We start from the raw sequence: 144179 nt of genomic DNA, 5'->3' as shown, positions 1-144179 counted from the left end.
GGTTTGTGAGAAGGCTGATCTCCTGGGACACGCATTAAATCATTTCTTAAATCTCAGAAGGAAAGAATTGCTGGGATTTTAAATATTTTTGTGTATTTTCTACATTTCGTATTCCTCGAAAGGGGTTGTCCCACAAAAAGAAATGATTCCCTACGGAATGAATGAGTGTGCTTCCATGACAACCAGTACATTCATTAGGAGATCTTTTAGGGTCCCTGTTCTCATGATCGGCGAGGGTCCCAGCAGTCAGACTCCCACTGATCAGATAGTTATTCCCTGTCCTGTGGATACCGGATAACTTCTTTTCAGGGGACAACTCTTTTAAGGCTCTTGTCTCCAGCAGTCACTTAAAGGCATTGTCTAGTTTAGAAAATCCATTGTTATATTCCCTATTAGAGAATTCTGGGTTAATAGAGCGGAATCCTCTGTTCAGGACCCTTATCTCTTTGCCATATATAAAGAGTTTCTCTCGCTTTTAAGGACCTGTTCTGTCTTGCATTATGTAAATGGACATGGGGCCCTTTTACATGGTATGATCTGTCAGGCACAGATGCCCAACAGCTTGTCCCAGTGATAATCATTCCTGTGCGTTCCAGCCCACCCGCCTCCATTCGCAGTAAACAGGTAGTCACTCATAGATGACTGCCTGATTACATGGTCTGAGAGGACAAATCGTCGTTGAGTCGTGGCGTGCATTTAGACGGGATGAGAATTGTTCATATTCTTGAGGGAATCTGAACGATTTATTGGCCGGTGTAAAAGGGCCCTAATGCTCCATTTCTCCTGTGGGGGCACTGTAGAGAGATTTAACTTACTGCCGGGTTTCCCTTCAAATTATAGTTGATTGGTTGGGATCCCAGCAGGGGAAGCTTAATGTCCCTTTACATGGGACAACTGTTGGGTGGACAGGTGCCCAACAGCCGTCCCACGGACTGTCGCACAACTATCACTCCTGTGCTTATACAGGAGCGATACACATTGAAGTGAATGTAGGCAGAGCGGGAGAGGGTCATTCTGGCCTGCCCGACTCCATTCACAGTAAACAGGAGTTACTCAAACACTGAATGGCTCCTGTTTACTTGGCCGATAGTGGCCTGCAAGAGACTCCCGAAAGGGGAGCAATTTCTCACTAAATGCTCTGGTGGTCGTTTTCCAGCAAGAATTTGGGCAATCACCTAGTCTAAAGTATCCTTTATTGTCTGGGAAACTTTTCTAACAAGTAGGGATTGCCCAAATGAAGAACCCCTTTAATGAACCAGTAAGTCCCATATTCTACCTGTGCTGATTTACCCACCATAATGTTGTAGAAAATGTCCAAGATCTTTCTCGTGATCCTTCTCCTTTTAAAGCTTCCCTTTAAACATGGTGGGTGTTGCCGTCCTGCCTTTATTTGCAGTGGAAATGCGTGGGAGCAATTTACTGCTCATCCAAACAGCTGGCATTCCACAACATAGAACGTGCCAAGTACAAAGACTACGAGGTGGGAAGATCATGATACACTAATTGACGGTCTCACAGTTCTTGATGGCTCTGAAAACTGGAGAGAATCACCCAAAGAGGCTTTTATCCATCTTTAGGCTTAATTTACACGGACGCAATGATTTTCAGCCAGTCGTGTCACGGCCACAGCGCAGCTGAAAATCGGATGTCTGAATGGGCGTTTTAACGCCCATTCAGACGTCCGAAGCTGTGGCGCATATAAACCGCAGCCTCGGGATACTGTCAGCCGGGGGAGGGGGGGGGAGTTTAGCTCTGCTAAACTCCAACCCACCTTTGCCCCTTGCCGGCTTACAACAATGGGAGGGGGCGGGGGCTTAGCAGCACTAGTCCCTCCCCCTCTCCGTTCCAGCCTATGGGAGCTGCCAGCAAGGGGAGGGGGCTGGACTTTAGCACACTAGCTCCCACCCTGTGCTGCCCCCTTCCATTGCAGACAGCCAACAAGGGGTGGAGAGAGAGAGAGAAGGGTGAGGGAGTTTAGCTAAACTTCCTCCCAACTCCCTTCTCCGGCAGCTGTCATAGGCTCCCATAGGAGTCTATGACAGCGGCTGACGCATTCCGGTGAAGATAGTTCCAGAACTGTCTTTTTTGGATGGCATAAAAACAGCCGTCCGGAATGCGCACCATATGCGCTATCTTTGCCAGCCAGTCGTTTTTACGCATCGGGAATAGGCCCATCTAAACAGATACACTGGAAACCAATGCATCAGACAGGTAGCGTATATCAGCCGGCCGATATGCGCTTGTGTGAAAAAGCCCATTAGGCTGGTCTCATACAACCGGATTTGGATTGTGGATTCCAAGATCAGTTGATCCACGGTAATCCATGGTTCAATCAAATGCCTTGAATTACACAATTCCGCTCACATTAGCGAGTCGGAATTACGTAATCTGCTCGCGAAAATAGAACGCAGCATGTTCTATTTTACTTCAGAATCAATAGAGGCTATTGTTCTCTATGGTCGCGGATATACCCGCAGACCTTACGCAATGTAATTGCATATGGGCTGCGAGTATCCGCATCTTCGCTAAGCAACGACTTGGGTAAAATAAACAAAAAAATGGTGTACTGCACATGACTGCCTGCATGAGTATGCGGTCATGCACGATACAATACATGGCCGTACGCAGGGTCACGGCCGGGCCCACAGCTGGGATCCGCTGCAGGCCCCCCACAGCAGATTCTGCTGCGTGTGAGCTCGGCTGTAGCGCTTCTATAGACATGCCTCGATGCAAAAAATTTGCGCAGAGAGTGAGGTAGCTTTGCGTGCGTATCGAAGCATAGTCCTGTAGTTTTTGTGCACGCTGGGCCTGCTTACATACCTGTGCAAAGCACCCCAGCCGTGATTTAAAAGGCTGTTTAACTTAATGAGGTTCAGATGTGTTCTATTCTTCATGGCATTGCGTAGCATATTGTGCATTTGCACAACTCCCATAGTCTTCTATTGGGCCGTTGTGCGCAATACACAGAAAGAATAGAGAAGGTCCTATTTTTTTCGCACCCGAGGAATGCGCGAAATAAAATGTTAATGAGAACGAACCCAGTGGCATCAATGGGTTCTATTCTCTTCACATTGCGTGCGTACATTTTACTAATGCAAAAACGTGTGCAAATGCAGTTGTTTGAAGAAGCCCTTAAAGAGGATATACTGTATTACCTAGATCTTTTTTTACTGAGAGCGGCATCACACGAGCGCATGCTTGCGCACTGAAAAATCCCACTCTCAAAATGCGGAGAATAGAAAAAATTGATTTCAATGGATTCATACTTATTTCTTTTTGTTGCATGCGCGGTTCTCGCAGGCACAAAAAATAGGGCGTTCTGTATGTTTCACGTTTTTACACACTAAGGCCTTCCTCACACAGGCATTTGCAGAAACGCAGGATTCTAATGCTATCCTGTGATTTCCCTCCTTGTCGCACCACTTTGTGTTCTGCACCATTTTCCTGCTGGTGTGAGTTTGTAACACTGTTGGACTGTACCCAGTAATTCTTCAAGTAAACGAGCGCTGCCGACTGTTTAAGCGTTTTCCCTGTGTGTGGACTGATTATTTCTTCTACCCGGATTCACAGCAGAGAAAGGAACGATGGTGTCACGAGTGACAGGACTTTTAAGGCAATCTACATATTGGATTACCCCTGTGAAACTCCACAAGCGGTAACTTGATCAGGTACTGTAATACCCCCAGGGGAGGAGAAGGTATAGCCTCATGATAAGGTCCAAATCTACCCCGCTATCTCCTCGGACACTGCAGTAGCTGTACATGAATAATTATATGCAGAAGATACCCAGGTTATACTAGCATGCTCAATATCACCATATACTGCGTTTCCCCGAAAATAAGACAGTGTCTTATATTAATTTGTGTTCAAAAAGGTTTAACTTTTTTACATGTATAGCTGCCTGGAAACTATTTAAATTGACGTTTTTAATTAGCAGGGCTAATTTTGGAGTAGGGCTTATATTTCAAGCATCCTCAAAAAGCCTGAAAAATCATTTTGCATCCTCAAAAATTCTGGAAAATCATGCTATGTCTTATTTTCAGGGTATGTCCTATTTTCAGGGAAGCGGGGTACTAGGAGATGTATAACTTATACCTGCTGTACATATATAATTCACATATACAACAGATACCCAGATTATACGATCCTAAGCAGGAAAATAGAGAAAGTTCTACTTTTTCCCGTGCACGTAAAGTGTGCGCAAAACGTGCTTATGAGAATTAACCCATTGAAATCAATATGTTCTAATCTCTCTGTTTAGCGCAAATACCTGCACAAACAGTCATGTTAAGAAGCCCTCGAAGTACATGTTGCACTTTCAGTATCCAGATTTAACAGAGCCCACATCAAATTTGTGGTGTAATCCGCCATGTGAAGAGAGCCTAACCAGAAAAAAATCTGTAAACCATTAAAACGAAAAATATAAAGCCATAAACAAACATGGGGCAACACGCCAAAGAGGGGACGTGTCTCTTGCCCTCGGAGGTTTATCATCGTACATATTTCCATATTCTGGAAGAATGGAGCTCAATATCCCAGTAATGTATGCAATCACTGCCTTACGTCTTATCGCAGCCCTCGGGAGGGGCCGAGCGTGAGAATGTGACCCTCAATTTGACTCATGGAAATGTCTAATGATGAGCTGACTTTTTATCATTCCCTCATCTTACACGCTGCACGGCTCCGTTTTGTCACTTCGCCCACATGATTAATCCCTGACATGTATATAATTGGTGATGACTCTGATCTCGCCTCTTGTTGTTGGCCTGTTGCAGCATAGTATTTCTTCGGATATAAAGGTGATCATCATTTATTCTGTGATTTCCAGAATTGCTTTAGTATCACACAATAACTTATTACCATTACTGTAGCATTTTATTCATTTGGCATTAACTGTTTAAGGCAATCATTTACACAGCCGCTAGTGAGACGCGCCAGAGGTTCTCGGACGCGATTCACACTGCACAGGACACGGAAATAAGACATGGTGCAATTTCTGCGTCTCGCGGTATCACTATGAGAGAAAAATCTCCCTTGTAACTAGACCCATTGAAAACAATGGGATCTATTTTTGTGCGTCTCGCAAGAATATTGGCCGTGTAAATATTGCCTATTAGCTGTGTTGAACCCATCTCATAAAATGATTATGATGGCCCACACTGCACTTGTACATAACAAGTACACTCTCCTATCAGATTGGACGCCTGAACACCTGTACTCTGCTGGCCCTCTGTTCTACTGGGTCCTATTCTGTGAGCCCACTTTAGACCTCAGACCCCTCGGGCAATGGTTGGTTCCAGCATGGGGATGCAACCACATATGTGGCCTAGACTGCTTTTTAGTGCCTTTGGTGGACCTTCATGACATCAACAATCCTGTCTGGGCCTCGACTAGGCTTTGATGCTTAGAACAGGTCTTCTCCTACCTGTAAATGCCACTGGTGATGCAGGACCTTCCCTACTGGATCCTTAATTTTCTGGGCTCATGAAATGCTGGCTGTGTCACCACCCATATTATTGCCAGGGGTGGAGCTTCAGTTCGCCGCTACAACTTCCCGTCAGTGGGGCTTGATTCTTGAGTGGAGGCGCGAGCAAGCTTCTCCACCACCGTACATGTCTATGTGAGGATCCTCTATGAATTTGATCCCAGAAGGTTGACTTGATATAGTGAATAGTTAAGTTTTTAAACTTTTAATGTCATGTAGTTATAGCAGTTTCACACAATAGATTCTGTGAGTACTAAATTAATTCTCTACTACTGAAAAAGAAATGCAATTTTATTAATTAAGCATATTTTGTGTCCAAGGTAGGATGCTCTCAGGAGTCTATTTTATCCTGGAAAGTTGACTTGATATATTGACGTCTTTTGAGCTTATTATGTTATTACACTCAATTAACCAAACCAATACTGTGGCTACTAAATTGATATTTTTTTTCAACCAAAATTGCACTTTGTTAATTATACAGGGTTAATGTTACTTGATCTTGTTACATTTCCCAGCTAATTCAGGGCTCAGGCACATGGCCAGATATGGATCTATGTTCTACAAATCGGTAATATGACGCTCATAGCCTGCAGTAGGTGCATACTATACCTCCGTAAGCCTCTGACGCACACAGATGGTGTTTGCTTACTAACTCCACATGAATCCTTTCGGAAAAAAATGGTGGACATGCTCCAAAACCTCTAGGGAAAATTCAATGCCTTCTAGACTGATCATCTGATGGAGGTCCATAATATGGGGCTCTTGGGAGTCATTATATTGGTTATGTCCATGAGCCTTGAAGATAACAGTGTAGAAGAAATTCCTTTCAATGGCAATTCCAAGCCACTCGACAACAAACATTTTGTATGACACTTTTCTCAAACAAGGGACTCAAAGTGCAGCTCAGAAATTCCAATTGTTATGTGGATGGTTGTGGAGGAGAGAAGTCAGTAGCTGCCATATAGACGCTCAGTCCCCAATCACCCACTGGGTCTATTTCATTGAAAGGCAATTAACCGCTCATTATATTTTGGGTACATAGACAGAAATCAGAGTACCCAAGAAAAACCCATACAAGCACAGAGAGAACATGCAAACTCCATACAGAGGTGGTTTTTGTCAACATCAAACCTAAAACTCCAGCATTGGAAGACAACAGTGCTAACCACTGACACACCATGCTGCTCACACCCATCAATGTTAAGCTATTACAGATTTTTCCCAATAACAGAAGAGCCATAGTCATAATACAACAACAGGAATGTGCACTCACATGACATAGTCACAAAACCCATCATCCCATGGGTTAAGGTCTTTGCAGTTGGAGAATTGCTTGTACAGGTGTAGAGTTATTGTTAGGTCGGCTACCTATGTCTGCTGCCCTCTTGCTATTCTGGGGCAGACGTGGGTGTCGCTCTGCCCCTCCTGTATGTATGGACTCTATGTCTCTACTTTCTACCAGCACTGCAGGAGTTAACCCTCCTCAGTGCTCGCAGCCCAGCTGCAAGGTAAATGGCTATTACCCTCCTATTTAGCTAAACTAGGTACCCTCCCTCTTTGCCTGAGTGTTGGCATGTGTTTGTCTCAGACACCCCAGCATAGTACCTGTCTCTGACTATATTGTCTATTCTTATCCTGCACTTATATCTGTATACATTTATCTGCTGCCAGATCCTGTTTATGTGTTTTGTCTCAGTCACAAAGCTCCTTTCCTGTCTCTGACACTACTATCTGCTCTTCATCCTGTACTCTTGTCAGTATTCATCTGCTTGCTGCTTTCCTGACTTTGCACCAGATCCTATTTGCAGTCTGTCCTGTTTCACTGTGCTTCTGACTCTCAGGGGTCAGCTGCCAATCACATCAGGACTACTCCAAGAGGTAGTGGCCTGCTCGGTTTTCCGCAGCAAAGGCCGGATCCCTGTACAGGGGTTAAAGGGTGAATACCGGGGAACTGGCAGGATAACGCCCTTAGGTATAGCCCTAAGCCAAACCGGTTGGTTGGCACTGCGGATCCACACTCGCTGTCTGTAACAGTTAGATACCAATTAAAGGGAACATTGACATTTGGAAAACTTTTACAAATTCATTTTACTATGACTTTAATATTCAAAGCTTATCATTAGGGTGATGGCTCACCCCCAGCAAATAACACAATGAGGATGTCAGACCCTTAAGAATTAAACATTTCTAAGGTTAAGTGTGAAGTAATCCATCCCTCTCGGCTTCCATGTGATCCCTCTCGGCTTACATCAGAGAAGGGGAATCTGGTTAAAATAAAACTTGCCCTCTTAGGCCATTCTCATGCATGTTTTTGTTGCGTATTACGCGTGTATTTCTCCCGCGCAGAATACACAGCACTAAGCCTCCATGTATTTCAATGGGGCCTCTCCCACTGGTGTTTTTGTGCCGCATATTTTACGCACGCAAAATCACTTGCAGCGTGTCTTATTTTTGACATTTTAACGCATATTTCATTCATAAATCACCCATTAAAATGAATAGGGTGCGTAAAAAAAACACAGTTAATATGCAATTGTGTGCATAAAACTACATTTTACTGTGTTTTCTACGCAGGTTGCCAGGCCACTGTGAAGGGAAAAAAGTTTTTACATCAGCTTGCTCGCCTGCGTTTAAACTGTACAAAAATCTGCAGTAAAAATGCAGGTAAATGTTTTAAAAAAATGCATAAAAACAGATCTGCATGCAGTAAAACACTACATAGAAAACATTGGGAAGCTGGTCGAATTTTATTAATTTAGAACATTTAATTACTTTATTTTTTCTCTTTTACGGTCTTTACACAAATAATCTATTTATACATTGATTAGTATTATTGTGATGCTATATTTCGGGTCTACCAGAGTTGTGCCCGAGTTTTCCTTCTCCTAGGGCAAAAGATTTAGTTCACTACCCTAGCCCTTGAGCTAAATATCTGGGCCAAGACAAAGTGGCGTGTTTAGCACCCTCACTAGCACTTAGCACCCCTCCAGCTACGTCCCTTGGGTCTACTCCTGTTCTCTCATAGAAGTCTTAACTCATGATAGACCTTTTCTAATACTAATGCATTTACTGTCATTGCTGGTTTCTGTAGAAAGTTTCTGTCCCATTGAATAGCCAACCCCCTGTGGGTCTACATCTCTCCATATCAAAGAAGCTAGAGGTCCACCACTAACTTCATAAGCCTTTAACTTACCATGTCAGGCCATAATCTCTGTACTCATTATTGAACTATTGTCTTCACTACCAGCGGTTCTGTTGTCAACTATTAATAGAGGATTAACATTTCAATTGGTGGAATCTGGATGAACTGTAAAAAGACATAAGTGAATTGGAAAGATAGAAGGATCTAATTGTATCCTCCTCCTCCTCATCATCATCATCATCATCATCATCATCATCATCATCATCATCATTTGTTTGAATCTAGTCCAGAAGATCTAGAACTGTCCATATACGACATATAGTTGTAGGCGGACAGCTATGTCCCTTGTCCCTCTATGACTTGCCAGAAGGGTTTGAGCTACACGGTTGGTCAATTGATGAGTCTGATCTATGTTTACAGGAGACATTTAGGGATATTGTCCTCACCCACAAGACTGTCCACAGACATTAGATCCAAAAAAATATTATTTGCAAGATCCTACTTGATATTACTATTCACAAAATGTCATGGCTATTTCTTCCAACAAGGATGATGAAGCTGGTTGTAGATAATAGATGTCATTATTTGGAGGATGTTTCCCTTAATATACAGGTTTGGATCACTCAGCCATACATCTCTATGTCCAAAGGTTTAACTCAGAGCAACTGGGTTCCATACCATACCATACCACCATATGCTTTACCACACCACCAACTGCTACAAATGTGGCCAGTCCTCAAATGGTGCTTACATAGCAGTATTTCCCCCTTATAGGACCAGTAACCAAAAGCAAAGCTGTTGGACACCTTTAAATCAAGAGCAAGGGCATTTCATATTCTATATTCAATGGTGGTTGCTGATGGACAGGTCTGATTACATGTTAGGATCGGAGAACAGTGAATATGGAGGTGAACTTAATAAACAGAGACAAATATGCCAACCTAGGCTTAACATCATTGGACCATAGATCCAAAGCCCTGGAGATTTTGTGAAGGTACCTCAAAAAAAAGATGTCTGCTGCTCAGCAGAGTCACAATGCCAACCCGGATTTGCCATAGTTGGGTTATAGATCCAAAGAGTCCTTTAGACAAAACGATTCTCATTGAATGAGTGAGTGATGTCACCGCTAACTCATTCGCCCTCGCACAGGCTGTTTAGACAGGCAAATGCATCATTGGCTCATTCAAATGGGAATCGTTCAGTCCCTGTATAAGTGAATGAGAAGGACTGAACGGCCGCTGTTTAAACCGAACGATAAGTGAATGAGCCAAAGATGTTTAATGCCTGCAGAAAATGAACATCGAATGAGAAGCGCACCTTCCTCATTCATCGTTTAGTTGTTGGCTCATATTTACACCTTACGATTATTCTTCACTTTCGCTCACTTGAACGATTTTTTTTTTGAACAATAATCATTCCTTCTAAAAGCACCTAAACCCCTGAAGTTTTTATGGAGGAGCCTCACAAAGAAAGACAAATATCTCTGCCTGTGGCTTGGCTGAGTCACAGTGCCCAACCAGAATTTACATCATTAGATTACACATCCCTGGTGTTTTCGTGACGGTACTTCATAAAAACCGTCTGTGGCTCGGCTGAGTCACAGTGCCAACCTGGTCTTGATCTAGATCTTGGGCAATACGGCGGCTCAGTGGTTAGCACCGTTGCCTTGCAGCGCTCCTGGGTACAAATCCAACCAAAAACAACATCGACATGGAGCTTGTATGTTTTCCCCGTGTTTGCGTGGGTTTTCGCCCGTTTCCTCTTCCACAGCTCCAAAGACATGACCACCACCTGGAGAGCAGCAGTAATATATGTTAAAAAAAAAAGAAATATTACAACTTTTTCATTTTTTTTCCCTTAACATTATATTCATATGAAAATTAAACTCTGATGTATATAAACCCCTAAGCAGTACTTCTAGAAAGTACAGCTTGTCCCTCCACAGAGTAAGGTCATATAGCAATATTTGTGTAGCCCTCAAGACCAATCATAAATGACCAAGTTGCTTTGGTCATTTATGATTAAGAAAGAGTTGAGGATGATTCTAATACGCGGCCGTTTATATTGTGCTGATGAGTGAGCCTCATGTAAGCCTCTGTCTAGTTAGTAGTAGTAGTAATTTAAAGGCCCCATTAATTCCAGGGAGCTGTCCTTATAAAAGCAGAGGTTGTCAGTGTATGTACATATGAAAACAAGCCGGAGAAATTCTTCCTGTGTTTCTTCTAGTTTAGCCCTTGCTCCTTGCCTTGTAGTTTGTTTGCTCATTTTCAGTTTGTATCTACCTTGTCTGCTACTAGTTCAGCTTTGTTTGGCTTTCTTGTCTCTAGGTCCTAGTTTACCATTAGGGGTAACTAAGGCCTCTTTTTCACACAAATGTCATTTTAATGCAAAATAGGCTTGTCAAAAAATTGCATTTCCTATAGGTTTCTTTGGGTTCCCTGTATGATAGCTGGTTTAGACACAATGATTCTCGCTCAAAAATCAAAAGCCATCTTTTGAGTGAGAATCGTTGGGTCTAACTGCACTGACTTTGTGCAGTTTTCGTTAACGAGTCGCTGGTTGTTCTCTGTCAGCATGCTGAAAGAAAACGATCAGCCTTGTCAGGAGTTCATAGCAGGATACAGCTGATATGAATTGTTTCAGCAGGTATCCCGCTCCATGAACACAGCCGAGGTATGAAGAACACAGTGGTCCAGCTGTGTTCTGCATACCCCGCACGGAGCGCACAGCTGTATACCAGCTGAGCACTCCGTGAACACAGCCAGGGTATGAAGAACACAGTGCTAGAGCTGTGTTCTGCATACTCCGCACGGAGTGCAGAGCTGTATACCAGCTGAGCGCTCCGTGAACACAGCCGGGTATGAAGAACACAGTGCTAGATCTGTGTTCTGCACGCTCCGCACGGAGTGCAAGCTGTATACCAGCTGAGCGCTCCGAAAAGAGAACAGCTGGATGCAGAAGACAAGCGGCCCCGCTTGTCTTCTGCATACCCCGCTCAGAACGCTCAGCTGTATAACAGCTATGCGCTCCGTGAACACAGCAGAAGTACACAGAAGACAGTGCTCTAGCTGTCTTCTGTATACCCTGCTCGGAGCGCAAAGTGATTGCTCAAAACTGTCAAACCAAATTGCTGTATGATCACCTTGCCCTGTAAATGCACACAACGATTATCGTTCAAAGTATTTCTTTTAAGCGACTTTTGAGCGAGAATCGTTGTGTCTAAACCAGGCATGACTCAGAATAAGAGATTGTACCTGCCTATAGCGGATGTCCTGTCCTGATAAGAACGCATCCGACCCACATTCCCCGGCCACTCACTGTCCCTACCTTATAAGAACACAACTACCACCAATAAACACAGTACTTAAGTTCAGATGAGCAGGAAAAAACAGGAGACCGAGATCCAGCACTGATTCCAACAACCATCAGATAAAGACTGAGAATAATCAGCACAGATCCACAGCCAAGACAGTAATAAAAGCCCTCCCTAATTGTTAAGCAGGTGCAACAGGTAACAGAACACCCCAATAGACACTGCCACCAGTGCTAGAGAAAGCTGAGAGGAAAATCTAAAACAGCACTAGCATAAACCAGACCTCCATGAACGAAAACCAAAACCTGCCGCAACAGTACCTGCTCTTCTAGAAGGGGCCTCAGGACCCTTAGGACCAGGTCTATTTGGATTACATCTATGAAAATTCTTAACTGGACAGTGCGCATTGACACCAAATTTGTTCAAACTACCGAAAATGAGCGATAATCGTTACATGTAAACGTGAGCATTGTGCACTTTTCATTTGAACAATGATTGAACTTAAAATCCATCATTCATCTACTGGGAGGTAAAGCAAACACATTTACCACTCACTAGATCACAGGTTGTTATCTCCACGGGAGTCAGGAGACAACATTGTAATCTGCTGGGAGCAGCGAGCAGAACAATGCAGCTGTATGCACAGCTGCGCATGTGATTAATCACAGACTGGGCTCTTCAAACAGCTCCTGGAGGCCCTTTTACTTGCCAATGAAGATGATAAAGTGTTAATAACCATTAATGGCCATTAACACTTTATGCAAAAAGATTGCAAAATATATTCAGTCCTTTAAAAGATTATCTTTGCGTGTAAATGGGCCTTAAGTCTCTTAGCTAATTCAAGGTCAATCAGATTTTCGTGGTCAGTGAAGACCATCACCTTGTGTTGAGCCGCTGTAAAAAGATGGCGCCACTCCTCAAAGGCCCACCTAATAGTTAACAGTTCTCTGTCACCTATGTCAAAAATTTGTTCAGTTATGGTAAATTTTCGCAAAAAAAAAGCACAAGGATGAAGACTCTGCAGCGTGCCGGATTTTTCTTTTCTAACAAATAAATCATTCTCCCGCAGTTCCTGTAGTAGCTGACGAATATGCAGAACATGAGAGTCGTAATCAGGCGTAAAGATAAAAACATTGTCAAGATAAACTAGTACGAAATTATACCGGTAACCTTGTGAAGTACTCTATTGATAAGAGCCTGAAAAACAGCAGGAGCATTCGTCAGACCAAAGGGCATCACCAGGTTCTCAAAATGTCTCTCAAGAGTGTTAAAGGCCGTTTTCTACTCATCACCATTTTTGACCCGAATTACCATATACACTCCACGTAAATCCAACTTTGAAAACCACTTGCCACCATTGAATTGACTAAACAGGCCAGGGATGAGTGGCAACGGGTATGGGTTTCTCTTAGTGATGAAAAAAGCGGAGTTCAATTACCTTTTGCTTGCAACTATTACATAGCTATTAGAGATGAGCGAACACCAAAATGTTCGGGTGTTCGTTATTCGTAACGAACTTCCCGTGATGCTCGAGGGTTCGTTTCGAACAACGAACCCCATTGAAGTCAATGGGCGACCAGAACATTTTTGTATTTCGCCGATGCTCGCTAAGGTTTTCATGTGTGAAAATCTGGGCAATTCAGGAAAGTGATGGGAATGACACAGTGACGGATAGGGCAGGCGAGGGGCTACATGTTGGGCTGCATCTCAAGTTCACAGGTCCCACTATTAAGCCACAATACCGGCAAGAGTGGGCCCCCCCCCCTCCCAACAACTTTTACTTCTGAAAAGCCCTCATTAGCATGGCATACCTTTGCTAAGCACCACACTACCTCCAACAAAGCACAATCACTGCCTGCATGACACTCCACTGACACTTCTCCTGGGTTACATGCTGCCCAACCGCCCCCCCTCCCCCCCACAGCGCACACCAAAGTGTCCCTGCGCAGCCTTCAGCTGCCCTCATGCCACACCACGCTCATGTCTATTTAGAATTGCGTCTGCCATGACGAGGGACCGCAGGCACACACTGCAGAGGTTGGCACGGCTAGGCAGCGACCCTCTTTAAAAGTGGCGGAGCGATAGCCCACAATGCTGTACAGAAGCAATGAGAAATAGAATCCTGTGCCACCGCCATCAGGAGCTGCACACGTGGGCATAGCAATGGGGAACCTATGTGCCACACACTATTCATTCTGTCAAGGTGTCTGCATGCCCCAGTCAGACCGGGCTTTTTAATTCATAGACACAGGCAGGTACAACTCCCTATTGTGAAGTCCCTGTCGACCCACAGCATGGGTGGCTCCCTGGAACCCACCGGCGGTACACAGAAATATCCCATTGCATTGCCCAACACAGCTGAGGTAGTAATGTCGTGCTTAATGCAGGTGGGCTTCGGCCCACACTGCATGCCCCAGTCTGACTGGGGTTCTTTATAAGTGTACAGATGTAGTAAAAACTCCGTGTGCACCTACAGCATGGGTGGGTGCCAGGAAGCCACCGGCGGTACATAGAAATATCCCATTGCATTGCCCAACACAGCTGAGGTAGTAATGTTGTGCTTAACCCTTTCCAATCCAATTTGTATATGGTTTTCCTAGGGGGCTTACTCTTTTTCTGCTGTTATACAACGGCGCTATATGCTGGCTAAAGCCAGTACTGCATGAGCTGACACGTAGGATAGGCTCCGACAGCAGAGAGGCTGGCAATATACAGTAAGAGAACCCCGACGGACGTCTACCAACAACGGAGCTGTACAGCCTTAAACCCTAATGTCTTCACAGGTCACACAGTGGACTGGAAAGGGTTAATGCAGGTGGGTTTCGGCCCACACTGCATGCCCCAGTCAGACTGGGGTTCTTTACAAGTGGACACATGTAGGTTTAACTCCCTGTGGACCCACTGCCTGGGTGGGTGCCAGGAAGCCACCGGCGGTACATAGAAATATCCCATTGCATTGCCCAACACAGCTGAGGTAGTAATGTCGTGCGTAATACAGGTGGGCTTCGGCCCACACTGCATGCCCCAGTCAGACGGGTTCTTTAGAAGTGTACAGAAGTATTAAAAACTCAGTGTGCACCTACAGCATGGGTGGCTCCCTGGAACCCACCGGCGGTACACAAAAATATCCCATTGCATTGCCCAACACAGCTGAGGTAGTAATGTCGTGCGTAATGCAGGTGGGCTTCGGCCCACACTGCATGCCCCAGTCAGACTGGGGTTCTTTACAAGTGGACACATGTAGGTTTAACTCCCTGTGGACCCACTGCCTGGGTGGGTGCCAGGAAGCCACGGCCGGTACATAGAAATATCCCATTGCATTGCCCAACACAGCTGAGGTAGTAATGTCGTGCGTAATACAGGTGGGCTTCGGCCCACACTGCATGCCCCAGTCAGACGGGTTCTTTAGAAGTGTACAGAAGTATTAAAAACTCAGTGTGCACCTACAGCATGGGTGGCTCCCTGGAACCCACCGGCGGTACACAAAAATATCCCATTGCATTGCCCAACACAGCTGAGGTAACGTCAGCTGTAATGCAGGTGGGCTAAAAATTAATTTGATTACACTGTAGGCGAGGGCCCACAAAAATTGCTGTATCAACAGTACTAATGTACATCCCAAAAATTGGCCATGGCCAGCCAAGAGGGCAGGTGAAACCCATTAATCGCTTTGGTTAATGTGGCTTAAGTGGTAACTAGGCCTGGAGGCAGCCCAGTGTAACGAAAAATTGGTTCAAGTTAAAGTTCCAATGCTTTTAAGCGCATTGAAACTTATAAAAATTGTTCAGAAAAATTATTTGAGTGAGCCTTGTGGCCCTAAGAAAAATTGCCCGTTCAGCGTGATTACGTGAGGTTTCACGAGGAGGAGCAGGAGGAGGAGGAGGAGGAATATTAGACACAGATTGATGAAGCAGAAATGTCCCCGTTTTGGATGGTGAGAGAGAACGTAGCTTCCATCCGCGGGTGCAGCCTACGTATTGCTTACGTATCGCTGCTGTCCGCTGGTGGAGAACAGAAGTCTGGGGAAATCCAGCCTTTGTTCATCTTGATGAGTGTTAGCCTGTCGGCACTGTCGGTTGACAAGCGGCTACGCTTATCTGTGATGATTCCCCCAGCCGCACTAAACACCCTCTCCGACAACACGCTAGCCGCAGGACAAGCAAGCACCTCAAGGGCATACAGGGCTAGTTCAGGCCACGTGTCCAGCTTCGACACCCAGTAGTTGTAGGGGGCAGAGGCGTCACCAAGGATGGTCGTGCGATCCGCTACGTACTCCCTCACCATCCTTTTGCAGTGCTCCCGCCGACTCAGCCGTGACTGGGGAGCGGTGACACAGTCTTGGTGGGGAGCCATAAAGCTGGCCAGGCCCTTAAAGACTGTTGCACTGCCTGGGATGTACATGCTGCTCGATCTACGCACATCCCCTGCAACATGGCCCTCGGAACTGCGCCTTCTGCCACTAGCGCTGTCGGCTGGGAATTTTACCATCAGCTTGTCCGCAAGGGTCCTGTGGTATAGCAACACTCTCGAACCCCTTTCCTCTTCGGGAATCAGAGTGGGCAGGTTCTCCTTATACCGTGGATCGAGCAGTGTGTACACCCAGTAATCCGTAGTGGCCAGAATGCGTGCAACGCGAGGGTCACGAGAAAGGCATCCTAACATGAAGTCAGCCATGTGTGCCAGGGTACCTGTACGCAACACATGGCTGTCTTCACTAGGAAGATCACTTTCAGGATCCTCCTCCTCCTCCTCCTCCTCAGGCCATACACGCTGAAAGGATGACAGGCAATCAGCCGGTGTACCGTCAGCAGCGGCCCAAGCTGTCTCTTCCCCCTCCTCCTCATGCTCCTCCTCCTCCTCCTCCTGTACGCGCTGATAAATAGACAGGAGGGTGCCCTGACTATCCAGCGGCATACTGTCTTCCCCCGCCCCCGTTTCCGAGCGCAAAGCAGCTGCCTTTATGGTTTGCAGGGAATTTCTCAAGATGCATAGCAGAGGAATGGTGACGCTAATGATTGTAGCATCGCCGCTCACCACCTGGGTAGACTCCTCAAAATTACCAAGGACATGGCAGATGTCTGCCAACCAGGCCCACTCTTCTGAAAGGAATTGAGGAGGCTGACTCCCACTGCGCCGCCCATGTTGGAGTTGGTATTCGACTATAGCTCTACGCTGTTCATAGAGCCTGGCCAACATGTGGAGCGTAGAGTTCCACCGTGTGGGCACGTCGCACAGCAGTCGGTGCACTGGCAGCTTAAAGTGATGTTGCAGGGTGCGCAGGGTGGCAGCGTCCGTGTGGGACTTGCGGAAATGTGCGCAGAGCCGGCGCGCCTTTACGAGCAGGTCTGACAAGCGTGGGTAGCTTTTCAGAAACCGCTGAACCACCAAATTAAAGACGTGGGCCAGGCATGGCACGTGCGTGAGGCTGCCGAGCTGCAGAGCCGCCACCAGGTTACGGCCGTTGTCACACACGACCATGCCCGGTTGGAGGCTCAGCGGCGCAAGCCAGCGGTCGGTCTGCTGTGTCAGACCCTGCAGCAGTTCGTGGGCCGTGTGCCTCTTATCGCCTAAGCTGAGTAGTTTCAGCACGGCCTGCTGACGCTTGCCCACCGCTGTGCTGCCACACCGCGCGACACCGACTGCTGGCGACATGCTGCTGCTAACACATCTTGATTGTGAGACAGAGGAGGAGGAGGAGGAGGAGGGTGCTTTAGTGGAGGAAGCATACACCTCCGCAGATACCAGCACCGAGCTGGGGCCCGCAATTCTGGGGGTGGGTAGGACGTGAGCGGTCCCAGGCTCTGACTCTGTCCCAGCCTCCACTAAATTCACCCAATGTGCCGTCAGGGAGATGTAGTGGCCCTGCCCGCCTGTGCTTGTCCACGTGTCCGTAGTTAAGTGGACCGTGGCAGTAACCGCGTTGGTGAGGGCGCGCACAATGTTGCGGGAGACGTGGTCGTGCAGGGCTGGGACGGCACATCGGGAAAAGTAGTGGCGACTGGGAACTGAGTAGCGCGGGGCCGCCGCCTCCATGATACTTTTGAAGGACTCCGTTTCCACAACCCTATACGGCAGCATCTCAAGGCTGATGAATTTTGCGATGCGGACGGTTAACGTTTGAGCGTGCGGGTGCGTGGCGGCGTACTTGCGCTTGCGCTCGAACACTTGCGCAAGCGACGGCTGAACGGTGCGCTGAACTACACTGCTGGATGGGGCCGAGGACAGCGGAGATGAGGGTGTGGGTGCAGGCCATGAGGCGGTAGTGCCTGTGTCCTGAGAGGGGGGTTGCATCTCAGTGGCAGGTTGGGGCACAGGGGGAGAGGCAGGGGTGCAAACCGGAGGCGGTGAACGGCCTTCGTCCCACCTTGCGGGGTGCTTGGCCATCATATGTCTGCGCATGGTGGTGGTGGTGAGGCTGTTGGTGTTGGCTCCCCGGCTGAGCTTTGCGCGACAAAGGTTGCACACCACTGTTCGTCGGTCGTCAGGCGTCTCTGTGAAAAACTGCCAGACCTTAGAGCACCTCGGCCTCCGCAGGGTGGCATGGCGCGAGGGGGCGCTTTGGGAAACACTTGGTGGATTATTCGGTCTGGCCCTGCCTCTACCCCTGGCCACTGCACTGCCTCTTGCAACCTGCCCTGCTGATGCCCTTGACTCCCCCTCTGAAGACCTGTCCTCCTGAGTAAGCGTTGCACACCAGGTGGGGTCAGTCACCTCATCGTCCTGCTGCTCTTCCTCCGAATCCTCTGTGCGCTGCTCCCTGGGACTTACTGCCCTTACTACTACCTCACTGCAAGACAACTGTGTCTGATCGTCATCGTCCTCCTCACCCACAGAAAGTTGTTGAGACAGTTGGCGGAAGTCCCCAGCCTCTTCCCCCGGACCCCGGGAACTTTCGAATGGTTGGGCATCAGTGACGATAAACTCCTCTGGTGGGAGAGGAACCGCTGCTGCCCAATCTAAGCAGGGGCCCGAGAACAGTTCCTGGGAGTGTTCCCGCTCCTGAGCAGGTGTCATTGTAGTGGAGTGAGGAGGCTGGGAGGAAGGAGGAGCAGCAGACAGAGGATTCGGATTGGCAGCAGTGGACGGCGCAGAACTGCGGGTAGACGATAGGTTGCTCGAAGCACTTTCTGCCATCCAGGACAGGACCTGCTCACACTGCTCATTTTCTAATAACCGTCTCCCGCGTGGACCCATTAATTGGGCGATGAATGTGGGGACGCCAGAAACGTGCCTCTCTCCTAATCGCGCAGCAGACAGCTGCGACACACCTGGATCAGGAGCTTGGCCTGTGCCCACACCCTCACTTGGCCCTCCGCGTCCTCGGCCACGTCCACGTCCACGTCCTCTAGGCTTACCCCTACCCCTCAGCATGCTGTATTACCAGTGATTAGATTTCCCAGGCAGGAAATAAATTGGCGCAAGACTGCAGGCCAAATATAATTTTTGCCCTTTTTGGAAAACGAAAGGCCCCACTGCCTCTAGTGAATGAATTATCTAAGTTTAATAACTGTGCTGTGTCCCTGCTTATGTGTCACAGAACGTGAGGGTAGCAGAGTTATTATAACTCTTGGAGAGCAGGTATTTTTTTTCCCAATTAAGGAAAGCAAATGGCGAACCCAGCAGTAAAGCGTAGCTGGCTGCGTATGATTTAGCAATGTTTTTCACGCAGCTCACACGTCTCCACAGGCGTAAGGACGGACACAGGCTGGACAAATAGATTTGTTTTCAGTTTTTTCCCACCAACAGGCAGCACTGCGTATATTCAATGAACCTGCGAAGTTTAATAACTGCGCTGTGTCCCTGCTTATGTGTCACAGAACGTGAGGGTAGCAGAGTTATTATAACTCTTGGAGAGCAGGTATTTTTTTTCCCAATTAAGGAAAGCAAATGGCGAACCCAGCAGTAAAGCGTAGCTGGCTGCGTATGATTTAGCAATGTTTTTCACGCAGCTCACACGTCTACACAGGCGTAAGGACGGACACAGGCTGGACAAATAGATTTGTTTTCAGTTTTTTCCCACCAACAGGCAGCACTGCGTATATTCAATGAACCTGCGAAGTTTAATAACTGCGCTGTGTCCCTGCTTATGTGTCACAGAACGTGAGGGTAGCAGAGTTATTATAACTCTTGGAGAGCAGGTATTTTTTTTCCCAATTAAGGAAAGCAAATGGCGAACCCAGCAGTAAAGCGTAGCTGGCTGCGTATGATTTAGCAATGTTTTTCACGCAGCTCACACGTCTACACAGGCGTAAGGACGGACACAGGCTGGACAAATAGATTTGTTTTCAGTTTTTTCCCACCAACAGGCAGCACTGCGTATATTCAATGAACCTGCGAAGTTTAATAACTGCGCTGTGTCCCTGCTTATGTGTCACAGAACGTGAGGGTAGCAGAGTTATTATAACTCTTGGAGAGCAGGTATTTTTTTCCCCAATTAAGGAAAGCAAATGGCGAACCCAGCAGTAAAGCGTAGCTGGCTGCGTATGATTTAGCAATGTTTTTCACGCAGCTCACACGTCTCCACAGGCGTAAGGACGGACACAGGCTGGACAAATAGATTTCTTTTCAGTTTTTTCCCACCAACAGGCAGCACTGCGTATATTCTATGAATAATAACTGTGTTGTGGCCCTGCCTATACAATTCTTTCCCTGCAGTATCAATGGAGGGTGCAATGCTCTGCAGAGGCGATTTTGAGAAGCCCAAAAAAAATGCAGCACAGCCAACAGCAGCCTGGACAGTACTGCACACGGATAAATATGGCCCTAGAAAGGACCGTTGAGGTTCTTGAAGGCTACACTCACTCCTAACACTCTCCCTGCCTATGCAGCACTTCTGTCCCTAATGCCAGGTGCAACGGTCTGCAGAGGCGATTTTGAGAAAGAAAAAAAAATCCCACTGCTAACAGCAGCCAACACACAGCTATCAGTGGCCCTAATAAGGACCTTTGGGGGGTCTTGAAGCCTACACTAACTACCAATTCTTTCCCTACAGCAGCTCCGGTATAAACAGCACTGTCCCTCATCTAACTCACACCGCATCTGAGGCGAGCCGCGGGAGGGGCCGACTTTTATATTAGGCGAACACCTGATCTCGCCAGCCACTCACAGCAGGGGGGTGGTATAGGGCTTAAACGTTGCAGGGGGAAGTTGTAATGCCTTCCCTGTCTTTCAATTGGCCAGAAAAGCGCGCTAACGTCTCAGGGAAGGAAGTGAAAGTAACCAGAACACCGCATGGTGTTCGTCACGAATAACGAACATCCCGAACACCCTAATATTCGCACGAATATCAAGCTCGGACGAACGCGTTCGCTCATCTCTAATAGCTATGCTTCTAATTCCCTCCTGTATTGTCCTACAGATATTGACATTCAGCAGTCTATCCGAGGCTCCAAGGATCTACACATTTTGTGGATTCGGGGCTTCAATCTTGTGTTCTTCGCAAGGTGACGGAGAAGTTTCCCGATTCATGTGGAATCTCTGTCATCATGTAACATATAATATCGGTACTAAAGAATATCACCACCCACATCATTCAGCTTTATCTGCATTTCTAATGTTTCTACTTGAGGTTCAGGATCCAGAGCTGTGGCCCTAGCCAGCTCTTATGGAGTTAGGGAGCTGAGACTAATGGTCCTTTTACATCAGGCTTGAATGGTCTTCCTAATGCTCATTCGCCAGAAAATCAAGCCTTGTAAAAGGACTAGAGATGAGCGAGCACCAAAATGCTCGGGTGCTCGTTATTCGGGACGAAATTATCTCGATGCTCGAGGGTTCGTTTCGAATAACGAACCCCATTGAAGTCAATGGGCGACCCGAGCATTTTTGTATTTCGCCGATGCTCGCTAAGGTTTTCATGTGTGAAAATCTGGGCAATTCAAGAAAGTGATGGGAACGACACAGCAACGGATAGGGCAGGCGAGGGGCTACATGTTGGGCTGCATCTCAAGTTCACAGGTCCCACTATTAAGCCACAATACCGGCAAGAGTGGGCCCCCCCCCCTCCCAACAACTTTTACTTCTGAAAAGCCCTCATTAGCATCGCATACCTTAGCTAAGCACCACACTACCTACAACAAAGCACAATCACTGCCTGGATGACACTCCGCTGCCACTTCTCCTGGGTTACATGCTGCCCAACCCCCCCCCCCCCCCCCCCCCGCACGACGCAGTGTCCACAGCGCACAACAAACTGTCCCTGCGCAGCCTTCAGCTGCCCTCATGCCACACCACCCTCATGTCTATTTATAAGTGTGTCTACCATGAGGAGGAACCGCAGGCACACACTGCAGAGGTTGGCACGGCTAGGCAGCGACCCTCTTTAAAAGTGGTGGGGCGATAGCCCACAATGCTGTACAGAAGCAATGAGAAATAGAATCCTGTGCCACCGCCATCAGGAGCTGCACACATGGGCATAGCAATGGGGAACCTATGTGCCACACACTATTCATTCTGTAAAGGTGTCTGCATGCCCCAGTCAGACTGGTAATATGTACCTTAACAGTAACCGCGTTGGTGGTAATGTGGTGGTGACTGTGGACCTAGTAGCGCGGTTTTATTTTGTTGGTTTTCGGAATGCGGCCAGGATTAAGTGGGCCGTGGCGGGGGGATGGTGGGGGGGCTCTCTTGTTGTGTCGGTAAAGGTGAAATTCTTGGACTGCCACCAGACGAACCAATGCAAAGGCATTTGCCAAGAATGTTTTCATTGTTGGAGGAGGAGGGGGATGTTTTTGAGGCACTATGTGTCCTCTCCACGTGTCCGTGGTTATATGCATCTTAACAGTAACCGCGTTGGTGGTAATGTGGTGGTGACTGCGGACCTAGTAGCGCTGTTTTATTTTGTTGGTTTTCGGAATGTGGCCAGGATTAAGTGGGCCGTGGCGGGGGGATGGTGGGGGGGCTCTCTTGTAGTGTCGGTAAAGGTGAAATTCTTGGACTGCCACCAGACGAACCAATGCAAAGGCATTTGCCAAGAATGTTTTCATTGTTGGAGGAGGAGGGGGATGTTTTTGAGGCACTATGTGTCCTCTCCACGTGTCCGTGGTTATATGCACCTTAACAGTAACCGCGTTGGTGGTAATGTGGTGGTGACTGCGGACCTAGTAGCGCGGTTTTATTTTGTTGGTTTTCGGAATGTGGCCAGGATTAAGTGGGCCGTGGCGGGGGGATGGTGGGGGGGCTCTCTTGTAGTGTCGGTAAAGGTGAAATTCTTGGACTGCCACCAGACGAACCAATGCAAAGGCATTTGGCAAGAATGTTTTCCCTGTTGGAGGAGGAGGGGGATGTTTTTGAGGCACTACGTGTCCTCTCCACGTGTCCGTGGTTATATGCACCTTAACAGTAACCGCGTTGTCAGCAATAGTAGCACTCAAGACAGGCCCCAGTAACAATTCCGAAGCAGCAGTATAGTGGGAGCGCAGTCTTAGTTCCATTTCAGTAGCTGCAGTATAGCCAAGGCCCAAGTTACATTTATGTAGCTAAAGTGTAGGCCAACCCCACACACACTTCTGTACCATGAGTGCAGGCGAAGAACATACAAATTGCTATGATTACACTGTAGGTGAGGGCCCCAAAAAATTGGTGTACCAACAGTACTAATGTACCTCAGTAAAAATTGGCCATGCCCAACCAAGAGGGCAGGTGAAACCCATTAATCGCTTTGGTTAATGTGGCTTAAGTGGTAACTAGGCCTGGAGGCAGCCCAGTTTAACGAAAAATTGGTTCAAGTTAAAGTTTCAACGCTTTTAAGAGCATTGAAACATATAAAAATTGTTTAGAAAAATTAGATGAGTGAGCCTTGTGGCCCTAAGAAAAATTGCCCGTTCAGCGTGATTACGTGAGGTTTCAGGAGGAGGAGCAGGAGGAGGAATATTAGACACAGATTGATGAAGCAGAAATGTCCCCGTTTTGGATGGTGAGAGAGAACGTAGCTTCCATCCGCGGGTGCAGCCTACGTATTGCTTACGTATCGCTGCTGTCCGCTGGTGGAGAAGAGAAGTCTGGGGAAATCCAGGCTTTGTTCATCTTGATGAGTGTTAGCCTGTCGGCACTGTCGGTTGACAGGCGGGTACGCTTATCTGTGATGATTCCCCCAGCCGCACTAAACACCCTCTTCGACAAGACGCTAGCCGCAGGACAAGCAAGCACCTCCAGGGCATACAGCGCTAGTTCAGGCCACGTGTCCAGCTTCGACACCCAGTAGTTGTAGGTGGCAGAGGCGTCACGGAGGACGGTCGTGCGATCCGCTACGTACTCCCTCACCATCCTTTTACAGTGCTCCCGCCGACTCAGCCTTGACTGGGGAGCGGTGACACAGTCTTGGTGGGGAGCCATAAAGCTGTCCAGGCCCTTAAAGACTGTTGCACTGCCTGGGCTGTACATGCTGCTCGATCTCCGCACCTCCCCTGCTACCTGGCCCTCAGAACTGCGCCTTCTGCCACTAGCGCTGTTGGATGGGAATTTTACCATCAGCTTGTCCGCCAGGGTCCTGTGGTATAGCAACACTCTCGAACCCCTTTCCTCTTCGGGAATGAGACTGGGAAGGTTCTCCTTATAGCGTGGGTCGAGCAGTGTGTACACCCAGTAATCCGTAGTGGCCAGAATGCGTGCAACGCGAGGGTCACGAGAAAGGCATCCTAACATGAAGTCAGCCATGTGTGCCAGGGTACCAGTACGCAACACATGGCTGTCTTCACTAGGAAGATCACTTTCAGGATCCTCCTCCTCCTCCTCCTCCTCCTCCGGCCATACACGCTGAAAGGATGACAGGCAAGCAGCAGGGGCACCGTCAGCAGTGGGCCAAGCTGTCTCTTCCCCCTCCTCCTCATCCTCCTCATGCTCCTCCTCCTCCTCCTCCTGAATGCGCTGAGATATAGACAGGAGGGTGCTCTGACTATCCAGCGACATACTGTCTTCCCCCGCCTCCGTTTCCGAGCGCAAAGCGGCTACCTTTATGGTTTGCAGGGAACTTCTCAAGATGCATAGCAGAGGAATGGTGACGCTAATGATTGCAGCATCGCCGCTCACCACCTGGGTAGACTGCTCAAAGTTTCCAAGGACCTGGCAGATGTCTGCCAACCATGCCCACTCTTCTGAAAAGAATTGAGGAGGCTGACTCCCACTGCGCCGCCCATGTTGGAGTTGGTATTCCACGATAGCTCTACGCTGCTCATAGAGCCTGACCAACATGTGGAGCGTAGAGTTCCACCGTGTGGGCACGTCGCACAGCAGTCGGTGCACTGGCAGATTAAAGCGATGTTGCAGGGTGCGCAGGGTGGCAGCGTCCGTGTGGGACTTGGGGAAATGTGCGCAGAGCCGGCGCACCTTTACGAGCAGGTCTGACAAGCGTGGGTAGCTTTTCAGAAAGCGCTGAACCACCAAATTAAAGACGTGGGCCAGGCATGGCACGTGCGTGAGGCTGCCGAGCTGCAGAGCCGCCACCAGGTTACGGCCGTTGTCACACACGACCATGCCCGGTTAGAGGCTCAGCGGCGCAAGCCAGCGGTCGGTCTGCTCTGTCAGACCCTGCAGCAGTTCGTGGGCCGTGTGCCTTCTATCTCCTAAGCTGAGTAGTTTCAGCACGGCCTGCTGACGCTTGCCCACCGCTGTGCTGCCACGCCGCGCGACACCGACTGCTGGCGACGTCCTGCTGCTGCTGACACATCTAGATTGCGAGACAGAGGTTGAGGAGGAGGAGGAGGAGGGTGCTTTAGTGGAGGAAGCATACACCGCCGCAGATACCACCACCGAGCTGGGGCCCGCAATTCTGGGGGTGGGTAGGACGTGAGCGGTCCCAGGCTCTGACTCTGTCCCAGCCTCCACTAAATTCACCCAATGTGCCATCAGGGAGATGTAGTGGCCCTGCCCGCCTGTGCTTGTCCACGTGTCCGTAGTTAAGTGGACCTTGCCACTAACCGCATTGGTGAGGGCGCGTACAATGTTGCGGGAGACGTGGTCGTGCAGGGCTGGGACGGCACATCGGGAAAAGTAGTGTCGACTGGGACCAGAGTAGCGCGGGGCCGCCGCCGCCATCATAGCTTTGAAAGCCTCCGTTTCCACAACCCTATACGGCAGCATCTCAAGGCTGATAAATTTGGCTATGTGGACGGTTAACGATTGAGCGTGCGGGTGCGTGGCGGCGTACTTGCGCTTGCGCTCCAACACTTGCGCTAGCGACGGCTGGACTGTGCGGTGCGAGACATTGGTGGATGGGGCCGAGGACAGGGGAGGTGAGGGTGTGGGTGCAGGCCATGAGACGGTAGTGCCTGTGTCCTGAGAGGGGGGTTGTATCTCAGTGGCAGGTTGGGGCACAGGGGGAGAGGCAGCGGTGCAAACCGGAGGCGGTGAACGGCCTTCGTCCCACCTTGTGGGGTGCTTGGCCATCATATGTCTGCGCATGCTGGTGGTGGTGAGGCTGTTGGTGGTGGCTCCCCGGCTGATCTTGGCGCGACAAAGGTTGCACACCACTGTTCGTCGGTCGTCAGGCGTCTCTGTGAAAAACTGCCAGACCTTAGAGCACCTCGGCCTCTGCAGGGTGGCATGGCGCGAGGGTGCGCTTTGGGAAACAGTTGGTGGATTATTCGGTCTGGACCTGCCTCTACCCCTGGCCACCGCACTGCCTCTTGCAACCTGCCCTGCTGCTGCCCGTGCCTCCCCCTCTGAAGACCTGTCCTGTGTAGGCGTTGCACACCAGGTGGGGTCAGTCACCTCATCGTCCTGCTGCTCTTCCTCTGAATCCTCTGTGCGCTCCTCCCTCGGACTTACTGCCCTTACTACTACCTCACTGCAAGACAACTGTGTCTCATCGTCATCGTCCTCCTCACCCACAGAAAGTTCTTGAGACAGTTGGCGGAAGTCCCCAGCCTCATCCCCCGGACCCCGGGAACTTTCCAATGGTTGTGCATCAGTGACGATAAACTCCTCTGGTGGGAGAGGAACCACTGCTGCCCAATCTGAGCAGGGGCCCGAGAACAGTTCCTGGGAGTCTTCCCGCTCCTGAGCATGTGTCATTATAGTGGAGTGAGGAGGCTGGGAGGAAGGAGGAGCAGCAGACAGAGGATTCGGATTTGCAGCAGTGGACGGCGCAGAACTGTGGCTGGACGATAGGTTGCTCGAAGCACTTTCTGCCATCCAGGACAGGACCTGCTCACACTGCTCATTTTCTAATAAAGGTCTCCCGCGTGGACCCATTAATTGGGCGATGAATGTGGGGACGCCAGAAACGTGCCTCTCTCCTAATCGCGCAGCAGTCGGCTGCGACACACCTGGATCAGGAGCTCGGCCTGTGCCCACACCCTCACTTGGCCCTCCGCGTCCTTGGCCGCGTCCACGTCCTCTAGGCCTACCCCTACCCCTCAGCATGCTGTATTACCAGTGATTTGATTTCACAGGCAGGAAATAAATTAGCGCAAGCCTGCTGGTCAAATATAATTTTTTCCCTTTTTTTGCAAAGGAAAGGCCCCACTGCGTATATTCAATGAACAATACGTTTAATAACTGTGGTGTGGCCCAGAAAAAGTGTCACACAACTTTAGTGTAGCAGAGTTATTAACTCTGGCAGAGCAGGTATTTGCCAGTCAGGAAAGAAAATGGCGCAAGCCTGCAGTAAACCGTAGCTGGTTGCGTCTGATTTTTGTACGTTCTCCACGCAGCACACACGTACACGGAGACCTTAGGACTGACACAGGCAGGCCAAATATAATTTTTTCCCTTTTTTGCAAAGGGAAGGCCCCACTGCATATATTCAATGAACAATAACTGTGTTGTGGCCCTGCCTACACAATTCTGTCCCTGTAGTATCAATGGAGGGTGCAATGCTCTGCACAGACGATTTTTAGAAAAAAAAAATATGCAACACTGCTAACAGCAGCCAGCACAGTACTGCACACGGTTAAATTTGGCCCTAGAAAGGACCGTTGAGGTTCTTGAAGGCTACACTCACTCCTAACACTCTCCCTGCCTAAGCACCACTTCTGTCCCTAATGCAGGGTGCAATGCTCTGCACTGCCGATTTTGAGAAAAAAAGAAAAAAAACCCACTGCTAGCAGCAGCCTGCACACAGGTAGATGTGGCCCTAAGAAGGACCTTTGGGGTTATTGAAGCCTACACTAACTCCTAACGCTGTCCCTACAGCAGCTCCAGCACGATACCACTGTCCCTCAGCTAACTCACAAGGCATGTGTGGCGAGCCGCGGGAGGGGCCGACTTTTATACTCGGGTGACATCTGATCTCCCCAGCCACTCACTGCAGGGGGGTGATATAGGGCTGGAACAACACTGGAGGAAGTTGTAATGCCTTCCCTGTCTTTCAATTGGCCAGAAAAGCACGCAAATTTCTCAGGGAAGAAAGTGAAAGTAACCCGAACACCGCGTGGTACTCGTTACGAGTAACAAGCATCCCGAACACCCTAATATTCGCCCGAGCATCGAGCTCGGACGAGTACGTTCGCTCATCTCTAAAAAGGACCAATGATCAGTTGACGTGCTTAAAAAAAAACGCCTCTGCATGCACATTAGGCGGGGTGAACCAGTCTGTGTGCTGTCCAATTTACATGGACACAGCACATTCGAGTGCATTGGTATGTCCTATTTCTCATCTGTGATCCACGTGAAAAAATGTCAATGTACATAGCTCATAGGCTATAATGGGGTTGTGTGTTGCCCATGGACTAATACGGACACAACACGGCCCACGTGTTCAGGAGACCTTATTCTCATTGATTCAACATGAAAAAGCTGTGGATTAGCTCCATGTGAATTAGCCGCTCTTCCATGGGGCTGATCCATGGCATATCTACGGACATCTACATCAAAAACCCAAATGTCAGCCTTGGATTTCTTACATAGATGCTTCATTAAAACTTCTTGTTGGCTTCAGTAGTTTTTATTTCAAGGACATAGTTGTATACTTAGTGGGACTAGCAGGCAGAAAGGGATGTGTAATGATTCCACATCTTATCTGACCAGTTGATAAGGGTTATTGCCCGTTGTTTACTGTCTCAGCCCACAGGTCATGTTTTTTTTCTTTCCTGAGCTTCACTTCCTTATTCATTAGTGTTTAGTAATACAAGTGGAAGAAAACTACTTACATACCTTATAGTGTATTTGAGCTCTTTCAGTTTTTTTGTTTCCTTCTCTTAACTATGATTTGGATTTCATTTAGGTAGTATGGCCATCGAAAAGTATTTAAAGGTGCAGTATCCCTATAAATGAATGTGCGAAAAAGTACCTAGGTGTTAGGATCTGGAAGATTGAATAATATTGTGGAAATCCTAGTTCTCTTCATGTGTAGCTGGAGTGCAAAAAGTGGGTGGTGCTTAGCCAGAGGCGGGGCTTAGTCTTTTGCGTAAGATAGTGGGGAGGAGGATTTTGTTGCAGAAAGTTGTCTTCCAGCAAAAGAGAGAATAATAGAAGCATAACTCCATTTTTTTCCATGGTTGTAGCCCAGAAGTGTAAAGAAAAGTTTTTGAACCCCAATGTAAAATCCATAACAGAACTCCACACTTACCATGTGGGAAGGATGCGTTTGGCGGCCCTAAGGCACCATGCACCTTAAGATCCTATGTTTTTAAAGGGGTTTTGCAGGAGTAAGATATTGATGATCTATCTTTATGATAGGTCACCAAGACCAGATTAGTGGGTTCCGCCACTGAGAACATGATTTGGCCACTTCACTACATACCAGGGACAGCACTGTACATTTCATAGAGTTTGTGTCTGGTATAGTAGCTCTATTCCATTCACCTGAATGGGACTGAGCTGCTCTTAGGTCATGTGACCAATGAATGTGACATCACATGCCTGAGAAGAGGTTGTGACGCTCACTTTAGTGCCGTGGCCTCTTCAAAAAACTCATTGGTTGGGGTCCTGAGTTTTGTATCCCCATTGATCTGATGACCTATTCTAAGAATAGGTCATCAATGTTTTATGGCCCATTTACACACAACGATTATAGCTTAAAATTAAATCAAACGATGTCTTTTGAGTAATAAGTATTGCATGTAAATGCTACCATTGTTAGCTTTTCAACCGAACGATGATTTTTAGTTTAGCATAAAAAACATCTTTCGGCCGGCCAGCTGATAGCAGGGACCGCACGCTGTGATTCTCTGTGGGAGCGCTGATAACATTGTTTTCAGCTGCTGCCCCCCTGAGAACAATGGAGCTGTATGCAGATAACAGACCACCCACTGTTATCTGCATACAGCAATGGGAGCTTCATTTAAATGCAAATTAAGCTAATAAGCTACTATTAAGCAAATGATGCCCGACACTTGTCCCCGCATACACTCGCTCCCATGCTGTTGCATGGGAGCTAGTGTAGCTGACTCGCTCACATAAACGATGGACGATGAGCTGAACGCTGATTGTTCAGTGTAAATAGCAGCCGTTCGGTGTTGAATGTCCGATATGTTAAGTCAATGGAGAGGGGCGGGAGAGACTGAGGAGAGAAATCTCCTCAAGCCTCCCCGCTGTGAGCCAGCGATACTAGCTCCCATGCAGCAGCTAGTCCCGTTTAAATGGGCCTTTAGTGCCTATTGGTAGCTATGGCAAATGATAACTCAAACTGTCTTTGGAGAGAATTTCGAGCTATGCTTTTTGCGTGTAAATGGGGCTTTAGTCCCAGAAAATCCCTTTAAATATCCCTTCAATCAATGATAAATAGGTCTTAGATTTAGTACATTATAGTAAATGCTCCCCAGATGGAAGACTAACCTGTCTATCCGGTCTGAGCACTATCTTTGGAGGACCTGCAGTACAACGGAAAGCAGTTTGGCAGGAGACCAAAAAAAGCTGAGTACATTGGATTTTGCGGAACTGCTTTCAGGCAGCTCTGATTTATTAACCTCTAAATGGTTTTAAACAAAGGTGTCTTACTGCAGAGTCTAGAGGGCTCACACCTACAATGACCGGTTGTTCTACAGTCCAAGTGTCAGACCCGGCAAAGCAAGAGATTATACATAAAACTAATGAAATGTAGAATACTTAGGCCTTAGTCAGACGGGCGTTTTTTCGCGCGATTTGCGGATCGCATGACGGATGCGCATCCGCAAATCGCGTGACCGGTGCCCGAAAATCGCCCGAAAATCTGCTCCTAGCCGCGTTTCATTAGAAACGGGCCGGAGCTGTCCAGCGCATTGCATTCAATGGAGCGGCAATACAGCCCGCTCCATTGAAAGCAATGCGCTGCGGGCGAGCCCGGGATGAATTGTCGGTAAGGGCTTAAATATATAAGCCCTTCCCTGCAATTCATCCAGAAAAGTGTTAAAATAAACAATATATACATACTCACCTGCTCCCGGCAGCCGGAGTTCCGCGCGGCCGGCCTGCAGTGGGTGTGAAGGGGGTGTGAGTCAGACCTGCCCCCTGATTGGCTCAGCGGCTGTATTGCCGGCTCCATTGAATTCAATGGGCAAACATCGTTCTTCCCTGCCACAGCTGTTACAGCTGTGGCAGAGAAGAATGATTTGTCTTCTTTATGTTCTCAATGGGGTCGGCGCAGCTGCCGCCGGCCCCATTGAGCGCATATAGAGAAGAGAACAGGAATCGCAGATCGCAGATAGGTGCGATCTGCGATTTCTGTTCTATAATTTATCGGACGAGCGCATAAAAAGCGCTCATGTGTCCGATACCATTGCAAGGCAATGGTTTTATAAAATCGCCGGACACATGCGCATGCGCAAATCGCGGCAAAAAACGCCCGTCTGACTAAGGCCTTAGGGGGAATTATGAAGATTTCACTCCTTCAAAAATTTCCTTTGGTTCGCCTGGGTGTACATTTCTGGTATAATTTACACCAGTTTCTGTTATAAATTATATAAATTATGCCCTCTCCCGGCAAGCCCGGCCCATTTTTTTGTAAAAGTGCTGGGCTGGTGCAAAAGGGAAAGTCACAAATTTTACGCAAAAAGTTGCAACTTTCTTACGCCAAAAGTTTGCATAAAACCTTTTGCAAATGTTTAAAATAGTTGCTGGTTTTGTTTTAGTATTTATAGCATTAGCTTGGCTCTGGTTCTGTATTTATATTCTGAGCTTGGTTCCGGTACTGTATTTATGTACTGAGCTTGGTTCTGGATTTATGTACTGAGCTTGGTTTTGGTACTGTATTTATGTACTGAGCTTGGTTCTGTTTCTGTACTTATGTACTGAGCTTGGTTCTGGTACTGTATTTATGTACTGAGTTTGGTTGTGATGCTGTATTTACATACTGGGATTGGTTCTTATACTGTATTTACTATATGAGCTTGGTTTTGTATTCATGTACTAATGTTGTTCTGGTGCTGTATTTTTGTTAAATAAAGTTAGGGTAAAAAGACATTGTGTGGCTGACTGCACACAAATGTGCTGTTAGAGCTAATGATGAGTGATTTACTGTTATTTATTCACATCTACACTGCTCAGTACTGCTGTACACTGTCCTGATGATGTTATGTCTCTGTGTGTGTCTTAGGGCGCCCACCCACTGGCGTTTGCGTTTTCCGCGGGAAAAAACGCAGCGTTTCCCGCGATTTTTCCGCGTGTTTTTCGCGGCGTTTTCGCGGCTTTTCCATTAATTTCCATTGACTTTCATGGGTGCATTAGCAGAAAAATAAGGACACATATGCAACTGACAGTTCCTATGTTAAAAACGCAACGCAAAAAAAACGCCAGTGGACAGGAACACATGTTATCTCTATGCCTGTGCAGGAAAAACGCAAAACACAAAACGCAGGTAAAAAAACGCCAGTGGGTGCTCGCCCTTAGGCTGCCTGCACATGGGCGGATTTTAGCTGTGGAATTCACGGCGGGTCATCTGCACTGCGGATCCTCAGCAAATACTGTCCATAGCATGCTATGAAAAGAATGCTTTTTCCTGCACACTTGCATAAACCAATTGCAGTTTCTGCAAGCAGAGGAAACATCGCACATGCTCCATTTCGTGTGGATTCCATAAGGACAACTTCCATTGAAGTCAATGGACGCCGTCCGAACTGCGGCTTGTCCACGATTAACAGTGCGGACAGGTCGCGAATTCCGCGTCCAGCAAAAAGAATTTGAAAAAAATCTGTACTGCGCATGTCCCACAGAGAGCCACTGGATCCATCTGCAGTACAGATGAAGAGGCGAAAATTACAGGTACGCACAGACGCCGTTGCTGTCAGGATCACATTCTGCTGCGGGCCTCTGCATGCGGAATCCGGCTCTGCCATGTGCAGGTGGCCTTACAGACAGTTAGAGACCACAATCTGCAGTTCTTTGTGCACAGTGTATAGAAGAGGCATAAGACCCCTCCCGCCACCTGTGAGGAAACTGAAAATCAGATATATCTCACAGAGGGGGAAAATGCAAGATACAAGTCACTTAAAGGGGTTGTCCCGCGCCGAAACGTTTTTTTTTTTTTTTCAACCCCCCCGTTCGGCGTGAGACAACCCCGATGCAGGGACTTAAAAAAAAAACCGCACAGCGCTTACCTGAATCCCCGCGCTCCGGTGACTTCTTACTTACCGTTTGAAGATGGCCGCCGGGATCTTCTCCCTCGGTGGACCGCAGGGCTTCTGTGCGGTCCATTGCCGATTCCAGCCTCCTGATTGGCTGGAATCGGCACGTGACGGGGCGGAGCTACACGGAGCTGATCTCTGGCACGAGCGGCCCCATTGAGAAAAGAAGAAGACCCGGACTGCGCAAGCGCGTCTAATTTGGAGCTTAGACGCTGAAAATTAGACGGCTCCATGGAAACGAGGACGCTAGCAACGGAGCAGGTAAGTGAAAAATTTCTTATAACTTCTGTATGGCTCATAATTAATGCACAATGTACATTACAAAGTGCATTAATATGGCCATACAGAAGTGTATACCCCCACTTGCTGCCGCGGGACAACCCCTTTAATGGCCAGGAATAGTGGCATACCTCATGTTCACACAACAGCTAATTCTGAAAAGTCATCTGAAGGTGCAGGTACACTTTAAGGTACTGTTGTGCGTGAAGATCATTACTCATTAGCCTTAACTAGTCACCACTTTGTTTTTCATATGCTTACATTTACCCCAAGGGCAGACAGCAGAGGGCCCCTAGGTAAAAATAATACGTGACGCTCTTTATGCAACAACTACTTTGACGAGTGTCTAGTAACTACTTCTGAACAACCAGCTTCATTATTCTCTAAAAAGTACCTTATTGTTCTGCCAGTTAGGAGATGTAATATAGCAGCGGCCCCCTAGGCCTGCTGGGCTCCTGTGCAGCTTCACAGATTGCACAAATGCCATGTCTACCTTTAACTGACCCCATTATTGTTCCCGGTGACGCAGAGTTTTCTCCTATACAGCCTGGAGCACAGGACTCCACAGTGTTTGTTTTGTCTACAAGTCAGTTCTTTTCTCTTGCACTATGTTCCCCTTATCTAGAAAACAACCATGACCTTCAAAATATTCAGATCCGTGTGGACCATGAGAACCTTGCACAGAATGACATAATTGAATAGCTTGAATTAGTTAACCCAGCGCCGGCTTTTATTGGTTGACGCAGCTCTGGATTATCCAATCAGAGCATTAGCTTCCTTGAGGCGGGGTATTTAAGTCCCGCTCCCAGGAAGAACTGTTCTGTCGGCTTGAAGGAAGATGCGGCAGCCTGCAGCAGCAACGGGGACCGGAACGCCGGTGGTAGGTGAGTATTGTTTTGGTTTTTTAACATGTAGGCTAGACAAGGCTTATTTTCAAGGGGGGGTATATTTCAAGCCTCCCCCAAAAATTGGGGTAGGTCTTACTATCGGGGAAACACTGTAGTCTTGATTAAAAAACTCAACTACTGTCCAGTGTTTACAGCTCCTATGAAAATCTATGTGTCTCCATGGTTACAGACTACAAACAGACCCTGTGTAGTCTGTTCCTGCAGTCATGTGTAATATATGCACAGTGGATGTGGGATTGAATTAAGCATGGGCAGCTGCAGATAACTCTGATTCCAGCAATTTAACCCCGCCGATGTTGTGGTATCACTGTGGTATCTAACTGGTTTGACAGAGGGAGGGAGCTTCCTCTGTCTTCCTACTGGGCCCCCTGCAATGCCATCTTGGGGTGCCAAGCAATTGTAATGGCAGCAGAGGGCCTAGTGAGTTCTTCCAGGCATGCCAACATAGTAAACCAGTTATACCAACATGGAAAATCAATTCTATTAGATTGTAATAGAATTGCTCTGAAAACATTTTTAACCCCTTAAGGTTGTGGCCCTTTTTATTCATTTTCATTTTTCCTCCTCACTTTCAAAAAATCACAATTCTTTTATTTATCAACCTAGCTCTATGAGGGCTTGTCTTTTGTGGGACAAGTTGTGTTACTCAATGCTATTATTTAATGTAGTGCAACATTCTTTACAAAATTCTGAAGTTACTTGAAAAAAAAAACATATTTCCACCATCTTTGAAGGGGTGGGACTTGTTTCTACGTTGTACACACGGTAACAAAAATTACATGATGACTTTACTGTATGGGTCAGTATGATTACTACAATACCAAATTTAGATGTTGTTTTTTGCTATAGTACTTTAAAAAAATATATCTTTGGGGCAAAAAAAATCCTTTTCTGCCGCCATCTTCTGACTACTATAACTTTATTTTTCCATCGACATAAGGGCTTATTCACACAAGCGTATATCGCCAGCCGTCAAAACATGTGGTGCACGGGGCGGCGTACACGCCGTCGTGCGGGTGGAGACAGCTTAGCTGTCCCTTGCCACTGTTTGCAATGGGAGGGGAGGGGCTTTGTTCCGCCCCCATCCCGACCCTTCCATTGCAAACAGCGGCAAGGGGCGGAGAGGAGAAAAGAAGGGGGACGTAGTTTAGCAGTCACACTGCTAAACACCGTCCCACCTCCCTTCTCCTGCAGCTATCATTGGCTCCTATAGGAGTTGATGCAGCTGCCGCCGCCGATGTGATAGTGCCCGACCGGGCGCTTTTACGCTGCGGAGATACACCCCTATGCACTGATGCATTGGTTTACAACGTGAAAATCCAGCCGATATATGCCCATGATAGATGGGACTTTTACGGATGCAGCTATACCAAATATGTTCTGGTTTTTTTTTATTATAAATATGGGAAAAAGGTTTCTGTGAAGCTTTTATTACCTTTAATTTTTTTAAGAATTAAAAAGTTTCTTTAATTCATTTTTACATTTTTTCATTCCCCATAGGTGACTTGAACTTGCGATGGTTCGATCGCTCCTGCAGTATAATATTATACCACCATCTGACAGGTAATTTTGCAATGGCAGCCCTGTTAGCCTTCAGAAGGCCCCCAGCTGTCATGGCAACCAAAGGCCCCCCCAGGATCTAATCATGGGGGAAAGGGATGTTTGGGACTCCCAAACTCCGATTGGGGCATTTAAATGCAGCTGTTGGAATTGATGGCGCAATTTAAGGGGCTAACAGCCACAATTAGTGTGGGCGCTGATTGCAGATACTGCGGGAGACAGCTGGCACCTGCATCATATGGAGCAGGAGTGGCTCCCGATCCCGCTCTATACAAACCCCAAACCTCCATGACATAACTGCACATCCTGGAGCGTTAAGGGGCTAAACAATAAAACACTGCATCACCTGCAAGCGTCCAATCTATTAAAGTATAACGTTATTTACCCTGCAGAGTCAAATTGGTAAAAAAAAAAAAAAAGCAATTACGGCATCGGGTATGTTTTTCTTAGATTTTTTGTCAATTAACCACCACAAAAAAATGTATTACAAAAGTGATTGTTTCCTGAATCGATAGCACTCCCGCCCCCCAGTGCCTATACTTTTATCTGCCTCTGGAGAGCCATGTCCCCTTTCTCACCTTCTACCTGTTTTCCTTGCCCCCAAGCCGGCCCCTGCTCCGATGCAAAGGGTCATATCACTTAGCCCCGCCCTCTTAGCGTGTCCTCTACACCCTCTTGGTCATCTCTCTGTGTCCCTTCGCAGGAGGTGGGAGCAGGTACTAGCTTTGCTTGACTCCACTCTCCCTAGCTCTACTACCTCGCTTCTTGTGCCCACTTTGGCCCTCCTTATGGTTCCTCATCCCTAGCTGCGCTTGTCTCTAGTCGCTCTTATGGAGCACAAAACTTTTTGATTTTTCCATTGAAGTTGCTGTAGCACAAAATATGGTGATAGAAAGTAGATTTTATAGTAAAACAATAAAAAACTATATGTATTTTGTGTCACCATAATTGTGCCAACCCATTTGTCATTTTTATTGTACACTGAATGCTGTATAAACGAGGTGCAAAAAAAAACTATGCTGGAGTTCGTTTTCTTTTCCATTCCACCCCACAAATATTTCTTTTTTAGACATTTGTCAATACATTATAGGTGCCACTAAAAAGTACAACCTGCTCCTGCAATACCTAAGCCCTCATACGGTTGTGCTGACTGGATGATAAATTATGGAGCTTGGACAGTGGAGATGAAAGAACAAAAATTGTCTGTGTCCTCAAGCAGTTAGAAAAATGAAGCGACTTTGCAGACTCTTGTCTGTTTTAGATTTATTGGAGCAGGCATAAAAAAGCTAAAAACATCATATAAAATCTATACAGTCTGTACTTGCCAAACAGAGCTTGAATCTAATTGGCCTCACGTGCAAATACTTTAATAGTTAACAACCAGTGAAGTCATGTGTAATGAAGAGGTGACTGGACTATGTTATATACATTTGTATATATCTGGCATCTACAGGGTTAAAGGGGTTATCTACCGTATTTTCTGGCATATAAGACGACGGGGCGTATAAGACGACCCCCGAATTTCCGTCTTATATGCCGAGAATGCAGTGTTAAAAAAAAAATTAAAAAATCAATACTCCCCTCCCGCGGCGCTGCTGTAGGCTCTCGCTCCCTCGTGCACGCTAGCAGAGCATTGCTTTCTGCAAGCGGGGCTTGAATGCCCCACCTCCAGAAAGCTAATGCTCTGATTTGTTAACTTAGTGGAGCGTTAGCCAATCACAGCCATTCAATGACGTCATGAATGGCTGTGATTGGCTAATGCCAGACTAAGTTAGCCAATCAGAGCATTAGCTTTCTGGAGGCGGGGCATTCAAACCCCGCTTGCAGAAAGCAATGCTCTGCCAGCGTGCACGAGGGAGCGAAAGCCTGCAGCAGCTCCGCGGGAGGTGAGTATTGATTTTTTTGGGGGGGACATGTTTACCCAGCTTATAAGACTACCCCCGACTGCAGAGCAGTTTTTTTGGAGTTAAAAGGTCATCTTATATGCCAGAAAATATGGTAACCTTTTAAAATTAATAACAAACCAGGTGGATCCCCGTTGAACAGGTGATTGAATGGCGGTGGTGCTCCTGTAAGCGCCACAACCTCTTCAGCATTTACATCTGAGCACAATTGCGCTTGTAATGCACTTCGCCATATTAGGTCACTGTTAGGTGGATTCCCAACTGGCTGAGTGATCGTACTCAAAGAGGGGTCATAAATGGCTGCACATCCAATTAGAAGAATGTATCAAGTGAGGTACCACAAGGCTCTGTCCTAGGGCCAGTGTTCAACATTTTATAAATGATCTGGGGGAGGGAATTGAGGGGAAACTGATCAAATTTGCCGACGACACAAAGCTAGGAGGGATAGCTAACACTAGGGGAAAAGATCTAGAAAAGCTTGCACAGTGGATAGCGACTAACAGAAAGGTATTTAACAAGGAGAAATGCAAAGTCTTACATCTGGGCAAGAAAAATGAAAAAAGCGCATACAGAATTGGAGGAATTGGGCTAAGCAGCAGCACATATGAAAAAGACTTGGGTATACTAATAGATCATAGACTGAACATGAGTCAACAATGTGATGCAGCAGCCAAAAAGGCAAACACAATTCTGCAATGTATTAAGAGAAGCATAGAGTCTAGATCATGTGAGGTAATTATCTCCCTCTACTCCTCCTTAGTCAGACCTCATCTGGAATACTGTGTCCAGTTCTGGGCACCCCACTTTAAAAAAGACATCGACAAACTGGAGCAAGTTCAGAGAAGAGTTACCAGGATGGTCTGCAAACCACGTCCTGTCAGGAACGGTTAAAGGATCTGGGAATGTTTAGCTTGCAAAAAAAAAAAGGCTGAGACGAGACTTAATAGCTGTCTACAAATATCTGAAGGGCTGTCACACTGCAGAGGGATCAGCCCTATTCACATTTGTACAAGGAAAGACTAGAAGCAATGGGATGAAACTGAAAGGGAGGAGACACAGATTAGATATTAGAAAAAACTTTCTGACAGTAAGGCTTTATTCCCACGAGCATATATTGGCCAGTGTTTTCACGGCCGGCCGATATATACGCTATCATCTGGGGCGTAGACGCTCTTGAACTACTGTTTGTGCGCCTGTTCAAACGGCATTGGTCCTGGCACGTATATGCCGATGTCACCATGCTGCCGCCCCTTTCCCCTCCCTCCCCGTCGCAGGCTCACCTCTGCTCTCCTCCCCACTCGTTCTTTGCAATGGGAGGGGGCGGGACACAGGTGGAGCTTAGCTCCACCCCGCCTCACCCCCTCCTATTGCAAAGGAGGGGGGGAGAGCAAAAGGAGAGAGTTCAGCAGCCACGCTGCTAAACTCCCTCCCACCTCCAGCCGCTGCCATGGGCTCCCATAGGAGCCCATGCAGCAGCCGACGTATTCCGGTCCAAAAGATAGTTCCAGGACTATCTTTTGGGCCCGTCGTAAAAACGCTTTTATGTCTCAGGAATACGACCATGGGATCTGATGCATTGGAATCCAAAGCATCAGATCACAGTGTATATCATCCGGCCGTGAAAAATGGGAAAGAGCCTTAAGGGTGATCAATCAGTGGAACAGGTTACCATGGGAGGTGGTGAGTTCTCCTTCAATGCAAGTCTACAAACAGAGGGCAGACGGACATCTAGAGGCTTGTCCTATTCATTTCATTCCGAGCAGCAGACCTCCGCCAGATATCAGTAGCCTATCTTAAGAATTGGTTGGATAACCCTTTAAACCTGTTTTTTTTATTCTGTAAGCTCTTTGAACTGGTGTATGTAACATCCCTGGTGGTCTAGGGTTGTCAAAGAATTAATGTAACATTCCTGGTGATATACAACAATATATCTTTCACACGACCGTAGGCGTTTTTAAGTTCTCTTGCATGAATTGACAATTTCCTGCAATCAACGGCCAGAGATAATTAGCGTTTTCTCATTTATTCACACAACTGTGAACGTCGTTTTTAACTAAAAATATGTTGCACCTCGGAACACCCTCACTCGAAACAAATCCTTGGGAAGCCTTCAAATGCCTAAATAGAAGCACCTGTAAGCTTTTCGCAGAATTGGACGCTGCTAATTTGCCTCCCCCTCCCTTTTTTCCCAGCTCCCATAGGAGTCTATGGGAGCTGCCGCCATATATCGGTCAAAAGATAGTTCCAGAAGTATCTTTTTACTCACCGTATATTCGCCGCCACCGTATTTCGGTCACATATGTTCCATTTGTTACGATGCAACGTTTTTACGCACCGTATATTTGCCTGTGTGAACGAATGCATTGGAAACCAATGCCTCAGATGGTTGCATATATCGGTCGGCCGTAAAGACGCGACGTATATGCGATCGTGTAATTGAAGCCATAGAGATATAAGTATAGGATCCCAGGTGTCCTACAGTAGCAAAGGAGTTAAAGGGGTTATCCAGGTTTTAAAAATTGATGTCTTATCCTCAAGATAGGCATCTATATCTTATCAATGGTGGTCTGATTTAAGGCAGCCCTGCCTATCACCTGTTTAAAGGGGCTACAGCACTCAATGGGGTCCATCCTGCACTGTTCGGTTCCTTCCAGCTGTTCAGCCGCAGAGATTCCTATTTCCTGCTCTCTGAGCGGAGCAGGAAAGCGAAATTGCCAACGCAGGTGTGAAACCACCGTGACTCCAAATTTATTCTGCAGCAGGACCCCAAACATACAGCCAATGTCATTAAAGTGGTTATCCAGGGAGTGGCTGCCAAGGTACACTGAGATACACTGCTCTGACCCCTGTGTAGTGGCTGGCCCTCGTAATTGCAATTAATGGAAGCTGCACTTGAAATTGCAGGCTGGGGTCCCATTGATTTCAATTAGAGCTACGCTTACAATTATTAGTTCCAGCCACTATACAGGGGTCGGAGCAGTGCTTCCACTCCGACCCTGGTCTATCCCAGCAGCCGCTCCCTAGATAACCCCTCTAAGAACTATCTTCTGTCTAAAGAAGAACAAGGAGTCCTGGAAGTAATGATACGGCCCCCTCATAGCCCTCATCTCAACATCATCCAGTCTCTCTGGGACTACATTACGAGACAGAAGGATTTGAGCAAGGTACATCCACATTAGATCTGTAGTTAGTTCTCCAAGATGTTTGGAACAACCTCCCTGCAGAATTCTTTCAAAAACTGTGTGCAAGTATATCTAGAAGAACTGATGGCGGTTTGAAGGCAAAGGGTGGTCACACCAAATATTGACTTGATTTTGATTTCTCTCTTGTTCAGTCACTTTGCATTTTGTGGTCTATTTTTGGAAGCTTTCTTACTTTGCAGCATTTTTTCCGCACCCGCCTTAAGCTTTTGCACAGTATTGTGTTTGAGCGACTATTTGGATGCTAATTGTCCTGTGTAAACCCATCCTAAGAGGTAACTAAAAATCTGCCAACCCAATGTGTTTATGGCTATTAAATCCATTCAATACCTAAAAAAATGAGTGCAAGTACAAGAACGTGAGACTGTGCCCCCACAGTACTGACGTCCTCCATGACAATTCATGAACATGACCCCTCCAACTGATAGCTGTGAGACTGCGGCTTGTGTGCCATGTGATCCTCCAAATGTATTATGCATCTTAGATATTATACTATTGTGTTCTACAACCGAAACTTGATCCACAAGGAAACCTTGGAGAGACATAACTTTAGCGCCCGGGTGAGGGCAATGAACATAAAAGCAGAGGGATCACATAAGGACAGGTGGAGCCTATAAAGTATAATATACCCATTAAGGGATATAATTTACACTGCTACCGAGGTGGGTTGTCATCAACTTGTCAACAGCCAGCTAACTTAAACAGACTTTTCAGGATTAGAAGAAGAATATGACTGCTTTTTGGGTTGTGTCTGGTATTACAGCTCAACTCTATAGAAATGAATGGACTGAGCTGCAATACCGCATACAACCTCTAAACAGGTGTGGCGCTGTTTTTTTGAAGAAAGCAGCCATATTTTTCCAATCCTCTACAACTCCTTTCACTCATGTAGTTACATCACTAATGATGATGGAATTCTGAGTTAATAGAGGGGTGGGGAGTCTTTTGTTCAGGAAACTCAGCTCTTGACCAGAGTGGAGATTGGCTATAAACAGTGCCTTTATCTGGACGACCAGTGCTGACTAGCATTACACAGACAACCCATTGAAGAAAGGTGTGTCTGCAGGAGCCAATCGCCAGCTTTGGCAATGACATGGGCGTTCCCTGTAAGTCAGCCCAGGCAACCTATGTCTCCACCCATGCTTCTGGTGGAGACATACTGCACTAATACCACCCATGAGTATCAGCAGCAGCTGCACAAATCTCTCTGGCAGTTTGTTACACTGTATCATTCAGTTTGATGCACATATAAAGCACCATTTTCCAGGGCTGATAGTAAGGAAAGGAGGAGGGCAGTAAGTATAGAGCCCCCCCACCCACACACACACACACACCTCAGCACCCCCTGTCCTATGAGTCTATAAAGTTAGTTTATGGTTCTCCTACAACATGGAAGGTTCCTTTAAACGAAAGAAATCATAGAAGTATCTTTGGTGACATTCAGGGAGGTGTCCTTCTCACATGACCCATTACAATGGCATAGTGCAATACATGTATTGCAGGTTCGTCTTCATCCTCTTGTAAATCTCACAGTAAGCACAGTAGTAGACAAGTTCTTCAAAATGTAAACCGCAGAATGTAATATAACACCCATTAGACATGGCAGCGATCGAGCACAGTGTTTGCTTTGCCAGGTTAGGTCACGGCGTTGAGGACATGCCCTTCCCATATAATGGAACAATGCCACGCTCTTGTTAGTAAAGGGAAGAGTTTAGCATGACTCAAAGTATGTTTATATTGTTACAGTAAATACATGGCGGCTGCGTGCCAGGGCACCTCACTGCCTTATCAGCAGTCCTCCAACACAATGAGCACTGCCAACCTCAACAGCTTGTCCGGAAGTCGATTGAAAAAGGAGAGGCTTCCACCCCCATTAAAGCTGGCAAGCCTTCAATCACTAATGGTTCCCGTTGGACTGGACTAATCTCTGCTATTAGACATTATTGCAAGGAGAGAAGATGGCATGTGATGGGCATGTTGGCTGGCACTATTCATGGCATTTCTATGGCTAAGGCTATTAATGGGCATGTTGTGGCTTGCACTAATTAGAGAACCATTCTGACTTGCACCATCGATAGAGCGATGCTGGGCTGAATTATTTATGGAACCACTCGGGCTTCATGCTTTAATGTTGGCATCCTGACTAGTAGTAATCACGGGGCACTATAACTTGATGGCACTATTAATAGGGGCACTGTAGCTGGGGAAGTAGTGATCCTTCCACCCGCAGCGGAGGATAGCAGAGTGTTTCCCATTGTCTTCAATGGGTAAACCTCACATAGCACTCATATTCACCTCGCACGCCATACGATGCCGCACCGGCCCCATTGAAAACAATGGGCGATGTGATGGGAGGCATTCCGAGGGATCGCTCAAAAATAGAACATGCCACGATTTTGTCACGTACCATGATCGCTCGTGTATGACCCCATTTTGTGCAAGATTTGTGAGTCTTGCAATGCTCACATCTTGTGCGATTTTCTTGGCCGTGTGAAATCGTCCTTACGCAAACCTGACTATCACTAACTAAGAATGATAACTGACGTTATAGGCGCACTAGGAAATAAGGATAATTCACACTTCATATTAGATAATAACAACGTTAGCAACTCACACTGGCGATAAAGCAACTTAAACCAAGAATACTGTCCGCGATCAGCAGATTGGAAAAACTTTAATATGGTCTTCCATTTGTTCAGGTAAATATCACAGTCGCAGTCCTCTACTACGTATACAAATTTTACTATAAACAGTGTCCAAAAGAATGACATTCAGCATATCACCCTACTAGGAGGTCTGCTTAGTCCCTAAAAGGTCACTGTTGGTGTGCACACTGTTTGGCTTTTAAGGAGGCCGGCCTCACTTACAACCAGATTCTGCACAAATTCTGGATCTCCGCTGCTGGGCCTTAATGCTTTGTATCAGTGCCATAGTTCTGCAATTTGTCCCACAGATTATCGCTTCTCAATCAGCAGCTTAGCTGGGAATTTCAGCAGTGTTCCCCCAAGCAGTGTAGCAATGACAAATGGTACAGCCCTTCATCGCCATCGAGTAGCCTCTTGCAAACTATCGCTCTCTGGGTCTGCAGTGGTACCACTCTGTCAGCAGCGCCTCACTGTATTTGGCCTCTGGCCATTCACTGTCTCTCACTGGAGGCGGTTAATTCTCCTGCAGCTCCTTCTGCTCACAAGTCCCTGGCATCTCTCTCATGGCACAAGGGAAAATTACCTTAAATATGGGACTGAAAGCACTAGGAAGATTCAGGAGGTCCGTGCGCTGGGTTGCCTCAAAGCGATGACATCATAGAGGACCTAAGAGCACCTCTGAAATGCTACAGCCTGTTACGGGGAGAGTAAGACAACACTCCTCCTTGCAAGAAATCTCAGGTTGGCACTATTCAATGGGGTATTCTGATTGGCACTATTCATAGGTGAGACTAGTTGGGACTATACATGAAGCAGCTATGGATGGAACTATGGCTGGCATTTATCGTGTGGTACTCTAAGGGCTCCTTCACATTGGTGATCACGATTTTGGCGCAAGAAAATCGCAGCAAAATCGCGTCTTTTTCCCCGTGTTTTTTTGAGCGTCAGCGCTGCTTTTTCTCACATAAACATCGCTGCCACTTGCGATTTTCTTGCGCGATTTTGCCACGATTTGTTAGCACAAAACTCATTAGGACTTTCTAAAGTTAAAAACACATCGCATGAAAATTGCAAATTCGCGATAAAAAAGAGACTCCATAGGGAAACATGGGAGATAAAAAAAAAGATAGGACACGCTGCAATTTTTTTTTTCCACATAACATCGCATGAGTGAAAACATCGCAAATGGAAAGGAAACCACTGAAAAACATTGGTTTCATAATTCTGCGTTTTCACTTACTCTCGTATCGCCTGATTTTATCGCAAGCGTGAAGGCCCCCTAAGTGTGACTCTACATAGAGCGAATGTAAGCAATAAAAGATCCACGTAAACACGGCCACCAGCGAGCGAGAATTCATTCACTAGTCACTATTCATTTAGTTTTGGCTCACCTAAAGATAGTCGCTGCTCGATAAACTATCATCTGGTTTAAACAGGCAACTGTTTGTCTTTCAACAATAACCGCTCTACAAAAATGCGCACAAGCGGCCATAGTTCGTATGCTAACAGCTCTCTGTAGCGACTATTTCGAGTGACTACTTGAGTGATAGTTGCCACATGTAAACCCAACCAAGCAGAATAGCACCCTTAATGGGGGAACTCAAGCTGGCACTATTCCATGGGCCATTCTAGTTGGCACTGTTTAAACATTACAGTAGATATGGTTTCCCTTTATGTTGGGTCACGCCACCAAACCGCAGCGCCCATCCTGGACAGGGCCATCAGAAGGAAAGTGTATCCTACAGCAGGTTCCTCTCACTTCTTACGTTGCCCAAATCAACCCCCAATGTCCTTTTAATAATAGGGCCAGCAGGAAAGTGCAGCCGCAGCTACTAAATGTGTAGATCATTAGAAATTACAGCAGGTCTTTAATAACAAATCGGCTCAGTGGTTAAGTGCGCCCGGTCTATTAAAGCAGAAATGTGACTTTTAGCAGACAATCACTGTCAAAAGAATTAGCTTCAAAAGATCATAACAGATGACTCACCGGAACAAACATGAAGCTGCCGGCCACAAGTCTCGCCTGTCCCCATTAACCTGTCCTTGGGTTTTATTGGCACAGTCAGATATGTACACAACACTGCAATGTCACCAATGTACTGCTTACACACTGATGAGGGAATGCTTAAGGGGGTTGCCCAAGGTTAGAAAAACATGGCTGCTTTTTACCAAACACAGCGCCACCTTTGCTTGTGGGTTGAATCTGATTATTGCAGCTCAACTCCCTTCACTTCAATGGATCTGAGCTGCAATACCCGTGAACAGGGGGGGAGCTGTGTTTGGAAGAATGCAGCCATGTTTTTCTAACCTTGGACAACCCCTTTAAGGTACATTTATTTGGGCTGACTATTGGCCGGATAATGAGTTGTAAGAGCGAATTCAATGATAACTGTTCAGTGTAAACATGGCCAGGAACAGAGTGATGAGTGATAAGTCGCTCGTTGTTTTGTTTCAGCTTACCAAAAAGTAGTCTCTGGTTTATCAAAAGTGTAAAGGCGCAGTCATATTGGAACGACTTGCAAACGACTGTCATTTATACTCTTCAATGACTTTTCTGAGTGACTATCTGAATGCCGGAAGAGTTCTCTGCGCCTTCTGTCGCCAAACACCGAACAACTGTGTGAAAGCATAGGAGCGCCAGTCATGCTGTGTAAAAGCACCGTCAGCACTCCGGCACACGGAGGATTCTGCACGCGTAAAATCACTGGCAGAAACCGCTGAAATCAATGGATTCCCTCACATTCAGCATTTTTGCACACGCATTTACATTGAGGGGAAAAATATACGTGACATGCTGTATATTTGTCCGCATGTGCACACACAAAGCACCATAGGAGTCTATGGAGGTGCACAAATGCACAAAATGATGCACGTAACTGCGCGATTTTGTGGTGTTAATTGATAACACTAATTAGGCTGCTCAGCCGATTCAAAAACGGCATGGCAGCGCAAAGACTGCAGTAAACAGAGCGGATACACTTGCCATTTGGAGCGCAATCTTGTCACGCTCTCGCAAACGTGTCTACGCATACGCCCGTGTGCAGGAGCCCTTACCCTCACTAGTTGCTAACTAGTGTTAATGACTCAGCGTTGGTTGCATGCTACTGTAATATGTTGCAGATTGTTTGCACACAAATCCATTGTGGGAAATCCTCAGCGAATCCCACCCTACAGGTTGGGTTCAGTGCCGGGCCATTGTGTCAGGCCCTTTATCAATATGGGCCATTGTGTCAGGCCCTTTATCAATATGGAGCCCCCAGTAAGTGCTTTTACATGGGACGACTGTCCAAGCACCCGACAGCTGTCCCAGCAATTATCGCTTCTGAGCTGAAAACCAAGTAACTCCAACATATCGCTCACTTGCCCCGTCGGGTCGCCCTTTTGAATGATTACTTGGGTGACTATGGGTCCATGTAAAAGTACCCTAAGCGCTTTTGAACTAATGAAAACACTTCACCGACCTGCTCTATTGTTTCCTCTGTGAGACCCTGAAGCAAATGCAACTGAAGAACGAAGCTACATTATGATTCAGTTACCAAATATCTGATTACGTGATGGGGAACAATGGAAAAGTTCTAATTACGGTGCAAGGATGCAGATTCTTGTGGTCAAGTAAAAAAAAAAAACTTGAAAATAAGCCCAGATCTGTAGGCAGCCGGGTACACAAACACATTAAACATAATTGTAGGCTCACCAAATTATTCATTGACACCTCCATAGGGAAGACGCCTTTAAATCAGGTGCAGCATATTTGGATATAGAATCAGATGTGTATATAGTAGATGGGGGCGCTCATAGCAAAGATGAAAATTAGCCAGCTTTCAGGAGCTGCTTGACACCAGCAGCTCTACTAACTACCTGCAACATGAAGTCCTGGTGCCCCATCCCATGACTGACTTGAACCTATGACCACAGGATCTAACTACCTATTATAAGGTGACAAGACCAAACAGAAAGGGGCAGCCTTCCTTCAGGTCCGCCTGTACATTCTGACCTTCTGAGATGCACATTTATGGCAGCCATTTCCAGACTTTAGCGAAGACTTTGTGTACAGCATTGGGAAAGTGCTTTGTCACGACGAAGTGTATATGAAGGGTTAGAGAAGTTCAAGAAAAGCTATACAAGTGTCAACCTTGAATAAGGAGCTGGAGCATTATCAGGTAAAAGGTTCAACAATCAACAGTTCTCGTAAGACGAGCTCACACGGACCAGATTTCACATGCAGGAGGCCCGCAGCAGATTGCAGGTATGAGTCTGACTGGTGACCCTGCATACCTGAATTATCTGTATTGCAGAGGACCATGGCGGCTCGCTATCAGTCATGCGCAGTATAGTTTTTTTTTTAAATGTATGTATTTCTCACACCATTGCTAAGCAATGATGCGGGTACTCAATTCATATCCGCATGTGTGAAGAAAAAAATCAAGTGTTCATGCCTTTCATTGCCCACGTTTTGGTGCGGATCCTCCGCACGGATGACGATTGCAGATTCTGCAATTGGAATCCATACGTGTGAGACCCACCTTACAATGAGATCACGGAACAGCTTAAGCCTAAAATTAAAACGAAACACAGATGACTGCTATCCAAGGGTGTTGTGTCGTTGCATGACAAAACACGTCCGCACACCGCTGCCCAGACTGTCGAAAATCTCCAAAAACTTCATGCTGATCTTACTCCACTGGGCTGTCACCTGTTTGGTCCTCTGAAAGAAGCCCTAAGAGGATGAAGATTCAAGTCTGATGAAGAGGTGAAGACAGCGGTGCATCACAGCTCAGCCTAAAACATTCTTTAATGAGAAACTATGAACATTTGTTAACAGATGGACAGTGTATTAAAAAGCAGGGAGATGATGTTGAAAATTAATGTATTTTTCTGTTTTGAAAGTTTATTAAAATAAATTCTACAGCCAGAGTGCGGAAAATTTTTGACTCACCCTTGTATCTTCCTGGCAGATCCTGTTAAAACTAGAAAGATCAGCAAAAATGTCTTGTGACTATGGTTATAAGATATCCATTCCATAATATAATATACAACATAACTATAATATACCTGTATATTGTGTCAGGCAGCAGCCTTTGCCTACGTTTTGCAATATTCTTAGGAACCGGCTGTTTACATGACACGAATACCAATTAATGACTCTTCAGAATTATGCAACCTAGATGTAACTCTGCGGTTTACAATTAGTCAAAGAAAAAAAACTTTAATTGCTCAGCACCACAGTGTTGTCATGTAAATACATATACCACCTATCAACATGACCCAGTTACTCCACGGGTCGATAGACGGACCTGAGGTGGTGGCAACTATGGATAGGCAGGATAACTCACTTGCCAGTTCCTCTTTAAAAATAAACACCAGTAACATAAAACCCAGGGGAATCCTTTCCTTGTGTGACACCCTGTGCCTGGCCAGACAAAAACACCCGGTCACATTGCAGAGGGATGAAATGTCGCAGGTAAGTGGCGTCGCAACACAGATTCAGGATACAATGCAGCAGAAGGAGTTACAAAAATATGGAATGCTTATTTATGAACAAAGGGATGAAAATGAGTAAGGTTATAATAACAGGCAAGCAGTTCATGTTTACCGTAGAATCAGCTATTGCCATCTATGGCTAACCAAATCCTAGGATCAGTAATGCTCTAGGCACAATACGAAATAACAATGATTCGCGAAACAGCATCAATAACACAGTAAAGACATCAGTATAGCCTCCTGCAGACGGTGGGGTGCGAGCCGTGCCCCTACAGTGACCACCGTGGCTCACCTCTTCATGGCGTCTTCTCTGCTCTGCTATGTGCCGGCTGCCGCCCAGCCCGTACAAGTGCAGAGCACAGCTGACGCGTCAGCCATGACGTTTCTGTGCGGGCTTCTGTGAGGCTTGCACAGAAATAGGACATGCCGCGATTTGTTTACCGCGCAAGTTTTCATGCGGCCAAATCGAGGCTGTCTGCATAGGATTGCATTATCTAATGTAATCCTATGGCAGCGGGCACAGGCGGAAATTCTGCAGGAAATCCCGCCACGGAATTTCTGCCTGTGTGCAGGAGGCCTACTTTTGAACAGAAATATAAATCACACAGTCTGCTCCACTAATAGCAACACAGTCAACTCCAGCCGATCTGTCTCAATAGTGTAGGTTCATGTTCTTGTGCCCTATCTCTGTTCATAACTGTGAGCACCAGAACAATTCAAGTCATATGCAACGGGTCTGTTGTTTAACTCCTTGCGTATCTAGAGATTTTTTTTACTGAGGTTGGCCTCACTTACAACCCAGTTCCAAAGAACTCCTTGGTGCCCTCTTTGGTCTTGATTCATTTGCTCTGCAGTGCACTCACATGCTTTCTCTGTCCTCCAGACAACTCCATAAGATATGCTAATGATTAGAGTTGTGGTGTGGTTAGATGAACCGTCTTGTCACCTGTAGCCCTAAAAGTGGTTCTACCCTTGGCCTATAAAAAGGCTCCTATTTGTGCATGATGGACCACTTTTTTCCTTTGTGTACAGCTTGTTGACCACTAGACATGTCATAGAATCATAGAATGGTAGAGTTGGAAGGGACCTCCAGGGTCATTGGGTCCAACCCCCTGCTCAGGGCAGGATTTACTAAATCATCCCAGACAGATATTTGTCCAGCCTTTGTTTGAACACTTCCATTGAAGGAGAACTCACCCCCTCCCCTGGTAACCTGTTCCACTCATTGATCCCCCTTGCCGCCAGAAAGTTTTTTCTAATATCTAATCTGTGTCTCCTCCCTTTCACTTTCATCCCATTGCTTCTAGTCTTTCCTTGTGCAGATGAGAATAGGGCTGATCCCTCTGCAGTGTGACAACCCTTCAGATATTTGTAGACAGCTATTAATTCTCCTCTCAGCCTTCTTTTTTGCAAGCTAAACATTCCCAGATCCTTTAACCATTCCTCATAGGACATAATCTGCAGACCGCTCACCATCTTGGTAACTCTTCTCTGAACTTGCTCCGATTTGTCTATGTGTTTTTTAAAGTGGGGTGCCCAGAACTGGACACAGTATTCCAGATGAGGTCTGACTAAGGAGGAGTAGAGGGGGACAATGACCTCACGTGATCTAGACTCTATGCTTCTCTTAATACATCCCAGAATTGTGTTTGCCTTTTTGGCTGCTGCATCACATTGTTGACTCATGTTCAATCTATGATCTATTAGTATACCCAAGTCTTTTTCACATGTGCTGCTGCGTATACCAATTCCTCCCATTCTGTATGTGCTTTTTTAATTTTTCTTGCCCAAATGTAGGACTTTGCAGTTCTCCTGGTTGAATACCATTCTTTTAGTCGCCATCCACTGTGCAAGCTTTTCTAGATCTTTTTGAATACTCTCTCTCTTCCCTAGTGTTAGCTAATCCTCCTAGCTTTGTGTCATCAGCAAATTCGATTGGTTTCCCATCAATTCCCTCCTCCAGGTCATTTATAAAACTGTTGAACAACAGTGGGCCTAGGACAGAGCCTTGGATGTGCAGCCATATATGACCACTCTTTGAGTACGATCTCTCAGCCAGTTGCGAATCCACCTAACAGTTGCCTTGTCAATCCCATATTTGGTCATTTTTTCAATAAGTATGGTCTTAGATACTTTGTCAAATGCTTTACTAAGGTCAAGAAAAACTATATCCACACATTACCCTGATCAACCCAGTCAGTGATACTATTATAGAAGGAAATTAGATTAGTCTAGCATGACTTGTTTGTTACAAACCCATGCTGGCTCTGGTTAATTGCTCCATTTTCATCCAAGTACTTGCATACTGTACATGCTGCTTAATAATTTGTTCAAAGATCTTTCCCGGTATAGAAGTCAGGCTCACAGGCCTGTAGTTTCAAGAAAATGTTAATGACTAAACAATAGCTGTTTACACGCCAGGGTGTATAAGCGAACGAGCGATGATTTTTATGCCTCCATAAAATGAATGACATACGAGAAGCAAGCGAATTCTCATTCATTGTTCAATCATTGGATGTATTTATACTGAACCATTAGCTTTCAGAAATTCTGCACACGGATTTTGTCGGTTGACAGGCCTAAAACCCCGTGGGGTTCTAGAGGCGGAAGCCACATAGAAAATTCTGTGTCAGATTCCACTGCGTGAACATATTAGGGTGAGCCGCTACTCATAGGCCAGTCCTTACCCCCCATGCCAAAATTTGCAAACCAGTCCCTGCTGTGAATAGCCATGAAGGATGTTATATACAGTACTACGTAAAACTTGTAGGCAGGTGTGGGGAAAACGCTGCAAAGTACCGTAAGAATTCTTTTTCAAAAATAGAAGGCATCTGATTGGCTCCAAATTCATTCTGCAGCAGGAGAACGACCCGAAACATACAGCCAATGTCATTAACAACTATCTTCAGCGTAAAAAGGAACAGGGGGTCATGGAAGTGATGATACGACCCCACAGAGCCCTCATCTCAACATCATCCAGCCTGTTTGGGATTACATGAAGATTTCTCTTTTGCTCTTTCACTTTGCGCTTTGTTATTTAACAAAAATTATTAGAACTTTTATTTTTGAAAGCATTCTTACTTTGCAGCATTATTTCCACAAATGCCTAGGGCCCCCTGTCCACGGCCGAGGCACGGAGAAGGAGGGGGGACGGCTGTCAGGTCTCCGAGGAGAGCCTGTCCTACCACGGAGAATCGTGGCAAATCCCACGAGCAGAGAATCGCTTTGATTCTCCGCTCGTAGATGCAACGCTATGGAAAGCTTCACACAGCGTGATCCACCGGCGGAGTAATTGGAAACATAGATCTGAGACTAAAACAAGGAACTGTCACAGAACGTCCCAAAAAATTCATGTCTGCCAGATCAACGCTGAAGCAAACTCCTTCATTTTTACTAAGTGGATTTCATTCTTGGATTTAACGACGGCGTAAGTGTCTAGCATGTAATAGTGACCATCTTGAACAGTAGTCTCATGTACAGGAGACTTAAAGGGGTTGTCCCGCGAAGGCAAGTGGGGTTATACACTTCTGTATGGCCATATTAATGCACTTTGTAATGTACATTGTGCATTAATTATGAGCCATACAGAAGTTATAAGAAATTTTTCACTTACCTGCTCCGTTGCTAGCGTCCTCGTTTCCATGGAGCCCGCCTAATTTTCAGCATCTAAGCTCCAAATTAGACGCGCTTGCGCAGTCCGGGTCTTCTTCTTTTCTCAATGGGGCCGCTCGTGCCGGAGATCAGCTCCGTGTAGCTCCGCCCCGTCACGTGCCGATTCCAGCCAATCAGGAGGCTGGAATCGGCAATGGACCGCACAGAAGCCCTGCGGTCCACTGAGGGAGAAGATCCCGGCGGCCATCTTCAACCGGTAAGTAAGAAGTCACCGGAGCGCGGGGATTCAGGTAAGCGCTGTGCGGTTTTTTTTATTTAAGTCCCTGCATCGGGGTTGTCTCGCGCCGAACGGGGGGGGTTGAAAAAAAAAACCCGTTCCGGCGCGGGACAACCCCTTTAAGGCTATAATCTATGTTGCTTTGATCTGTTCAATAAAAAAAGTTGTGGTGTCGGTGGAGACATTACTTTTTGATTTCCCCTTGTATCAGACAATGATGGCTCCTAAGTACTGTCTTCACTATAATTAGAGGATAGTGTTAAAGGAAACACTACTTATGGACTGTATCGGGTGGTTGAGATGAACCGCCTGCGGGCATGAACTGCACCCTCTTACAAACTACTTGTCTGAAGTGCACATTATTATCATATAATGGATGGAAGTTCTAGTCCGGTAACTGGCCATACAGAGCGATGTGATGTTATATTAGGTTTTGCACATTTACAATTATGCCCACTTTTCACTTGTCTTATAACAGTCACTGCTGGTTATGCTATTTGTACATAATTACTGGTGAGACCGGGGTGTAAGGGTGTAAACACTGGAGTATGGTGCCATATTGGCTCCATCAAGGGAGGTGTCACGAGACTATAATTGGGGCTGCTTGGACATCTCCTTGTGAGTTGTGACGTACATAGTCTACAGTAAGTGTCAAGGATAGCTGTGTCAGCTACACAAGACTGACTGGGAGTCATAAGAATTATCTGACTTGGTCTGTGAGAGTGGAGTTACGTCCGCCCAATGAGCTCCTGTAGAGATGTTGATCCTGTAGTTTCCAGGTTCACTTTTTGACTCCTTTTTTTAATATTGGCATCACATTAGCGATGCTCCAATCCAGTGGAACAGACCTCATCTCTATAGAGTCCCTAAATATAAGAACCCATGGTCTGTCTATCACATTACTTATTTCTCTTAGTACCCGGGGTGTATGCTGTTGGGATCTGGCGATTTGTCTATGTTAATCTGTTCAAAGAGGCTCTGCACTTCTTCCTGGGTTAAACTGGTGACATTTAGTAGAGAGTTTACTTTATTCCTCTGCATTTCATCTGATATTTCATTTTCTTCTATAAATACACTGGAGAACAAAAAGTTTCATAGATTTGCTTTCTCCTCATCACCCTCTGCAATTTTTCCTACATTATTTATTAAAGAGCCAACACTTTCAGTATTTATCTTTTTAGATTTGCCACTTTGTTTGCCAAAACCTCCAACTTATCCAGGTCCATTTGCAACCGCATTCTGTCCTCTCTTGTCTTAATTACTTTATATGGTTTTTTCATCTACAAATGTTGATATTTTACTGTACGATTCTTCTACCAGGTCATTCATGAATATAAAAAAGAATGCTCTTAAACAAAAATCACACAAAAATTGTACATTCAGCAAATTTTCAAACCTGGACTGTCAGTGTAAGAGAAAAATCAGTTGTGTGAATTCAAATACGTGGGTTCTTTTCCCATGCAAGTTCTGTCCACCTCAGAATCAGACAGAACTCGTACGAGAAAATCATCTGTGTGATACACCCTTAGAGTGCCAATGCAAGATGCCTCACCAAGTTCTGTAACTGCTCAAGTCAGTTGAAATACTCTTTAGGTAATACCCCTAAAGGGCCACGCACAGAACTGACCATCTTAAAAGCCCTTAGAGCAAAAGTACACAATGAAACTTGCAGTATTACCATCTCAAATATATATGCCATAAATATCTGATGCCCCATTTTTCCCTCAAAGAGCCTTGTCTCATCTTCGGCTCTATATTGTATTTGACTTCACTTGGTCTATTTTGATGACATCATAGTGTTCTTGCCATGAATTTAATTGAACTTCATTGAGAAGAGCGGCCATTTGTGGGCTGCAAATTCTATCTATCTATCCATCCATCCATCCATCCATCTATCTATCTATCTATCTATCTATCTATCTATCTATCTATCTATCTATCTATCTATCTATCTATCTATCTATCTATCTATCTATCTATCTATCTATCTATCTATCTATCATGAGCATGGCAAACTGCTGTCCTGGAGTGCTTATTTACAAGGTGTCCTTCCATATGGGGTTTTATAAGGTCACGTATGGTGACGTAAGACTCCTACAGTCAACAGTTCACTTTTTATTGCTCTTCCTTCTCACAGGTCAAGTTAATCATTGTTAGCTCTTACCTGAAGGAAAACAAATTACAGAAGTCTTCAAAGAGTTTAGATGGAAGAGTTAATGGATAGAAGGTAGAGGTGTCAATGATTACAAGGTAGGCTATTTATGGTCAGTATAAGAACAGTTCACTGAGCAGGATACCACCACTAAAGAGTCTCCTGCAATGCATTCATGTAAATGCACGCTATGGAATACTTCGTCTCCTCTGCAGAGGTGCTCACACCCACTGGCGGGTTTTTTTCTTGCGCTGCGAGAGCGAGTAAAAACACTCGCCTCATAGCGCAAGAAAAACGCTGCAATATCGCCAGTGTTTTCAATGGGGCCAGCGGCAGCAGCGCTAGCCCCATTCAAAACATAGGGAGAATATCGCGGACTCCTGCTACAGCTGTGACAGCTGTGGCAGAAGTCCAGCATGCTATCCCATTACTTTCAATGGGGTCGGCACTGCCTCCGGCCCCATTGAAAGCAGTGGTTTTGTGGCCACCCCCGTAGCATGATTTTCGGGGAAGAGCTTGAAATATAAGCCCCTTCCCTGAAAATCATCCCTAGCCAGTTAAAAAAACTAAAACAAAACTTTACTCACCTCTCCGCCGCTCAGACGCGTCCTCCGGCTGACTCCCCTGCACTGCTGTCCAGCACTTTCAGCAGGCGGGGATTTAAAAATCCCCGCCTCCTGAAAGGGCTGTGCTGATTGGCTGAGCGCTCAGACAGTTACAGGCAGCGCTTAGCTATTCATTGATTAAAAAGTGTTGGACAGCAGTGCAGGAGAGCCAGCCGGAGGACGAGTCTGAGCGGCGGAGAGGTGAGTAAAGTTTTTTTTTTTAACCAGCTAGGGATGATTTTCGGGGAAGGGCTTATATTTCAAGCCCTTCCCCCAAAATCATGCTCTGGGGATTGCCACAAAACCACTGCTTTCAATGGGGTCGGCAACAGCCCCAACCCCATTGAAAGCAATGGGATAGCATGCTGGACTTCTGCCACAGCTGTGACAGCTGTAACAGAAGTCCACAATATTCTCCCTATGTTTTCAATGGGGCTAGCGCTGCTGCCGCTCGCCCCGTTGAAAACACTGGCGATATTGCAGCGTTTTTCTTGCACTGCGAGGCGAGTGTTTTCACTAGCTCTGGCAGCACAAGAAAAATAAAAAAACGCCAGTGGGTGTGAGCCCTTAATGCCATGTTTCCCCACATATTACAACTGATCACTCGAAATCCGATTAGGTGGACACTTTTTGATCAGTGTACTGTCAAGGGGCCCTTCTAATAACTAGAGATTGTTGAAAATGGAGAACTCTTGTAGTATGATAATTTTTTAGTCTCAAAAAAGTTGAGCCACACAAAATTGTTTATATATATATCTATGTACATTATTACAGAACCTAATAGAGGTCACATGATTGTTTTGTTTTACTCTAGTGGATTAACAGGGATTGAGCTGCCCACTGATTGGCTGCTAGGCTAGGTATAAAAGGCAGGTGCTGTTCCTGGACTGTGGTGTGACTCAGCAGTTTTTTGCAAAGAGTCTTGTGAGGAGTAAGCTGCCTGGAGAGCTGGGTTTTCTTGTACCAGAGAGAGAGGGGAAAACTAGGATTCCTGGAGTGGCGCTGCAAATGTTATCCTTGGTGACATTTGAACTAGAGACCCCAGCACTGCTAACCACTGAGCCGCATCTACTGAATCCCCAGCACTGTCATTTCACAGCTCTTGGAAAGTGTTCCGTACTTGTTTTAGGGGTTATTACAAAGTTTTGATGAAAACGTTTTGAAGACATTCACAGAATCAGCTGCACCAAAGTTTGCAAAAGTTTGCTCATCTTGTTGCTCATAATTGTGAACTAAAGAAGACTAAAAGATCTGACAAAAGTAACTTACTGATGGTTTCCATTGTAAAATTTAGCCACGTTAAGATATAGGGTGTCCTGTTTGGAAACTTTTTATTAAACAGCTGCCTGTGTGATTTTTCAGTATGTCACATGGGGCCCCACTGCTCCGACCTGCCACAAACAAAAACCTACTAGTATATCTATATGTGAAATAGTATTCAGTGGTGAAAACATGATATAACACCAACAAGTATAGAAAATCTGGAAATGTCCTACAGCACAAGCCTAGAACCTGAGCCAGTCCTTGGGGAATTGGGTCAATATGACTCCATACGGCACATGATGAATGAATCAAAGATGGCAGAATTATCTCACAGTCATTCCTATGAGCTCACCCATTTGTTCTGACTGCCGCTCAGCTGCTGCCTGGCTTCGCCCCAGGATCCACCTACATATTTTCTGAATTACCCTTTGCCAGAAGCATCCCTGCACTGCAAGTTCCTACTCACAGGTTGATAATTACCAATTATGACCGTGCTTGGAATTTCTAAAACACAAGAGGAATGTTCTTCCAGGTAAATCTGCCGATTACAGTAACTAACAAAAACAAATCCAAACATTAGTTTGACCTTTGCAACTAAAAAGGGGTTTTTATCAGCAAATGTGACATATTGTAAGAGATGCATTCGCGGTCTGCACGCGATCATCATGCCCGCCCATGCATGCTGAATGCATTTCAGATGGCTATTTCACACCCTTTTGCCATTTTCTTCAGCCACTTCCTTTTTGACTTCATCTGTCCTGGCGCTGCGGCTCTTCCGGTCTGCAGTGCAGCGGGCATTTCCCAGAAGCGGACATTGCCCTTACAGGCTGACTTCTGCCCTTCCCCTGTGCAGCTCCATCCTGCCCAGGTTCTTGACTCAACTGCGCATGCGTTGGTACCTAGCAGTACCGCGCATGCATGTGCTTTCACAGATGACTGGGGACTCTGCCCATTGACTGCCAAACCAGAAGTAGAAGACAGGCATCAACGTGACGTCAGTGGATCTGGAAAAAGTGCATGAATTGGGTCACGTGACCCATTCTGCGATCACTGGAAAGGAGAATGGGAAACACTAAGAATTTGTTGGTAGCGGATATGGATGGCAAAGCTTCACTTTAATGACAAAACCTCTTTAGTTAAAGCATCATGGACTAATTACATGTAAATTGGAGTTGAAAACCCAAAATACACAGCGGACATTTGCTTGTAATGTCTAAGGCCCCATTTAGGCCTTAGTCAGACGGGCGTTTTTTCGCGCGATTTGCGGATTGCATGAGGGATGCGCATCCGCAAATCGCATGACCGGTGCACGCAAGTCGCCCGAAAATCTGCTCCTAGCCACGTTTCATTAGAAACGGGCCGGAGCTGTCCAGCGCATTGCATTCAATGGAGACGGCAATAGAGCTGCCTCCATTGAAAGCAATGCGCTGCGGGCGAGCCCTGGGATGAATTGTCGGTAAGGGCTTAAATATATAAGCCCTTCCCTGCAATTCATCCTAAAATGTGTTAAAACAGAAAAAAAAATTGTATACTCACCTTCTCCCGGCAGCCGGAGCTCCGTGCGGCCGTCCTGCAGTGGGTGTGAAGGGGGTGTGAGTCAGACCTGCCCCCTGATTGGCTCAGCGCTGAGCCAATCAGAGGCATGCCTCACTCACACCCATTCATGAATTCATGAATGGATGTGAGTCAGACCTGCCCCTGATTGGCTCAGCGCTGAGAGGCAGCAGTCACTCACCCATTCATGAATTCATGAATGGGTGTGTGAGTGAAACCGGCCTCTGATTGGTCAGGGCTGTGACCAATCAGAGGCAGATCATTCAGCAGGCGGGGATTTTAAAGCCCCGCCGGCTGAATAGTGCCGAGAAGCAGTTCAGGAGAACTGACAGCGGCCGCGGCTGGACTCCGGCTGCAGCGGAAAGGTGAGCATACAATTTTTTTTTATTTTAACACATTTTAGGATGAATTGCAGGGAAGGGCTTATATATTTAACCCCTTCCCGACAATTCATCCCGCGCACGCCGGCAGCCCATTGCTTTCAATGGAGCGGCTGTATTGCCGCTCCATTGAATTCAATGGGAAAACATCGTTCTTCTCTGCCACAGCTGTTACAGCTGTGGCAGAGAAGAATGATTTGTATTCTATATGTTCTCAATGGGGTCGGCGCTGCTGCCGCCGGCCCCATTGAGCGCATATACAGAAGAGAACAGGAATCGCAGATCGCAGATTGGTGCGATCTGCGATTTTTTGTTCTATAATTTATCGGACGAGCGCATAAAAAGCGCTCATGTGTCCGATACCATTGCAAAGCAATGGTTTTATAAAATCGCCGGACGCATGCGCATGCGCAAATCGCGGCTAAAAACGCCCGTCTGACTAAGGCCTTACACTGACAGATGGTCGCTCAAAAGTCGCTCAAACGACAGTTTGAGTGATAGTTTTGAGTAATCATCTTTGCATAATCTATAGTAGCAAAGTAGCTACTAAAGAGCTATGCAGGCAGAGCAGGACACCGCCGCTATCGCTTAGCAAACAATATAGCTGTTTTGCATAAGCAAACAGCTGTATTGTTCTCCACGCTTACAGCTCGCATCCCGCTGTGAACTATTAGCGGGACACGAGCTGAAAGAATCTTATCAGCGCTGCCGACTGTGATAACAGCTTGCACCGCTGAGAAGAGTTCATCACTCAATTCAAGAAAACTAGAATTGAGCGAGGAACGAATCGTGCCCGAAAACTGCAAGATGGCCATGCATTTAGATGCAACGGTTATTGCTCAGAAGACGCTTTGAGCAAATTTTGAGCGATAATTTCCTACATTTTCTTACCGCATGCACTAACACGAAATTTAACCAGTAAAAGAATTTTGACTTCTTCATGCACAAATATGCTCCGTAGCGGAGAGTCTATTTGCACATCATGCGCTCGTCTATTGTAGCCCTTAAGATAACTTGCTACAGAAAGTCATCACAGTGAAGTTAACGTTTGCTACATCTGTATGTCCTTTGGATCCCGGATCATGATCTTGGCCACTGGCGTTTATTCTAAAGTGCTGCTTTCCTGGCTTTATGGTTGTAAGAGAAAGTAAGTGAACCCTTTGGAATTACATGGATTTCTGCATTGATTACTAATCAAATGTGTTCTAATTGCTATCTAACTCATAACTACAGACAAACACAATCATGTCACAGTCCATGACCTCAAGCGGATGAGACGTTGAATGATACACCAAGACAATCACCCCACACATACAAATAAATCGGATAAAGATTGGTTGAAAAAGAAGATTTGTGTTTTGAAGTGGCCAAGTCAGAGTCCTGACTTTAACCATATCGAGATGCTGTGGCATGACCTAAACAGGACTGTAACGCAAGGCATCCCAGAAATATTGATAAATTGAAACTCATTTGCAGAGAGGGATAGTCCAACATTACTCCTCAAAATTTAGCAAATCTTATTTGTAGCTACAGGAAACATTGGAGGAGATGATTGCTGTTAAAGAGGGGGAACCTGTTAGTTATGAAATTCAAGGTTTCACTTACTTTTTATCCCTACCCTTCAGATGGTTACTCAATGTGCTCAATAAAAGACATGAACGGTACAACTGTTTGTGTGTTATTGAATTAGCTTATTTGTGTTTGTCCATAATTCTGATTTAGGGCCCTTTTGTATGGGCAGATAAATAGTTCTGATTCCTGACGCTCCGCCTCCATTCATCCTTCCTGTATAAAAGCACGGGAGCGATAATACCTGGGATGACCTGTCAGCCGTCTGCGCCCACCAGGTTGTCCCGTGTAAGAGGACCCTTAGATAGCGATCAGATCACATTTATTAGTTAACAATGCAGAAATCCAAGTCATTCTAAAGGGTTCACTTACTTTTTTTGCAACTATATAACTACCTATTATTGGAAGATTATGATAAGTGACATTGTTTTATATCTTCCAGGTGATTTCCGAATGTCTTAACATTTACCTGTTTAGAGCAGCATGGAAGGAATGATACTGAACTGACATGCAGGACACATTGTGTAAGAAGATGAAAGATCCTTTGTTACTCATCACATGAGAATGTCAGACATGGCGTACACATAATTATACATTTAGGATTCCGGCAATCACTGGTAGATTGTAGCACTGACTAACATTGCCATCTGTATACAGTGTTACGTCTGTTAATGCACTATTTATATCCTGCTCCTCATATAGCTCCATGAAGATCATATGAAAGCTATGTAGGGGACATTCTCTGAATATTACATAAACCACAACTAGGCCAATGTTAGATGGGTATTGTAACATGTGACAGCTGCATGCTAGTTATGACCGTTCAATAGCTGTAGCCAAACTCTCTACCCGACTCCAACATATTTCAATGAGAAGAGGGGAATAAGCCATTGCCAGACCCTCCTGGCAGCAGCTGATCTCCTGTAGTAACAGGAATGGGCCTGATGCAATCCAACAGGGTCGTTACTACTTTTTCCCTGATATCTGCCATAGACGGACTATCAGATGGCCCCATACACATTAAATTATAAATAAAGGAAAATTCAGACAGCTTCAGTCACTATTCATTTCTGTTGAAGTCAATTACAGTATATTTCCACATACATGGCTCACCTTGGATATAACAGGCCAGAGATATGAGCTTGTACAGTGAAGGGGGCATAATATCAGAGCACAAACTGTCAGACGCATCAGTAGAGGTGACAGCCCCTCTACAAATCCTGTGATCAAGGCTAACTTTTCTGATAGATGATTTGTTTTTTTTCTTCTCCATACAGCCCACATCTACATGACAACTTCTCCTGAGGACTGCATAGTTTACTGTTGAAACATCTATGGCCCCTCATTTTTGAAGGCCTTCTCAACCCCTATAGCAACACAAATATTATCATACCCTGACCAGATCTCTAAACAAATTAAGAACCCGAAGTACATTTATACCCAGATTAGTTCCCAAAATTCTTCACATCCCAAAACATTTAACTGGGGGCCCTATGAGATGACCTTTAACATGCATAATGTTCTACTTATATCACTGTATGGTAATAGTACGGGATAAGTAATGTATGCACACAGTGACTCCAACAGCATAGTGAGTGCAGCTCTGGAGTATAATACAGGATGTAATTCAGGACTAGTGCAGAATAAGTAATGTCATTTACAGACACAGTGACTCCCCTTTTTATGTACATTATATCTATTAACTATGTTTTATCCAAGAGAATACACATTAAATTATGTTATTTTTTGTAAGGGCTCAATAAATAATTATAATTAAGATGAGCCTGAACTCGTTATAACTGGTAATTACTTAATATCAAGCTATCCCCATCAAAGGGATCTTAGCGTCTGAACATAGGGCCTGGGAGTGCTGCGCCGGAGTCACATTGCAGATATGTAAATAATTACAGCTTAGAGCAGCGGTTGCAGCAATGTACACAATCTGTGACTGCTTACTCATCCCCACAGAGCTGGATGTGACGTCACCCCTAAATGACAAAGAGACGTGACTCTGCAATTAGGAGACACAATAGAGTACCATACCTGAGACAAGTGGCCCTGAATGTGTGCATCCATGGTCCGCAGAAATAAATGGGAGCACTCCACTATTGGTTGTACATGGCTACTTGTTCTTAGTTACACTATAAAGAATCTACATACCATAAGGTACAAATCATGAAGCTGCAATGTGACCCTCGGAGAGAAGGATCGCAGGTCTGGTTGGTCCCATCTCTTTTGCTACGGGGTGGCTGGAGCTTGCGCAGGACTCTCATTTGAATTAAAAAAAGGATGGGGAATTAGTACAAGTTTGGGGAAAGTGAAAGTAAACTCCAAACTCTTCTGTTCTGGGTGGCAAAATTTGGCAACATAATGGGGGAAAATTTTCTTTATTTATACACCGTCTGTGGCCCCACAAATTAATACTGCTTAATCTGTGCACCCTTTGTAGCCCCACTAAGCAGTAGTGCCCCTCCACCAAATAAAAGTGCATCTTCTGTGGCCTCACTAATACTAGTGCCCTTCTGTGGCCCCAATTAGTACTAGTGCGCCTTCCGCGGTCCCTACAGTCTACAACCCCCACTCCCAACACCTTTGTCCAGTAGCAGTAGAGCTACGTTCATTACTCACACAGACCTGGCTGATGCTGCTCGCCCTATTCACAACATTCAGCAGTGGGATACAGGCAAAGTCATTTGACCCCAGACTCCACTGACCCATTGGCCCATAGCAGCTGTGTGGTCTGCTGTGATTGGCGGCATACCACTGACTGTTAGCAATGGTTGGGTCTCAGAAATTGGATCACGACCAATCATACCAAGTGTGTACATACTATACAGCAATGGCACAACTATAGGGGATGTGGTTGCACTCAGGCCCAAGGAGCCTTAGGGGGCCCATAAGGCCTCTCTTCTTCATATAGGGAGCCTAGTACTATGAATAAAGCATTATAGTTGGTGCTCCTGTTACAGCTTTTGCATTGGGGACCCGGAGCTTCAAGTTAAGAGAGGTTGGGGGGTCCCAAGATAAACTTTTGAACCTGGGCCCATGAGCCTTTAGCCATGCCCCTGCTATACAGAAACCCAATACTGCTGTTAAGGGTCCCCTGGAGAGCAAGTACACATTAGAGTGGGTCAGAGTACCACACTGCTGCAGCCCAGGCTTGCTTGGAGAGGAATTCCTCATTGGTTTCCTCTCGTTAAATATTCCTAGCTTCTGCAATGTGTTGCTGGTTGTAGAGTAAGCAATGTACATTTAAGTCCAGCATTCATCGCATGCTTCTATTATCTTGTTCCAAATCTAGTTTTGTTTTTCTGGTAGTGTAATTTTGTTTCTATGGTTATTTCTAGTCTAGTCCTTCTTTCTTAGCCTAGTAGTTGCTGTTTGCTTTTTATCCTGCTTGTATGTTTTTTTGGGCTCCCTTCTTAGCTCAGCTCTCTTCAATTAGTTTTTTTTTTGTCTCTGAGTCCTAGTGCCTGCTCATTTTTAGGGTTATTGCAACGAGTATTTAGGGACAGTGGTGTCTGGTGTTAGGGTTACAAACAGCCCTCTATAGCACCTTAACAGTGCCATCAACAATGTGTCACCTAAAACAACATTCCAAAGTGCCACATGATAATTAAAAAAAATACCTTCACCAGGTTTCCTTATCTCTGTTAGACCACTATTGCAGGGAAAAAGAAGCGGCACCTGCCTCCTGGAAGAATTTGCCTTTTTCTATAAAGGACTGTTTGTGTAATGCAAGGATGTGTCTGGTCCTCTAGAGGGAGAGATGCTGAATCTGAAGGACCAGCATGCTTTGTAAACGATGAATGTCCCGAATGAGAAGGTGTGGAGACCTCCTCACCTGCTTTTTAGCTAGAATTCTATAATACTGTTACATCCTATTAAATGACTCATTTAAATAGGTTTCCATTGACCTTTAGTGTAACCACCTCATCTAAAAAACTCAGTGTGAATCATTGACGCTTTTCCTAATTATTGCCCCATTGGACATATTTAAGACAGGGAATTTCCCTCAAGAAATTTACCATTGACTTGCCAAGGAAAGCTACAAATGTGTCTAAGTTTTAATTAGCTCCTGCACAGCTTATACTTTATCCAGGGACAGCATCATGTTACTTAGGCCGGGCTCCCATGACCGTATGCATAAAACCCTCATGAGTCACACTGTGGAGACAGCCTATTGCTGCATATGGCAGCGACTTTGTACTGCGCATGACAGTGTATCTAACGCACTACTAGGGGTGACCAACTGATGTATGTGATGCCCCCCAAACCATCACACCAGCAGAGGGCAGTGTGCCCCTCCACAGCAAAGACAGGATTGAGGCGCTCACCCCGAGGTCTCCAGACACAAACACTGCCGTCGTCAGTGTCCAAACTAAACCTGGATTCATCGCTGAAGACAACCCGGTTCCAGTCCGCAACGTCCAGTTTCATTGTTCACGGCATCACAGCAAACGGCGGTGATGGTGGATGGGTGTCAGAAGCAGTCCATGTAATGGGCGCCATGAGACCAAATATCCTTCAGCCAAGTGCCTGGAAATGGTTCCGACAGACACAGGAGCCTGTAACGATGGCGCCCCCTGTCTCTGGATGGTGGACAATGAAACAGTTGGAGCTGCTTGTGTTGTCAGACAATCAGACGCTCCTCTCTATTGGTGTTCTGTCAAGGGTTTCCTGAGCCTGGCCACCTTGTGTGCTCTCATGCATCCACTGGTCCCAACACCTCCTAACAGTCTGGTCAGACCGTGGTTGGAAATTCATTGATACGAACATGCACCTTCTCGCATTCCAATAATGTGCCCCCGTTACACCTAGGCCAGCGCTTTCAGTTTTATCTCCATACCCCTTTCCCCAAAGCTGGCCGGCGTGGACATTTTCTAAAGTTTGCTATGGGGTCCGGCAGGCAATGTACAAGGGGTCACACTAGGTGCAAGGTTAGGGGGCAGGAACTACACTGGGGAGTCATAGCCGGAAGAAGCCTTGATGACGGTCTGGCCCAGATGGAGTAGTACGATAAAGCAAATCACTACAATCACAGAAGACAGATTTAGAAGTGCTGTTTGTTCAGTCCTTTGAAAACATGAAGGTATTATGACTGTTCTTGGACGAGCCTCTTTCTTGGGTGGTTACAAGCTTGCTCTGACTTGCGGTGTAGCAGGTGTTGCTGACTTTACCCACAGAAATCTCTCCCACAGTACTACTAGCCAGGGATATGCCAAGATCCCTATCCTGCTGTGATTTACTAGCCGGAATATAAACCTGCAAGTCATTTATCATGCTGCGGAAGACTCTTCCAAGTTACATTGAGGAAGGCGAACAAGAGTTGGTGTTACATGTTAGATGTGGATTAGTGCCAAGCCCCATGGAGGCACCATCACCAAGGCTGCAGGGAATTTAGTCCTGCATAAAGCCTTCTTGGGAGTAACGCCATTTGGGAAGAGAGGGCTGGCACATTTGGTCCATGCACTGGGAGGCCAAAGCATTATGGTGGCATTGTGCAATACAAGAGCAGCCGCCAACAATTGGTTCGGCTGATCCTCACAATTCCCTATGAAAGTTGCAGCTTAGCAGGAGGTTCAACAGAAAAAAGGGCCCTGAGCTACAAGTATGCCCCTGCTACTATATATTTATAAGGTTGTTTCACCCATGGCTTTTTTTTTTTCTTTTAAAACACAGTTTCAGGGTGGATTCAGACGACCGTATATCGGTTGGGTTTTCACGCCGAGCCGATATACGTTGTCCTTATCTGCAAGGGGGAGGGGGGATGGAAGAGCCAGGAGCAGGAACTGAGCTCCCGCCCCTCTGCACTATTTGCAATGAAAGGAGGCGGGACGGGGCTAAGTTCCGAGAATTAGCCCCGCCCCACCCCGCGTCTCCCCATTGCAAATAATGCAGAGGGGCGGAGAGGAGGCAGAGAGGGGGCGGGAGCTCAGTTCCTGCTCCTGGCTCTTCCATCCTCCCCCCCCCCTGCAGATGAGGACACCGTATATCGGCTCGGCGTGAAAACCCAGCCGATATACGGTCGTCTGAATCCAACCATATGGTAATTTTTCCTGGAGTATTTTGTTTTTAATTTTCAGCAAAATGCCCTGCAGTCAGGTGTTAGCTATAGGCCAACAGGGAGTTATGAAATGCACTACAAGAGGTGTTTTTTTGTGGCTGTTTTTTCTCACTTGGGTGTGTTTTTTGGGTGCGTCAAGGTTTTTTTTCCTTCAAAATGCAACATGCTCTAAGTATGGCCTTAAAATAAAATTAAAAATTTTTTACTGTCATGGCTATTTTTATTTATTTTTTTTCTTTTTTAAACACAAGCCGCTCCCCCCAAAAAATAAATAAAAACTTCCACTAAATAAAAAAAAAAAGTGTGTGTGGGAAGCCTAAGGGTACTTCACATGCAGCATAAATTAGTGTGGTTTTTCCGCAATAGAAAATCCATACCAAACCGTCAGTATCACAGATTTTGATGCGGATCCGCAGCATATACTGGCCCTTCGATTGAAGGGTGACATTTGTCACAGAACCATGTTAAAATCTACACCAAAATACGTTGCCAGTGCAAAAACGCACGCAAATACGTCCGTGTGAAGGAGCCCTACGGCAAGGATCTGGATTTGCCTGGAGACACCGATCATCCATTTCCCTTCCTATAAATACACTTCACTTTTGTCGGTGGAGCTGTTGACGCACATTAACTCCGTCCTTCCCAGCAGGGAAATGATACAGCGTGGGAACACGTGAGGAGGCAGCGCGGGCTTGTAGCAACTTGTGCAAGCGTCAGACTTCCAGCATCTAAATTAGCTCTAAGCAGACAAGCAGCTACACCTCCTTGTATAAATATCTCCAGAATAGCTCGCCGGTCACTAATCCTCCACCTGCACAGTAATATCGCCTGCGGGCGGGCGGGAGTTCATCCTCTATGGCAGCGCTCACGTGGCAAGTGATGGCGGCGGCTACTGCAAACTCATTAAATGGGTTGTAGAGTGCAGCTGCTGCCATTTCCCTAATCTAATAGTGAGAGTGTTGGCCTAAAGATCTCCAGCATGCTCTGCCTCCATTCAGTGAGTGTCGCCTTTATGTGCAAGCGCAGGAGCAACAATTATCGAGACGGCTGTCAGGCACTTAAGCGATCTTTTAACATGGGACGATTGTCGAACGCTTAAGCGCCAAATAGTCGTCCCAAAGTTTGCACTATGTAACAAAATTTGAAAAAAAATTTCTGTTCCTGGTTTGAAAGTGTTATTTCCTTTTTAAATTGTGCGGTACTTACTTGAAAGTAGTCATCCTGCTCACTGAGCGGAGGCGGTTGTCCAGAGAAGAGCGACCGTCTGTTTCAATGGGCCGATTGTCATTTGGTTTTTATGCCTACGTCAATTGAACGATAAGCGGACGGGTTATTGTTTGTTGTTCAATCGTTGGCCGGATTTACACTGAGTGATTAATTACACCGCTCAACAGCATTTTTGTATCTGGTGTGCGATATATCAATGCTTATGGATTTTTGGGTGTAGAATCTGAATTTACCTTTAGACATGATGTATCACGTAAGGTTTTTATGTAATTTAGATTTTTTCAATTTTTTTAAACAAAGGTTTTCTGGTCAATTATTTATATAAAATTAAATCAGTGACTAAGCTAAACTCATTATTTGAATGTAATACACAGTGGATGAAGTTCTAAAAATGGTCACTAGATGGCAGAACAAGGTAGTTGAGCAGGCAGAACAATGTAGTTGAGCAGCAAGGTTACCGACATGAGCCTATCTGTACTGCTCTTTAGTGTTTGCTGTAATCTGCATGAAGCACTTCTCTTCATTCTTACCTCAGCATATCGGTATTTTTTGAGTTTCATTCACAAATACATTACCAGATAAACATTATCGAGTTCTGAGTGGTTTTTTTTTTGTATTCAAAACCAGACAATATGTGGCAATACTGTATTATTGTCCATGTAATAGTGCTGTGTATCTCAGAAATGTGACGTGATAGAGAGATTTATTGACCAGTGTTATCGTTCCATTTCGCATGATCCAACCATTCACTAAATGATAATCGTTCCATGTAAAAAATTCTCCGTTATCTGTAGATTTGTCAGTCTAAGGGAGGATTCAGACGTCCGTATATCGGCTCGGTTCTCACGCCCAGCCGATATACAATGTCCTCATTTGCAGGGGGGGGGGGGGGGGGATGGAAGAGCCAGGAGCAGGAACTGAGCTCCCGTCCCCTCTCCGCCCCTCTGCACTATTTGCAATGAAAGGAGGTGGGACGGGGGCGGGGCTAAGTTCCATGAATTCGCCCCGCCCCGCCTCTCCCTATTGCAAATAGTGCAGAGGGGCGGATAGGAGGCAGAGAGGGGGCAGGAGCTCAGAGCACTGCTCCTGGCTCTTCCAGGCTCCCCCCCCCCCTGCAGAGAGAGACGCCGTATATCAACTGGCGTGAAAACCAAGCCAATATACGTTCGTCTGAATCCAGCCTAAGAACATTGGGCGATAACCCTAGTCGCAGTGTACTGATGGCCATATACACTTGTTGATCTTTCCCAGGGACAGATATGACAAAGCAGGAGAGCATTTTGTATCCACGGTAGTAAAATAGTTTATTTATAAAAAAAGTACTATAATACAATGTAGAAAAGATGATAAAATCCGTAAGTGTACTAAAACATACACAACTCATCCAGTCCACGGCACGGTTCTGTCATAGAAAGAGGTACATACGGGTTACATGCCAAGGATGGGTTAAACATGATATACACAGTATATTCGTAGCGTCTGTGTATTTAAAATACAGTCGTATATACAAAGGCAGTAAAAAAATAACATATGTGGAAATCAAACCTAAAGTGGATTTGCAATAGCAAACAGACACGTGTTCTCCCAAATCAGCTGCAATGTATGAGGCATGAGACACCGTTCTAGGCGAGGTCTTAATCTATAATTTGGTAAAAGGGTGTGAACCTGGCACAGCAGAGCAGGCTGCCCATTGCCATCCTTTAACTATTGCTGCAACAGGAAAGTTAGCAGGCAGGGGTGTAACTGCTAGGGACACAGGCATAGCGTTTTTGTTTTTTTACATAGGACTATTTGTTGGGGCACAGATGCCCAACAGGTCATCCCAGCGATCATCACTGAGTGATTGGGGATTGTTTCGTCCCTCCCGCCTCCAATCACAGTAAACAGGCAGTCATTCATAAGTGAATGACTGCCTGTTCATACGGGTCCATCTGTCGTTCGGAATTAAGTTTCTTCACGCATAAAAACTGAACAAATTTATTGTTTGTCGCTCAGCTGTGCATGTATTTGCACAGAACGATAATGAATCATTCAGATTCTCGCTGATCGCAGGAACATGAACGAATTCTTGGCCCGTGTAAAAGGGCCCTTAGAACATGGTGGAAAAAAAGTGTCAGAGGTAGACAAGGAAAATGGGACTGCTGCTGGTAGATGACCATCAACTGGGGACGGGAGGACAAAAGTGAGACATTGAGCGCAGAAGAGGACATGAAGAGGGAACGTGTGTTGAGAATAATACGAGGTCCAGAGAGAAGAAGGTTGTGTTTGGTATTACAGATTAGCTCAACTCAAATTAATATGGCTGAGCTGCAATATCGTCCAGGACACGACCTGTGGACAGATGTAGTGCCGCTTCTGAAATTTGGCTTTCTAATCCTGGACAACCCCTTTGACTTTGGACAAGTGCAGTCTTACGAAAGGTAAATGTACTACTTTTCCCACCATTCTACCCAACAAAAGCATTAATGGGAACTTGTCATCAATTAAGCAATGATGCTTTTAGTTGGGGTGCCATGGAGTCCAGGGAGCCTATTTTCATGCTCAACCGGTCTACTTTTCTGCCAGCAAAGTTAACGTGTGCACAGAAGCTTGACTCTTCAAAGCCTTCCGAAAGGAGTCAAGCTTACAGTGCGCGCGTCGACTGTCAGTGAACCCCAGAGTAAACGAGGAGGGTGGATTAGTTGACACAGCCACCAGGGACTCCACGTCACCTAAATTATAAGCATCATAACTTAAGCTGCATTTACACAGGAAGATTATCAATCAGAAAATCGTTCAAACGAGCGAAATTGAACGCCAAACAAGAATCGTGTGCTTCTCGTCCATCGTTCAGTTAAGCCGATATAAAAGAAAAAAAATAAAATTCCAGTATCATTTAAGGGGTTCTCCTATGAAGACATCCGCTTTTAAAATGAAGCTGGTGCAATCAGAAGCTGAAATAGGGTGCGTTCACACTGTGCCGGTCTTGTGGTCTTCAGATCTGCACCAGATTTTACCCCTTCAATTTGAATTCAAATGAAAATGGTGAAATCTGTTGCATATTTGCACCCAAATCTGCAGCAAATCAGCAATGTGTGAACGCATCATTAGGTTTGGTTACTCTTAATCCAACAATCAGCTGGGAGAGACGCAACGGATTCACCAGAGCGGGAGCCAATCTTACAGAGGAGTATGTGGGTAAGGGTTTTTATCTTGGAACCTCCCCTTTAATGGGAATTAATCACAGAAAATGAGTCTACAAGTCCATAGACATGGATGTGATATCATGGCTCCCCAATACAACACAAACTAAAAATTTGAATAGATATCAATATTACATGGGCAACTCCACTGTATCAACACTGGACTGACAGACCATATAACCCAAAAAATTTGGGAGGTGGGATAATCCATAAGGATATGAAAGGTATGCCCTACATTTTTTTTCCAGCATGTAGTCCCTCAAGCAACCTTGGGTGCCATCACCCATATAGCTGTGTCAGAGCATGACTTTGCTTAACGCATTTGGTCCCTAAGCGTATTGGTAATGGTCTACCCCTGCCCAATATTGATTAATAGAAAAACCCCACACAACTGGAAAATCTGCATAATGACATATACAACCCAAATATGTAAAAACACTTCCAGTGCAGATGTCGGAACTGATTATTAATGAAAAGACAGCGTCCATGTCATCCTCATGAATTGAAATTAGCCATATACCCACACTCATACATAGGAACATTGACACAAGTAACGTAGATCAACATGTACGGGTAGCGGACTTCTGACTTTCGACCTATCACTCAAGGATTTTTGAAGACCATGTTGGGTCCAGACCGTGATCATTGACCATACAAGTGTTGCATTTGGTCTACAGATTACATTTTTTGAGGGACATTGACCACAACAAAATAGTCCAGGTCTTCACAATCCAGTTATAACTGAAAAATGTAGAAATGTTTCCAAGAAACAAAGTCCACCCCCAAAACAGGACATTGTATTAAGCAAGACACAGACGTATCATGATTGGTCTTAAATCAATTTTACAATGGATTCCAGACTGGAAAAAAATGACTGAAAGTTGCTGGAGAAAAGAAATGGTCCTCCTGTTGAGAGAGATGTTCCTCAACCCTACAATTTCATGTCATACATTTTCCACAAATAGGATGGATTCCTCACAAGCGAGGTCTGGTCTTGCATCCATCAAAAGCTTAACAACAGAATAATGCTGGCAGTGACCGGCCAGGTCTAGGGCTGTGTAGCCCTCTACGGTAACGGCACGGATGTCGGCACCATGGTGGATGAGAAGTCGAGCTGTGCTGGCGTGACCTGTCTCAGCAGCAATGTGTAAAGGGGTCTTCAACTGCATGTTTGGAATGTTCACGTCACAACCGAGTTCCACCAGGATCCGAGCCACTCGGTAATGTCCCCTTTGTGCGGCTAGATGCAATGGCGTTCTTCCATCAGAGGTCTGGCAGTTCATATTGGCCTTACATTGCTTAGCTAGAAGTTTCACAATATTTAAATGGCCCTGCCAAGCAGCATAGTGTAAGGACACCCAGTTCTCCAGTCCTTGGACATTAATGTCTGCACCTCGCCGGAGGAAAAGTCGTACAATACTCTCTTGACCATGTTGGCAAGCAATATGAAGAGGTGTTCGGCCTTTACTGTCAACCTCACTCAAAGAGGCATTTTTCTCCAAAAGCATTCTAGTTATAACCTCATCTCCATGTTGAGCAGCAAAGTGAAGTGCTGTGAAGTGGTCTTCATCCTTGGCATTGATGTTGATCTTCTTTGAAAGAAGTAGTTCCACAATAGCTTTCCATTTTTTTTCAGCAGCAATATGGAGTGGAGTGGAACCCTTCACGTTGGTCATGTTGGGGCTGGCATTGTAGAGAAGAAGCATCTTGGCACACTCCTCTTGTCCTACCTCGACTGCCAAATGTAGGAGGCTGGACCTCCCTTCCAAGACCAACTCAACATCTTGGGGCTGGAGAATCTTCAGAAGCTTGGCATTGTCTCCAGTCACAATGGCATCAATCAGCTTTTTTTTCTGTATCTCGGTGGTACTGAGGTCTGCATTTGGAGAACATAAACAAATTTTGCATCAGATGAGAGTTTCTACTTATAAATTTTACAAATCATGTATTTTAACAGGTAATGTTTAAAGGGGTTGTACAGGATTAGATAAACATTGTTGCTTTCTTCCAGAAACAGAACCACACCTGTGCACAGGTTGTGTCTGGTATTGCAGCTCACCTCCACTGATATATATGGGGTGAGCTGTAATACCAAACACAACCTGTGGACAACAGTGGTGTTGGTTTTTGAAGGAAGCAGCCATGTTTTTGTAATCTTGTAAAACTCCTTAGATTTCTTCCATGATGGCACTGCAAGAACATTTTCTCTCAGGTTTTGACACAGAATAGAGACGATTGCTGGATAATCCCCACTTATCGTCGGAGGACCCTTCAAGCCTGAGTTGGAAATTCCCTTAAAAAAATGAGACTGTTCCAGTGATCAACTGAGCTTCACAGGTCTAGTTTCTCCAACCTATGCAGTTGCTCAGTTTCCCTGCAGTATTGATCCAGTATTAGATGACATTCAAATTAATGGGGGACCATGCTCATGTAACACATGGCCATGTTCAGTCCGCCAGAAAAGGCACAACCTTTTGCAGTTGCCCTCTACCCTGGCTCATAAAGATGGGTATGCACAAGGGGTGTCCAGATTGGAGCTGTCCTTTAAATACATGGCCAACATTTTTATTGTCATCACTACTTGGATGTTATTACTATGTCCTTATCTTAAGCCAACCTACCTTCTACTGAACCATCTCTTTCGAAGGAAAAGTTGAGGGAGCCTCTGGAGGAGAAAGCGGAGTCAACAGATGAGATTCCAGAGAGACGCTTGTCACAAGGGGCCAGCTCCGGTTCAGAAGCACTATGACAGAAGCTCTCTGGTCCTTCTATAGTCTGTGAAATCCCAGAATCCAGTTGGGAGAGAAGCTCAGAGAGACTGTAGTCTTTATCATATGTGGGATGTTCCTTATGTTCCGACTGGTTGGCCAAATCCTTAAGTAGAAAAAAAAAAAAAAAAGACAAAAAAATAATTTATATCCACTGATCAGTAATGCAAGAGCAATCAAGGCATTTTACAGAGCTAGATATCAGCAAGTGTAGACCCTTATAACGAGGACATAATCTAGTTGTGATAATCCATGGATGGGAATGGTCATAAGCAGATAGGCAGCATATCAACCAGTTTACACATCGATATAATATAGTGGCTAGTTTATCTAATAGATGCATAGACCAGTTGAAATTATATCTAAGTACATTGGGAGGGCGGCCACTAGCCCCATATCCTAGGCCTCTTGTCTTGCTTAGTTGTACGGTGGGCCCAAGGCACCCCAGTCTAACACTGGTGATCACTCGTAGAGGTTTTTTTTGTTTATTTTAAGCCTCGAAGATCATTAAAAAGGTCAGTGTCTTGCTAGACAAGGAGCAACGGATAGTAAAATCGACCTGTCCAGCCAATAGGAAAATACACTACGCTCGAGAACCCTACCTCCCAATATTTTAATCCCCATTTACAAGACATTTTAAGTCTTGCCCACAGAACCTCAGAGAAAAGCCCGTTTTAAAGCATATTTGCCCCACCCGGCTGAAGTCCACTTCACACGAGAGTCCCATGAAAAAAGGGATGGTTGGCAAGTGTGCAAAAACTATAAATCACACAACTGCATAAGTCACATACCTGTTCTTTGGGGTCTGCAGTTTCTTGGGCCAACGACTCATGACCCGTCACTGAAATGGCCTCATCTTCATGTTTTGTACACAACAACTCTGTGTCGGAGGTGATTTCTAGCAGAAAAGAGGAAATTACTATAATGGTTATTAAGTTCCTTATATAGGATGCATGCCAGTCATATGAGGTTGAGGGAGAATGTGGGCATCCGTATATTTGATCTAATAGTATGGGAATAATTAACAGACTGCAGTGGCCTTTGCTGAGAATCAGGTGACTGTCAACTTTAAAGGGTGTGTATACTTTTACAACCATCTTATTACTCTACTACATCCACTTTAAGAGTCTACAAACAAACCTGTACATAGTCTAAGGGTTACATTGCATGGGACAACTGTCAGATGCACAAGTTCTTGACCGTCGCCTCAACAACTATTCCTAGTGTGCTTTTACACAGGACCCAAAATTGTTCAGTGGATGAAGGTGGAGCACACCGGAGATCTTTTCTGACCGCCGCCTCCATTCACTGTGAACAGGCAGTCGTTTAAAGATGAACGACTGCCTGTTTACATAGAGTGAGAAGCCGCTCAATAGTCACTGCTTTCAGGGAGTTCAAATGAGGCAACCAGCGGCTAATGGGCAATTTCTCACTCAGTACCCGATTGGGTCCCATGTTCACATGGGACAACTATTGGTGAAAAAAATTAATTAATTTGAGTAATTTTTCGTCCGCTAATTGGCCCATATAAAGCCTCCCTAATTTTGCGTCATGCGTTATTCTCTTCCTCCTACCCATTGCCTTGGGGAAAGTCCAGGCTGCATAGGATTTCTCTGCAGTCTGTAGACGGACGCACTAAGTTCTGCGTAGGACCTTTGTACGTACAAAGAGAAGTGATTTTGAAGGCTCCTTAGCGGAGTGTAACTGCAGTACAGAAAACAACCTTTCAGCCTGGTTGATCAGCAAGGCTTTCAAAATGCGTTGTGTATTAAAAAAAACTTTAACTATTGCAACATGGACATTCCTAATGTAGAAGAGGCGTTCTGTCAGGACTTGTAGTTGTGGATCGCTCACATTCCTGAGTGTGAGAATCAGATACAAAAGTTCAGACTTCAACTTCTCATGGTTGAGAAAAAAAAAGCTAAAAAACAACACTAATGGTGCAGCCACATCCAGCAAGAACTACAGTTGTACTGATTAAAAACTTTTGTTCAACTCTGGAAGTCAACTTAAAAGGGAGTCAGTCAGCTCAAACATGTGAAGAAGGAGTCGAGCAGACTAATATGTAGGTCTATAGGGAAAGATGCAGTATAACTTGTATTGTATTCATATATATCTCTGCGCTACACGGTCCAATGGGCGGAGCTATCAGTGTACAGACATACACAGAAGCTGCCAATCACTGACAGCTCCGCCCATTGGACTATGTAGCTCAGAATGAGCAGAGATATATATGAATACAATACAAGTTATACTGAATCTTTCCCCATAAACTATATATCAGTCCGCTCGGCTCCTCCTGCTCTATAAGATCATGCCTGCAGTTTGGACAGGATGTTCCATCTGACAGCTTCCATTTATGCACGTCCTTCTAGATGCCGACCGGCAACATTTGTTTTTTTAAGTATATAGAAACAGAAAAAAATGGATGTGTAGACAATGTAATCTCAAATATCTAGGTACGGCCGAAGTTTGGCCATCTTGAACAGTCTGTGCTCAAGAAAACACTTGTTTCTGGTGCAAATTCCATCAAATCTGTCAGGCTGCGGATAGCCACACCCTCCTGCTAAACCCCACCCACTTTATACAAAAGTGTAGAGGGCAAGATAAAATTGAAAATAATTCTAGCCTATGACATCATCAGAAGGACACAAACTGAATGGCAGGGACATGGGGGGCCCATAAAACATGCAGGCTTGTAGGATGAAAAGGGAACTGCAGCTTCATAAGATTTCACATTTGATCCACCCTTCTTGGTCATTAATGATAAATCACTTCACTGGTACGGAATGACATGCGCCCATTGAACACATCCTATAATGTGCAGACTAGATATATAGCTTTCTCCAACCTGCGGCTTTATAGTTGTTGCAAAACTTTGAACATGCCCAGATAGCCTGCAATTGCCTGTATATGATGTGACTTGCACTTTAACAATAAGTGGAGAGCCATGGGCTAGAGAACACAGGGTAGCACTCCTGTATGGCCAATTGACACCGTATGCAAGTGCTGCCATTCTCTACAGCAATGGTAGTATACCCATTGAATATGTGATAATACGAGGTTTCCTCATCCACACAACCCATTGTCAAATTAAAACTGACCCAATGATCAGCTGGAAGGCCTTGGAAACCTCCATAATCAACGTACCGCCAGAGGAAGCAGTCAGCCGTACAATTCTACTATAGCAGCCACTACAGGAGAAATGGAGTATTAGGCCGCCTGCAGACACTCACCTGCTCCCGCGGCCCCGTCTCTTTCGTGTGCTGGCTGCCAGGCAGCCGGCGCAGAGCGGAGCCGGTGGCCGGTGAGCCCCGCACAAAAATAGAGCATGCCGCGATTTGTTTGCCGCGCGAGATTTCACGCGGTCGTCTGCATAGGATTGCGTTTGTTAACGCAATCCTATGGCAGCTTCCAGGGGCTGAAATTCCGCGGGAAATCCCGCCGCGGAATTTCCGCCCGTCTGCAGGCGGCCTTACATGTCACCTATTCAGATGAATGGGTCTGATCCTCCAAAGCAAGATCCAGTCTTTATTACTCAAAGGAGGCCTACTAAGCTAAAAGAGTCCCAAGCGAGGAGCCCGTCTTAATAATCTCTTTGACCTAATGAATTACATGTTACAGGGTTGTCTTGAGAAGGCAACCACTAACTATAGTCCTGCAGGAGAACACTCACTTACTATCCCAACACCAGTGTCACTTACCTTGAAATGTAGGTCGTTTGATGGGTTTGTCCTGCCAGCATTGCTGCATCAGTTTGATCATCTCATCACATTGCTGGGGTCGAGCCCTCGGTATCTGCGATAGGTCAGGGCGCAGACCGCCTCCTACTTTTACCATAATGTGCAGAATGTTTTTCTCATCTAGAATTGAATAAAGTGCAAAAAAAAATTTTTTAAAAATCTAGTGTCACAAAAGTTTTCCACAAATTATCATGGCCTGTCAAACATCTTCCTGCCCACGCACAACACTTAAAGATCCTGCAGAGCCAGGAAGAAGGATGTGCCTCAGCTTGTAGCAGGACAACCTCGGGGAAAAGTGCTGACTCCATACAGGGTGTCGCTCTGCACAACTGGTTCAGGGTGAGAGTCATTGGGGATTTAAAAAACAAAAACATCAAGGCCATGAATGCAAATGAAGTCTGCAAAATAAAAACTTTTGTTTAGATGGTCCCATTTCCTGATCCTCTTGTCTATTAGATGGGATGACCGATTGCAGAGAACCCTTATACATGGGACGATCATCAGTCCTCTGCTTTCAGTGAATGGAGGTGGAGCGTGGCCATAATCACTTTCAGGTCTCCTCTATTCACAGTAAGGAGGCAGTCGTTTATAGATGAAGGACTACCTGTTTACATGGGCTGATTATCACTGGATCATTCAAAAATGACAATCAGTCTGTCTAAAAGGGCTCTTAGAAAGATATCCCTATTTGGTATAAAGAGGTATCCCAATTTTAATGTAAATCAAAGCTATAAAAAAAAAAAAAATTATAAAATAAAAATAAATCTGTAAAAAACAAAAAAGTTCTACAGCCTCCTGCAATACCACACACAACCACTAGGTATGAGTGGCGCTGTTCTGGGATATGAACAGATTTTTTTTCTAATTTATTATAGTACAACAATAACAAAGAACACTAATGCATATGGGGGCTTTTAGACCCACTTTGCTCATAAGTCCGATGTCTTACCTGCAAAGGGCTTCTGCTGGGTGAGAATTCCCCAAACAACAATTGCAAAACTAGAGAAAGAAGAAAACCATGATTACACGTCTAGAAGTCTATCACATCCAAAGTATCACATGACTATAAGTGATCACTAAATTACATTTTTTTTTTATTTTTTTTTTTTGGCATTTTTTTATAAACCAGCTGATGATATAAGCGCCCCCACAACCTGACTGATTTTACATGATCTACTACCTACCACTTCATGTAACAGAGAAGGGATGACAAGGGGGTTAAAAAATAAATAAGTTAAAAAAAGCAGAGTTCTGCCTGCTTATCACTTAAACCGCTGCTTTCGGTATATGGAAACAACTAAAATGTGATGGAACTCTTCACTAGGTTTCATGTGTGGATATTTCAATAACTGCCATCACTGAAGCCTGCAAGGACTGCCCCCAGTCTGCTGCCTGGGACCCCCACCAATCAGCTGTGAGCTGGGCTTCGTGCTCCCACACCGAGCTGATTTTTACAGGAAGTAGACAGCGCTGTCCTTACTGCAGTGGCCCCGTTTGGTATTGCAAGCCCAGTTCCCATTCACGTCAATGCCTGTAATACCAAGCCTGGCATAGTAACCAGAACCCAGCGATCAAAACTTTTGACATTCCACTATAATACCTGGAACGTTTTTTAGAAAGCACTTTCATATAGCTGCTGCTGTAATATGAACGTGGTGTAATAACTACATGATGGCATTCTAAAGCATGCAGAAAGCATCAAGATCAATTGCTAGGTGTACCCACCTGTATACATCATGCTTGGTGTCAAAGCTTCTGTTCTTCTCCTTGAACCGCTCAGGTGGGAGGTAGGCGATGGTCCCACAGATACCGTCCAAGCTCAGTTCATGGGAATTAGACAAGCCGTTCCATTTGGCAAGTCCAAAATCTGATATCTGCGATAAACCAAAATGGCCATCAAAAGACTAAAAAGATAAAATTATATTAACTTCTACCTAAATTCCAGGTAACATCCTTAGTCTCTGCTCTATTTGTTATTTTTGCAAGTTGCTTTACCAGAAAAATAAGTTTCCTTAAAGAGAAAAAAAAAATCTTGTAAAGAAAACTGAGGCCAATCGGAGCGGCTGTTGGCTATGAAGGTTAGAGGCCGTTATGGATGTATGTGGGCTGAGTGTACAAAGGCAACTTGCAGGAACAGGTTTTATCACAGTAAGAAGAAGTTTGCTTAGTTCCAAGATAAACTCATCTTGACCCCCTAGAAAAGCCTACGCAGCATCAATGAGGCAAGATTAGTCATATAGAAAGAAAAAAATAAGATGGGGACCGTTGCCAAGGATTACAAAACATGGCTGCTTTCTTCCAAGAACTGTGCCACACCAGTCCACAGATTGTGTCTGGCTTTGCCACTAAACCCCAATCACTTCAATAGGGCTGCAATACCAGATTTAACCAGGTGTGCTGCTGTTTCTGGAAGAGAGCAGCCAAGTTCTTCTAACCTTCGACAACTCCTTTAAGATATGAGCTACTCAAGGGGTTAATAACCCTATGCTTCCAACACGTGGTTGTCCATCCTTATCAATCATTCTTCTGAAGTCACATGTTCACACAGGATGACCTTCAGGCTGTCATACAAGAGCAATAGTAGTTCAGAGGATGGAGTCGGAGATCTCTTCCAGCCACCCACCTCCAGGGACAGGCAATCATTCATAGATTAACAACCAACTGCTTACACTGGCCGATAGATGCTTGGTTTTTAGGCAAGAGAAAAAGAAAAAGGCAAGCTACTCCGACAAGTGAGCAATTTCTCGCTCAGTGCCCCGTTGGTGGCCATGTGTACATGGGATGGCTATCACCCAAATTTGCCATTTCCAGTGATTAGTCAGGAAATAATCACCCAGTGTAAAAGGTATGTTTAAGTGGTGGAGCGTAGGCTGACAGCCAGTTTGCTGAGCACAATTGTGTGCAAAAGTGGTTGACACTTCCCTTAAAAGTACCATTTCATGGCATGGCCATCTGCCAAATAGCTCGAAAGGATAGTCGTTCAGTACAAACATGGCCACCAATACGGTGATGAGCGATAAGATGCTAGGCGGTTCGTTTCAGCTTACCAAAAATAGTCACTGGCTGATTAAAAGGAAAGAAAACACGGTTGTTCATATTTGAATGACCTGCATGGAGATCCCCTCTAAGAAGGATATCCCACCAAACAACCAATGAACAATCATTGCTCTGTGTAAAACCAATCGAACAACTATCAATGACTTTTTTGAGAGACTATCTGAACAATAGTTGATCAGTGTAAAGGTACCTTTATCCTCCACAACCATGAATGCCAACATAACTTCTCTATTGCAGGGTAGAAGAACCATCAAGACTTGTAGAAGGTTGAAGGCAACACCCATCAAGAACGCATTTTAGGCCAATTGCCCCTAATGCCATAGTTAATATGCATCTAGGTATGAATATTATGGTGTATGCTGAAATATGTCAAGTACTAGACAAAACAGACAACTGTCTGGGGACATGATGAGGGTGATGGCTCAAAACCTCAGAGAAGCTGACAGACATGAACCTCACCACTTGTGGAGACTCAGGAAGTGCTTATAATAAAGAATGATAATTTTACAGCCCTAGAGAGCATTCCTATCATACTGATCCACTTGTAAGACATAACTGTGGCCAGGACATAGTTACCATAAAAGCCTTTAAAAAAAAACAAAAGGCCCCCAATCTAGAAGTTCAATATTGACTACTAACTTGAATGGTGCTGTCCTAGTGAAGGTTGAACATATGCCCGGAGTTGGGTAGCCATTGTTCCTGGAAATGTAATTCTGATACCCATCTTTCTGGGTTGTTTACCGATAATCACTATATCCCATTTTCTTACTCCAAACTAAGGAATTTTGTAGTGGCTCCTTACCCCGGTTAAAGAGGATGGGCTTAAACCTACTCCCATATGTAAAGCAGACATCCCCTTTAAGTAACTCATAGAGGGGATGTAAGAATACATACATTCTCTTGAAGTTCACATTTGGTCTTAGCAGTGACAGCTTGGCATATGTGCCAGAGTGGACATCTCAGTCATTGCTATCAAGTCCACTAATAAGAGTTCACAATTCAAGTTGACCCTAACCACCTTCCCACTAGAAATTTTGCAATATGTCCAGGAGCTCCCTCACCTATTATGTACTACTTATAGTAGTGTCTTTTTAGGCAACAGAGCAGACTTTGGGTCCAATCAGGCACCATAATCCAGTTGCGACACCAATTTCTGCACTTCTCATAGTTCCGCCCCTGCAGAGCTCCTTTGCAGCACTGTTAGCAGAATAAGGTGGGAGGAACTTAGAAAGGAGGTAAAAAGCCATGTCTCCCACTGATCTAAGCTGAAATATGCCACCACAATGAGGGGGCCCTTGTTTTGTTATTTCTTAGGGCCCCATTTCATCCAGTTTTTGAAAACCTCTAACATGTGCATGGTATAACAGACCCATACCTTAACATGGTAGTGTCCATCAAGCAGGATATTCGCTGGCTTTAGGTCAAGATGAAGAAGAGGAGGGTTCATGCAATGAAGGAAGTTCATCCCCACCGCCGTCTCATGAATAATCCTAAACCTCAGGTCCCATGGTAGGCGTTCAGAAACCAGGAGCTTCTCCAGAGATCCAGTCTCCATATATTCCATGACAAGACCAACTGGGTCACTGCAGATCCCATAGACCGGTAAGATGCAACGGAATTTGGCCATCTCCATCTTCTTGGCCTCTTCAACAAGCTCGATACGTTCTCTAGGGGGGGTGAAAACAAGACGCCAGAGATCAGATTTGCACAGTAAACAAGTCATTACATACATTTTTGGGGATTTTTGTTTCCTCTCCAAGCTTTCACTGAGCTATACTGTATCTTCCACCTCTCAAACTGAAAAACCTACAACCATGCAAAATGAAATACAGAAGTTAAAGATTACGTTTAGTATCCTTTTAATTACAGCAGGGCCAGACTAAGTGTAAATCACTTATTGTTGTTGCAGTATATATGCCAGCTACATATCTTGGGCTATGTTCCCATAGGCGTATCTACAACCATCTCCAAAGCCCACAGCTCTTTAAATATTCATCAGGCAGGTAGGGCAGAAACAAAAGGTAATTTTGTGATCCACCCAAACACTTTCTCCATGTTTTCAGATTAACTTTGCAAATGGTACCGATTAAAGATCATTTACCCTTGTGTGTCTACAGCTCCTGTGTAGATGTATAGGTCACCATGGTAACAGACTACAAGCAAGTCCTGTGTAGTCAAGTCTTGCAGTCATATCACCATCCGCCTGTACGCTGCTTCTCCCTGACATACATTTGGTAAGTTAGTAAGAGGTAGGACTGCAATATTGGACTACACAGGTTTGTTTCTAGCCATGGAGACACATAAGGTAGCGTAGCTGTAGGCACAACAAATAAAAAATAGGACACTTTGATTCAAAACTTTTGCAAAGCTGCTCAATTTTTGAAGCTTTGGGGCAATTTAGAAAAAAAAAATTGTTGCAAAAGGTTGATATGGTTTTTATGTGGATGGATACGCTTTGTAAAAAGGGTCCACTAATATTACGGTGATCACATGATGCCCAGCTGCAGGAACCCCCAGCAATCAGTGGTATTCTGTGAAGAACCCCTAGGAGTAAGTGTTCAATTTTCCTAGCACAGCTGCCATTACAACGTGTCATCCAGCTTTCTTAGACTCCTGAACGGCAACTCAGGTTGGCTGTACTGGGAGACATCAATCATCTCCTCGCCATCTGTTCGCATGGAAGGTTTGGATTTGATGTTAGGGTCCCAAAGAATCATTCCAATTAGAGCGCTATTACATAAGCACCATTAATGGGCTTCACCTATAATAGCAGCCATAGACTAGACATTCTCCAATTAAATAGGGGGTACACAGACCCTTACAGGACCTCCCGCTACAAGCCCCTGCCCAGAGATAAATGCTCAAGAACATCCAGTATTGTAATAGGGGGCAGTCCAGGGGTGTAGCTAAAGGCTCACGGGCCTGGATGCAAAAGTCTATCTTGGAGCCCCTCCAACTTCTCTTAACCCCTTAATGCAGAGGCATAACTTGAAGCTCCTGGGCCCCAATGCAAAACCTGTAACGGGGCCCCCAACTATAATGCTTTATTCATAGTACTGGCCACCCTATATGGAGAAGAGAGGCCTTATGGGCCCCCCAAGGCTCCAGGGCCCGGGTGCAACCGCATCCCCTATAGTTATGCCAGTGGGTGGCACCGATAGTTCTGTGATGGTCATTTGATCTCTTAGTAGGAAACGACGGGCGGAAACCAGGAAGATTACACGCCGTTCCATTACTGGAAGTCTGCATGTTCCTGGCCGCATGAAGCTACTGGGGCCCTAAGCAGAAGTAACAACAGGGCCCCTGCTGATACAGTTCCCTAAGGCCGGCTTCACACGGTGCAGTTACACACTCAACGTATTTGCGCATTGAACGACACTTGTGTGTACATCAACGTATTTTATTGTTCTTTTGCGCAAGCAAACAAACGTATCGAATGAAACTACTAATTAGTTCCAGACATGTTCTTTTCCCAGCGCAGGGTTTCGCACATCTACTAGCCTATTGCACGCACATTTGTACACCCCCATTGACTTCTATGGGGACCTTTAGTGCGCACATACGCAGAAAAATAGTGTGTTCTATTGCATGTGCAAATACATGCGTGATAATCTGGCCTAAGCGAAAATGCACCACAATCATGGTCACGCATTTCAGGGCAAAATTCTACACTGAAAATTCTGAAGTCTATGATGAAATTCCACGGGATATGGAAAAAAAAAATTGTATGTAACCCGTAAAGTTCTTCAGGGATTTGTCCTCTACACCAGGTGCGAATCCACTCTGAAAACAATGGTCTCCACCCCCACCCCCTCCCAATTACTGGGAGGGTCCCTCCTTTGTCACCTGCATCTCCCTACAAGCCATTGTTTAGTGATCACATATACATCTGAAAGGTTGTCTGAAGACGTGCGCAAATCCACTCCTTTCCCACAGCGAGACTCCAGCGTCTATCCGAATATCCCCCCAAAAGGCCATACAATGAAACTGCACATAGCGTCTGCATTCAGCGCTCATTCCCGCGCTGCTGATCTCCACCCGTCTGCTTTATCAGCAGACTAGCATGATGTCAATGAACGGGAACACTTTTTTTTTTTTTCACATTCAATGGAAATCATTGCTAGAATGTCACAGCAATGCGGCTCGACTGCCTACCGCCATGTTGGATTGTTCCATTCAATGTTAAATGAGAACAATGGTTGGGATTAGCGGCGCAGGAATAGCAGTATTACTAAAATACGATTACTTACGGTCCTATTACATGGGTTGAGAAACAGGTATAGATCAGTCTATAGGCATGCACGAACGAACGGCGAACAACAAGTTAGTTCGCCATCCAGTACCTGCATGCGTAAAAACTGAATGGATTAGCCCATTTATGCGGGCCATCGATCCATGGCCAGCTCCACCTCCATTCACTAGCGATGATCGCATCTTCAGAAGATTTCACACTGAAGGATCCTGCGGATCTACGTCAATAACCGCACCAAATCCGCCAAGTGTGAACATGCAACTAATGCAGATTTTTTTGTTTCCCAAATGGCATAATTTTCAGCGGATTTTGCGCAGCCAAAGAAAAAAAAAAACGCAGCCTGCACTATCTTGGTGTGTATTACACGCACATACATGCCAAGATAATGCATAGGGATTGGCGGTACGCAAGTACACATCATTGCGTACATGCTGCCAGCTGCTGCTTGTAATCCAAAGACTGAAAACCCGTATAGATCCAATACAGCAGAGAGTTTGCTACAGTTGTAGCCAGTCTAGACAATGCTCTGTGACTGGAACAGTTTACGGATCTCTCTCTGGTACTGACCGTGTGCTACAATGTATCGGCGATGTACTTAGCTCACTTGGTACAATTGTAACACTGAGCCATGGGATGTAGTAGGTTGTTTAGCATTTTCAACTTCTGGACATAAACATCATCGCCCCATTCACTGACAGTTGAAGATGGTGATGAACAATAACACAAAGTATACCCAAAACTTGCAGAACTATCATTCTACAATGACTTCCCTAGAGCAACACAAGATGGATTAACCCCTCTAATTCTCAAGTAATTTACAAGAAACTGTAACCCCACCCCCTCGTGGTGTGCTGTCACATCCCTGTCTGATTATACTCGGGCACCCACATCTACATCATAATAAGGACATTTAAATCACAGATTAGCACACAATATTTCAACATTAGATTAATGAGGAAATTTGCAGGGTGTGACTTGGGGGCCGGGGTGGAGCCTCCCTCCTTCTGTGCTCCGAGCTACATGCATCATCCGGACAGACGGGAAACAAGTCCAGACAGCCGTCACCTCCATTACGGGATGGGTCCTGGGGATATGGGACTGACTAATAAGAAATAAGGGCCCGTGGTAATATGGGCGACCATGCTATACCCTTATCAAGCCATGGCAGAGGTAGTCAAGGGGTGCACTGAGACTCCTCCAAGGGCCCTTATACAAATGTCTTGTATGTATCTTATCCGCTTCTGGTTTATCTCTTCTCTGATTCTGGGAAAGCTGGATGCCAAACCAATATGGCCTCCTGATGATCATTATTGTGATGCTGGCACTAGGGTTGTTCGTTGTGATCGGCTGGGTGATAAAATTGGGCAAATTTTTGCTAAATCTTAATGGATCATCCTATTTTTATTTTTAGCAAAAATTGTCAAAAAATATCAGCTTTGAGCAGAAAGGACAGGTGGGTTGGGGCTGCTGCCTTGTAGTGCGGGAGTTCTAGCTTTGAATCTGACCTTGATGGGGATTTGAACTTGAGACCCCACCACAGCAGGGCGAACCACTGGGCCACCGCCATTACCACCTCCACTGTTGTTCAAGGAGACCAAATTAGAGAACCCAAGTTTTACTCCCATTGCTTTTAATGGAAGTCGGGAGTCTCAATTTACAATTATTTAAAAAATTGGGTCAATCACTTCCAACCCGATTTTGTCACCCAGTTTAACCCATCCGTTCTAATGGTAAAGCTACCCAATTCTACACAGATCCTCCCTGAAGACAAATGTAATCTGTACATCATCTAGCACGCAGCACCGCCTGTGTCATGTAAATCAGGGCTCTGGGAAGTATTGACAGTCTCCCATTACGGTCATTGTTGCCTATCCGGCACCGTTGGATGTTGCCAAAGGACAGATCTGTTCTCGGGTGGGATTCTATATTCCTATTCCCATGACGGAACTGGCAAATGGAAACCCTGAACACAAATGTGAACAGAGCTTTACGGCCCCTGTACACAGACTGATCAGACACAAACCTTGTTTATTTGACAACCTGTCCATGTGTTGGGGCCAAAGATCAGCCAACGAAAGAGCAAATGCTCCTTCGTTGGCTGATCATTCAGTTTCAGTTATCAGCTAGCATAAAATGCTTGCCGATCGGCGGTCCATCTTCCCATGTGACCAGGGAGATGTGGAGCTGGCCTATAGGGAAGAATCGTCATACTAGTGATTGATTGTCCCGCGGCTGTCAGCCTTTGTAATATACAATGAAGTGTCGGTTCTCATTACATCGGGGCAAGAACTCGCCTCTTCTAAAAGGACCATTGACTAGATCCATGCCTGAAGCTCTCTGATCAGATGCAGGACTGACAACCATTGAAAACAGACACACGAGCATATAGGCAGCTGCACACAGAGCAACGATCACATTCAGAAACGGAGACATTTTTACAGAGAGCGATGATCGTTCATTGGTTGTTTGCCGAGAAATCCTTCATAGAGGGGATCTCATGCAAGTTGTTCAAATACGAACCGCTGTGACTTTACCCCAAACGGCTTTTGATCAACTAGCGACTATTTTTGGTAAGCTAAAGTGAAACGACTAGCGACTTCTTGCTTGTAGCCCTGGTGGTGGCCATGCACTGAATGACTATTGTTTGTATTTGCTGATCATTTGTTGCAATGTATTAGTTTCTTTTAGGGCAGCCAATTCGACCCAAATTGGAATTTGCTACAAAACACATCTCCTCCCGTAAAACACATGAAAGCCTTTCGGGGAACTCAGCAATCAACGCTTTAGGGCACTCGCCAATCTTCAAATAGTTTACTCAGGAGAATATAAGCCACTGGATGCAAAGGGAGAAAAACAACTATTAAATATGATACTAAAGACATAAAGGGATGTGGGGATTGTAAGACAAGGTGTAGATAGGACCTGTATGCTGCTCCACAACCAGCATCAAAACACAGAAGTGAAGGGGCCTACACAGCCACATGGCATAATCCATCCTTCATATGTAGAGCCAGCACCCATACATGAATGTTCCCATAGTCCTCAAATCGAGTTGTCCAATTGTAAACTAAAGAGGTTCTATCTCCAGGATAGGTCATTAATAGTAGATCAGTGAGGTCTGTCGCCGGGGATCCCCGCCAATCAGCTGTTTTCCAGGCCGGTGCTCGTGTGCACTAAGCAAATTTCTGCAGGAAGCAGACAGTTCGTTCCTATTGCAGTCACCAGGCTTGGTATTACAAGCATAACTATCATTAAAATGAATAGGAACTTTGCCTGCAATACCAATCCTGACCACTGTGGTAGGAACAGAGCCATCTGCTTCCTGCCAAAATCAGTTCAGTGCTCAAGAGCACCAAAACCAGAAAACAGCTGATCAGTGGGGGTCCCATCTACCTTTGAGGACTTATCCTGAAGATTGGCCATCAATAGTTTACAACGCTTTTAAGTATCCAAGTGCTCCTCTGTCTTCTATAGTGGTGTTCTTAGAGATATCTGTAAGCACCGCCGCTATATGGTTTTTTTTAACATGTCAGGATCATCCCCCCAATAAATTTCTTAGGAAAATCCTTTAATCTGCTCGTTGAAATCCACAATGTTCTGCATCCTCCATGCATTGCAGACCATTCTACATGGGAAGGGCTCACAGCTCGGTTCATCCAGAGCTCTTTGGTTCATGGAGAGAACTACAGAAAAAGATGAACATTCACAGCTACTATGGGGGGGATAATCATTTATCATAAGAGTATCAGCAAACAAGAGCACATTCGCACAGAGCATGGCCGGCCTTAGCTATGTGCAACCCATGTGGTTGAACAGGGTACCAACCATCAGCAGAATGCAAGCTGGGGTCAAATCACATTCGTTAGATCCGCCAAGTTGTGTGGCCTTCTCCCTCCAGCGTCTTGTAGAGCTACATGAATCATCCACCTCCTGGCTCTGTCTCCTCCTGACTTTCCCCAGGTGCCTTTGTCATCCAATCTCCCCTCTACAACACAATCAATTTGGTCTGCTACTGTATTTATGTACCAGGCTTGACTCTGGGGCTGTATTTATGTTATGAGCTTGGTTCTGGTGTTGTATTTATATTGTTATGAGCTTGGTTCTAGTACTGTATTTATCATTGAGCTGTACCGGAGTGCTATATTTCAGCTTTTTGCTCATGCAGGATACAGGTAGACCACCTATTAGTACAATATGTGTTGTAGCTTTCCTATGACTGGGGAAGAGTGGATAGGGAAAAAAATAAATAAAATTCTGCGTCAGATGCCATCTAACCTACGGCTGGCACTGCGGCAGAGTTACTGTGCCACATTTTAAAAAATGATTTTTTTTTTTACATGTGGCTTTGAACTACTGCATTAAAGGAGAAGTAATCAGCTGCCTATAGCAAGGTCTCCAATGGAGGACAGCACTCAAAGGCCAACGTGGCAACGTGCCATGCCCCGATGCCCAGTCACCACTTTCTGACCTCAATCATGAATCACTTGTATTTCGGTGTCATACATCACCAGCCACCCGTTTATCCAGTGGTTTTGTTATGTATCACCTCAGTATGTGCGGCCGCCATTACACGCCGGGCACCAATGTAAGACTCACACTACGTCAGTCACTTCCAGCATCATTATGGATGAGCGATGATGTAAAGGACAGTTTCATGACGCCGCAAGAGGGCCAAACTTTGTGTCGTGAAGCATTTATGTTTAATTGGGTCATAGAAGCATCAGTTTTTCACACGAAAAAAAAAAAGCGGTTCCAATAGTAAAATTCTTGAAAAACAAATTTTTTCCCCCAACACTCCCATATAAAATAATAGGTGATTCTTGAACAAGAAATCGCCCAAAAAAATGACATGAACCGATTTTACGAACTCAGATCGGTTCAATACAAAAAAAAAACAAAAAAACAAACAAACGCCTATGTCAATTAACACAATTGAAATGAAATACTTCTGTCCATCCTGCAATCGGACAAATCTGGTGTGAATATAGAGAACAGAAACAACTCCCACTGCGAGCTCTCGCCATTTTTGATATCCCCGTTCATTTCGAGCCAACGCCACAGATTTATGGAAAACAATAAGGTGCGGCAAATGACAAACTCAGCTCTGCTACACCGAGCTCTGTTTACCATGTGTTTAATTGTGTTGCAAATTTGCAGGCTCTAAATTACCATTGAATTCTGGGAAAATATATATTCTAAGACATATCCATGCATCATCAGGTGTGTCACGGACCACCGGTCTCAGCATGCCCAGGGCCCGGGGCCAATCATGAATAATCTATGTTGATTCCCAGAGATTGCCTAATTACTTAATATTCATCTTTACACGCTAATAATACACTGCAAATAAAATTAAATCCGCACCCACAGGATTTCCACCCTAAGGTTCTTCTCCTGGCTTTATTTACATTGTGTCAGGATAATCAGTGACAGGCTAGAAATGAGGGGGGGGGGACTATAGGGGATGCGGTTGCACCCCGGCCCGTGAGCCTTAGGGCTCCTACCCACTTGCATTGGGGCCCAGAAGCTTCAAATTAAGCCTCTGGTCAGAATGTGTAATTATAATATATTATATATGTTAACATCTATAAAATATGATGGGTACAGAAAAAAAAAAAAAAAAAAAAAAAAGTAAAAAAAACCTCTGTATGATCGTGTATTTAGTAGAGGTTTCTTGTTCCTGTCGTTTCCCAGATGGTTCGGAATTAGCAGCGCTCCAAAGTTAGCAATAAATAGTGAATATATAAAAATATGCAATGAATGTATAAAATATCTTATTAAAAACTATTTAAAGTATTCAGAAAATATGTAATAAAAATTACCATAAATGTTTTTGTATTACATTACTTTTTTTTAAATTATTTTTTGTCAGTTGAAGGCCTCCTTCACATGAGCAGCACACAGAGAATGGAACATGTTGATTGAATGGGTTCATTCACATTCCTGTATTTTGCACGCGCATTTTGGCCTTGCAAAAGGAAAAGAAAATGGAGGGGGGGGGGGGGCGGTATGCTCTACTTTTCTGCAAATTTGCGTACCAAAAGGTCCCCATAGAAGTCAATGGAGAGGGGGGGGGGGTGCACAAATGCGCACACAATACGCATGGAAATAACATCGCATTCAGATGGCTGCATGCAAATTGCACCCAAAAATCTTGCGCACAACTTGCATGAGACGGCGCCAACCTTCACAGATAGTCCCCATTACATGCCCTACTCTCCATGGACAATAATAGCCCATCAGCAAATAGCTACATAGGCTGTAACGGGTCTGTGGCATATACCGATAGCACACGGCTGTCTAAATAAGGCCTAACAGCGCAGTAAGAAGCCGAGCGGTGACAGCTCCAGCGCCGCCTCTCACGCACAAACATGTTTTGACCTTGGCCACCTGAGACAGGTAGATAAAAATATAACCCCCATCTTGCCTGCAACAGGGTTGAGTTAATCAAACGTTCCTCGGCACGTATAGCAGAGCCGAGTTTGTCACAACTCAAGGCGACATTAAATTCATCGTTTCCAAGAACGACGAAGAAACTTATCAATTCATCACCACACAGCAGAAAAGGTTCAATAGCAAACTCAGCTCTGCTGCATCTGTGTCACAAATGCTGTCAGTTCCCACAAAATCACTGGGGATGGAAAATGCACAGAAATGGGGGTTTCTGTGCGATTAATGACGAATTGTACCAAAATGACAAACTCAGCTCTGCTATATTGTATAGCTTTGGTACACATCTTTAAAAAAAAAAAAAAAAAAAAAAAAAACACTCAAGACATAAACAAACAAAAAAAACTTTTCGGTCAACAAGACCCTTACACGCACAAATAACGTAACCAACCGCGATAACCAGTCGCAGGTTTAGCGATTTTGTACAAATCGTCATCAGCGGAGAAGTTATCGGTACAATCGCTCGTTACCGTTCGCATTAATTAAAATTAATAGTCATGAAGTTCCTAATAGTGACCTGAACTACCCCAAACTCCAGGTCACCCCTCAAGCTGCAGCCCGGCTGCAGCCGCCTCCACACCCTGCCCAAGCTGCGCTTCCTGCACAGAACCTTACACTGTTTGTAAACACAAGGTAACTTCGCGCAGACATTCTAAAATACAGGAAAGGATACAACAAATAATCCTGCGCAAAATAACTAGAACTGTTAACCCTTTAACTGCCACTTCAGCTGTGCAACTATGAGCCTCCGCCACTTACTTCTCATCCACATGCAGGCTGGGAGGACACTTGATTGCCAGCCATGTCTTCCAGGAGATGTGCTTCACTTTATAGACTTGTCCAAACCCTCCTGATCCTATTTTCTCCCATCCACAAAACTCTTTGGAGTCAAAAGTCCTGAGGAGCCCCATGTCCCAAGGGGAAGAGGCCTCCTTGTCCATGGTGCTGCACCCTGTCTCCCCTCTCTGGCAGCTCTGGCTGTATGTAGCTGCCTGCCCAGGTGAACTAGGTGTGTTCATTCCCCAAGAGCTGACATCATTTCCTGACTGCTTCTACCTTTACTCCTCTAGGGCTAAGGGGAATTTTCAGGGAAATGATGGCGCCATCTAGTGATAGAATGGTGCAACCACATAAGGTTATTGCCTTCAGTAGGAAAAGTGAAAGAATATTTTTGCCGGTATGATACAGTTTAACCCCTTAAGGACGTAGTCCTTTTTTTTTTCATTTTCAGGTTTTTCTTCCCACTTTCAAAAAATTCATAAATCTTTTATTTATCAATCAATGTAGATGTCTGAGACCTTGTTTTTTGCGAGACGAGTTGTATTTTTCAATGCTACTATATAATGTACTGAAAAACGTTAAAAAATTTCGAAGTAGAGTGAAATTGAAAAAAAAGCTAAATTCCGCCATCTTTGTGGGGGTGGGGAGGGGTCTTGTTTCTACAATGCACACACTGCAACAAAAATGTCAGGACAACTTAAGGGCTTATTCAGACGACTGTATATCGGCTGCGTTTTCACGCCGAGCCGATATACCGTGTCATTGTCTGCAGGTGTGGGGGGAGGGGATGGAAGAGCCAGGAGCAGGAACTGAGCCTCGCCCCTTCCCCGCCCCTATTTGCAATGGGAGGGGTGGGACATGGGTGGAGCTAAGTGATGTTACTTAGCCCCGCCCCATCTCACCCCCTCCTATTGCAAATAGTGGCAAGGGGGGGAGAGGGCGGGAGCTCAGTTCCTGCTCCTGGCTCTTCCATCCTCCTCCCCCTGCAGACAGGGACACCGTATATCGGCTCGGCGTGAAAACTGAGCCGATAATACGGTTGTCAGTACGATTATGACAACACAAAATTTATAGTTTTTTTCTTTTGCTACTTTTATTATTTTCCAAAGATATTTTATTTTTTACATTTTTCCGTCCACATACGGTAGGTAGTTGTGTGAGGTCTCGGTTTTTTGCTGGACGTCCTGTAGTTTCTATTGCTACTACAGGAGTATGTAATTTTGGAGTACATATGATTTTTTATGGCTTTTCATTCCATTTTTTGTTACAGACTGGGTAACCAAAAAGCGCAATTCTGGCATTCTTTTTTTTTCTGATGACGTTCACCGCACAGGGTAAATAATGCGTTACTTTGATGGATCGGACTTTTACAGACGCAGTTATATCAAATATGGTTTGGAGTTTTTTGTTTTGATTTTTTAATTTTTACTCCCCATGGAGGACTTGAACTTACAATCATTTGATCACTCACAGAGTATAATGCAATACCATAGTATTGCATTATACTGCATTCTGACAAGCAGCCTATCAAGCTACCTGTGGATCTTCAGAAGCCAAATAGCACCTTGTGATCTCATAGCGGGGGGCTTCTTGGGGCTGCAGAATACCGATCATGGCATTACAATCCACAGGGACATCGCATGTGCACGATATTGGGCCGAGCTTCATGGCCTGATACCGCGCTCGGCCATGTGAAGCTAGCCTGACACATTATTTATCCCACACAGTAGAAGTCATCAGAAAAAAAGAATACCCAACACCCAAACCGCACTTTTTTGGTTGCCCCGTCTCCAAGAGCAAATGGGCAACCAAAAAGTCGTATGTACTCCAAACTGGCACTAATAGCAACCACAGGTCCTCCTGCGAAAAAATAAAATACCTCAGCTCGCACTCGCCGGCACCTAGCATGTGGTGCGATGCTGCTGCCGGCCCCATTGAGAACAATGGGCAATACGAGAGCACACTCAAAGATTGGACCTGCTTCACACGGCTTCCCATGCCCAGGCTCACATGGGTGGATTCCAATTGCGGAAACAGCGATCCGCGTTCGCGGCAAAACGCAGACGTTGTAAGGCAGGTACTTCCTCTTTTTCGCTCACACTCTCGGATAAGAATTGCGTATTCCGCAAGCAGAAGAAAAAACGCAGAAAATTCTCTATTTTGCCGCGGACTCCGCATGGATGGCCTCCATTGAAGTCAATAAAGGTGTCCGACTCGCAGACGCTAGTAACAATGCATTTGGGTTGCTGGTAGAAATGGCGCAAATAATGCAAATATAAAAAAAAAATAACAACTGCACTGCGCATGACCAATGACGAACCGCAGCGGTCATAGGCAATACAGACATAGCAGGTACGCAAGGTTGCTGGCCGGGCTCACAGCCGGAATCCGGTCAGCCCAAGTGAGCGCAGCCCGAGGTAGGACATGCTTAAAGCCGAGAAAATCGTGTGAGATTTGTGCGTTGCAAGATATAAAAACGTCTCACATCCACAGGGATATCGCATGTTGGCGAGCGCGATATCGGGCCGGGAATCACTCGCCCGTGTGAAGTTAGTCTTAAGGGTTAATTGAGAGGATTCAATGTGTTTCCTCAACTCTCACAGACATGAATGGAGAGAGCAATACACATCCACATCCATCATATATCATTGCCACCAAGAGCGTTGACTTACCTCCTGGTGAGCAGGGCTCCCCCATCGTCCTGCTAGAGGGGGTCCCAGCTTCACATTTACATGGGACATGGTGAATACAATGGGACTGACATCATACAGAGGGGCGCCTGGGGAGATGAGCCAGGGGATTGTTAGGGACATGAATAGAAATGTGTTATCAGGGGGATGTGACAATGGGGTCCAATAGTGAGAGCAGTAAAAGTGGAGGCTTCATCTTCACATCAAAGCCTTCACCTTGGTGCAAACGCCACTCAACATGGACAACAAGAGCTGGTGGCCAATATGTGATAGATCCTGTGTGGAGTCAATAGTCACACGTCCCTCAGTGTCCCCATTCTAGAGAAGAAACATAATCAACTCTACTAATTGTCCTTTAAAACAATAAGCAATTGGATGATATTAGAGGGACTTTACTCCTGGTTCCTCACTTATATCGCCACCCTGGTCCACAGGCCATGTCTGGTATTACAGCTCAGCCCCAATCAAGTGAATTCCACAGAAAATCACATGTAAAAGTGCTTGTATTTTCAAAATGTGCTTCGCAGATATAGACTAAAATTAAAATTTAACCTTCATTGAAGTCTTTTCTTAAAAAACATAGATATGGGCCAACAAACAAACCAAAAACATATAATGACAAGGAGACAAATATAGTAGGGGCATTATAGTAGAATAGTTCGTAACTGTCAAAGCCACTGATAGTATATGGTGACTATAAGAGCTAGATGGTCATGAGTCACTATCAATGAAACTGAGTTATGACAGTGATGCCAAATTGTAGATCAAGTCCGATACTATGCATCAATATCCGTACACGGGGAGAGATGAAAACACCGTGTTGGAATGGCAGTTTATACGGGACTGGATCTGGGGCAACGAGTAATTTCCCAGAACAAAAAAGTCCGTAGACCTCTTCCATTTGGTCATGTATTAGCATCAATTGTCTGTGCTAGTTGATGCTATATTGGATTTTATTCAATCGAGTATATAACAGCTCTTGAAATCGGTATTTAGACTAGCATAAATTATAGATGTAAATCATTGCTAGGTACAATAGGATCACTTTGAAGATATAGCGCAGTGGTGGCGAACCTATGGCATGTGTGCCAGAGGCGGCACTCGCAGCCGTCGGCCGCTCACCACATTAGTAAATACCGGTGATGTCAGTGTGCAGCCGGGATCCTCCTCCCCCTCCTCTGACGTCCCCTACTTGGTTCTGCGAGAGCAGGGGAGGGGAGAAGGTGTCCGGCAGCACGTCACATTGTGCTCCTGGGATCAGTGGCAGCAACAGCACCAAGCAGAGGGGGCTAAGGGGAGGGTTGGGTCTCAGAGGGGGGCGCTATTACTACAGGGGCCAATGTGTGGTGTCACTATTACTACTGGGGGCCACTGTGGGATGTCACTATTACTACTGGGCTGATGTGGGATGTCACTATTACTACTGGGGCCACTGCGGGATGTCACTATTACTACTGGGCTGATGTGGGATGTCACTATTACTACTGGGGCCACTGCGGGATGTCACTATTACCACTGAGACCACTGTGTGGTGTCACTATTACTACTGGGGGCCACTGTGGGATGTCACTATTACTACTGGGCTGATGTGGGATGTCACTATTACTACTGGGGCCACTGCGGGATGTCACTATTACCACTGAGACCACTGTGTGGTGTCACTATTACTACTAGGGGGCCACTGTGGGATGTCGCTATTACGACTGGGGCCACGGTGCGGTGTCACTATTAGCCCTGGGGCCGCTGTGCGGGGTCACTATAACCACTAAAGCCGCTTTGGGGGGGGGGGGTCACTATTAGCCCTGGGGCCGCTGTGCGGGGGCACTATAACCACTAAAGCCGCTTTGGGGGGGGTCACTATTAGCGCTGGGGCTGCTCTGGGGGGGGTCACCCTTACTGCTGGGGCCGCTCTGGGGGGGTCACTATCACTGCTGGGATATGTTTACACGAGGTGGAAATGCTGCAGAATGTCCTCAGCGGAAATTTCTGTGGCAAAATCCACAGCATTTCCGCATCCAAAATCAGTCAAAATCTGCACCCAGTCTATTTTTAAACCGCCCTGTCCTTTTAAGAACGACGGAGGTAAAAATAAGCCCCGCCCCCTGAAGTGTTGGCACTTTACAATAAATAAGTGGGTTTGCCAGCAGTTCCTCAGGTGCTATGATTAAATGACCCTGTGAGCTTCTGGGCGATGAACTAGAATAGAATTCGTCCCTGTTAGTATAAATTGATGAGGTATCGAATAGATACTGATTGCGCAATATTCGGGACGTTCTGTCCCAGGGGTCTTGGTTAGACCCCAGTTGCGCAGTATAAAGGGAAGGTAGTACTGGTAAACTCACTAAAGGATTACTGATGTTTAATTGAGAAATACATAAACTTCTCACTGAGTACTAGCTGAGCTCATTAGCGGTGGCCTATGATAGTTATCCCTAGTCCTAATGAGCAAGATTTATAACTATCCCTAGCTTAGTAAAAAGCACAGCGATACCAAATCCAAAAAATGCAAAGAAATGAAATAGACAAAGCCTGTGGCTCTGATGGTGATGCTGTTATATAATCGATTGAATAAAATCCAATATAGCATCAACTAGCACAGACAATTGATGCTAATACATGACCAAATGGAAGAGGTCTACGGACTTTTTTGTTCTGGGAGAGAGGTGCGACGGGGGCGGGGCTAATTCTTGGAACTTAGCCCCGCCCCCATCCCGCCTCCTTACATTGCAAATAGTGCAGAGGGGCGGAGAGGAGGCAGAGAGGGGGCGGGAGCTCTGTTCCTGCTCCTGGCTCTTCCATCCTCCCCCCCCCCTGCACATGAGGACGACGTATATCGGCTCGGCGTGAAAACCGAGCTGATATATGTTCTTGGGAATGCACCCTTATAGTCACCATATACTATCAGTGGCTTTGACAGTTACGAACTATTCTACTATAATTCCCCTACTATATTTGTCTCCTTGTCATTATATGTTTTTGGTTTGTTTGTTGGCCCATATCTATGTTTTTTAAGAAAGGACTTCAATAAAGGTTAAATTTGAATTTTAGTCTATATCTGCGAAGGGCTTTTACACAAGTTTAATATAGACGCACTGCTGCCTCTGCGGATCTCTATTTTCCAAATGTGCATTTAATCTCATGCTAGGATGCATTTTTAGTACTTCACAAGATACATGGTAGGTGTCAGATAATCAGATTCTGGATTATTGGATAGTCACAGAAATGCATTTGTCATTGGACACCTGAGCAAGAATCAAATGTAGTATTTATTTCCATATGTTAGTACTTGAGGCTCCTTTGGCCGTAATGACATCAGATACTCTACGTGGCATACTTTCGACTAACGTCTGATAAAGTTGGGCTGGTATTTCCCTCCATTCATCCTATAAGTCTTCTGAGTTCTCTCAAATAAAATGCATTGGCCTGTCTACAATGCTGCAAGGACGTCATCATTGGACAGTTGAGCAATGGAAGAACATTATACGGAGTGACGAATTGCTCTACCCCATCTGCAGATCAGATGGAGGTACCTGGATGGGGAGGAGCCTGGGGAACGTCTTTTACCTGAGTGTGTTATGCCAAAAGTTATGTATGGTGGTGGCTCTGTTATAGTCTGGGGATGTTTTACGTGGCATGGCCTCGGTCTGCTGGTTGTAGTGACAAGGACCATAGACACAGAGGTGTACCCTGACATTCTAGACGGCAATGTGCTGCTAACAATGTGGGAATGGTCAACAAGACAACGTGCTTTGTCACAAATCCAACGCTGTTTTATGTTGGTTTGAGGATATGGATGTTCTCCGATTGGACTGGCTGCATAGATTTCCGAGCTGAACCTACTAAACAGCTCTGGGAGGAACAGGAACATCGGGTCAAAAAATATGAACAGCGGTCATCTTCTTCTTGTAAACTCGCCAGATATTTGCAGGATGAATGCAGGGAATATTTGGGGGGGGTTCTAAACAAATGACCTGAAAGCGCTGTGAAATAAGTTGACGCTCTACAAATAACAAGTCCCTTCCTCTTCTTTTTGAATTTCCATCTGAAAAGCTGCATAAGCTGGAAAAAAAAAAGGTCCTGTTTTAAGTCTAATGGGATTTTCTGAGCTTCTATTAGGCCAGACTCACACAGATGTACTTGTATGCGCAACATGCGGAGAATAGACGGCATGGATTGCAGTGGGCTCCTTCACATGGGTGTATTTGATATCCTCAATTTGGTCATGCAAAACAATACACAGCATTCTCTATTCTCCTGAGCATTTGCGCAGGAAAAGAACATATTTTGTACTCATTACGCTAATTGGCCGTTTCAAAAGCTGAGAGCATCAGTATGATTTTTTGTGCATGTGACTTGCGTGGCAAAAAGGGCAGTAAAAAAATGCTGTTGCGCGTGCAAATACAAAACGCCCAATCCGCAAAAACACGGTGCCAACGGACATCCACTCGTGTAAATCTGGCCTTACGCTCAGTCTAATCCCGTTCCATTTTATTTCAGTTTTTGTTTTGTTTTGCAGCACACTAGCGCAGCAGTCTGAGCTATTACTACTGTTTAATAAACATGAATTAACCAGATCCAGTGTATTTTTACCATTATAGTTATTGGGTGACGGGATCGGAACGAAAAAGGCTTCCGTTTGTTTTTGATGTTTCACAGACCCATTTTTAGTGCGCCGGCGCAGATGGTTGGAAAGACCAAAGAGTCAGAATGAATCTGTTAAAACCGGATGTAAGCGGAAGCAAACAGAGACAAACTGGTGGAATGCGGACATTTTTTAACGCATCAGTCTGCTGGATTTGTTAAAAAACACACAAAAAGGGAACTATGACCTGCAATTGAATTCCGTTTTCCTGTACGTTCTATGTTTTTTTTTTTTTAAGGATCCATATAAAGTGAGAATCAAAACACTGATGTGAATGAGTCCTAAACAAGAACTGACCCCTCCATAACCAAATCTCTCTCCTGTCCTGCCAGTTTGTTACAATGTGTCAGTGCAGTTGAATGTATCCTGGTGTGTAGCGCCAACTTATTCCACAACGCTTGTCATGTGATCTCAATTCCAACCAGCTCAGATCTACTTGGGGTTATGTACTCAGTTACTAGTCAAATTCTCAGGTAATGATTAAACGGTGTCCCCGCAGCAGGCACAAATAATAAAGCCTCTAGGTAATGGTGGGCGGCTGCATAATGGGATAGATGTGAAACTAAAAGGAAAAATTTCACTCTCAAGATGTTGTCTGATAAGCATCAGGCAGGGGGCTGCACTGCAGGGAAGTGAATGCGATACAAAGAGATCTCCAGGTAAGGGGTGCCGGGTTGCAAAAATGTGTTTCCGCCAGAGTGGCCCTTTAAATCTGAACAGATTTTCAGCCTCCGGCTATAAACAGAAAGCAGAAGTGTTAAGGAATTAATACACAAAGTACGTATAGGATACACAGCTCCGGATAGATGCGGTCACGGTGGGAGGCCGCACAGCAGATGTAGGGGGAAGCTGGATGAGACTACCCCCATGTAGCTAGATAAGACCACCCATGGGCAGAACTAGAACGGGCTGAGCCTCATGGCAAAATTTCGCATAGGGACCCTCATGGCGGGGGCACATAAGGGCAAGAGCTCCTGCTGACTTGTGCTTACACAAAATAAGCTAGACAAGATGGAGATATCCAGCAGCGGACTTGGATGAGACGTTTTATGAACATGTACATCCTTAGAGTGCTGACTGTATGGAGCGGAACAGGGGCCAGCCTCCTCCATACATGGCCGGGCTTTGACAACCAACACCTGCCTGCAACAGCCGCGATCAGCGTTCATGCCTAACGCAGCTGTTGACCCATTAAATGCCCGGATCGGCGTTCAGAGATCTGGAACAGCCCCCTTGCAACGGGACTGCAACGTGCCATTTGGGGGTTGTGGCAGTCAGGGGCTTTCTGAAGGCCCCCAGGGCTGCTATATATTTCTGCCTGTTCCAAAAGGTCTGTCTTAATAGCATGCTAGCAGAAATACCATTTACTGCAATCCGCAAAATAGTCACAAGTTAAGAGCTTATTCAGACGTGTGTATATCGGCTGGGTTTTCACGCCAGGCCAATATATGCTGTCCCTTGCAATGGGAGGGGCAAAATGGGGCGGAGCTAAGTTCTACCCTCATCCCGCCCCCTCCAATTGCAAATAGTGCCGAGGGGCGGGAGCTCAGAGCACTGCTCCCGTCCCGCCTCCTCCCCCTGCAGAAAGGGACAGCACATATCAGCTGGGCGTGAAAATCCGGCTGATATGCGTACATCTGAATAAGCCCTAAGGTTCCCTACGGGGACTTAGCCCCGCCCCCGTCCCACCTCCTCTCATTGCAAATAGTGCAGAGGGGCGGAAAGGGGGTGGAGAGGAGGCAGAGAGGGAGCAGGAGCTCAGAGCACTGCTCACGGCTCTTCCAGCCTCCTCCCCCTGCAGACAGAGATGCCGTATATCGGCTGGGCGTGAATACCCGGCCGATATACGGTCATCTGAAACAGTCCTCAGAAAGAAAATAACCCAAAGCCAACGCCAACCAAAACCATCGATATACGCACCCTGTAAAGCAAAACCATACTATATATCAAAACGTTTGAAATAAAATGATGAACCCGTTCTCTTAGTTTTTTTTAGCGTAAATCTACTCATTTAAAAAATAAACTAGAAGTGTTAAAATCATTTTTTTTAGCTTTTTACCCCCAATAAAACTAAAAAACGGAAAAAAAGTCAGTGAAAAGGATATTAAAAAAAAATGTAAAAAAAAAAATCACCCTATATGTCACAGAAAAAAAGCAGCAACAAAAATAATTTTGATAGCAAAAGGAAAAAAATAGGGCAGTAAAACCACCACATGGGTAAAATCCCTAAAAACTGTCTGGTCCTTAAGATACAAAACAGCCTGGTCCTTAAGGGGTTAAGAAAACATTTTGGATAGTAACACCCATAAGTCCGATCTATTGAAGTAAGGCCGGATTCACACCAGTGTATTTGCACTTGCAATGTGCAGAAAATAGAACCCACTGATTTACGTGGATTTGTTCACAAGCGCGTATTTTACGTGCGCAATTGCTCAATTTTTCTGCATATTTGTGCAGGAAATGAACACATCTGGCACTCATTAAAGAATTTGGCCATTTCAATGGCAGGAAGTAAAAAGTACAGTAAAAACACAGCTCCGCGCGCAAATACGCAACTGTCCTTCCACAAAAAAAGCAGAGCTAAAATGTGCGCAGATACACCTATGCCGGTCTAACACACTATTTATCCTGCAGGATGCAAGTAGAAAAAAAAAAAAACACGTAAAGCCAGAATTGTGCAGGGTTGGTCTCCAAGAAAATAATTTAATAAAAACATTTTAAAAAGTTGTATTTACACCAAAATGGTCCCAATAGAAACTGCAGGCCGCCCCACAGAACACGGGCCCGCCCCGGTCCTATCAGCATTACGGCGGTCAGAAGACGGCAGCAAAAATCTTTTAAAATTTGTACAGCAAAAAAACTATATAAAAATTTGGACTCTGAATGGTACGGACCCACAGAATAACGTTAGGTCATTTTTGCCGCAGTTTTTTACGCCATAAGAACAAAACCATCAACACATCAAAAATACAACTTGTCCTGCAAAAAACGAGCCCTCAGACCGCTGCGTCAACGGAAAAACAAAAAGTTATGATTTTTTCATGCAGAAGAAAAACCAAAAATGAAAGAAAAGAAAGATGCAGCTTCCTTAGGCAGTTTTCACGCGGCTGAGAAAATCGCGCAAGATTTGGGAGACGCACGAATAGGACCCCCATTCTTTTGAATGGAGTCATATACATGAGTTATTTTTTTCCCAGATCGCGGCGCAGGAAAAAATGGTGGCATGTCCTAACTTTGGGCATTCCCTCGCCCATTGTTTGCAAAGGGGCCGGCGCGGCATCGAATGGTAAGCGATGTGCACAGGAGTGCGATGCGAGGTTTGCCCACTGAAAACAATAGGAAACACTCCTCGAAGTGATGCGAGGCGGTTTTAACACAAAAATCGCATGTCCACGAGAACGATATTAGGCCGATATCACACTCATCCGTGTGAAATGAGCCTTAAGTAGTTAAAATGTGTCAGATGGAATCCAGTCAGATTGACGTGTTTGCGTTTCGGCACATAGCCTCAGGTATAGGTTATGACTAAGGCTGTGCACCAACACAAGGCAACCTGACTGGTTTTTGTGGGTTTTAATGAAAATACTAACGACGACCTGTCCGTCCATGCGTGAGTTACATGCTCCGCCCCTGATCACATGATGGTGATGTCATCAAAGGTCCTTTATCACGAGTGAGTTACATGCTCCGCTCCTGATCCCGACGGTGACGTCATCACAGTTCCCGTAAGCACACGGTTGCTGTCCAGCTAGCTGTTCGTTGCTTTGTAGGGGGAAACGAACACCTACTAGCAGTCATTTGCTTACAGCAACTGTAATGATGTTACTGTCATGTGATTAGTCACCTGTGTGGGAGGAGTCCTTGGTCACATGACCAGGAGGTGATCAGTGTGTGCAGAACTTTGCTGTGCTGCTTTATATCCCTGTTGTGTGAATGTTGAGCTGTGTGGTGTGACGTGCATGCAGCAGAGCTGTGTGGTGTGACGTGCATGCAGCAGAGCTGTGTGGTGTGACGTGCATGCAGCAGAGCTGTGTGGTGTGACGTGCATGCAGCAGAGCTGTGTGGTGCACTGTGCCACCAGAAACACAGGTACTAAAAAAATTTCCTAATAATTACTATTTAAATAAACTTCACATCCGAGTCTGGATCGGAATATTTCCGTGTTGGCTACTTGTGGTGGTGACCTCCTGACACTTCCCTGCACGGATGAGGAGTGAGCATTGTTTCTTCATTCGGTCTATCAGAATAAAATACTAGGCCGCCAAGTGTGCGCTCACCATTACAGGCTTCAGAATACAGGGCGCCAATGTTATTACACTTCATATTACCTCAGTTGGTTTAAGCAGCTGGGAGACGTTTGGCAGTTGTGAAGTACAACAGGACGCGCTCCGCTTATATCCGCCCTCCGCAGAGTCACTCTTTATTAGGAATTTGACACTTTCCAGGTATAATAAATGCGACGCACGCGGTCTACAATAAATTATATGTTACAGGTGAGGAAAAACAAAACTGCACAAAATCATTTGTTCCATGATCAGTCCTGGAAGTGTCCTAAAAGAGCAGTAAATAAAAGTCATGCTGACAACCAATATGGCCTCCACTACAGCTGCGCACCGGAAGTCAACCGGCCTTTTCCACATTCCTACAGACCGGCTGACTAGTTTTCACATTCATGTATCGGTTCTTGAAAGGCTTGTATCCACGCCAGATTTTAATTTTGCAACCAAACATGCACGTTAGCGGTGCGGATTTTGGGGCCGAATATCCCACAGGAGGGCGTAGTCCACACTGCGGCAGAATACTCCACCCTGTGCGAAAGATCCCTTCGATCGCTTTCACGCTGCCGAGAAAATCGTGTGAGATTTGTGCGTCACAGGACGCACGAATATGAACCCCATTTTTATAATGCGCATGCTCTATCTTTGCGCGTTTCTCGGAACGCATGGCCCATCGATTTTAGTGGGACCTTTAATGCCTTGCATGCCGTGCGTTACGAGGTTTCCCATTAAACTCAATGGGAAACACTTCCAATCCTCCATCGCACGTTCCGGAGCGCGATATCGGGCCGAATTTCACGGCCTTATATCGCGCTCGCCTATGAGTAGGTAGCCTGAGTGCTGCATTGTTGGGCAAGATCAGGGTTCTGCGAAAGCGTAGAGCTATAATGGCAGCCATATTGGCAGTCAATCAACTTCTCCAGACTCTTGCCCAATTATGCAGAAATAAACTTGGAAAACTAGTCAGACGGTCATCGCATCCGTCTGGGAAAGCTGGGTGACAAGCACTGCAGGAGCTGCAATGGCAGCCATATTAATGGTCACCCAACTTTTCCAGAAATTGACTGAAAAAGGAAAAAAAAAAAAAAAAAGTAATATTTACTGGAACTTTTTTTTTTAAAGGGGAAATGTGCGTCCTTTCATGAGATTGTCATTAAAGGGGTATTTCAGTAAGACTAAGTTATCTCCAATCCCATTGATAGGCGATGATTAGCTCATCAGTGGGGGGGTCCATCACCGATCCTGAGAAGAGGGATACAGTCAGTCACCAAATAAATGGAGTGCAGATTGTGCATGCTGGTGCTGCTCCATTCGTCTCAGTGGCAGCGTTGGAAAATGCAAGCACTCGGCAATCGCTGGTGCGCTCATTGAAATAAACGGAGCGGCGGCGTTCATGCGCAACCTCCACTCCATTGATATGGGGACCGACCACGGATTGTTGGGGTCTGTGCGACTCTCAGTGGTTGGAGCCCCACTAATCAGCTAGTTATCGCCTCTTCTGTGATGGGGGGATAACTTGGTCTTACCGGAATACCCTTTTAATTGTAATACTGAGAATTATTTATTGTGTTCACAATTTTATGATCACATATTATTAATGCAAACACCCCCCCCCCCCCCCCCAAAAAACAAAAAAAAATCTCATCATTAAGCAGTAACCATTGTTCCAGTTCATAGTTTAGTCGGCGACTAAGTCATAGCTTAGTAAGTGTACATCTGTTCTTGCGAGTCCGCTTCTCCCGGCTGCACAGCATGTGTGGGAGAAGTGTGAGGTTCCTGGTCTGTCTGCTCTGAAGGCTGTTCTTCCTCCGTTGGAGGCGGAGTTTCACCCACGGGTACTGCCCTCCATGTCAGCGGTCCCTCCGTCGCAATCTGCCCTCCTAATGGGGCAATGGAATTCACAAATGTGGTGAGGTTAATGAAATGGGCCACAGGGTGAGGGCCAGCAGCCTCCTGTGCCGCTGTTATCGCCAGCTCGGCTGGCCGGTTGTGAAGTACTGCGCTTCCGCTCACAGCATCAAAGGTCACAGTCAATATGGAGCTGTCAAGTTGGAGCTGGCGGTCAGGAGCTGTCAAATGACCCACTGCCACAGGCTGCAAGCTGGCAAACTGAGCCCCCGCCGTCGTAGTGATGGGAGTGACTGTTATGTTGGTTAAGCCCACAGTGCATGATGGGACGGGAACGTTTCCATCGCTGATTGTCACCACAACCTGAAATAGACAATAAAATCTAGTGCAAAGAGGTATAAACAGTAGAGTCTATGGGTAGCGCTTGTAGCTGAACTCATGCGCTGGCGCCAAGGCCCCTAATTGTTGTAACCTGAACACCCTCCTAAAGTTATGCCGCCAGCACATGGGCTGCTCCCACTCTCCATAATACACATGCGTGTGCAATATATCACTAGCTATAGAAGATCACTGCTCTGGCCAGTGATTGGCTGTAGCAGTCACATGTCCTGGTCAGCAGCAACCAGGAACACCATAGTGGTTGTGAAGCAACTTTAAGTAGTGGAAAGCCCCTTTAAATTTCCAGCTCTACCAATAATATATCCCCCACTAAATGGCAAATCCACATATTCATTTTGATTTAGTAGGGTAGAGGAGTTGTGAATGCCGCTCAGGATGTGACCAGAGACCGGCCTCCGGTCCCATCCAGAGACCGGCCTCCGGTCCCATCCAGAGACCGGCCTCCGGTCCCATCCAGAGACCGGCCTCCGGTCCCATCCAGAGACCGGCCTCCGGTCCCATCCAGAGCTGCATTCACAACTTTACTAATCTACCCCCTCTTAGAATCAGTCAGAGATGCAAGAAATTCTTTGACATTCGGGTGGGATTTGTAATGGCGGCTGTGGATGAAACCGGAGCACAAAAAGCAATATAATTAACCACTTCAGAATTACAGAGCGGCTATAAATGTCCTGCTATGTGTATGGAGCGAACTCAGTAGCCGAGTCCTCTCCACAGCCAACGGCTATCAGCTGCTACTGACAGCCGCTGGTAACGGCTGCGTTTAGAGTTAATTCTAATTGCGTCAGTTAACTGTGTAGGTGCTGCGGTCACTGACCACACACTTAAGTAGTTAGCAGGAGGGGGAACGACCCCTCCCACACCCTATTGGTAACCCCCACAGTGCGATCGGAGGGTGCCAAGTAGCTTCTAAGGCTGCCATACATAAATGTCTTTCAAGTCCTGCCCATAGTGGGGCAACATCAAAAAAGTAGGCACCCTAAAAACTACCTCATTCCATCAAAGAGGAGCCCTCACACAGTCCAATCAACAACAAAAATGAGTTATAAAGTACTGGTCTTGACTTTCTGTAGCCATATTCTGAGACACATAAGTACAGTAGTATCCCAATATAGAAGAGGGTGGTCACTGACCTGCTGCAGGGTCTCTACAGCGGAGCCATCCTCTTCTCCAGCGCCGCTGCTGAACTCCACCTCCTTGTTACTATACTGTGCATACTCAGAGTCTCCATGTATCGTCTGCTGCACCCCGCTGTCATCCTTGTCCTGCTCGGTGTGAGCAGCCACCAGTCGTAGCGGTTTACTCCCCTGCATTTCTTCATCGTCTTCGTCTAATACTGGCTGTGAGGAGACATACCCATCTACATTACAGTTACCAGGTGAACCCCGCACATGGCCCCCCCTATGTTGTAGAAAACACCGAGAAGAAGGGACAAATACACTTTATAGACTGTAAATAATAAAGTTCTGGCTGCCTCTAGCCACCACTAGGGGGAGCTCACAGCAGACTGTTGTAATACAGAATTCAAAGTATAAAGGTCTACAATAAGCTCCCTCTAGTGGTGGCTGGCAGAAAAGTGTCATTTAATTACATGCAGAGGTTTGGATCAAGAAAATAGAGCTCTGATCCTTATGAAGATCGAATCAGCTCAGAATATCGGACTTAAAACAAACCTCCCGTCCTGGACAAACAAAGATGGCCGCACACAGTGTGCACCAGGTAGTCAGAGAGGCTGTGCAGCCATCTTTGTTTGCCCAGGTCCGGACAGTCACATTTAAAGGGGAAGTCCAGCCAAAATGATTCGATAAGTCATAGATATAAGTTTGAGAATCACATTGGTGAAGTCTGACCTCAGAACACCACATTGAAAAAGCTCAAACCCCTCTGACAGTGTGCCGTATGTTCTAGTCTGACCACGGGGTCTGCCTTCTCTATAAGGATCTTGAGCTAAGATCACAGACTTAAGTCAAAGGATCTAGTGAGGTGTCAGATACAGGTGAGGAGCTTTAAGATAACAGCATTATATTATAGGGACACATCTAAGTGGTTCTCATTGTTTTCTAAACTGATGGACTCCTTTATTAGTGAATCTGTCTTACTAGGGGGGGCTCTGTTCAGAAACTTGGCCAGCAGTTACAAAGAGTCTCTCGTTGTGGAGGGCCTTCCTGTTCTGCATTACACAGACAGGCAATAAATATGAATGGACACGGTGTAATACTTCATTTCACCTGTTGGGATGCTGCAGGGAAGCTAGACACTTACTGGCTTCCTCACAGATTCCAGCTAATTTGCTTGGGTCTTAATGGGGGACACTTTTTGATCAGCTTATTGTCAATGGACCCTTCTAGTAAGTAAATTCAACCCCAAGGCCTCCCTCACACAGGCGCTGCTGAAAGTGCCATGATTTACTTTTGTTTTCGGGTGCAGCATCGCCGGCTTTTAGCACTCTTCATCATTGATGGGGACCGTTAAACGCCCAAAAGTAGAACAGGCACCACTCAAAAATTGCGGTGGTAGAAAGCGCCGCGATGAAGCGGCTGTGTAAGAGGCTTCATTGAAAACAATGGGAGCCTCTGACAGCGTTTAGTGCTGCGCTGAAATAAACGTCCGTGTGAGGGAGGCCTTAGTTAATTTTCTGACGTATCATAGACCAATAAGCTGGGAGTATTATTAAAAGAAATTCCCTGGGAATACTCTGAACTTACCCTTAGAAGAGGCCATCAATGTGTTGTCGGTGAGGGTCCGACTTGAAACCTTTTGATCAGCATGGACAATGGCGATTCTTTATATGCAGCGGTTTCTGGTACAATAGCTCAATCCCATCATAGTGAAGCATTCCAGTGGAGGCTGGTACTAGATATTTGTACAGCATGGGCCCCACTGTGGTTTGGCTCCATGCCCCTTACTGTTAGGCATGCGCGCTGTGGCCCCTTCTCAGGCCACTGATGTCACGTCCATTGGTCACATGGCCTGAGAGCAGTTCAGTCTCATTCAAGTGAATGGGACTGAGTTACAATACCAGGTACGGCTGCTGTACAATGTAGAAGCGCTGTGCCTGGTATGGACTGAAGTGACACCGGTGGTGACTCAAGCGCTGCTGCCGCCACTTCCATCGGCTGATCGTCAGGGATCCCGAGTCGTGGGCGTCTGCTGATCAACAACTGATGACCCAACCTAAGGATAAGTCATCAATAGTTTACTCCTGGAAAACTCCTTTAACTGCTCTTCCTGGAAAATCATTAAAGGGGCTACAGCGGTCCAGAAAATGAACTACCCCAATAATTCCGGGTCCTGGGCATCAGAGCTCCAGCGATCACACAGTGATGGCTTATTGCTGCTGGCTGGCTCATAGCTGCCCATTGCGGTTATCCTTTTATTGGAACATAACTAAGGCTGGAATCCCCCTTTAAATCCCTTTCCAACGAGTCACCAATATCTTACTATACAACATCATTACAGAGGATGCAGACGAAAGTTTAGAAGACCACCGCCACCACCGTAGAGTTGGACAGATGGCATGGATATGCCCCAGGTGGGCATAGAACCTTGTACTGGTTACCTGAACAACCGAGGTTTCGTCAATGGCTGTCTGCTCTTCTAGATCGTTCAAATCTTCTATCCGCAAAGAAAGGACCTGATATGGATTAGGTTCATCTTATTAGATCTTTACATGGAAGGTCTATTATTATAAGGTGCATTAGAGGGCGGGGGAGGGTGTGTGAGCTGGGGCCCCTACTGACCACTTGAATAACAGAGCCCACTACAAGCACTAAATGGCAATCTTAAAGGGGTGTTCCTGTTTCGGCTTTTCATAGCCGAGATCGGAAACCACTACCCATGGTTACCAGCCACCCAGCCGAAACCTATGGAAAGAGCCGAGCGATTAGCGCAGCACGGTTTCTGTACCTCTCATTGACGTGAATGGGAGATACGGACACACTGTAGCACCGCTCGCTACGCTGCTTCCGTACCTCAGAGTTACAGGAACATATCACGCTGTGCTGCACTATTTCTGTAGTTCCCATTCACGTCAAGGAGAGGTACAGAAATAGCGCTGCGCTAATCGCTCAGCTCTTTTCGGCAGGTGGTCGGAACGGAGCGGCTGGGTTTTGCCATCTTTCCATTCCGAGATGGGAATACCCCTTTAAAAAAGGACCCGTCATCTCTACTAGTAAATAATCATGTTCCCCATCATACAACAAGTATGGAACAGGTTTTCTTAGAACTCTGCCCTGTGCTGTTCCTCTTCTATTCCTCTTGAAAATCTATGAATACATTGGTAATTGGGTGTTACCAGTTGGGGGTAACAATCAGTGCCCACAGCTCCAGTCTGCGACAGCCTTTGACAAAGAATTGTAACACCCAATTGTCAGTTTAATCATAAATTTCTAGGAGGAATAACGGAGGAACGGCAATGCAAAAATTATAAAACAGGTCCTCCAGAATTATTTAATGGGAATTGCAGGTATTTAAAGGGGTTGTACTGCAATTATACATTATCCGTTATCTACAGGATAGGGGGATAGCTTTCTGATTAGAACAGGGGTCCTGTGTTCCCCGTCCTCCTCACTGCGGGGGTTTACTGCAAGCTCTGCAGTGGGGAGATCAATGAATCTCTGTTCACAAAAGCACACTAGCACGCCATTCCCTTTCAATGGGATAACGGAGATAGTCAAGCGGCACCTGCTCGGATATTTCAGTCAACCCCATTGAAATGAATGGAGCGCAGACCACGCATGCTCGGCCAGCGCTCCAATCACAGTGATGTTACTGCGGGAGGAAGAAGAAGTGACCCCCAAAGTGACAGTCAGTCACACAGGAGTCCTGTTCTTGAAATCGGCAGGATAACAGCAGTGAGACCCCCCATTGATTAGAAGTTATCCCCCATCCTCCAGAGTGTAACCTGCAGTTGTGGTACAACCCCTTTAATAAAACAGACTTATCAGGAAGTTCGTGACAGATTTATGAAACTGTCTAAAGTAAAAAATAAAAAAAACTAAAAAAAAACTGTCTTTGTTGCCCATAGCAGCCAATCACGGCACTGCTTTCATTTTGTAATGGAAGCGGAGCTGTGATTGGTTGCTATAGGCAAAAAAGACAATTTTTCTTTTAGACAGTTTAGTGAATCTCCCCCTATTGTAGAGCGTTAAAGGAGGTTGTCCTATTTCGGCTTTTCTTGGCTTAGATGAGACACCCGCGTCTCGTTTCCCGATCACCTATGAAGCAGCAGTCTTAGGTCGTTTCTGAAACCTCCCATTGAAGTGAATTGGATTTACGGGAACCTCATATCACTGCTCGCCATATGGTTTCCATAACACCCATTCGCTTCAATCAGGGTAACAGATACAGCCGCTTTGGCCGTTTCTATGACACCCAGCAAGGTAGTCCCGAACCAGCCGCCTGTTTCTCATCTCAGCCAAGAAATGCAGAGATAAGACAACCCAAAGCAAATCTTCATTTTTTTATCATTGCGTCAAATTTAGGTCCAACATTCTGTAAGGATTTGTGTCTTAAGATAGCTTTACAGTTTCTGCGGCAGACCTCCAATTCCCCAGCATAGAGGAGCTAAATGATAAAGTGCGTCCTGCCTGCAGCCACCACCAGGGGGAGCTCAACATGAAGTTGATCATAAAATAGCCCAACATATAAAAAGCATTGCTACGTGTACGGGCAGGAAGAATTTTATCATGTAACTGTCTATATAGGGGGATTGGGAGCTCCGACCGCTGTAGAGATGCAAGATTAAATCAACACAGAATTTTTAAACCTAAAAAAGACAAAAAAGGGGGAGATTCACTTTACAGCGGTACTTCACAGAAACCAAGTGTAAACCGTATTGTGAATGAAACCTAATGGGATCACTGGCAACTAGGTTTACTGTAAAACACTTTTTGGAGAATGCAGTGCTGGGATCTGGTCTACAGGGAGAGCAAGTCCATATTGTGCTCCCCTCAAGAAGGGAAGTGGGGGATTTCCTAGGAATACCCCACCAAGCTAGTAGATGCTTAAATATGGAATGTTTGCGAAATTAAATTACGGTCTTAAAAGTAGAGCAATGCATTTCAATCCCAGCTAATCAAGTGCATGGCACACCAAAGTAGTATGCAAGACCAGTAAAACAGGAGTTGTGCCAACACTGAAAGTTACCTCATATCTGCAGGATATGGGACACGTTTCTGATCAGGAGGGTCCAATCACTAGTACCCCCACCCATACAGAGAGCACACTTGTATTCAGTCATCTCTGGCAGTCCCATTGAAATGAATGGAGCAGCAGTGTGCAGAACTGACCAACGCTTTATTTGTGCGGGGACCTTCAGTACTCCCATTCCCAGAATGGGGGGTTCTCGTTAGATCCCCACTGCTCAGAGTTAGAGGATACGTTTTAATATTGACACAACCCCTTGGACCACTGTGCTGGGGGGGGGGGCGGCTCCATATGTAACTCATAAAGGGATTGTCTTGTCAGGGTCCCCCAACCTATATATTAGTCAGAATAGTCTCACCTGCTCGGAAGGACTCTGTGTGACAGCGTTATATATATGATATATGCAATTATATAATATTAGACAGACTGAGTTTACCTATTCAATAACAGGTAATTATTGGGGGTTATCAATTCAAAAGGGGTTGTCCAAGGGTTGCAAAAACATGTGACCCATGCAGCAACATGAACATATACTCCCCTCTCCCAGCTTCTTGCATCTCCTGCGCCAGCGCTCGGTCTTAATGACTGCTGTTTGTTTATAGTCAGCCAGTGTACAAAAAGTCACAGGCTGCTGCAGTCAATGGCAGAGATCAGCAATCAATTGCTCTGCTCTGCTCCAGCAGCCTGTGACATCCCATAAACAGGCTGCTGCAGCCTGCAAATATGACATCACGGGGGAAACGCAAAGTGGCGGTGCGGGACACAGCAGGGAGCCAGAAGAGGCGAGTATATGTCTGTCATGTTGATGCTTGCAGCATGTTTTTGCCAAAAAAAACAGCTTGGACAACCCCTTTAATGACCAGGGGAGGACCAGGAGTAACTTGTAGTGGAGAAATCCTACCTCGGGGTGCTTGCGTCTCAGGTGGCGGCTCATGGACGCTCGGGTGGAGACCTTGGTTCCACAAAGATGGCAGCTCTGAGCCTCCACCTTGTCGTGTGTAAGCTGCACGTGTTTCTGTAGCATGTACTCTGTGACGTACTTCTTGTCGCACACCACACAGGTCCACTGCTTCCCCACTAGATCAGAGGCACAGAAGACCAAGACACATTAGATACACAGCTTATCTATAGGAGGAATATACTTATATAACAGCATCCAGGCAGAACATCTCCCCTCTCCCTATATGAGAAGGGAGATGAATCTACTGAGCTCTGGGTTCACGTTCATCTTCTTGCTGCCCATTACATCAGTGCCCCCTCCTGAACACAACGTGTGGACCTAGTGGCCACACACAGAGTGACCCTCTGCCCTTGGTACATCTATAGCTCTGCAGTCCAGGGGCGCATCATTGGTGGGCGAAGCCAATGGACACATGGGTGAAGAAAAGCTGGTGTAGTCTTACATAAGAATGTATAACGCCTATTCCTCTGCCAAGTAACCTACATCACAGATTTGTGTGCGGTTCTAGCAGAGCTGAACTTTGTCAAAATTGGGAACAGAGATTTCTGTGCCACAATGTGAAGCAACATGACAAATTCAGCTCTGCCACATCAGTATATAAATACCAGTAAGGCAGCATTCCTGCAAGTCAATGTAAGGCTCTTTATACAAGCCTTATAACAATGACTGTCAATTGAAAACCAAGCCAGAATACCATACACAGATAGCTGTTTGAGTTTTTTGCGAATAAAGTGTCTAGCATTGGCTTGCAGGAAGGCTGCTTTCCAATAGGTGGCGCTGAAGAGGTATCGTTCCATCTTCCTTATTTGCATATTTCCCAGAGTAGCATGGGTGGCCTTAAAAGTCCCCTCAATCCTCTTCTCTCCTTAAGGAGAACCAATACCTTTCCCAACCCACATCTATAGGTCTCTCACTAGGCAGGCCAGTAAGCTATTGCCCACTGTTGAGGGGCAAAATCCCAGAAAAAGCTATTTGTGTATGGATTCTGGCTTGGTTTGTAATTCTCAGTCATTGTTACAAGGCTTGTATAAAAAGTCTAACATTGACTTGCAGAAATGCTGCCTTGCAATAGGTGGCGCTCCAGAGGTATTGTTCCATCTCCCTTATTTGCATATTTCCCAGAGGAGCATGGATGGCCTTATAAGTCTTCTCACTCTCCTTAAGGAAAAACGAAAGCCTTCCCGACCCATAAATGCCAGTTACACAGTAAACAGGCTCTGTGATACGACAACAGAATCCAAACCATAAACCTTTTACGGTTAAATAACTTTGGAGGCCGCTAGAGGGTTCACTTGATCTTACGGGAAAATTTGGTTCTGGCCACTGATGGGAGTTTAGTTAGCAGTGACAGAAGAGCACCATGACACCCGCTGCCATACTTGTAACAGAACTGTGACGACAACATATAGTTACCTGTATGGACCAATTTATGGGTCTCCATCGTGTTCTTTTCACTGAAGGTTTTCCCGCACAGCTCACACATAAAGTCCTTGATACCTGTGCAAAAAAAGGGATGCAACATAAGAGGCTCAGGGTACAGAGCAATCCATAGGAGTTGGTATATATAGTATATATATGGACTGGGAAAGACCATCCGGGGAAAGTCCTGCAGTCAGGCGGAGATCAATAACCACTTCTGCGCTCAATATTGTGCGACAGAAACTCGGAGCAATGCCTGCCCTGTGGTCAGCTCTTCTCTACCGCCTCCCAATAACATACCAGGCAATTCAAATAGAAGGATGCAGAAGTAAAGCGGATTTCTTCACACATACTTGACAGCCAGAATGACATGAACTTAGAAGAACTCTCCAAGAATAGAAATGCAGTCCTAGGCTCTCACTCACGACCTGAAGGTTGCAGGTTCAATCCTCGTTTTGGTCAGGTAGCCGGCTCAAGGTTGACTCAGCCTTCCATCCTTGCTGGGGGGTAAAAGATGGAAGGCAATGGCAAACCACCCCGCAAAAAACAGTCTGCCAAGAAAACGTCACCCTAGGAGTCAGTCATGACTCAGTGCTTGCATCAGGGGACTTTACCTTTCCCTTACAGCTGTGCAATTCCACAGAACTTAACACGGGTATACCAACTTGACATCGGCCGTACGACGAAGGGCACCCACAGAACAGCTCTAAGATTAACAGCTTACGGCCGAGCAGGATTCCGCAAAAATAAAAGAGTTATTAGGAAACCGATCTTCTCCTGTCTTCCCCGGTCACCTCACCTCCAGCTGTCCAAATCATCTCCTTCTGACGATGAAGCGTTCATTCTCTGTGTTCATGAACACTCGTGGCGAGACAGCACGCATACACAGTCTCTGCAATAGATTGGCATTCCTTCCTAGGCAATGAACCTAATGTCACAAGTGACATAGCGTACATTGCCCTTCAGGGGGAAGAATGTTGGCAATGGACGCATTATAACAAGATGATGATGATGATCTGTCCGGCTTGTGGTGAGGGGACCCGGAGGACTGGAGAATATCAGCAAGGAGAAGATGCGGTAAGAAGACTGCCTGGGGAGGAATAGGTAAGTTGGTTTTTTTTCCTTTTTGTAATGACAAAACCCCTGTAAGGGGTTAAAAAACTTGAAGAGTTCTTCTATCTTTTCATGTCATTTCGTCTGTTGTATGGCAGTTCATGTAGGAAGAGATCAGCTTTACTTTTGCACCGTTCTTTTTGAATCACCCAGTTCTAGAAGTTCTATATACATGATGTATAAGGAAAATACATACACGCTACATATTGATTTTTATAAATCACACACACAGTTCCATGAAGACTATATTCATAAGCTATAAGGGCTATACACATGCCGTTCTTCTCACCTGTGTGCCGCTTGTAATGCTTCAGCATGTTCACCTTCTGTGCAAACTTGCGGTGGCACTCGGTGCACTCGTACTCTTTGATGCCCTTGTGCAGCTTCATGTGATGCCGCAGGGCATGCTTCGTCTTCATCCCTGAGGGAAGAATGGTTAGGGCCATGAACTGGAGATGCCACATAAAAGAGAACTGTTGGTTATAACATATTGAAGGGCCTTTAGTGCAGAACTTTCGAAAAGTAGCCTAATTGCAGGAAATGTGGTAAAATAAAAACTAGCCATAACTCACCTGATGACATCCCCATCGCTCTGGTGATTATTTTGTTGCTGTACATCCACAAGACCGCTGCAGTCAATCAATGAACTCGGCGGTCTCACACTGTACACACTAGCACCACTGCGGAGTTCAGTGATTGGCTGCAAGAGTCACATGGAAGTACGGCACATCATCGCTAGAACAAAGTAAACAACGACCAGCAGAGACCCCCGGAGTGGTGGGGATTTTAGCGGGTTATTTTGTATTTTACCATATTTTCGGCTATTAGGATAATTTGTTTAAAAGACCAAACACCTTTAAAGGGGTTGTCCCGCAGCAGCAAGTGGGGTTATACACTTCTGTATGGCCATATTAATGCACTTTGTAATATACATCGTGCATTACATATTGGCCATACAGAAGTTATATCCTTCCCCCCCCCAGTGTTGGCATCCCTGTCTCCATGGCGACGACCAAACTTCTCCTCTGGTTGCCGGAACAGTCGCGCTTGCGCAGAGAGGAGGCCTCTTCTGGATGGTCCGGGCTCACGAGCTCCGTCCTGGCTCCTCCCCCTTCTCAGCGTCATCACGTAGCTCCACCCCGTCACATGGTGCCGATCAGCCAATGAGGTGGCTGGAATCGGCAGTGGAGCACAGACAGCAGAAGAACATCCACGGTGCACCATGGGAGAAGACCCACGGTGCACTGTGGGAGAATACCAGCGGCAGCCATCTTGGAAAGATTTTTTTAAAGTTGCTGAACGGGGATTCAGGTAAGGGAATTTGTTTTTTTTTAGTAACACCTGGCAGCAGTATTCCTTTACAGGTACTGGGGGACTGGGCAAAAAAAAGTGCCGGTAGGGAAGGGGTATTGGTCACTGGATTTAGAGTGGCAGTGACTGAGACTTGGCTGTGGAAGGAACTAAAAGCTATCAGTAATACTTGATCCACCCCATAACGTTGGTGATGTAGTGGTCCGTCCCACTCAGAATAAAGGGATATCACTGGTGGTGCAGTTATGGAGAACAGAAGAAGCCACCAAGATAGCTTGCTCCGGTCTCTAGCAGTAAGCCCCTTCTCAAAGTCTTCGCAGCCCACCTAGCGCCTTGGCCATATTCAGCCTGCTGAACAGGTAAAATCACTGTCTGTATGTTGCCCTTATATATGCTGGGCTGCGTTTTCTGCTTCACTGTATGCGTTTAGCACTGTTAGAGGCATTTTATGCTACACGGTTGTGTTGGGTATTGCACTGTAGTATTTGTCAGTAAAGGCCAAGTGTGAGAAATCCCAATTTATATAACTAATGTTATTCAGTTAGGTTGCGAATTTTGATGTGCATGCTGGCTGGATCCATACAATGTCCCTATGACAGTGCTTGATGGCTGACAGGAAGTCTTGTCAAGCAGCAAACATGGATAACCAAGTGTGGCTTTACATGGGACAACTATTACCTGAGTAATAGTGGCTCAAGCATATGAACGATAGTTTGTGTGCTTCTACACAGAGCAATTGGGGTTCACTAGTTCTTTAGTTTTAACCCTTTGCAATCAAATTTTGGATTCAGGGTTTCCTAGGGGGCTTTCTCTTTCTGCCATTATACAATGGCGCCATCTGCTGGCTAGATCCAGTACTGCAGTATATGCTGGAGAGGCCCCCCCCCCAACAGATTAAAGCAGGAGTCAATTAGTTTTTGATGGGAACGAGAGCACGCCTCTCTGCAAAGTTGTTGGCTAGTCGTTGGGATTACCTGTTTACACCAGATGATAATTAACCAACCAGCGACTGTTTTTAGTTGAGCTGAAACAGAGTAACAGAATTCTCGCCGTTACCCGGTTGGCGGCTGTGTTTACACGGAGCAACTGTTGCTCACATTCGCTTTACCAAGCGACTACGCCAACAATGGTTGTCCCGTGTAAAGACATTGTAACTTATCTATGTGACATCCCAATCCAGTACCTTTCCCGCACTCCGCACACAAGTATTCCCGGATGTTGTCATGGACTCTCATGTGTTCCTTTAACATGTCCTTCCTGGCAAAAGACTTCCCGCACTGGTCACAGCCGTGGCTCTTCACCCCTGAAAGAAAAGTTGAGTTTTCCATTAATGACATTATGGCAACAGTACAAGTGTGACGAGATGCGTTTTCTTCTACAATTACCTGAATGGATGAGTTTGTGTCTCTCCAGGTTTCCTATACTATTGAAAATCCTGCCACAAACCTCACATGGGTGAATGTACCTGCAGAAGAACACAGGATTATCTTTCACAAAATCACAAGAAAACAGGATTTATGTTACTTACCGTCACGTTCATAGCAAGACCGTGGATATAGCTCCTGCCACTAGGTGGCGACACTAAGCAAAGGAAGAATTAGTCCCTCCGACCAGCTATACCCCTCCTGCAGGCACTGGGCTAAATCAGTTTGTAGGTAAGAAGTAGGAGAGGACAAATTAACACTTGCATTCAATCAATATAGACCATAACCAGAAAACAAATAGTTCTAGGTATAACCCAGGCCAGATTGAGGGACCCTTTTTGAGAAAACACCCCCAGGGATAGCCAATAAAACATAACTAGAAGGGTGCTGTGTCCCCCAATGAACGGGCCGAGAAAGGGATTTTACGATAACCAAAATCCGGTTTTCTCGCCTGTCTCATTGTAGGACACAGCAAGACCTTGGAACGTTCTAGAGCAGTCCCCAAGGGGGTGGGAAAAATAAAAGTTGGTGTGGTCAGCCTGTTCCCCTTGGACGCAAGTATGAGACAGGACCACCGGCGGCTGCCAAGTAATGCTTCCTGTAGGACTAAGAGATAATGAAGACTGGAAAGTGTTTCCATCACTGGGAAGGCAGAATAAGTTGCCAACTGTCAGGAAAGCGCCTGGAAATTTTATAGGGTGGTACCAATCAGGGAGGGTGATGCCCAAGTATGCCCTGCTGAAAACAGATATGGACAGACTAGCCAGCAGTAGGTACACTTAGGCCTCATGTCCGCAGGCGGATTGGATTTCACATGCGGGAGCCCGCAGTGGAATCCCACCCTGCCTGCGGCCGAGGACACTATTTTACATGTGTGGATCTAGTGCGGGTCTTCTGCGTCCTGGCCGGATCTTCTTTCTTCGTCACGGCGGATGTGTGCGGGCGCGTCGGCGCTCATGCGCAGTAGGAGTTGTGTTTTCTTTTTAATTCCTGCTTTGCCGCGGATTGGATGGCTTCTATTGACTTCAGTGGAAGCCGTCCGTGCGGGATCCGCAGTGAAATGGAGCATGCTGCGATTTGTTTTCTGGACCAAAAGGTCCACAAATCAAATCATCATGCTTTAAAGCACTTGCGGACGGCCCATGTATTCCTATGGGCGGCTTGATTTGCTGATCTTTACGCAGGTGACCCAAGCGGTTTCCGCAAATCAGATCCGACCGTGGACATGAGGCCTTAGAGTCCTGCTTGTCGAGGACAACTGGCTAGATAGCCACATTGGCAATCATGACACGAGTCCTGCTATATCTGCTTAGTTACAAGTGAAGCAGAGTATTACCGCACACATTACTCCACTATAGACGGTATAAAGAGGTGGATGCAGCTCAACGTAATCACGTAGGATACAGTTTTGCAATGCTAGTCACTCCTCCTATGAAAGGGGGTAATGAGGCGGTAGATGCTCGCCAATACCTGGAGTCATGTCAGAAACGGTCTCGCTGTACAAGTACTTCTTATATGGGGGGGATGGGAAAGTGCACATCTAGCAGCTTCTTCACCATGTTATGTACAGGTTACATGGCGCACCTGTATCTCGAGGAGGTCCTGTGCATTACCCCAAAATACACAGTAGGCATAAGGAAGACGACTTTGGCTGGTGAGAAGCTGTCAAAAGGGGGATGGACCGGTGAGCCTGAGCTGCTAATATCAGGCCCCCAGCCCCAAGATGGACTAAAGGAGGGGGAGCACTGACCTACATATCTAATTAGGGTAATGGTAAAACTGTTCTACCCCTAGCCATGGACATTCTCTGCCTCAGACATCATCTCTACAGCTAATACAGAGGCAGTATGGGTTATCAGGTTCCCAATACCTTGGAACGTCAGGTGGAGAATCAGACTTGCTTTTTACAACCACACAGGGGCGCTGTGACTGACCATATAGTGGATAACAGTCGATTTCAATCTGAGAGGTTCCCATGCAGGGGACTGTGGAATGGAGACATGGCAAGAAAAAAAAAAAAACCCTATAGGACAGAGGCTACCGGACACACGGCAGTATACCAGAAATCTCAGAATCTGCTGGAGAACTGCTGGGGGTACGGCTGGAGACCCTGCGATCTGGAAGCAGATGCATGTCCCCCTTCTAGAAAAACTGCTGTGAGAAGGGAGAATCCTCAGGCCGGGAAGGTGGAGCTGGATGCGCCAGACAGCTTACAGCGTTGTATGATGAGGGGTAATAAGTTCTACCTCCAATTCCTGGGATCTCAATTAGAGGAGCCGGCCAGGCCAGAGGGAGTCCTTCATTCGCCATGGTGCCCATCGAAGGTGCGCCACCGTGAGTATCAGTGTTGTGATGCCCATGTCACCTCTCAACCACAGCTCATGAGGGCCTAGAAATCGAGAGACAAACCAGCAGAGCTGGGCACAGCGATAACGCACACAGAGACCCCCCGGGAGTGTAGAGCCGGAGAGGTGTGGAGCCCTCCAACCAGTATAGATGCGTGCGAGCGGGATGCCTCAACAGCGTCAGAGAAATGGCATCCGCAACCGGTGACAGAACGGTCATGAGAGCAGGTCAGGGACTGCTGGACATAAAAGGGGGCCAAGAGCCATGGCAGAGGGTGACAACAGATGAGGGAAGCTATGGAGAGAGGGGTGGGAGGCATCACAGGAAACTACCTGACTGAGGAAGAAAAATGTAGCAAAGAGGATTTGAGAGGAGGGGAATGCGATGAGTGTGGAAGGTGAGTGGCGATGGCGCCATACTTACCTAATATTCACCTTCTTCGGTTCGGCTCTCCTAGGGCACCAGTGGGGTCACCACTTCACTGACTGTCATTTAGTGGTGAAAGATTGCTGGATATGGATACGGGGGAGCCGGCAGTAAGGTCAGCTGCCCCGTTCTTCTTTGTTTTCTTGGAGGAGGGGGTAACAGGATGTCTGATGCAGCACTGTTCACCCACCTCACTTAAGGTCAGTCAGGGAGGTAAGCTCATTCCAGAGTCTTCCCTAGAGGGAAAAAAGTAAAAATAATAAAAGTAAAAAAGACCTGCAGAGTGGGAGGTTGCCTCCTATGGACACCAAGCTGAAACAGTTTTAGCTCGGTGCCTGAGGAGAGTATAGCTGGTAGGAGGGACTCTTTCTTTGCTTGGCATCCACCTTAGTGGTAGGAGCTATACCCACAGTCTTCTGTGTCCCCCCAATGACACGGAGCAAAAAAAATGTACAAGGGAGGGGGCAAAAATGGAAATAAAATGGTAAATATTCTGCTTTTATAGTAGATTCATCCAAGATTCGAGTTGTTAATTTTTTTTAAAAATATATAGATACCTTGTTTTTTTTGGAGCTGGGGCTCGGATACAGAGGGACTGGACGAACGATAATTCATATGCTTAGGGTTCGCTTTCCAGTTTATGCAGGCATAAAAATCAAATAACGATCGGCTTGTGTAAACAAGCCATCGCTCATCTATAAAAAAAATGCATGTTTACTATGAATGGAGCCGGGCGGCTCGAAGAGATCTCTGCCCCGCTCCACCTCCGTTCACTGAATGATAATGTGTGAAAGCTCAAGATCAATAATTGCTGGGATGACTGAGTGCTTAAGCGACTGACAATCATCCTGTCTAAAAGCACCCAAAGCAGCAGCCAGATACAACTGGTTATGCTTATCTTGCAGGAGAACAAAGGATTGGGCATGTTGAAGTCCAATATGCCCAATCCTTGTGTCCCCAATTTTTGGTCTACGATTAGGCTTCCGCTATAGACACTGATTGTTAGCAGGATTTCCATTGCATTATAATCAGAGAAAGAGGGAACAACAGAGCCAGAGAAGTAAAACCGAGGAGAGAGCAGTAATACACACACTCACTTCTGCACCTCGGGATCCGGTAGATTCTCTCGGTGGATCACCATGTGTGCGTGGTAAGTTGCTTTGAGTGCAAATCTCCTGTGACATATACTGCAGTCATAGCCGTTCTCAGCGTGGACATCCATAATGTGCTTCAGGTATTCCTTCCCCCGAGCAAATGAGATCTGCAAAGCATTGTACAGAACAACCTAAAACTTATCTCCTAGATGTATAACTTTCCCCCAATACAAAACCCATTGAAGAAAGCATGTCAAGGACCTGAGATGCTTGGATCACACACACATGTAATGTCATTTCCCCATTCATTTACTTAGACATCAGCAAAATTATCCTGATTGACCCTGAAAACAGTCAGGAGTTTCTCCGCCTTAATGTCAGTCATGTGACCTTAAGGTCCTTTTACACATGCTGATTGCCTAAACATTTTTCCGAATGCTTGTTTTCCTGACAATCAGACCGATCGCTCAGTTTCAGCGAGCATCGTAAGGGATATACAACCGGTCTGTGGGGATGTACGACCATAATAGCAATCGTTTATCTCATAAGCCTATTCTCAGGCTGAAGCGAGTGCCAATCAACATATGTAGAACTGCTATCCCACGGTTTCACGGTCATCTGAACTCCCACAATGCACTGCTCTTTGATACCGTGAAACCAGCAGAATTGTGAATTCTCAGATATGAATGCAGAGCACGATGATGTCATGTGAGTTCATGATCAGTATAAAATAAGAAAAGCAAAGAAATGTACAATTACTCCCTAGTGTACAGTATGTTAGACCTTAAATCACCAGAGCAGGTCAAGTTCTGTGCAGACTCCGAACAAAGAGAGAATGCTGAGAGATTTCTGCTCTGAAGCCTGCAGAATTATGAACGCAGCTCTGAAGTATAAAGCAGATTGTAATTTAAAATCAGAACACCAGAAGAGAATTTCATCCTGAACTGCTCCTACCTGGCACCTCTTACAACTGTACTTGTGGGGCTCAGAGTCAACGCTCCCGTCCGAGTTGTCATCGTTGTCCTCAGAGGAGATGCCGATCTTCCCAATGAACTCTTCCCTCTGCTGGTCGTTCATCAAAGCAATATCCTAAATAGGAATGACTGGCATAAGGACTGATCTGTGCCTGCAGGTATCACTCAGAACAGACCACGTGGGAGGGTAAGGGGTAAACAAGTACCTTGAAATGAATATGTATGTGATCTCGGAGGACGTCCACTCGAAAAAACTTACGGCCGCAGATCTCACAGGTGTATTTCTTATCTCCATGGGTGAGGAGGTGTTTGTTCATGTTGCTCCGGCATGAGAACATCTGGGTGTGAAACATACATGTCATGGGCAAAATACTTGGGTAATTTATTTCAACATGGTGGCCATATTTAAAGAGGTTGTTCGGTTACTGGACAGCTTCTTTCTAGTGGGGCTGTCTGTGTTAAAATAATAAACAGATCTATACTTACTCCTTCACCGCCGGGATCCAGCGCTGCAGTTGTCCTGTGGGTCCTGCGTTTGTTATGACAGTGACCGTCACAGGAAGTCAAGAGAATCGCTGCAGCCAATCAGAGGCTGCAGCGTCACCTCCTCACGCTCTCCTAGGATCAATGTCAGTTGTTTTAGTACAGTTAGCCCTATTAAAAAGGGAAGTTGTCCTGTAATTGGACAACCACTTTAAAGTGAATGTCCCTCTTATCATTATCTTGTTACTTTTAGGTCCAACATACCTTGCAGATACGTTTCTTAGTTTCAATTCTTAGTTTCGGATACATAGTTCCAAATCTCCTGTAAAGACGTGGCGTTACATGATAAAATTCTGTCTGCCTGCAGCCACCACTAGAGGGAGCTCAGAAGACTGATGTGTTCTTAAACTACTGCTGCAGAGAGATTTTTGGCCATAACACATATCATACGGCCAAAGATTTGCCAAGTTTAATGATTGCATGAACAGAACCCACTGAGCCACCAATGTGGTCTTGTGAATACCACTTTGCTACATTTTTTTGGCCGTGCAGCAAACCAATCAAGTCTATGCCAGTTATGAGGTGGAGTAGATTTATACTATATGTAGACATATCCATTTCTGCTGTAAATTACCGTAAATCTGCCAGGATGTGGGAGACTCTGCCCCTCCCACCAAGACCACGTTCCACACTTTTGTTTTTAGGACAGGCCAAAAAGTTGTACATTTCTGCATTTTAAGTACAAGTCTTATTAAATTCTCCCCCATGCCTATACAGGAGATTTGGAGCTTTGTATCAGAAAGCAGAGCTATACCTGCTAGAAAAGATATAAGAAGTTTACAGCGCAAATGTTGTCCATGACTGGCCATTCACGTGAAGCAACCATTGACTATACAAGTAATCTTAACTTACTTTCCCACAGACCGGACAGGCCGATGGCTCCTTCTTGTACTTGATGGAATTGTCAGCTGCCTGCTGGATGGATGCCTCACGCTTCACGCGCCTCACTCCTATAGGTGGTGCCAGTGAGGAAATGGGGGGAATTTAAGTGCGATTTATAATGCAGCTTCCATACACAAAAATTTTAACACCTATGCAGTTATATGTAGATGTAGAACAATACGGTTGATATTGTCATCTGAAGCCCTATGTCCACATCACTGTATGAGGTTTTCGCTTTTTATAGGTAGTATATCAGGCGCCACCTTGCCACACACTTTATAAGTAAGGGTCTATGTTATATTAACCTTTATTATAGGGGGGGATGCCGAGAAAGGATTTCAAGATGGGCGGACGCCATTGGCTATAGTGATCTGTTTGTGGGGGTCTCAGCATCCAGACACTCAGCGATTTGAACCTTTGACATGCCAAAAGGTTTTAAAAAGTGCATAGCGGCACTTTTCAAGAACTATGGGTAATGGCTGAGCTGCAGGTTCTCATTAGGCTTCATTATGTTATGTATTAGACTGGACTGGCCCTTTAAAGGCACATCATTGCTTTTCCTTTTGAATCATCTACAGGAAAGAACTTTATTATGAAGCCGATAATCAGAAATGCCGATGTTCCACTAGAACACGTGGCTATAAGTTCTGCAGCAGCAGGACTGGACTTTTGGCTACTACACAACCAGAGTTCATCATCCAGCAGAAAACTGATATCAGAGTTGTGAAGAGGAGGAGCGTCCAGGGATCTCCCACCACGTACCTTCCAGATGTCTGCGGTGATGTTCCAGCATCACGTCCCTCCTGTAGAAGAGCTTATTACAGACCTCACAGGCAAACTTCTTCTCCCCGTGCTTCTTCTTGTGCTTGGAGAGGTTGCTGTTGGTGGAGAAGAATCTGTAGCACATCTCACACTGGAAGGACTTGTCATCTGTCCAAGAAGAGAGAAGATGAACGTTATGTAGCACAGAAGCCGCATCACAAGAGGCTCATGTCAAACCAGACTGGAGGGGGCTACAAATCATCATCTTCTATAGCAATAAAGGCCTAAAGTCAGCAGCTCATAAAAGTGCATCACGGATGTAAACATATTTAGAGGTTCTAAGCACCGAAGATATGTGACAAAGTAGTAATCATGGCCATACAGGGGTGCAGCCAAGCTGTAATACCAGACCGCCCCCTTAAAATGGATTCGGGATTACAAAAAAAACGTGGCAGCCTTCTTCCAGAAACAGTGCCGCACCTTTTGTGTCTGCTAGTGCAGTTCAGCTCTATGGCAGTGCATGGGGCTAAACAGTAATACCAAATACAACCGGTGGACAAGTGTGGCGCTGTTTTTGCAAGGCAACTGCGATGTTTTTCTAATTCCTTTAATACATCCAAAGCATAAAACAGTCCTAAATTCATCATCTTTCACTGAGTTTAGGAGTCAGAAGACTCAGGTCCTACCTGTTCTGCAGTTGTGGAACTCAAGAAAGGCCTCAACCCTGAACGCCTTTTCACAGCTGGCACAACGGTATCTGTAGTCAGCGTCGACCTAGAGATCACAAGTCGGTTACCAGATGAAAATTAAATTCCGGTATATATGTATAGTCTGGGATGTTTCTGTTCTCCCATCAATCTGTATGTGGCAGGCTGCCTGGATATAGTGGCAGAAGACCATACAATTGCCTTCCGCTCACAATGAGCTACCCTTTATAACCCAACCGGTGTATGGGGAATATTATTAGGACTTTTAGGTTAGGAAGGGATATTGGCTCACAATTCCCAGTCATTGTTACAAGGCTTTAAAAAAGTTTGACACTGACTTGCAGGGATGCTGCCTTCCAATAGGTGGCGCTGTAGAGGTATTGTTCCACCTTCCCATTTGCTCAGTAGTGCAGAAACATAACTTATTGTCTGTAGGTCTAATAACGGAGACTTACCTCATTCCGGCTGTGCTTGTACGACACGTGCTGCTTAAGGCTTTCCTTACGGCTGAATAGTTTTGCACACTCCTCGCATTTAAACAGCTTGTCGCCTACAGGAGAAATAGCGCCCTCTAAAGTTCAGAATAAAACTTGAACAACTAGAATCCTTATATGGTCAAATAACCATTTAACCTTCCTCGTACCGTGGGATCGGACATGCCGACTCAGGTTGCTGCTGTTCCGGAAAACCTTGCTGCAAATATTGCACTGAAAGACGCGCTTGTGATCTCCCAGCTGACGGGCAAACTTTCTTCTTATACCGTGCCGGGATCCTGACAGCAGCCGTTTCATATTATTACTCCCCTGGTGAAAAGCAAACCTGCAAAAGGACATACAAAATATATATCAACAACCTCAATATTTCCATATGGGGTAAAAAGAAAATAATTCTGAAAAGTTCGCGATTTCTGATGTCATCATAAGTCACTTTTTCACAGCTAGGGGGACTTTAGGTTGCAATTACCTGGGATCCTTTCGTGGACCTCTAAAGTAGAGATCATTGCACCCAGGATTCTTTTGTTACCCTCCATAAAATCCCTTTCTTCAATGTTCATTGCGGGACACAGCAAATCCCTTATAGCACCGGCCACTAGAATGTGGACACTAAGCAAAGAGTTGACTCCTCCTATAAGCATTTTCATTCTGTCAGCTTTTGGACTTTTCCTATCCTTGGGATGTTTAAAAGAAATCCCTAGGGATCGGCCAAAAAATACTTATGATGCAATCAGGATTCAGACGCCTGCAGAATCCTACGATCAAGAGGATCAGAAGACACAAGAGTATGCACCCTGTAAAACTGCATAAACCTATTAATTGAAGACCAGGCTGCTGCCTTGCAAACCTGAAGAGTAGAAGCATGGTGGTCACGGTATCGCGAGGTGGAGTGTAAGGGATGCTATATACATAGACAATGGTCAGATATTTAGCCGTGTGACGGCAGAATCGGTATGACTGCAGGGGTGGTTGATGGTAGCTGGCATGGATTGCAGTCAGTAGGTCAGGGAGCATGTTATGAGGCGGCATACAGAGGGATTTGTTTAGGGAATGCGGTATGCCTCCCTGAAGAGGAGCGTTTTTAGAGCACAGCTGAAGTTTTGCGAGTCCTGGATTGCCCGGGTATCCTTTGGTAGTGCGTTCCAAAGTATAGTAGGCCTCCTTGATCGAAAACGTAAACCAGTGGGCAATGGTGGACTTGTGGGCCATCAGGAATGAGGAATAAGGAATCCGAATGGCGGAAGGATTTTGTAAGTGAAGGATAGAGCCACAGTGTGTGATGACATTCACCCTGTGAAACCAAAAAGTCTAAGAAACTTCAGGATCCTGAAGACCTAAAGCCGGGAGATCTGTCTCCTAAGGACACTAAAGCTAAAACCAGTTGAGCCAAGTGGCTGTAGGAGGGGTATAGCTGGCAGGAGTCGTCTTAGTGTCCGCCCCTTAGTGGCAGGAGCTATACCTGAGGTTTTCGCTATGTCCCTCAATAACACATTTTCAAAAATTGATATTCAATTCTACAGTTTCTGTGAAAGCTGAGTGACAACGAGAATGGATGCCAAGATGTACATAAGCATAAAGGGTCTCATAACCAATGATAAAAGTTTGACCACAGGAGCTAGGATTATTCTGAACTTCCTGTCAGTCACAGTACAGTCAGCCTCTAACTATATTGGAATGGCTGATCACAGAGAACAATAAACTGCATTCACCACTTACTTGGAGACAGGTGGTAGATTACTGTTGTTGGTGGCCGGAAGTTTTCCCAACATTAATTCCATGAACTTGTCATCAGAATCATGCGGCAGGGGAACGTCATCGGGAGGGATCTCTGTGATGATTTCAGCCACACGATCTGGTGGGAAGACTGGACTGTACAAAATAGGGTGATGCACTGGGAGGGGAGGGGGGTAAAGGAAAAAAAAGACATTTTAAAACGGGATGTGGAATTGTGAGGAATAGAAAAAAATTGATCAATAATAGTTAAAACTATCTACAGCAGTCATCTGTCCTATAATGAGGATATTAAAGGGGTTTTCCAGTTTTCTAGGACTACAGTGTATAATATATAGTCATTGTATACCTTATTCCTCACTGTGGACAAGACATCTGCTTGCTGTGAGTGAATGAAAGCATTCTTGATTATGCGCATCCTCACCTGGGGGGCTGTCATCCTCCACAATCACGAGGGGAATGCTGCTCTTCGCAGTTTTTGATTTGCGGCTCCTCTTTGGCTTTTTTTTCAGCTCCGCCCTGACAGCAGGAGTGTTGCAGATGACAGGCTGCTCCGGTGGAGCCGTCGCCGTCCCCCCCTCTACATAGGTGGGATCACAGGCTCCGGACGGGGAGATTCCTTTTGTTTGCTCCAGGTGACTTAATAAATGCTCTAAAATAAGAAGCAACATCACAGCGTGAGAAACACGAACATGACAAAGGCAAAGTTTTAAGCGTTAGTCGAAGGCCAGTATCACGCGAGCGCATTACGAACACATTTCTGCGTTCTTATACGCATGTATCCTGGCCTAATAGTGAGGTTTACTGACCTGAACTACCATCATCACAGAAATCTATGATGGTGACCATTCAGGCCAGTAAACTCCAAGGTCGGGCCGGGACACATCCTTCCAAAAACGCAAAAACGCACCTGTAATACGCTCATGTCAAACTGGCCTATGGGACTTTCAGCAAAACCGCAGGCGGATGCTCAGTGATTGCTGGGGGGCGCCTGGACTCTAGAATTGAAACAATGTGATGAGTCCAGATGCCGCCTGCCATTAGCTGAGATCTGCCTGCGGTTGAGGTCCACATTTCGAACAGGCACCTTTAAGATCCAACATTTGGTGCCGATTTCTTAACCTCTTCCCAATGTGCGCCAAAGATGTATGGTGCATGCTGGCTATCCAAGTATGGAGCGGGCTTGGGAGGTGAGCCTACTACAAACATGGCAGGTGTCAGCCATGTTTGACAACTGACTCCTGCCTGTAACAACCAAGATCAGGGTTGATGCTGAACGCGGCTGTTAACCTTTTAAATGCTGCTGTCGATTCTGCATGAGCACTTTTGGCTCCCGAATATTCCACCCTCCCAATACAACTGGGATGGGGGAATGCCATTTAGTTGTCATAGCAGCCTGGGGCTTTCTGAAGGCCACTAGGGCTGCCATGAAGGATTGCCTATCAAGGCATGCATGTGGTACATCTTGATAGACTGGCTGGTCAAAACACAGTATAATGCAACACAGCAGCATTGCATTATACTGTCTGAGCGATCAAATAATCGCAAGTTAAAGTCCCCTATAGGGACTAGGAAAAAAAGAAAAGGTAGTAAAAGGACAAAAAACCCAAAATTTTCCCACTCGTCTCATCAAAAAATAAATAAATAAAAGAGCTATAAATGAAAATGGAAAAGGACTGCAGCGGAAAGGGGCCAATATATCGTTATACCAGTCAGAGCTCCATTTTTCTGATTAAGAGCATCAAATTTCCAACAAAGATATAGATGCATATTTCATTGAAGCCGCCACTAGAGGGAACTCAGAAGCTTACTGTATTCTGTGTTATTATGGAGCTTAGTGTACATACAATACTCTCTGGAGCTCCCTCTAGTGGTGGCAACCGACACAATTTTATCATTTACTGTGTATCCAAATCCAAGGTAGAACAGCAGCACTATATAAAAAAAGACTATGCAGCAAGTGGATGCCAGCGTCATAATCTTGGTCCCATGTCTATATATATAATCTTACAGGATACAAAATCCTCCCAAATAGACCAGGTGCAATGGGATTTAGACATCTGGATCAGGATTGATCAGCACAGAATATTGGACCTATTAAGATTTTTTTATTTTTTTATTTAAATGTTCCTCATGGAAAGACAAAACCAAGTTCCTATATAGTAGATGCTGAGCAGCGGCGCTCCCGGTCAGTACCTGTCAGCAGATTGGGTTCTAAGAAAGTTGTGTTGCACACTTTACACGCCCACTCACAGGTCTCCACGTGAATGATGTCGCTGTTCTCCTGGCAGTCCACTGAGGAGTAGAAGAAAAACTTGGTAATTCATATATAATAGTCAGAAAAAAATAAAATCATCAATGAACGTTTTCCGCTGATTTGTCCATAAACATCTGTATAATCAGCACATATGGATGTCAGGATGGGAGAACTGGCCGGCGCCGCTTATCTCATCCTGCAGATTCAATCTATCACTCATCACTTTAGCAGAAGTTCCTTCTCCTGTGTTAAACCCTGAGTGACATGTAGTGTGACAGTGTATGATACAGTTCTGGGCCCCAGCTGCTGCAGAACATCACAATACACAGAAGGCCGATTACCTGAAGTGAACGCTGCCGGTGGACGGATGATTTTCATCTTTTTGGAGGTCATTGAGGCAAGCTGGTTGGATTTTGAAGCGGTTGGATTGACTTGTTTCTCCGGTTCAGAAGCCAAAAATCCGACCTCTAAGGAATACAGAAAAAGTAGGCAAAGCTGAAAAAGCATTTTCCGGACTATTTTTATTGATGACCTGTCCTCAAGATAGGTTATCAATAGTTTAATGGCGGGGTCCACTGCTCAGGACTAATCAGCAGTTTGGGTGCCCCCTGTCACACAGTGGAATCAGATACCACACAGTGGCCAGAACTGACGCAATTAGATCTGCGCCTGTAATTACCAGCACCGACCACTACACAGTGGTCAAAGCTATCGGTTTCTGCTCTGTACACTGTTTAGTCGCCCAAATAGCTGATTGGTTGGGGTCCCGAGTGACAGACCCCGCTGATCGACTATTGATAGGTTTTTAATAATAATTTTAAAAAAATAGCATGGAAAAACTAATGGAATATTTGTAATTATTATAAAATCTCTTTCTCGTGGCATTCATTGGGGGACACAGCTGAAGATCATGGGTATAGCTACTGCCACGAGGAGATGGACATTGAGCAAAAAAGTATTAGCTCCTCCTACCGACTATACTGCTCCGGCAGGCACCAAGCTACCCAGTTTGTATACAAACAGTAGGAGCAGCAAAGTAGAATAGAAAATGGATAAGAGTCAATATAAAAACATTGGAACCACAACACAGCTTAGAACCATGCGTGACTCGGGGGAAAACACTCCAACAAGAAGTTAGATATGGGAGAGTCTTTACATAGAGCTGGGCGGCTACGGCGTCCCCCAATGATTGTGATGAGAAAGATTTTATAGTAAGTACACAAAGCTTGTTTTCTGGTCTGTGTCATTTGGGGACATAGCTGAAGACTGTGGGACATTCCAGCGCAGTCCCCCGCGGGTGGGGAAGAGCATACAAGAATGCATGCGGTCAGTTTATGGCAGTCTGTAAAACTCTTCGACCAAGAGAGGCATTGGCAATGCAAAAGTGTGCATCCCAAATCCAGGAAAACTGAAGACTGGAGAACAAAGAGGTCTGCCTCCTACAGACACTAAGCTAAAACTGGTTAGGTTGGTGCCTCAAGAAGGCGTATAGCTGGTAGGAGGAGCTGACAGTTTTTTGCATAGTTTCCGCCTCCTAGTGGCAGTAGCTATACCCATAGTCTTCAGCAGTGTACCCCAATGACACGGACAAGAAAACCCCTTTAAAGCACCTGCAATCTAGCAGCAGCAGGTTCGGTTAGTGACAGCTGGGCACCCAAAGAAGAAGGAAGTCGTTTATAACTAGCTCATGTACTGTGGTGCTCTGCCAGTGACCAAGGTTACCCTATGGGACCATTTCCTCCTGCTGATTCCCATGGACGCTACAGATGTTACAATGGAAAACTTCAAAATAATATATGTATGCAAGTTTGTCATTTGGTACAACTCAACTAGAATAGTTATCAAGCTGCTGAGTCCTGCCAACATCATAGATCACAGAAAAAAAACACATAAAAGGGGCATTCCAGTTATCGGAAGTTATATTAAGTTCTCAACTATCCTCAGGGGTAATAACTGATAGATCAGCGGAGGACAGACTGGTGGGACCCCAAATGATTGCTAGAATGGGGGTCCTATGTGTATACCAATTGAATGGAGCGGCAGATGAGCATGTGCACTGCTGTTACATTAATCTCTATGGAGCTAACAGAGATAGAGTGGTTTCACATCTGCGTCGGAAGCTCTGACTGCAGGTTCCATCGCAGATATCGGAAGAAAGGGGCTGCATGCAGTGATTTTTCTTCTGTCCCAAAACCGGGCAGCTGGGTGGACCCCATTATAGTCAATGGGGTTGGCCCAAAGCTGTTTGGTTTCGTCCAGAAAAAGAACAGTTCAGCTGCAGGGATTCCCCTTTCCTGCTCCCCGAATGGAGCTGGAAAGTGGAATCCCCCCCCAGGGCAAGTGTGAAACAACCCATCGCCGGGTTCAAGCAAGCACTTGGTTACCTCCGGCAGTCCCAACAAAAAAAATGAAGCTGCAGAAAACATTTTCGACCACCGCTCCATTCAGATGGTGATCCCAGTGGTTGGAACCTCACCGGTCTATCAGATATCAATTATCCTGTCGGTGGCAAGAACTTTATATGACATCATGTAATTAGAATACCCCTTTAAATGAAAACAAATGTAGCAGAGCCGAGCTCATCATTTATTTGCCAGATCTTTACTCCTGTCAACAAAAACATGGAACCCAGGCTTCATACTTGGCATTACATTACCATTGTGAGATGGCATAGGAGGCTTCAACAAAGGCTGCTCCATCTTCCTTGCATAGAACGCTGCATACCACACTCGTAGCTCCGTACCAGCAGCGATATCCCGAGAGGTAGTGAAGTAGATGTCATTACCATGTTGGAACGCCGTCAGGTTCTGATGGGTGAAATCTGTGGCCGGCCTGACTAGCATCATCCAGTTACATTCATCCTCACTGGAGGTATCAAACCATATGACCAGCCCATCCTTCTGGAACACCTAAACAACAAGACAAGTTCAGCACCATGTCCTTTTCCTGCCAGCAGGCTCTCTGTACCTGTTCAGAAATCTCCTCAGTCCCCAAAAAGTCAATTTGCACTAATATGGTATTAAGAACACAGGAAGGTGGGAGAGGAGGAGGATACGGCTGCAGCTTCTCTCGCTCTGAGACAGCATGCTGCGAGAGGGGAGAAGAAGTGGGGAGACATCCTACTGGTCCAGCCATGCAAAGGGATGAAGAACCCAGAAAGTGCAACTTACACATTAGGTATAAACTTTACCTTGAGAGGAAAGACTGGAACTTTGTCTAGTTTTTCGGCTCTTTTACATTCGAATGGGCCAAACTGAGTGCGCTTAACAAGTGGGGTGACCGCATACACCCCCTCCGTGCCAACTCCTATGTGTCTGATCTCCAGATTGGTGGGAAGCGATGACCTAGAAATAGAGAAGCCGTTAGAAAACCCACAAATTCAGAAGGATTATTGGGCAGCAGAGTTAGGGAAGCTTTACACGGGCCTGTGCTTCCACGTCAGAGTGATGGTCATGAAGAGAATGGAGGTGGAGCGCGCCATAGACCCTAAGTGCCTAACAGTCGTTCAGTGAAAAGCCACCCCATGAAACGAAGCTATGAGCGACTATTAAGGGATTTCTCGCTCAATATCATGTCAGGTCCCGCGTTTACACAGGATAACTATCACTGAAAATCACTCATTTGAGCGACTCTTTTGGCTGATAGTGGTCCCGTGTAAAGCCCCCCTTAGTAAGGGTCTCAGCTAGGTTTCCTGCTCCCTACCTGTCCACATAAGGGTCAGGAAAAGGGGCATGGCCAAAATACTGCAATTACCAACATACTGGAATATCGTCCAATAGAGGAGCCAATACTGATGGATCCCCTAGAGCACTAGGAGTGTTTGGACAGCTGAGACCATGATGGATTGGCTTTAACCCCTTCATGACCTCAATGTGCCTTTTTACAGTGGTCATTAAGGGGTCTTATTCTACAGCGCAGGGTTTGTAAAGCACTATACAGGTGTTCTGTGCCACATTGGGGTAGGTGTTCAGCTGTCTAATGGCAGTCAGGTTCCTGCTCTAACGGCACCAATCTTTTTAAGTCTAACTTTTTGATTGCCGCTGTGAAGAGTAACTGCAGCATGGTCAATATCAATGAGAAATGAGGGGAAGCAATCAGGTACTGGGAACTCTTGTACAGTCAGCCCTGGGACTTATTAAAAAATAAATAAAAAAACACTGTAAAATCGGATTTTTTATTGGGGGACACAGGAAACCTTTGGTATGGGTGCTGCTAATAGGCACGACACTAAGACCCCATTTACACTGAAAATCACTCAAAACAGTTTGAGTGACAGTTTTAAGCGATCATCTTTGCATAGTCTATAATAGCTAATTAGCTACTAAAGAGCTATGGAGGGCGGAGCGGGACACCGCCACTATCGCTCAGCAAACAATACAGCTGTTTTACATAAGCAAACAGCTGCATTCTTCTCCGCACTTACTACCCGTGCCCCGCTGTGAACTACCAGCGGCACACGAGCTGAAAGAATCTTATCAGCGCTGCTAACAGTAATAACACCCTGCACCGCTGATAAGAGTTCATCGCTCAATTGTAGAAAACTAGAATTGAGCGAGGAATGAATCATGCACGAAAACTACACGATGTCTGTGAATTTGGACGCAACGGTCATTCCTCAAAAGATGGCTTTGAGTGAATTTTGAGCAAGAATCGTTGTGTCTATATGGGTCTTAAGGAAAAAAGTTAGCACTTCCTTTGCAGATTATACCCAGCCTACAGGCACTGAGCTAATCAGTTTGTACTCCCAGCCATAGAAAAATTGCACAGAAAATGTATCTTAAAATAGTCTTCAGTACAAGGTGGCATCAGACCACGACAGGAAACCACTGCTGTGTGTGAATACGCTGTATGATCCTACTCACCTCGCTCTGCTCAGCACAAAGGAGTCCTGGACGGTCACCACCGGACCGAGCTCCGGGCACTCCGAGTCATGGTACTGCCCACAGTCTTCACACCCTAAAAAGAAGGAATTAAAGTGATTGTCCGGGGTTAGAAAAACATTGCTGCTTTCTTCCAAAAATAACTCCCTTCCCGATCACAGATTGTGGGACACCAGTGCACAAAAACATCAGTGGAGGCTTCCTTGATACACAGGAGATACCTCCATCAATAAAGGATTCTGATAGGAAGGTTTCATCATCATTAAGATGAAGGCTATAAAGGCTTGCAACAAACATATTTGCATGATACAGCGCTCCAAGCATCCTGCGAAGTTAGAGGGGTTGTCAAAAGATACCACTTATAGGGGGGTAGGTCAGGGAATAAGGGTGCTTTTATTGCTGGGACGATCTGTCGGGCAACAGATGCCCAACAGGTCATCCCAGCGATAATCGTTCTCGTGCTTTTACATGTGAACGATTATCGCTGACTCAATGGAGGCGGAGCGGTCGGGGATCATTGTGGCTCACCGCCTCCATCCACAGTAAGCAGACAGTCGTTTATAAATGAACCACTGCCTGTTTATACTTGCAGAAACTGAACAACGAACAAATTCTCGTAGTCGTTCAGTCGGGGCATGCATTTACACTGAACGATATCGCTGGTCCATGGGAATTCGAACGATCAGCTCGTGTAAAAGGGCCTTAACTGTCTGATCATTGGGGTCCTTCAGATCAAGAGAACAGAGGTTCTGTGTCCCCCGTATGAATGGAGCAGTGGTTGCACATGTCCACTTATCTCTTCGCTGAGCGCTGTATTCTGCTTCTCTCCGACAGTCCTATAGAGATGAATGGAACAACGGCACACATGCTTAACCACCGTTTCAATTATATTGGGGGACGCTGAACCCCCATTCTCATGATTGGTCAGGTTCTCAGTGGTCAGACCCCCACCAATCAGATACCTATCCCCTAATCTGTGATATCATGGGATAACCCCTTGAAAGAATCCTATGACTGAGTGGGAGTCATTGCATACACAAGTAGAAATCGTTAACATGACTGACCCATCATGATAATTCCAATTACAGTATTGCATTGCATTGTAATTAAAGCAACCCTCCAGTCTCAGGACAAAATTCTGTCCCGGTATCGGAGGGTGTAAGCGGTATATTACCTGGGCTTGATCTCCTCAGTCATTCTTTCTTTCCGCCAGTCTCGTTTTCAGGTGGCCAAGATGGCCGCCATCATCTTTAGACTACCTAATAGGTAGCATTAGGACTACCAATGCACTGTACATGCTCTGTGATTGGTCAGTGCTGCTCATGTGCTTGAATCACAATGCAATGCATAGTATAGTATAGTTAGAAAATGGTGGCGGCCATCTTGGCTACCCAAATACGGCACCTGGATACTGCATTAAATGAATTTGTCGCCTTAAATTTTTTTAAATCTCTTTTCACTCCCTATGGCCAAACATAATAAAACCACCAAAACTCCCTCAGCCCCGCGCATATCCTGTGTCGCAGCCTTCGGACTCTTCTGTGATGTACGGTTCACAGGCTGCTGCAGCCAATCACACAGCCCAGTACTGGATTGTTCGCTGCAGCAAGCTGCGACGTCCTGTACATGGGCTGCTGCAGCCTGTAAACCGTACGTCACAAGGGAGACCGCCAGCTGCGGCACGGGACATGCGAGGGGAGTTCAACATTAACGGTTTTATTAGGTTTGGGCATGGGGGCAATATATTTATTTAAAAAAATCTAAGTTGGCAGCGATTCGTTTATATGTCACGTTAATGTTTGCTACATCAGCCCTCAGCGGGCCGCCGGGGTGCGCACATCTATACATCCAGTCCTATAGACAAAACGTATGTGAGGTAACATCTGTAAGACACGAAAAGAAACGGCAGAAGACACTTACATATAAATACGTTCTCCTCCATTCCTTCTTGTGCCATCATGAGTACCTGGAGAGAGAAAACATGGCGGAACGTGTTATTACATCACTGGGACACCAAGCGGTTATCTGACCACAACCGCCAACAGCCATATTAGCTCTCATGTGACTGCATATTAGGGGAAAACCATTGGTGGCACAGGAGAGAATACAGAACGGGAACGTGGGGCGTGCGGCAGGCAGCGGCGGGGGCCTTCATGTAGTTCTCTTGTGCACTAAATAAGATACGGCGAGATTCACACAAGCGCACGCACATTTGTGTTGCGTTTTTGCACATGGGGCGTTGCAAAACGACACGCACCGATGCTCACAGCCATTGAAATGGCCGATTAGTTTAATGAGTGCAAGCATGCTCTTTCCCTGCACAGAATGCTGCGGGTGTATTTTGTGCGACATACATGCACATATATCATACGTGAACGAACCTATGAAAATCAATGTGTTCTATTCTTAGTGTATTGGCATGTGCAAATTTTCCGTGCGTAAAAATGCGCACAAATACATCCGTGTGAATCCGGCCTAATGGCATATTTGCGTGCACAATATGCAGAGAACAGAACTCAATACGTTCGTGCACATCCCCCGATTTGCTCTGTTTTCCTGCGCTTTGGTGCACCAAAGACCCCATATAAGTCTAAGGGAGGTGCAGAAATGCGCACGCAATGTGCTATAGGATGCGCAACATGCTGCGCAATTTCTTGAGAAAGAAAACATATTTGGAACTCATTAGGCTAAATACCTTTTAGATTGAGGCGTTCGTCTGCCGCGTGCAAACGAGCACGCCCTGTGAGCGTAAAAAGTACAGTAAAATGCGTTGTTATACACGCAGGAAAAGACTCGTTCATAGTGCAAATGTTTTGCGCTACGTCACGCACAATTGCGCATATTCTCTTGTGATGTACAATAGGCCACAGCCATCATAATTCAGGGGGGTTGTCAGCTTTGAATGACTGATGACCTATGGTCACAATACGGACCCGTTCATATGGCGCATTTCCCATCCATGTATTTAGCGGACCCACTAGAGCCAATGAGGCTATACACACAGGCGGTTTCACACAGACAGAAAAAAAATTGCGGCATGTCCTCCGCCCACGGGTATTGGGCGGCACATGGATGTGTGTCTGATGCAGGTTGCGCCAGATAATCTCGAGCGTGGCTCGCATACGCCCGAGTGAATGGGCCCTAGGTTCTCAATTGTTCGTTGGGGTAACCACAGCTATCCCACCCCATTTGTGGCCATTTCCTCGGTCTCCCGCCGACCGTCTAGCCCTCAGTGTACATTACAAGTGTGAAAACAGTTTAGTTATGGGATTACAGGCCTGAAGCCTGAGCTGCCCTACTGAGAGGAGCCGTTGCCATGGAGACCGCGTGGCTCCACATACACCAATCACTTCACGAATGCACACAACCACGTGGGCCTGTGGAGAAGGGAGGATTTACACCAGGTCTCCACGACAACCAACAAGGCGGACATCCTTTTAGACCTGCGACATTTCTGTGGAGAGGAATATTTATAATCACTCTGCGGACGCTGCATAGTGGGCACCATTACTCCGCACCCGGTGTGAAACGCAGCCACTAACTAGCGCTGGCGGGAATGTCAGCAATGTAATTCGCCATTTCACATTCAGCGAACCATACGGGGGAAATTTATAGCAATGCAAACCCGTAATGGCCGCAGATATGGCCTACATATCTACACACAACTTCTGTCTCAGCAATGGAGATGGGGCAAAATGGCTGCCGGCGCCACTCATGGGGACTGGGATGAGGTTTAGTAAGGTCGTCTACGTGTCATTCTCTTCAGGGTCATCCCTGTGCAGAGAACAATCCAGCTCTGCTACATCTGTAGCACCAGATTTCCGTAATGGTTTAGGACCGCTGACTGACAACGCGCAGGGTGGGCAGCATTCGTTTCCTCCGTCTACACGGACAGATTACCTGTTGTGGGAATGAGCGGTCGTGTAAACCGCCCTCGGGGTGCGCGTACATGGGGGAATTTCCCGCACAATTACGGATGTGCTGCGAGATGCACGGAAATCGTACAGAAAAGAACTGAAGGCATTTACACGTACGATTTTTCTCTTGCAGCACTGTGAGAAGAGGTGATGTGCGAGAAAAACTGAAATGCGTCCTATTTTTGGGTGATATCACCCATTTTTCCTAAGGAAGCTTTAGGAAAAAAAAAAAACCACTGAAAAAGAATTGCATCGCGCTCACATGTACATAAGAGTTTCAGGCGAGTGCGATAGATTTTTTTTTTCTCCCATAGGGAATAATGGGAGTTTTTCACGCGTGAGTAAAATCACAACCGCTGCGATGAGAGTGTGATATGTTCTTCACTCACAATTAAAAAAAAAAATGTCCGCGCGTTCCCGGTAAGCAGAGAATCGCTGATAGATGGCGACGGCCTGTGCACACGGGCTGACCGGTTTGTTTTTTGGCCTGCATAAACTGAACAATAAACGGACAAATTATCGTTAGTCGCTCGGGCGCGCGTTTACACTGAACGAGATTATTCAGATTGTCGCGGGAATCTGCAGATCTGCCCGTGTAAAACGCCATTTGTGTGAGTTCTGGGTCTCTTTCTATAGGCTCTGCTTGGACGGCCCACATCCCGGACTGAGACTCCGACGCGAACCTGGCGAAGAAATACCAGAGGGAAATCTGCTGGACGCCCATGATAGTCAATAGGGTCCGTCCTGCGCCATTTCTCTCTGCCTGTGATGGATCTGCCCTCCTCTGACATTTCACTATTCTGTCCCTTCGACGGATCGCCATGTTATACATGTGAAGGAACTGTTTGGCGCTTTTCCTATTGATGATCTATCCTCAGGAACAGTCATCACCAATCAGCTGATTGCCAGGTATACTATTAGCGCTGTCTGTGTTGTAGTGCCCAAGGTGGGTACTGCAAACACACCTACTCCATTGACTCCAAGGGGAACTGTGCCTGCAGTACCAACCTGGGCCACTAGAATGCAGACAGCACTATCTGCTTCCAGAGCTGACCACAGACTAGGCAATCAGCTGATCGGTGGTGATCCTGAGCAATGGACCCACCGATCAACTATAGATCAACAGTAAGAATGAGGAGAATCCCTTTAAATAGCAGCCAACTGTCAGGCAGGCTGTAACTGTAACGGACCCTCAGCTGGTAGCAGTGCAGGACAGACTTTCAGTTTTGTAAGGGCAAAACATGGTGTTCACATTCACTGACAGCAAGCAGAGATCCAAGAAACGGGGATGCAACCAAAGTCTATTAGAAGGGTGCAGAGATTTCCCTTCTCCAGTAATGATGCTTTATTTGTTCAGATGCCTCACTCCTTCCTTATCGTGACAGTCGTGGGGCTGATCGTGACATGGCCACCAGTACACACATACACGCTCCGCACACCAGCCGCGGACTGTCCGGTACACACCGGCGTGCGCAGGCAGGAGGCTCCGGGATCGGCCGCACAGCCGGGTTTTGCCTGTGATCCCGGAGCTGCGGGGAGGCCGCCCCCTCCGGCTGCTGCAACAAAGACCAGGCGGCCTGGCAGCTGGAGCGGGCGGGGAGCGCGGACTGCGGCCTCCCTCCCGCCGCCTTCCCCGTGCCTCGGGCTGCACACCCCGCCCGGCTCCCTACATCCATCCACCCACCAGCTCCCGGTACCTGCTCCGCGGGAACCCGCGGGTAGGGAGGGGGGAACCGAATCCGGACTCCGGGTTCCGATCCGTTCCGGAAATCACGCAGGACCGGAAGCGGCGCTGTAAACGCGCAAGGCCTGCCGGGAAGTGTAGTCTTTGTAGGCTCTGCGCACCTGCCGCTTCTAGCAGACAGGTAGGAGATGATTAGTTCTCCGGCCTGCGCCTTATAACCAGGGTCACGTGACTGGGAGAGGACCCTGATGGCCGAGCAGCTGTGGTCGCCCCTATTTTAATTTTTTTCCCATTTTCCTACCTAACTGCTGCAATGTGACTGGGACACTTTTTTTTGTATCACAACTACTTACAAATCGCATCATTCCAAGTGCGTTATCGGTCGGCAGAGAACAGACGGGTTCGTTCTCAATACTTCCGCGTGCGTATTTCATGCGCGTGAAAAAAAAACAGCATGCTCTATTTTTGTGCGCACCAAAAGTCCCCATAGAAGTCTGTGGAAGGTGCGCAAATGCTGCACACACTCAGTAAGCGTGCGAATGCGCAAAAAGTACAGAAAAGTACAGCAAGATTCGTTTATGGCGCCAAAACATTGCGCAAAAGCATGCGCAATTGTACTAATGCTTGTGTGAAGCCGCCTTTAGACTAGGATAACACGGTGATTTTTGGCCGTGATCTAGTGACAAGGGTCACACAGGCAAAAATCGCTGCGCCGCCCTGCGACCTCGCACTCACATGAATGGGGTCGCAGTTTACCACAAACACCAGTCGCAGGTTGGAAAAATCCAACCCTGATAGGTTTCTTGCAATCTGAGACTTCCACCGCAACTCCATTAACGTGATTGCGAGGTCGCAGGGCGGCGCAGCGATTTTTGCCCATGCAGCCTTCGTGGTAAAAATAAGTCGCTGCGTAGCCCAAGGATTACGTCCAGCCTGCCCAACAAATGCCACGGATTGCCCGGCCTCACATGGGAACGCCCCGCAGCGGATTACAGTACGAGGCGAGCAGATCTTCATACATGTCATCCATAGCATTCACCTCCGATGCGAATGTGTAGCTTGTCCATTCCTCTTGCAGGTTTGGCGCGGTTTGTTGCGGGTTTTCCTCATTGATTTCAATCAAAAAATTTGGCAAAAAACATATTTTATGTGCAGATTTTAAACGAATCATTTATTTTCGCGCTACGAAGGAAACCTGCAGGCGAGTCCCCGGCTGACGAGCCGCGCCGGATCGCTGGCGATTCGTCATGTGGATTTACCATGGAAATTGCCTGCAGCGAGTCTATTGCAGCGAGTCTATCGGCCTCAGTACGCCCCGCATGGTCGGCCCCCAATCTTCCTTTAGGGCTCCTGTCCACGGGCGCTTTTGCATTGCGTTCCCCGCAGCGATAATCTGGCTGCGGGGATTGCAGTGAACGCTTTCCTGTCCACCATAGCAATTCTCCGCTCACAGCTGGCAAATCACAGCATGCTGCGAATTACTGCGATTCTCCGCGGTGAGCCTGTTTGTCAGATAGGCTCACCGCGGAGATGCGTCTGCTGGCTCCTGCTCCCCGGCGGCGGCTCACGCGGCGGAGATCTGCTGCGGGATATCACAACGCCCGTGGCCAGGCAGCTGTGCGTTCACACCTAGTGGACAAATCTGCAGCAAATTCCTCATGTCCCTCGGAGCCCCGTGTGGTAAGGCAGCAGAATTCAGTCCTAAGCTCTCACTCACGACCTGAGGGCTGCTGGTTCAATCCCCGTGTGGCTCAGGTAGCCGGCTCAAGGATGAACTCAGCCTTCCGAGGTCGGTAAACCGAGTCCCCAGCGTGGTGGTGTGGGGGGTGATAAATAAATGACCCTAAAGTGCCACCTTTTAGTTCGCGGCTTATTTTGGGACATGGCAGGCAGGGCTAAATCCAAAGCTCAAGCTACAGCCTGATACACTTAGGGCTCCTTCACACCAGCGAGAGCACATGTGCGGTCGGCACAGCACTGCTTTTTTATGGAGTGATCGATCCTTTTCCGCGCGTATATCCGTGTATCTTACTTTTGCCATTCGCAGGACATGTTCATTTGCGCACAGCAAACAAGACGCACCACTTGAAATGGCTAATTAGTCCAGCAGAATTATGCAGCCTATCACGCCTCCCCTGGCATAGTCCGTGCACATTTGCGCACCCTCTCATTGACTTGTATGGGGAGGTATGATGTACAAAAGCACATGAAGAGAGAAGGCTGCAGGGGTTTTTGTGCAATCCATTTGCACCATCTTGTGGCCACTGGAGTTACTGCAGCCGCCCTTCATTCCACCCAATGTAAGAGGAGTCACAGACGGGTATCATGATTTTCTCGGCCGCAAGGTGCTTGTAGACGGAACGCTCATCACTCAAACGAGTGACCGGTAATCGTTCAGTCAGAGGCCACTCTCACACATGGTGTCAGCAAAACAGCACAATTTTTATCTGCGTTTTCCAAAGCAGGTTACAGTGTTTGACAGCGCTTTTTATTGCAGCCCATCATTGTGATCAGTGATGAGGTGTGTTAAAAAGTGCGAAAATACACCAAAATAGAGTGGACGGTAGTAGAAAACGCAGTTGTCGAGTGTAGGTCTGCGAGGCCCAATGAAATCAAGGGGAGCGTTGTACCGTGATTACCATAGTGTTCAAACCACCACGGTAAAAAAAGCGCACGTGGGAGGGAGGGCGGGCTCACATGAGCGTAATTTTATAGCATAGTGGAGTCAATGAAAGTACATTGATTTTCACTTTCATATTCGATCACTATACAACAGCGGGGGAAATTTTAAAAAGTCAGACTGCGCATGACGGCGAGCGCGAGATACGCTGCCATACAGAGAGGTAGAAAGCTGCATCATACAACGTACTCGTGTGAGCGCGGCCTTAGGGCTTTTACCCACTAGCATTTTTTTTAATGGGAC

The 144179-nt window shown here is 45.9% G+C and overlaps 2 protein-coding genes across 2 annotated transcripts; both read right to left on the bottom strand.

Annotated features, from left to right (window-relative positions):
- Window positions 1-69374: 69374 nt before the first annotated feature.
- RIPK4 (receptor interacting serine/threonine kinase 4) lies at window positions 69375-92551 on the bottom strand. The gene is made up of 8 exons (XM_066599415.1): window positions 92308-92551; window positions 82222-82513; window positions 79515-79663; window positions 78739-78788; window positions 77751-77909; window positions 74838-74944; window positions 73900-74152; window positions 69375-73154 (listed from the first exon to the last, which is right to left on the bottom strand). The coding sequence occupies exons 1-8, from the start codon at window positions 92487-92489 to the stop codon at window positions 72223-72225; spliced, it is 2124 nt and encodes a 707-aa protein (XP_066455512.1). The 5' UTR covers window positions 92490-92551; the 3' UTR covers window positions 69375-72222.
- Window positions 92552-105557: 13006 nt separating this feature from the next.
- Window positions 105558-141381, bottom strand: PRDM15 (PR/SET domain 15). The gene is made up of 25 exons (XM_066599414.1): window positions 141270-141381; window positions 137576-137621; window positions 135638-135731; window positions 133966-134119; window positions 133432-133684; window positions 131117-131242; window positions 130715-130813; window positions 128943-129170; window positions 128504-128678; window positions 126937-127112; window positions 126749-126843; window positions 126273-126360; window positions 125587-125754; window positions 124795-124892; window positions 123606-123737; window positions 123380-123514; window positions 122429-122592; window positions 118521-118600; window positions 118319-118438; window positions 116114-116245; window positions 114706-114789; window positions 113233-113408; window positions 109744-109818; window positions 107318-107524; window positions 105558-106148 (listed from the first exon to the last, which is right to left on the bottom strand). Exons 2-25 carry the CDS (start codon window positions 137613-137615, stop codon window positions 105639-105641), a joined length of 3609 nt encoding a protein of 1202 aa, XP_066455511.1. The 5' UTR covers window positions 137616-137621; window positions 141270-141381; the 3' UTR covers window positions 105558-105638.
- Between the last annotated feature and the right edge of the window lie 2798 nt (window positions 141382-144179).

The sequence above is a fragment of the Eleutherodactylus coqui genome, chromosome 4 (assembly GCF_035609145.1).
Source record: "Eleutherodactylus coqui strain aEleCoq1 chromosome 4, aEleCoq1.hap1, whole genome shotgun sequence".
Classification (NCBI taxonomy): Eukaryota; Metazoa; Chordata; class Amphibia; order Anura; family Eleutherodactylidae; genus Eleutherodactylus; species Eleutherodactylus coqui.
This window is presented reverse-complemented; position numbering and strand designations above follow the sequence as displayed.

Bases quoted from the DNA above. Each gene is read 5' to 3' on its own strand.
- PRDM15 (XM_066599414.1), bottom strand. From the start codon at position 137,615: ATGATGGCACAAGAAGGAATGGAGGAGAACGTATTTATAT. The intron at 130,814-131,116 runs GTAATCGGCCTT...TCTACTCCTCAG, and splicing joins ACCGGCAGCGTTCACTTCAG to TGGACTGCCAGGAGAACAGC. The intron at 107,525-109,743 runs GTAACCAGTACA...GTCTCCTCACAG, and splicing joins ACGAAACCTCGGTTGTTCAG to CCAGTATTAGACGAAGACGA.
- RIPK4 (XM_066599415.1), bottom strand. From the start codon at position 92,489: ATGGACAAGGAGGCCTCTTCCCCTTGGGACATGGGGCTCCTCAGGACT. The intron at 82,514-92,307 runs GTAAGTGGCGGA...CACCCCCCCTAG, and splicing joins AGCCTGCATGTGGATGAGAA to AGAACGTATCGAGCTTGTTG. The intron at 77,910-78,738 runs GTAAGACATCGG...ATTCAATTCTAG, and splicing joins CCAGCAGAAGCCCTTTGCAG to ATGAGAAAAACATTCTGCAC.